Source organism: Neoarius graeffei, chromosome 13 (genome assembly GCF_027579695.1).
Source record: "Neoarius graeffei isolate fNeoGra1 chromosome 13, fNeoGra1.pri, whole genome shotgun sequence".
Taxonomy (NCBI): Eukaryota; Metazoa; Chordata; class Actinopteri; order Siluriformes; family Ariidae; genus Neoarius; species Neoarius graeffei.
The window spans coordinates 74226-205000 of record NC_083581.1 but is presented as its reverse complement, the minus strand read 5'-3'; the positions used below and the strand labels follow the sequence as shown (position 1 = coordinate 205000).

General features: G+C 42.7%; 2 protein-coding genes across 10 annotated transcripts; both read left to right on the top strand.

The window, feature by feature from the left end:
• The first annotated feature begins 13893 nt into the window (after positions 1–13893).
• On the top strand, positions 13894–86465 carry LOC132896316 (histone-lysine N-methyltransferase PRDM7-like). Of its 9 annotated transcripts, none has more exons than XM_060937058.1 (6): positions 13894–14386; positions 14976–15180; positions 15438–15625; positions 56544–56715; positions 71712–71983; positions 86075–86465. In XM_060937058.1, the coding sequence occupies exons 4-6, from the start codon at positions 56556–56558 to the stop codon at positions 86147–86149; spliced, it is 507 nt and encodes a 168-aa protein (XP_060793041.1). In that variant the 5' UTR covers positions 13894–14386; positions 14976–15180; positions 15438–15625; positions 56544–56555; the 3' UTR covers positions 86150–86465. The 9 variants fall into 9 exon arrangements, with proteins under 9 accessions (XP_060793041.1, XP_060793039.1, XP_060793042.1 ...); XM_060937056.1 differs by having other exon boundaries at positions 14958–15180; XM_060937059.1 differs by lacking the exon at positions 14976–15180.
• A 19594-nt stretch (positions 86466–106059) lies between these two features.
• Positions 106060–114363, top strand: LOC132896315 (oocyte zinc finger protein XlCOF6-like). The gene is made up of 3 exons (XM_060937050.1): positions 106060–106153; positions 106328–106506; positions 112437–114363. Exons 1-3 carry the CDS (start codon positions 106098–106100, stop codon positions 114263–114265), a joined length of 2064 nt encoding a protein of 687 aa, XP_060793033.1. The 5' UTR covers positions 106060–106097; the 3' UTR covers positions 114266–114363.
• Positions 114364–130775: the final 16412 nt, after the last annotated feature.

Here is a 130775-nt window from a genome sequence, read left to right as displayed (position 1 = left end):
TTTTTCTTTCCCTCCCCTCCCCCCCCCAAAAAAAAAAATCTGTCCCTCTGAGTTACATGGAGTCAACAGGAAATCTTTTGGTGGAGAGGGTGGAGACCTCGACTGGCTATCGTAGCCTGTAGGGATTCGGCCGTCAGACATTCTGTCGCATGTCCCAGACCTGTTGAAATGTAACTGAATTGTCTTGGCCAGCCCTAAGGGTCCCATCTGCATCTCATCATTGCTGAGGAGTGTGCTCCCATCACCCAATCAAGCATCCAGCCAGAGCAGGTCATGATATTTTTTTAACCATATTAACATGCCATTGTTGTGTGTTATGCCTGATGTCAAGAGACTCATCTCTGCGAGCCTACCACACAGATTTAATACTTGTGTCATTTTTAGGGCATACCTAACAACCTGTGTTTTCTTTCTCTCTCTTTCTCTCCCCCCCTCCATCTGTCCCTCTGAGTTACATGTTGGTCCTGGGATTGAGATGCTGGCCTCTTCTGCCCCTCGGACCTGCTTGATCCATCCTGGTGCCCTGTGTCTGGTCGGAGTTTTATTGCATCGCTCCTGTGGAGGACGGCCCCATGAGGACAGTTGAAAGTCACACCTGGAGGACGCTCTGGACTCTTACAGTAATGCTTTTATGGCTGAGGACTACAGTTGACTTGCTAACTTTAGGACTGCAGTTGTCATGAACAGTTTTGCACTCAAGTTTCCATCAATGAAGAGTTATAACATCAACGAAACTGTCTTCATGTTAAAACTGTTAATGTTATAGTCATGCTGTCTGTTGTTGCCCAAATGAGGATGGGTTCCTTTTTGAGTCTGGTTCCTCTCGAGGTTTCTTCCTCATGTCTTCTGAGGGAGTTTTTCCTTGCCACCATCGCCACAGGCTTGCTCATTGGGGATAGATTAGGGACAAAATTAGCTCATGTTTTAAGTCATTCAAATTCTGTAAAGCTGCTTTGCGACAATGTTTATTGTTAAAAGTGCTATACAAATAAACTTGACTTGACTTGACAATTCAACATGGAAGAAATAAAACATGCTGTTATTGGAAAATAACCAACAGTGACAGAGCATGAGATATTCCCTGATGCAAAGTGGCCACTTTATTAGTTGATCATTACTTTAAGACATGAAGTGTCTTAATTCCAGTTTTTCCTCAGTTGCTAATGTAGCAGGGCCTGGTGCTTGGCAACCACCACCAATGGTTAGACATACCCGAGGTTTTTAACCAAAACCCAGAATATACCCACTTCAAACAGTGTTATGAATCGTCACCCCAATTGAGACCATTCAATCAAATGAAGGAGACAGAGATGCAGGCTTCCTTAAATGCATAGAATTTACTGATTTCACTGTAGTCATTAAGTAAGACAGTGTCTTGGGAGGCGATGGTGCAAAGGACCTCTCACACCCAAAGCAAGAATCATACCACTAGACCAGCAAGCCAAACAATCCACACTAAAGTGTTCATGTGCTGCTGGAATTTCATTATATCCTTCAAAGGTTTGACTTTTTCATGTCGACAGGATCCTGCTCAACGTTTGAGATGGTTGCATGAGATGTGTGAAGGAAAGCAGGTTCATGTTACTTTTGCTTTCTTCAGAAAATGTGTATGACTTTACTGATTTTGCTGTGGTCAACCAGGGCTATAATTAAATTGTTATTGTGAGTGAGACAAATTCCGTAGCAAGGGTTTTGATTCCGAGGATAGTCGGGACAAGCTATCCACTTTCATAATTAGCAAGAAAATCCTTTGTCGACGTTGCCCATATTCATGACTACTGCAACAATAACATTAACTACATTCATTTGGAAATGAGATATTCAAAAACAGGGTTCATGGTGACTGAGTTTTTTATTATTGTTATGATTATTTTAAAAAAAAATTTACTGAGACATGGTCAATTCCCAGGATGAGCCAAAGAATGCAAAATGAATCCAGTATTAAATGGAAAGAACTTGGAATTCTGTTTGTATTTGTAATTTGTGCCCTAGATCCTCCATTGTTCCACTTTTGTATCATTGCTGAAAAGGATTGCTCTTGAAACCTGCATTCCCTGAAAGGAGTCCTCTGTGATTTGAAGTCTAGAATCAGTGTGCTCTTCATTCTCAGCTGGATGCTTGACATCACAAGATGGTGTCGCCCACTTTTCGACTAACTATATCCTGCAGCTTGTGTTTAGTGACATCGAGAGTGTGTTGGTTTACATCACTAAATTTTGTATGCCAAGGCAGGTATACTCAGCCCAAATGTGTGGATTCCCCGAAAACTGAATTTGTGAGAAAAAGATTAGCATTAACATGCTCCCCAAACATAGCTTCCTGTTTGAGATCACAACATGGCATTCGAGTAACCATGATGGGAAGCTTGGTCAAGGAGACTGGTGTCTGAGCAAAAGGGCCCTTGTTTCCAGAAGGATGACATGACAGAAAAGCAGTTATCACACTGAAATTGAGAATCGTATCCCTGGACCGATGTATCTGATTGCATATTGCTCTGTGTTCAATCAACTTTTGTTTTAATTCATTTCCAGTTGCACAACAGCTGGAACATCGATATGACTCTGGGTACCATAGAAAGGACTAAAATAATTTAGAATTCAGTTCAAACCTTACTCCAGCACAATGGACATTTCAGTGTAGTGGTATATGCTCCTGTAAAAATTATTTGTGCTTTTGTCTTCAGAGAGCCAAGTGATGTCTGTGAGCACTGGTGTCATTACAAAGTAGTGCTGACATCGAGAGTTTGTAGGTTCTTATTGTAGAAATTGGTATGCTAATATGTATATACAAGAGGCAGAGTAATCCTGAAATTGCAGATTCTATGAAAAGGGGGATTACTTGAAAATGCCCAAGCAAAACCACCCTCTGTTAGAGAAAATCAAGGGGTCCTCTGGGATTTGAAATTCTTAAAGTGCAAGTCTTATGAAAATGACATTGCCCCTGGAAATTACACCTTATAAAACGAGACATATTAAATAGTTCCATACATCCATTATCTGTAGCCGCTTATCCTATTCTACAGGGTCTCAGGCAAGCTGGAGCCTATCCCAGCTGACTATGGGTGAGAGGCAGGGTACACCCTGGACAAGTCACCAGGTCATCACAGGGCTGACACAGAGACAAACAACCATTCACACTCACAGTCAATTTAGAGCCACCAATTAGCCTAACCTGCATGTCTTTGGACTATGGGGGGAAACCCATGCAGACACAGGGAGAACATGCAAATTCCACACAGAAAAGCCGTCACCAGCCACTGAAACTCGAACCCAGGACCTTCTTGCTGTGAGGCAACAGTGCTAACTACTACACCACCATGCCGCCCCATATTAAATAGTTAACTTTCTAAATTGTATTTTAATACGAGACTGGGAACATGTTCTGTTTAGTCAGTAAGTTTGGCTCTTTGAGTCTGCCATTACATGAATGCATTCCTGGTAAGTTACTGTTAATTTACAGGAAGTGACATCATATTTGAAATGCTTGAAAATTCGCAGCATTTCTGGCTTCGTCTGCTTTGCAAAGTGTAGCACATTTTTAACGATTTTTTTCATTCCATAACAAAACTAAAACCAAAGCATGTCTCCTCAGAGGTGTCTTTTTCAAGGCTGTTCAAGTAAAGTCAATAAAAAAAGCAGAATGTTGATCCATTATAGCCCAAAGTCAGCAGGACTCTTGCAGAATGAATGGGTTTGATTTGTACAGACAAAGAGAGGTAACTTCAAGCCAAAAGGACAGTTTGGTGTCTGTTCCATACATTTTAAAAAAGATAAATTTGTGAGGCAGATTCACACAGAAGCATTTGAGCTTCATCTGCTATGTGGAGCAGTTCCTACCATCTGGAAACAGAAGTCAGAAGCTCCATCCCAAAGAGCTCACCACACAGTAAGGGTCAAACTTGTGTTTAGCCTGTTGCTTGAATTTATGAGTTGTCCTTAGTCTTTTATCCTTTTCACTGATAGCAGTTCTGAAGTTTTATACAAGGCTCAATAATGGTAGGAAATAGATACTTACTTTCCCTTTCAGTGCTGGAGCTGCAGGAGCAGGTGGCGCGGAACTGCCAGGAATTTGTTAGGATTCACCTCCAAAACTAAGTCGCTCATGAAACTACCAAACTTTTCTAGTTCTAACAGAACCAATAAGGGCCATGTAGACCCTTTCTGTTTTGTACTAGAATGTTAAGTCGAGGTGTGTGTGTGGTGGCCAGGGGTCAGTGCACAATTACCGTTATTTATTTTTCCTAAAATCCTGATGCTGTAGTTGAAGGAGAGGGTGGAAAGGCTGTTTCTGTTTGTGCCTGATGCAGTATTTGAAGAAGGAGGAGCTGCTATTTGTACAACAGTAGGCACAGATGCTCCAGCTGTTTTGGCTATAGCACACTCGGATGTGAGAGAATCTCTTTCAGAGCCTATAAACACAGAAAACCCCGATGAGTTAGTTGAGAGAGATAACAGGATGGCGTGTCCATTTATTTGATATTGAAATCATGTTTTAGATGCAATATAACGTCATTCAGAAATACACAGGGAAGTTTATCAGAGTGATAAATTACAAATTATAAATTAATCTTGCAATGGCTTTTTCCTTCACACTAATTACGTGATTACTGTAGGGACTTTACCTTAAAATTTCAAACAGGTTCAATTCACCTTAAAACCTACTCTCTGTAAAGGGACACTGCAAGAAGATCATAGGTTTTGGAATTTTGGAAAACAAATCATGGTTGCAGAGATACAATGATTTGAGTAAAAAAAAATTATGGTTATAGCGCGCTGCCCCCCCTCCCCCCAGCCAAACACACACACCTCTATTTAACATTGTAGTGTAAGAGGTTAAAGAATGACAAATATTTTTGTAACCTTTCATTTTATATTTTGTGGTTATGTGAGTTTTATTTCACCAAAATCTTGTATTCTTCATAGTAGCTTATAGCAGGGCCGGCTCTAGGTCTTTGACTGCCCTAGGCGAGATTGAGTTTTGCCCCCCCCCAAGAAAAAAACCCTCTAATAACATCTAAATAACACTTTAATCTAATCACTCTATTCTATTACTATTAAACAATGTACGGTGCATGGACAATAAACAAGAAGTCATTTTTATCTTTTTCATTATTGTTATTATTATTGTTATCATTATTAACAAAGTGTCACAAAGTAAAATGACCACACAAATTCAATACATATCTCCATATAATGGGCAAAAACTCTTCCGCACCCTGTTCAAAGTGTAGTGCATGGACAATAAACAAGAAATTATTTTTAGTTTCTTTTTTGCGATTAAAAGTTAAGTCATCTCTGAAGAATTAACAAATTAAATGAATAAAAAATTCTACAGTTCTAAATTGTGCAAACTTAAGCATCCTGTTAGGACATCAATGGGCTGTATTTTCAAACAAAAGTGCTATTATGGATACTTTGTTATTGAAGTCTATTGCTGTTTGCATCTAGTTAGCTAGGCAGACATTGATTCAGGCGTCTAAAATATTAATTTGCCACTATAATGGTTGATATGAGAGATTAGATCAGACTTACCTCTATACTTGGCTCTATTTGTTTCTTCCTGTACCCTTCATTTGCGCCCTTGCGCACCCGAGAGTTTGGATTTCTTCATTTAAGCACTTGTAGTCTGGGCTACTTTTTGCAGTGGATAGCCATTCTCATTCCCCGACGAACACCGCTCCCCCCGCCCCCCTTATAACCTATCATTGTGCATTTTTAGTAGGCATAAGGAAATCACCGACCACTACTGCGTAGGCTACACTTGTTTTTCAACCTTTTTGAGCCAGGGCACACTTTTTTCAATGAAAAAATCTCAAGGCACATCACCAATAGAAAATGTTAACTGAAACTAAAACGCTGTTGCCAATATTTACAATATACAGCCATTCTATAATTTTCCACGGTACACTTGGTGATCTCTCACGGCACACTAGTGTTCCGCGGTACTAGAGTTCGGCAGCACAGTGGTTGAAAACACTGTACACCACTGATGCACTTGGTAACATCTCCATTCAATAACTCCATCCCTCCTTTTTGGTGGGGTTTTGGTTGCCCTTGGCGCCCCTGGGCACACTTTGCTCTCTCGGCAATTGCCTAGGTCAGCTGTAGCAATCGCCGGCTATGATTACATGGCCAAAACAGAGAATAGCCGCGGATGCGCACTTGCGCGCCCGAAGACACACTATAGACAGGGCGAACCACTGTTGAGCGCTTATTGTTTCATGATTAACAACCACCACCCCGCTTTTTTTGACAAATCGCACCCTGACTACATGCTTTGCTGTACAATTAAATTAGGCTAAGACATTATAATGCTGACTCGTTTTCAGAATAGTGGAAGTCATAATTTTTCTCCCCCCATTTCTGCGCCCCTGGATGGACTCAGCGCCCTTAGCATTTGCCTATATTGCCTATGCCACGGGCCGGCTCTGGCTTATAGGCATTGGGAGATTTATTTGTTGTGTAACTACGCCCTCTGTTGGATGGTGGCAGCTATAGGCTGCATTTTCGCGTCCCTTTTCTCAGTCTGCATTCTACGAGACAGAGAGAGGTACGTGTCCACAGCAGTGCAATGTAAACTTGAAATATACCTGTTGTAACTTTAGTTTGAGTGCACATGATAACTTGTACATGCATTTCATGATGAGTGCACATAAATTTAGTCATGTTGTGTCGAGAACATTGATGTTTTGAGTGCTTTAGAGATTGTTAACATAGCTAACCTTGTGGTTTGTTTTGCTGTATGCTCGTGCTCGCCATTCTATCTTCGTGTGATATAGCCCAAATGTTTCAGTTGTCCTTTTTCTTATGTTAGGCTGACTCATTCTGTGAAGATAGAAACCGGAATCTTTGTTCTCATGTGAATTTGTACAGGTATGTAGCCTACTCCCAATGCCAGGTTTAAAATGTAATGTGTTCATTGGAATGTTTTCTTGTATGGTTTAATGTTCAATGGCACTGAGCAGCAAGATGTAAAGCATGTGCGTTTTTCATCATGCATGTTACTGTATGTGTTGGCTAGTCAAAGGAAAGTGGTTTACTTCATGTTGCATAATGTTAAATGTAAAAGCTAAAAGCGATTAGTTAATAACAGAAATAACATGCAACATGACACATACAAATACACATGCTACACATGAGCCTAATGTGATGTATTTATTTTCCATGATAATTCTTCTGTATTTTATTTTCTGGTTTTGAGATACTATTAGATAGTACAGAGTCTGCATTCTACGAGACAGAGAGCGGCTGACTCATTCTGTGAAGATAGAAATCGGAATTTTTGTTCTCATGTGAATTTGTACAGATTAAAGTGCCATAAAGAACGTCAGCTTCCTGTCTTCAGTCAGCACCAGAACACAATGCAGGTAGACGGTGAAGTGCAGAGCGCGCCAGCTACACTGGTGCCATGACCTGGATATCTTTGCCAATTAAAGGTGCTGGTGCACTAGGCAAACCTGTACTCTCGTCCGCACGCTTACACACCAATGCACATTCCCCCGCACCGCACATGCCTAGGTTAGGGGATGATTCAGACATTGGGAGCGGTGTTAGTCCATTGTGCCACCCTGTATCCTCATACACTCATGCACACAGATGAGCATTCTCCATGTCAGCCAGTGTCTAGTTCTGATGCGAGTTCCTTAGACCTAGGGAATCTCATTACACAATTAGCATACGAAATAGGAGAGAACATTGCTAGCCAATTAAACAGATATATTGGTAGCGCAGATAGGCAAACCACCCCTACACCTAGCCTGAATTTAGGACATGGACAGTCTGACTTAAACATGACTGGAGTGAAGTTATTTATGAAGACAGATGTCAAAGAGCCACCGTACTTCAGGGGAGATGGAACAGACAAACACAGTGCATGAGTGGGAGGAAATTATGAGCATTTACCTGAATAAGAGGGGTATCCCCCCACAAGAGCATTCCAAGGAGATAATGTCAAGACTAATGGGAAAGGCTAGAGACATTGTTAAAGTTATCCTGTGCAGCATGCCATCACTGCAGCCAGCTGAAAACACCAAGTTCGTCTTTGATATCCTGAAACAACATTTCAGTGAGGTAACCTACTCCTCAATGCCTCTAGCAGATTTCTATAACACTCTTCCTCTGGCTGGAGAAAGTCCCATGGACTATTGGATACGTTTGAATAAGGCTGTGGATGTTGCGGATGAGTGTCTGAGAAGGCGGGGCGAAACATTGAGGACCCCTCTCATGAAGTCACAATGATGCTAGTGAAACACTGTCCTGACCCCGCTCTTGCAAGTGTCCTAAAGTGCAAAACATCAGAGAAGTGGACAGCCAACGGGATTCAGGAACACCTTATCGAACATCAGAGAGAGGTCGGAACAATGTCTCAAGCCAAATCTTACCGGCCAAAGAACATTGGTGCACAGCGATAGAGACAGTCACTGCTAACACCACCAATCTTACCTGCTTCCCAAAGTCAATGGGGCCCTCATCCTCTCCTCAGACTGAGAGCATCTGCATCCAGTCTCTTATTGGTTTGTTGAACCGTGTGCTGGAGCAGCAGGCCCAGACAGCAGCAGTCGCTCCACCCAGCAGGGGGCCAGTAGCCATTGTTCAGAGTAGATGTAGAGTCTGTCAGTCTGCTGAACACTCAACTACTGTGCACTGTAGACAGGCAAATCTCTGCATGGGCTGTTACAAGCCCGGCCACTGGAAGAGGGAATGCCAACAGTGCCGGCCAAGATTTAACACCCATCCTCAACCACAGCCACAGCCAGCCCAAGCATGGCCTGATCAGGAGTGAAGTGGAGCAAGTTTAAACTAGATGGCTCACATATGGAGAGGGGATGTGTGAGCATTAAAGCATCGACCCTTGAAGAAAGTGAAGAATTAAAGATGTATGTCAATGTTTGTAAAGCAATGTCAGATAATTGTACAGTAATTGTTCAGAATATTCACACAGTCAAGACGTTCAGTGAGTTATTTCATGCTCCAGTGACAGTTAATGGCTGCGCTCAGTTACAAGGGCTCCTCAATACAGGGTCAATGGCCTGCACGATAAGTGAAGAGGCAGAGCAGAGATTGCTATCAGATAGCATCCTGACCCAACAGCAGGAACATCCACAGCGCATCATCCTTGTTGGCTGTGGAGGAGTACAGGTGAGCCCTAAGTGCATGTATGACATGTATGATATGCATGTATGATATGGAACTGAGTCTGTATGGGGTGAAGTGCATGGTCCCAGTCCTTGTGGTTGCTGGCCAGAAAGATGACATCATTGTAGGCACCAACATGCTGAAATATGTGTTGCACCAGCTGAAAAATGAGAACAATTACTGGTCACTTATTTCACACAACACACAGGGGTCTTCAGACAGAGAACAATTTTTGGAGATGATGGCAAGCCTCACAAGATGGAGGGGTGAAGATGTACTGGAAAAGGTCGGGACAGTGAAGCTAACCCAGGCAGTGAGTCTCCTCCCCAAACAAGAGTACCTACTGTGGGGTAGACTGCCAAGTAACTTGCCCAAGTCACCTGGGAGCACAGTTATTGTGGAGCCTACCACCTCCAGGTGTGTGCCTCGGGGCATCATGGTGGGGAGAGTGGTCACACCGCTATGGGGAGATGGCTGGACCCCCATGAAAATCACCAACATTTCCGACAAACCACTCACCTTAAGAAAGAACAGCAAGCTGGCGGATATCTCTCCTTGTGTCGCGGCTGAAGACCTCACACTGTTCCAGGGTTCCTCTCAGAGTGACAATGGCTCTGTCAAAGTGACTCATGTGAAGCAGGACAACAACACTGACCTGAAAGACAGGCTGCAGAAGTCTGGTCTTGGAAACGTCAACATAGACCAATGTGAAGCAAGCCCCTCCACCAAGCTCCAACTCCTGACATTGCTTGAGAAGTATCATGATGTTTTCTCAAAGCACAATCTAGACTGTGGAGAAGCCAAGGGATTTGTGCATAGAGTCCGCCTCACTGACGACCATCCATTTCGTCTTCCGTATCGTAGAGTGCCGCCAGCACACTATCAAAGGCTGCGTCAAGTTCTCACCGAGATGGAAGAGCAGGGAATCATATGGAAACCAATGAGTGAATATGCTTCCCCACTTGTGATGGTTTGGAAGAAAAATGGCGATCTTCATATATGCACTGACTTTCGATGGCTGAATGCGAGAACCATCAAGGGTGCTCATCCTTTGCCCCATCAATTGGACTGCTTGGCTGCCCTTGGCGGTAACGCGGTCTTCAGCACCATGGACCTCACATCTGGTTTTTATAACCTGTCCATGCACAAGGAAGACAAGAAATATACTGCCTTCACAACACCGCTAGGCCTGCACGAGTATAACAGAATGTCGCAGGGGCTTTGCAACAGTCCGGCATCCTTCATGAGGATGATGCTGAGTATCTTTGGTGATCGAAAATTTAGCAGTCTCTTGTGCTACTTAGATGACCTCTTGATTTTTGCTCCCAATGAACAGCAGGCCCTCAGCAGGTTGGAAGTTGTTTTCCAGAGGTTGCGGGAGCACAACCTGAAGTTGAGTCCGAAGAAGTGCCATCTGTTAAGGGGGTCCGTGAAGTTCCTCGGACACATTGTTGATGGTGACAATGTTGCAGTTGACCTAGAGAAGGTTGAGGTCATCGCCAACATGTCGAAGAGGGCTTTGATGGAAGATGATGGCTGCACTCTTTCAGTCTGCAGAGTGAAGTCATTCCTGGGAATGGTATTTTATTACCAGCACTTCATACCACATTGCTTCTCCATCGCAAAACCCCTGTTCGCCCTCACAGCTGGCCAGAAACGGAGAGGAAAGGCTGGAAAGTACACTCAGAATCCAGGAGTCTACAGAAAGCTAAAATCTGCAGACTGGACCCCTGACTGTGACTCTGCTTTCACCAGCCTCAAGGAGAAGCTCCTGAACTGTGCGGTCCTCACCCATCCAGACTTCTCTAAGCACCTGGTTCTGTCTGTTGATGCATCTCTCGATGGCCTTGGGGCAGTTCTATCGCAGATACCAGAAGGGGAGACGAAGGCACGCCCGATCGCCTTTGCGAGCAAGACCCTCTCTGGCTCACAAAAGAGGTATCCTGCCCACTGCCTAGAATTCTTGGCGCTCAAATGGAGTGTTTGTGAAAAATTCAGCCACTGGTTGAAGGGCCACACTTTTACAGTGTGGACCAACAATAATCCTTTAACTTATATAATGACAAAGCCAAAACTTGACGCTTCTGAACAACAGTGGGTGGCAAAGCTTTCCCCATACACATTCAGTCTCAAACACATCCCTGGGGTAAAGAACATCGTGGCGGACACCCTCAATAGAGACCCTTTTGCCAAGTCAGTGAGCCACAGGTTGATCAGTGAGCCATATGAAGATCTTTTGGCTGAAGCAGAGGGAACAAAGGAGGAGAAAGTCCAGAATGTCTTCCGTTGCAAGGTCCAGTGTCTCCAGGCAGAAGATGCAGGCTGCCATGCGACCATAGACATCACTCAAGACAGGCTGGCTGGCAATCAAGAACCCTCACATGTGAGGTCTGCCTGTGAAGCTCACATAGAGTGGGGCAGAGATCAGAGCGACGCAGTTTCTCAAGGCTCTTCCCCAGGTGGTGCCCTCAGAACAGGACACACCTCCAGCCCTCTCCATCGGGCGAGCTTAGGTGAAGCCAGGGAATGGATCCAGTTATCAAGGAGGTCCTGCTGCTCATTCAGAGGGGTGAGCCACCAACTAGGCAAGGGAGAAGTAGGTTAGCTCCTATGGCCCAGACACTGTGTAAGCAGTGGCACCACCTAAAAGTCCAGGACAGGGTTCCATATAGGGTATCCAAATACCCATTAAGTGGAGAGAAGAGGTACCAGTTTGTGCTGCCTATTAGCTTGAAGGCCAAGGCTCTCGCTGCTGTGCATGATCTTGCTGGGCATCAAGGGCAAGCTAGAACAACATACCTCGCCTGACAGCGCTGCTTCTGGCCGCAGATGGGAAGAGACATCAAGGAGTATGTGAAGTGCTGCCAATGCTGTATCTTTGCGAAGACCCCTGAACCAGCTGCCCAGGCTCCCCTGGAGAGTATTCGCACTTCGGCACCCATGGAACTGGTGTGTATTGATTTTTGGAGTGCTGAGGACAGTAAACAAAGATCTGTTGATGTGTTGGTCATAACAGACCACTTCACAAAATTGGCTCATGCGTTCCCCTGCGTCAACCAGACTGCAAAGCAAATAGCGAAGAAGTTATGGGATAACGTGTTCTGCATCTATGGTTTTCCAGAGCGAATACATTCCAATCAGGGAGCCAATTTTGAAAGTAAACTCATTGCCGAACTCCTCAGCCTCACAGGGATTACAAAAACACACACAACAGCATACCATCCCATGGGAAATGGGCAAACCGAAAGGTTCAATAGGATGCTTGGCAGTATGTTGCGTGCCCTACCACTAGCAGCCAAACAACACTGGGCCCAACAGATACAGACTTTGACCTTTGCTTATAATGCCACCATTCATGAAATGACTGGATATCCTCCATTCTACTTGATGTACGGGCGAGTCCCCAGACTCCCAGTAGATATGGTCTTCAAACAAGTCCTGAAAGATCCAGTCGTGGTGAATTATAAGACCTATGCAGAGAAGCTGATGGCAAACCTCCATGTGGCTGCCAGCATAGCTCAGCAGCATGCAAGGAAAGGACAGCAACATCAAGCTGTTGGCTACAAGAGAGTCTGTGGAACCCACTTGAATGTTGGCGACTGAGTCTTACTGGCCAATAAAGCAGAGAGAGGGAAGAGGAAGCTAGTGGACAAGTGGGAGCCCACCATGTATACCATCATAGACCGGAAGTCTCAGACTCACATTTACAAAGTTAGGGATGAGAGTGGAAAGACCAAAGTCATCCATCAGAACCTGATGTTGGACGTGAGCTTCTTACCTGTCCCAGAGCAAAGCAGGGAGGAGCTGGATGAAGATGCCTCAGATGTAGATAGTGAGTTCCAGCCTCTGTCTGTTGATGCTTTGAGTGGCCTGGCAGTAGACTCTTCCGAGGACTGTACCTGCTCGTGGTTAAATGTGTCATCTGATGCTGTGTGTGAGTCAATGGGAGAAGCTGATGAGTCCGAGGTGGAGAACGAGACAGCCCACTCTCTCTCCAGAGACTCTGCTCAACTGGCACCCACCAGAACCCAGTCTGACAAGGTCGGAGGCCGAGAGGAAAAGGAAGACTCACCTGTGGAAAACTTACCTGGCTCCAGTGTGTCCCCTGCCTCACACATGACCGACTCTGACTCCCCAACTGATGTTTCTGACTTAGGCGAAACCCCTAATGTCACCTCACCTGTTACTATGACTGATAGTCAGACACCTACACAAGCACAAGGGCCTGAGACACAGGTAGTCAGGACACATACTGGCAGGGTTGCTAAGGCAGTTAATTGCCTGATAGAGAACATGGTGCAGAAACCACTCACCAAGGGTTTTGTGAAGGAGTCAATAGAAGGTCACTGTCTTTACTCACCCTATTTCAGATAGAAGGAAAAAGTAGAGACTTAAGTGCTGTGATATACTTTTCTTTATTACTTTTCTTTATCGCGTGTAGTTTGACTTGAGCAATGAGATGTTCATATGGGAGGGAAAGTGTTCCAAGATTTTTTATGGTGTAAAAGGCATCATATTCACTAGAAGAGGCAGTAGTCTGATCAACTACTGTTTTCTTTCAACTTACTTTGTAAGTAGCTTTATATGCTGTGTATGGGAAAGTCCCCAGAGTTATCTTGGACCAAGTGAACATGAGCCTTGTTTTGTATCTTTTGTTTATTTTTTTTACCCTCTACGCGTTAAAGATTTTGGCGAAATTAAAGATGGGTGAATGTAACAGGTTAAAGAATGACAAATATTTTTGTAACCTTTCATTTTATATTTTGTGATTATTTGAGTTTTATTTCACCAAAATCTTGTATTGTTCATAGTAGCTTATAGGCATTGGGAGATTTATTTGTTGTGTAACTGCGCCCTCTGTTGGATGGTGGCAGCTATAGGCTGCATTTTCATGTCCCTTTTCTCAGTCTGCATTCTACGAGACAGAGAGAGGTACGTGTCCACAGCAGTGCAATGTAAACTTGAAATATACCTGTTGTAACTTTAGTTTGAGTGCACATGATAACTTGTACATGCATTTCACGATGAGTGCACATAAATTTAGTCATGTTGTGTCGAGAACATTGATGTTTTGAGTGCTTTAGAGATTAACATAGCTAACCTCGTGGTTTGTTTTGCTGTATGCTAGCGCTCGCCATTCTATCTTCATGTGATATAGCCCAAATGTTTCAGTTGTCCTTTTTCTTATGTTAGGCTGACTCATTCTGTGAAGATAGAAACCGGAATCTTTGTTCTCATGTGAATTTGTACAGGTACGTAGCCTACTCCCAGTGCCAGGTTTAAAATGTAATGTGTTCATTGGAATGTTTTCTTGTATGGTTTAATGTTCAATGGCACTGAGCAGCAAGATATAAAGCACGTGCATTTTTCATCATGCATGTTACTGTACGGTATGTGTTGGCTAGTCAAAGGAAGGTGGTTTACTTCATGTTGCATAATGTTAAATGTAAAAGCTAAAAGCAATTAGTTAATAACAGAAATAACATGCAACATGACACATACAAATACACATGCTACACATGAGCCTAATGCGAGGTGTAGCCCTGTCTAGATTAAAAACCTATCCAAAAAGATAAATAAGCAATAAATAAGTTCAGATAAATAAGTAATAAATAAGTTCTGTTTATAAGTTAATTTCATTAAAATGCATTTATTTGTGATTGAGAATTACATAAAATCCATGTCAGTTCATATTTCATACAAAAGGTTAAAAATAACTATGGTTGACATTACATGTGAGAATTATATGTTAATAAGCAATGTTGTTTAGTACGGTGTATAGGCATCTGATGTACTCATTTGTATCCTTATTCTACCTGTCAGTTTGCTCGGTTCCCATAGTTATGAAAACCTCTCATCCAATCAAACCGGCTAAGGGGGTGGGACATCTGGGACTTACAGGGAACAACAACAGAGAGAGACGGGACACATGAGTGGGAAAAACACATGCGATGTAACGTGTGCTATCGGGCCGAGTATTGCCTTCATTTCCAGGGTTAAATGCAGAGTTTGCCAGAGGAACAGGGCATACTAAGGTGTACTGAAGGTAAATGTTTATGGAAGTTGGGGTAAATACAGACTGTTTTACTACTGTTTGTGATGATGAGTGCTAAGCGTGATGAGTGTCTAGCTCGTGCTAACATGCTAGTAGTGCTTTTACACACATTGGAATGTAGTAGCCTAATGTTACTCTATGTGTTTAATGTGTGTACTGAGGTATGCTATGTGAACTCGGAAGGAGCTCACAGAATTGCACAGAGACTACGAATGAGTGATTTAGAGCCGTGTGTATATGCTCGCCAGGGAATCCAGACCAGGACACGCATCTTGGACCTTTTTTTGTTTATCCTTGACGGCGAGTGGCAGCTAGTGGCAGTGGGTGTGACCAGTCAGCAGTCCCTGGGTTTTTCTTTCCTCTCTCCCTCCTCATTTATTCACAGCATTCATCCACATTCCTGACAAGCAGCATACAAACTGACTGAGGACCGACTGTGAGTAAAGACAGTTACAAATACACTGGATCGACTCATTGTGTTTTATTTCACTTGTTTAAGTGAAGCGGTCACCCGGTTTAAGACCTCACTGCTCACAAGCAACGATTCAGGCCTGCACCGTTTGTTTTTTTGGGTTGTGTGCACACAAGGGTTTATGTTAAATGTAAAATAATTTGCTTTGTATTTATTACGTTATTCATATAAAAAAGGCAAGTTAAACTTGGAGGAATTTCTGTTTATTCTTAGTAGGATTTTACATTATTTAATTTTAAGTTCTACTAAGTGGAGGCACCCAAATAACTTACCTTATTTCTGAAAAGAAGAAAAAAGAGAGTCTTCTCCTTAGTTACATTTTATTAAGCTTAATACAGCACCACACACCAATAAAATTAAGAACCCAGAGCCTGCCCTAATAGTTAAGGTGATTCCTCAGTTCATAGGGCAGGGGCTACATAAATGGAGGCACCGCTGGGATATTTGTAATTTTTATTTTCCTAGAATTAGATTGCTTTATAAAGTAAATGACAATTTCCCCTGAACTGTTTTAATTAGTAAAGCAATTTTTTTTAAATAGTGCACAGTGCAGTAAACCCAAACAGCTACCAACATGAGTAAATCCGCCCAACTTGAGTTAAGTAACTGGTGCAGAGGGGAGGGAATATCTGTAAAACAAGCCCTCATGTTGTATGGTGTCTCAGAAGATGAGGACATTTCAGTCATAGAGGACGTAATGCAAACTATCAAAATACTGGGCAAAGTCAGAGTGAGAGGAAAAATGTTTGACAGTAAAACCCAAACTGTTACTGTTTTGTGTGAGTGTAGGGAAGAAATAGATCTGTCCAGAGTCCCACCAGAACTAACCTCACCCACAGAAGGTATTAGTTGGACAATAGTGATAGCTCATCCTCAAAAAGACAATACAGACGACTTCTCTGAGAAATTAGCTCAGTTTCTCCAAAATGAGGGAAAAACGATGGAAGACATCCCAACAGTAAACCCCAGTGGAAGTGAATGGACCAGCGATCCTGAATCCATAATTCGTGCGGTTGGTGAAGTATTGAGGCAAAGCCCCAAGTCCAGTGAGAGTAACAACTATCGCCGTCTCAGAACCTTTTCAGGTATCAAATCAAATCAAGTTTATTTGTACAGCGCTTTTAACAATAAACATTGTCACAAAGCAGCTTTACAGAATTTGAACGACTTAAAACATGAGCTAATTTTATCCCTAATCTATCCCCAATGAGCAAGCCTGTGGCGACGGTGGCAAGGAAAAACTCCCTCAGACGACATGAGGAAGAAACCTCGAGAGGAACCAGACTCAAAAGGGAACCCATCCTCATTTGGGCAACAACAGACAGCCTGACTATAATATTAGCAGTTTTAACAGGTATAACCCTCAACTGTTCTCATGGGGCCGTCCTTCACAGGAGTGGGGCGATAAAACTCCGACCAGACACAGGGCACCAGGATGGATCAAGCAGGTCCGAGGGGCAGAAGAGGCTAGCATCTCAATCCCAGGATCAACATGTAACTCAGAGGGACAGATGGGGGGGGGGGGGGGGAGAGAGAGAGAGAGAAAGAAAACACGTTGTTAGGTATGCCCTAAAAATGACAAGTATTAAATCTGTGTGGTAGGCTCGCAGAGACGAGAGTCTTTACATCAGGCATAAAACACAATGGCATGTTAATATGGTAAAAAAAATATCATGACCTGCTCTGGCTGGATGCTTGATTGGGTGATGGGAGCACACTCCTCAGCAATGATGAGATGCAGATGGGACCCTTAGGCCTGGCCAAGACAATTCAGTTACATTTCACCGGGTCTGGGACATGCGACAGAATGTCTGACGGCCGATTCCCTGCAGGCTACGATAGCCAGTCGAGGTCCCCACCGTCTCCACCAAAAGATTTCCTGTTGACTCCATGTAACTCAGAGGGACAGATTTGGGGTGGGGGGGGGAGAGAAAGAAAACACAGGTGGTTAGGTATGCCCAGTGTCACCTGAATAAGTAGGAACAGTATACATATTGCACCGAGTACAAGCAGGGACTCTGGCAACTAACTATGACAGCATAACTAAAAGGAGAGAGCCAGAAGGTAACACAGGCATGAGGGAGCCCCGGGACATAAAGCAGCCAGCCACTGCACCGTCAACAAACTCGAGTGAGCAAGCGAGTGGGGACTGACAGCATCCATACATCCCAGTTTACCAAAACACACTATGTCTGAGGACCCTCCAGATCTACTCCTTTATCTCATAAACACCATTAACAAAAGGCTTGACTAAACAGATATGTTTTCAGCCTAGACTTAAATGCTGAGACTGTGTCTGATTCCCGAACATTACTTGGAAGGCTGTTCCATAACAGTGGGGCTTTGTAAGAAAAGGCTCTGCCCCCTGATGTAGCCTTCACTATACGAGGTACCAGCAGATAGCCTGCACCTTTTGATCTAAGTAGGCGTGGCGGGTCATAGAGGAGCAGAAGTTCACTCAGGTACTGTGGTGCGAGACCATTTAGTGCTTTAAAGGTCAATAGTAGTATTTTATAATCAATACGAAATTTGATTGGGAGCCAATGCAGTGTGGATAAGACAGGCGTGATGTGGTCATATTTTCTAGTTCTAGTAAGGACTCTTGCTGCAGCATTTTGAACTAACTGGAGCTTGTTTATGTACTTATTGGAACATCCAGACAGTAAGGCATTACAATAATCCAACCTGGAGGTAACGAAAGCATGGACTAGTTTTTCTGCATCATGCAATGACATTAAATTTCTTATCTTTGCAATATTTCTGAGATGAAAGAAAGCTATCCGGGTGATGTTATCAATGTGAGTTTCGAATGAAAGACTGGGGTCAATAATCACTCCGAGGTCTTTTACTGCTGCACGTGAAGAAACAGAAAGGCCATCCAGAGTTACTGTGTAATCAGAAAACTTACTTCTAGCTGTATGTGGTCCTAGCACAAGTACTTCCGTCTTGTCAGAGTTAAGCAGAAGGAAATTTATAAGCATCCAGTGTCTAATGTCCTTAACACATTCCTCAATTTTATTAAGCTGGTGTCTCTCATCAGGTTTTGCAGAGACATACAACTGTGTGTCATCAGCATAACAGTGGAAACTAATACAATGTTTACGAATAATATCGCCCAGAGGTAACATATAGTTCCTAACCCTACTCATAATTCCATTCAAAAAGTTAAACTTTCATAGATTATAGATTCAGGGCCCACAATTTAAACGATTTCAAGTATTTATTTGTTTATTTTTACATAATTTGGGCTTCTAGCTCATAAAACCCACGAAAACAGGAATTCAAAAAATTAGAATACTGTGAACAAATCACCATTTACTTCTCAGTTTTTGCAGAAAAAAAGAAAAATTAGGATCACATCAAATCAATCAAAATATGGTACTTTCAAAACGATATGTCAATCTTCAATACTTGGTTGGGAATCCCTTTGCCTTAAATCACTGCGTCGATGCGACGTGGCATTGGGGCAATCAGCCTGTGGCATTGCCTGGGAGTTATGGAAGCCCAGATTTCCTTGATGCTTGCTGTCAGCTCTTCTTTGTTGTTGGGTCTGGTGCCCCTCATTTTCCTCTTGAGAGTACCCCATAGATTCTCAATGGGGTTTAGGTCCGGCGAGTTGGCTGGCCAGTCAAGCACTGTGATGGCATGGACATCAAACCAGGTTTTGGTTCTTCTGGCGGTATGGGCAGGGGCCAGGTCCTGCTGGAAGATGAAATCTGCATCTCCATACAGATCCTCAGCAGAAGGAATCATGAAGTCCTCTAAAGCATTCTGGTAGACTGTTGTGGTGACCTTAGATTTAAGAAAGCAGAGTTTACCAACACCTGCACCGGACATTGCACCTCAAATCATGACTGACTGTGGATATTTCACACTGGACCTCAAGCAGCTTGGGTTCTGTTCCTCACCCGTCTTCTTCCAAATCCTTGGACCTTGATTCCCGAATGAAAGGCACACTTTACTTTCATCAGAAAAGAGGACCTTGGACCACTGGCCAACAGTCCAGTCCTTTTTCTCCTTGGCCCAGTTGAGATGCTTCCTACATTGGCTCAGGTTCAGAAGTGGCTTGACCCGAGGAACCCGACAGTTGTAGCCCATCTCCTGGATGCGTCTGAATGTGGTGTTTTTTGAAGCTGTGACTCCCGCCTCATTCCACTCTTTCTGGATCTCTGCCAGATTCTTGAATCTTCTCTGTTTGATAATCTGCTGAAGCCCACGGTCATCTCTTTTGCTGGTGCATCTTCTCCTGCCACATTTTGCCCTTCCACTAGACTTTCCATTGATATGCTTGGACACAGCAGTCTGTAAACAGCCAGCCTCCTTAGCTATGAACTTTTGTGGCTTACCCATCCTATAAAGGGTATCAATGATGGTCTTCTGGCCAGTTGTCAAGTCTGCAGTCTTCCCCATATTGAACCGAACTGAGACAATTGAACCAAACTGAAGAAATTTAATGACACCTGGGGAAACCTGTGCAGGTGCTTTGAGTTTAGTAGATGATTAGTGTGTGACACTCAGTTTAAAACATTCATGCCCTGCAAAATTTGGGCTGATTTGTTCACAGTATTCTAATTTTTTGAATTCCTGTTTTCGTGGGTTTTATGAGCTGGAAGCCCAAATTATGTAAAAATAAACAAATAAATACTTGAAATCGTTTAAATTGTGGGCCCTGAATCTATAATCTATGAAAGTTTAACTTTTTGAATGGAATTATGGAAATTAAACAACTTTTCCATGATATTCTAATTTTTTGGAAAGGGTCTGTATATATATATATATATATATATATATATATATATATATATATACACACACACACACACACACACATATACACACTATATATATATATGTATGTATATATGTATGTATATATATATATATATATATATATATATATATATATATATATATATATATATATGTGTGTGTGTGTATATGTGTATATATATATATATATATATATATATATATATATATATATATATATATATGTGTATATATACTGGGTGCGATTTGCTGGGGGGGATCATCCCCCCCGCTGGTTTTTATCTCTGCTGAAAAAAAATCCTCGGGGACAACCCTGTCAATAAAACAAACAAACCAAAAAAAAAAAGTTGACATGACAGGCATGTTGTGAGACAGTTTTCTATGGTCTACATTGCACTCACTTTCAAAATGACCCGAAGTGGCAGCTTTGATGTTCACGAACTTCCCCAGCAAATAGATACATTGTAGATAATAACAATATCCACAGTGTGAACGTGGATTTAGCGCCATGAATCACATCCTTACTGATGAGCGCAACAGAATGAATGTATCCACACTGAACAGCCTTCTTTTCCTCGCTGTCAATGGGTCAGACGTGCGTTCCTTCCCTGCTGAGAAATTCGCAGAAATGTGGATTAAAGAAGGGCGAAACGCGGCGGATAGCGCACCGACAGGAAAGCAGAAAAGGCCACATGAACTGCGCCATCAGAGCAAACTGTTCATTTAGTATTCATGTATTTTAGTGATTTTCGAGTCACTGTCCATTTAATCCGGAGGGAGAGAAACATCACAGCAACGCGACAAGCAATGCGAACTTTGTTGTGTGTTAGTGTTCGTGTATTTAGTCAGAGAGATAGGAAGATGAATTTACTATCTCTGGTTTAGTGTTCGTTTTCATTTAGTGTTATTCATTTGATATCATTGGATGTTATTGAGCTGTTAGCCTATTGTTACCTTAATTTTGTGACGTTTCATGATTAAAAAAAAAAAAAAACATCCCCCCTTCTGGTTTTTTGACAAATCGCACCCTGTATATATATATATATATATATATATATATATATATATATATATATATATATACACACACACACACACACAACCTCTTAAAAGCATTATAATGGCATATAAGCAGTCGTATAAATTGTAGTATGTAATTATTTAATGTGGCCAAACACAGTAAGGTGCAGAGTGTGAGTCCAAGTCCAGATCAAGCCTCCAGCAGAGCTTTTACAGCCCTGAGGAAGAAGCTATTTTGGTGTCTTGCTGTTTGTGACTTTATGACCCTAAGCCTTCCATAGGGAAGGGTGTCAAAAAGACATTGTCCGGGGTGAGTACAGTCAGTCCTAATCTTTGTGCCTCTTTTTCTCAGCCTGGCAGAGTAGATCTGTTCCAGGGATTGGAGAGGGGTACCAATGATTTTAGATGCAGTCCTGATGATCCACTGCAGATCTTTCCTCTCCTCTGAGGTGGAGCTGGAGAACCACACTAGGGTATTTAAGTATTATTTAGATATCCAGACTCACACTCCATTTCGGTAGGTGGCGGTAATGCTTCCAAAAGTTGTTTGCCAACCGCCATTAAAAAGGAGGAAGAAGAAGGTTGGGCTAAGTGTCCTCCAGTCCAGCTGGTGGCGGTAACGCGTCCAGTAGCTGCTTCTCCAACCGCCAGGAAATACTGGAGAAGAAAAAAACGCTGCTCGTCAGAGCCGCTTTAGCCCCTCGAGTTATAAAAATAAAAACGCGTTATTGTGTCTGGCTCTGAGGATTTAAAACCCTGAGGTAAGTTAAACTGAAGGTGTGTGGTCGAATCCCAAATATATCTCCACTTTACTGTTTTAGGAACTCCGTTCAGTATGAAATAATGCCGTGTGCACCCTAGATAGTGCACTATTTATCCACTCAGGAGAGAGTTGTAGTTTGGCTAACCTGTTTAGTTGTATATTGAAAGTATTTAAATCTTCACTTCAAGTTTATTTCCATCACGGGTTGTTTTTTTTTTTCTCTTTCTCTAAATTGCGACTTCCTCGCAATTCCAACTTTTTATTTCTCAAAATTTCAACTTGATTTCTCACAGACTTTTTTTTTCCCCCTCTGGGTTTTTATTTATTTTTTTAAATTGTTGTTGTTATTATTATTATTATTATTAAGCTAATCAGGCAGCCTCACCCCCTCTGCAGTGTGTTGAGCAGAAAGCTTTACACACTGAAAATGAAAATGGATGAAATCATAGGGGACTGTTTTAGGCATGGTTTCCCGACCCGGGAGGTCTTGTTGTTGGAAGAATCGTATGGTGTTGAGCTCGAAGCCTCTGATCCCTGGAGAGAGAGAACTGTGTCTAACAATTAGCTCTGGCAGCAATGAAACCTCTTACTTTAACTCAGGGCTAAAGGCCAGGAGCAAGATCAATGTAATTCTATTTTATATTAATCTTTTGTCAAATATCTGTCACGTTTTGCATTTTGTGAATTTTTTTTTTTTTTTTTTTTTTAACCTTGCACAATACCAGAAAAATTCAGTTGAAATCAAGCCATTTGAGGCGAATTGGAAAAACTTGGCATTTGCATTTCCCGGCAAACATTGATTTTCGTGACGTTGCGTGCGGAACGCCTCCCTCTGAATCCTACGTCAGCGCTGTTTTTTTATGAGAAAATGACCTGGTGGTTTTCTGCAAATTTCTTCAATGTTATCATGTAATTATTAAAATGGTTAACAGATGTATCATAGGAGGATGTAGCAACACCAAGCTTGATGGGATTAGTACTCATCGTTTCCCCAAAGCCCAGACAATGAGAGAGAAATGGGAGCGCTTCGTGCGAGGCACCCGGAAAAAGCCGAGGACCAAAGCAGAGCCGAGAAAAAGACCAAGAAAATCGGCAATTCACAAGTCGACTGTTGCCAGGGTAAGAAATAAGAGAGACTATACTCTAAATTAGGTGTTCCCGTGCTTGTGTGGTACACGGATAATGTTATTTATTGACGCACACGAAAGTGCTGGGTGATAATACTTACTTAGATTAGATAGAACTTCATTGATCCCTTTGTGAGGGTTCCCTCGGGGAAATTAAAAAGATACAGTCCACAGCCTGGTAAAAAAGCAGCCAAAGTAGAGTCCAAAGTAGTGTGGTTAAAGTCCCCAGAAATGATGATAAATGCCTGAGGGTGCTGTGTCTGCCGCCTTGCTGTGACAGAGTGAATCCCCTCACATGCTGTGTCTGCCCTCGGAGGGATGAAAACACAGATGGTCATGCTAGCGGCTCCAAGTCCGGGCAACGTAAGACTGTCTTTACGGAGAAATGTCCCGGGTTACACCAGCGGTTGTTCACGTAAATGATGAGTCCCCCACCTTTGCCTTTCCCGCATGCTTTAATGTCTCTGTCGGCTCTCACAGCAGTGAATCCCTGCAGGTCCACGTTAGCATCCAGTACAAGGTGTGTTAGCCATGTCTCTGTAAAAATAAATAAGCTGCTCTCCCGGTAAATCCGCTGGTTGTTCAGTGCGGATAGCTTGTCGACCTTATTCGGCAGGGAGTTCACATTCCCCATGATGATGGAGGGAATGGATGGTTTATAGCGCCACTGGTTGTCCGCTAGCCTTTAGCTTAGCCCCAGCTTTGCAGCCCCTGGGTTTCCTCCTCAGCTCCGCCAGGAGGGGGTGTCGTATCCCGGCTCGTCCCATTGTTTTCAGGGCCAGCAGCTCCTCTATCGAATAAGCGAGAAAACTGGCTCCTGGTTGTGTGTTAAAGTTAAAAATATCCATGGGATATGAAGAAAAACACACTGTCTTTGTAAGAAGAGCAGAAAAGTAAAAACATGGAAAAAGAGGTTTACAGAGCTACTGGAGAGGCAGCCATCTCGCACAGCACCCAAGGTCACATTTTCTTTACATTTTACTTCACATGTATCAAGGGATATACAACGTGTTAGGGCTTGAGATCTTGGGATCTGTCAAACACATTAAATGTACAGTTGTACTCATAAGTTTACATACCCTGGCAGAATTTTTGCTTTCTTGGCCTTTTTTCAGAGAATATGAATGATAACACAAACTTTTTTCCCCACTCATGGTTAGTGGTTGGGTGAAGCCATTTATTGATAAACAACTGTGTTTTCTATTTTTATATCATAATGACGACAAAAAACATCCAAATGACCCTGATCAAAAGTTTACATACCCCAGTTCTTAATACCGTGTATTGCCCCCTCTAACATCAATGACAGCCTGAAGTCTTTTGTGGTCGTTGTGAATGAGGCTCTTTATTTTCTCAGATGGTAAAGCTGCCCATTCTTCTTGGCAAAAAGCCTCCAGTTCCTGTAAATTCCTGGGCTGTCTTGCATGACCTGCGCGTTTGAGATCTCCCCAGAGTGGCTCGATGATATTGAGGTCAGGGGACTGAGATGGACACTCCAGAACCTTCACTTTGTTCTGCTGTAGCCAATGACAGGTCGACTTGGCTTTGTGTTTTGGATCATTGTCATGTTGGAACGTCCAAGTACGTCCCATGCGCAGCTTCCGGGCTGATGAGTGCAAATTTGCCTCCAGTATTTGCTGATAACGTGCTGCATTCATCTTTCCTTCAACTGTGACCAAGTTTCCTGTGCCTTTGTAGCTCACACATCCCCAAAACATCAGCGATCCACCTTCGTGCTTTACAGTAGGAATGGTGTTCCTTTTATCATTGGCCTTGTTGACACCTCTCCAAATGTAACGTTTATGGTTGTGGCCAGAAAGTTCAATTTTGGTCTCATCACTCCAAATTACCTTGTTCCAGAAGTTTTGAGGCTTGTCTCTGTGCTGTTTGGCATAAATTTTTGTTGGTCTACCTGACCATGGTTTGGTTTTAACAGAGCCCCTGATTTTCCATTTGTTAATCACAGTTTGAACACTGCTGACTGGCATTATCAATTCTGTGGATATCTTTTTGTATCCCTTTCCTGTTTTATACAGTTCAACTACCTTTTCCCGTAGATCCGTTGACAATTTTTTGCTTTCCCCATGACTCAGAATCCAGAAACATCAGTGGTTGAATGAAAGATGCAAGGGTCTGTCTGGATCCCAGAAACTCACTCAGCTTTTATGCACACACTGATTACAAGCAAACAGATCACAGGTGAGGATGCTACCTTTAGTAGCCATTCAAACCCATTTGTGTCAACTTCTGTGCATGTTATCAGGCCAAAATCACCAGGGTATGTGAACTTTTGATCAGGGTCATTTGGGTAGTTTCTGTTGTCATTATGATTTAAAAAGAGAAAACACAGTCGTTTGACAATAAATGGTTTCACCCAACCACTAAGCATGAGTGGAAAATGTTTATCATTCATATTCTCTGGAAAATGGTCAAAGAATCATATATTCTGCCAGGGTATGTAAACTTGTGAGCACAACTGTATATCAGGCCTTTACACTAATTTGGGCATATCAAAGGAGCGAAGCGACTGCGTGAACAAGCGTAGTGATAAATACATAAAACAAAAATCTCCTTAGTATGAGTCTCATACAGAACATTGAATATTTGGCACAGCAAGATGATTATATCATATATGGTCACGTGATGTTTTGGTTGGCAAGAGGCTATTTATAAATGGCTGATCGGAGTTATCGGGTCATAAATTATGGTAGTGTTGTGTTATCGGCTGTACATACGGATTTGATAATGATCCCAAGAGCTTTTACCGTATTCCAAAAAAAACCTGAAGCTCGCCGAAAGCTTTGGATCACTAACAAGTGGGAACCTACTGACAATGACCGTGTTTGCTTTCGACACTTTATATCTGGTAAGACACATGACTTATTTTGTTTTGCGGTTTAATATTATGATGCAGGCCTAGAAATTCATATTTTTTTTCACAAGCCAGCTGGACTAGTTACCTTCCAAAGTAACTAGCCAAACAGAAAATCAACTAGCCAAAATTTGTTCATGTATGAATTTTATTCATAACTCATTCACTTATTTTTATTGTGATAACCTTTGACTAATATATATTCATTATTTTGTTTACCTTTTTCATGGGTGTGTTCTACCCTCGGAAAACACGACAGAGTTTCGTAGATGGTAGCTGTCTGGCCAGCCTCGGGGTTTTTTTTTTTTTTTTTTTTTTTTTTAAAGTAAGTTGTCTTCATGCCTTCCTTTGACAGGTACCGGACTATGAAGATGTCGTGTTTCTCCATAGTCCTATCTGTCGACTCGTCAAGGCCAATTCCTATAAAGGGGCTCTTCTGGAGTTCTTTGATGAGACTAGTAACGAGCACTTGCAATGTAAAAATGAATACAAAAATCTTATGGGTTGTATATCTAGTATACTTTTTATAGGATTCTTCTAGTCAGCTGAGTTGTTCATTGTCCACCTATTGTCAAAATAAACCACCTATAAAACCTAAAAAAAACCCAAAACAATAGGTTAGTAATAAATTGGATATCATCAAACTAACCTTATCCAAGGAAGCAAAGTTGAATACCGTCGGGGATTCTTTCGTGCAGTTTCCACCCCTCCTTAGGTTGATGTCCTGCACTCCATGGTTTTGCTGAAATTTTAGGAAGGATGGATATTTCCTGAAAGAAGAAAATGCATTTTCTTCTAAGCAATGAGCATATACCCATACTGAGAGCAGTGGGCAGCGATGCTACAGCACCCAGAGAGCAATTAGGGGTTAGGTGCCTTGCTCAAGATGGGTTGGAAGATGGCACCTGTGTGTTTGGCTGGCCATCTCCCTCTGAGTGTGTTGCTGTTTTTCTCAAGTCTGTTGTTTGTTATACGGAGTGTCTCACCGCTGCAGGTGTATGATCGCCTGACACTTCTTAATATTCATGAGTCTTTGGAAAAACTGTCGATCTGCGGCTCTGATGGACATTCAGAGATGCCTTCACCTTTTCTGGTGTTCATATCTCCACATCTACGGCATCTTTCCTGCTGGCTACCTCGCAGCAGTCGCCACAGAAGACTGGGAAAGCGAGGAGGAGTTCTCATTAAACTTAAATCTTACCTGGCTTCTTCTCGTCATGATCCCCGTCGTTTATTAGCCGGATCCTCCATGGACTACAGGGGCTACGATCTGTGGAGTTCCACGGAGTACAGGTATCTGTGGCTCCAACCGGTTCTCCATGATACCGGGGTGCTGTTCCCATGTTGTCGGCTAGTGCGGACCTGTCAGCGGGGCTGTGTGCTGGGGAATCTTCACTCGCTCACCCGCTCCTCTCACCAGTCTGGCTGTTGCTCAGCTCATACTGCGCTGATTAACACCAGATCTCTCACAAATAAGACATTTATTCTGAATGACTTCTTTACAACACATGATCTGGATTTCCTCTTGGTGACAGAGACCTGGTTGAAACCAGGTGAGAACAGCGCCTTTTCGGAGCTCCTCCCTCCCGGCTGTTCTTTTTTCAGCACCCCGGAAGCTGCTGGTCGTGGCGGCGGTCTGGCTGCTATATTTAAGGAGAGTTTCAGATGCCGAATGTTAACCACTTAAAATTATTCCAGCTTTGAACTGCAGCTGTTTGTGATCGCCCTCGCCTGCCCCGTGCTGTGTGCCACAGTCTATCGTCCTCCCAAATTTAATAAGGACTTTATTCAAGAGTTCTGAGTTTTTGTCTGATTTTATTGTTAAGTTTGATAAACTATTGATTTGTGGAGACTTTAATATTCATGTTTGTTGTGCAGCAAGTCAACTGGCTAATGAGTTTAAAGGCCTTTTGGATTCCTTTGGTCTCACCCAGTCTCTTAATGCACCAACACATGAGCATGGGCGCACTCTCGATCTTATTTCTCACGGGCTTTCAGTTTCCCTCAGAGAAATAGTGGACACTGCCATTTCGTATCACCTCCCCATTGTTTTTGATTTTGCTGCCCCCCCCCCCCCCCCCACCTGCCAATAAGCCTGTTTCCCCAGCTCGTAGATGCCGTATCTTTACTTCGTCGACGGCTGGAGAGTTTGCTGTTGCCTTTAGGGACCCTCAGCTGCATGCTGACAGTGGGTTGGTTCCTTCCCTTTGCCCAGAGAGTCTACTCTCCACTTTCCATTCTACTTGTTCTGCGATTCTGAATTCTGTTGCCCCTTTTCGGCAAAAAAGCATCAAAACCAAGTCAGATCCCTGGTTGAATGACCACACCCGTCTGCTTAGGCAACAATGTAGACAGGCTGAACGGCCGTGGAAAAAGGACAAACTGCATGTATCCCTGGGCTGGTTAAGGGACAGTTTCGCTGCTTACCAGAGATCGCTGAAGGAGGCCAAGTCCAAATATCTGTCTTCCATTATAGCCAATAGCTCATCATCCAAGACTGCCATTTAATACTATTGACTGTTATTAATCCACTCCCCACTGTTCTGTCTGATGCCTTCGCCGCAACCTGTGAAGAGTTTGTTTCTTTACTGACAAAGTGGCATCAGTCAGACAGAATATCGGTAACATTGATGTGTCCCTTGATAACGTGGATGCTCCTCCTACACAGTCTGCTGTTTTTGACTGGTTTGAGACTATTTCTCTGTCGTTTTTCACAAAGGTGGTTAGTGGCATGAAACCCACTAACTGCCCCTTAGATGTCATTCCGGCCAAGTTTTTGAAGGTTTTTAATTCTGTTGGGTCAAGTCTGCTTGTTTTTATAAACACTTGTCTTAATTCAGGGTCTGTCCCAGCTGCCTTCAAACTAGGGATGTTAACCGATGACCATTTGACTGATGGTTGACCGAATCAACGTCAACCGGTTAAATTTTTTTTTTTTGGTTGTCTGTTAAAAAAAAAAAAAAATCAATCGTTTTGAAGCTGCCGATTTTGGAGCGGAGAACCTGGAATTCTGTGTTGTAAATGCTTGGGGCATGCCATGCGGTGTAAGGACGACAGCTGACAAATCAGAAACACCCATTCAGTCATGTTCCGCCCTCCTGCCCCAGTTGAAAACAGCTGCCACTCGGCTAAAGAAAAGTGTAGACACAGGCTTTTTAGCTTACAAATTACTAATTTATTTTTTTTTTAATTATTATTAGAAGGCACATCGAGTTTAGTCCTGCCTTGGCCAGTGCATTCTGAAAGTATGTTTCAGTCTGTAGCCAGCAATGCATGTTATTGCAGATCATATCTCTCCACACAAACTAAAGGTGCAGATGCCGCCTTTTTCACGGCTGAATCGTGCAGATCCGATTTTTTGGGGGGGGCGTTGGAGTGTCTGAATAATTTCATCAGAGTAAACTCTGTATTAAAATGACTAAATAAGCAAATGCCGTTACAGTCCATGAAACATAGGAAGTATGAGAAGAAAACAGTAAATCAGAAAGCTGCGCACATTTGCGCAGCTTCCGTGCAAACGTGCGCAGCTTTCTGCTTCCTATGTTTCATGGACTGTAACGGCATTTTCTTATTTAGTAATTTTAATACAGAATTTACTCTGAAGAAATTATTCAGACACTCCAACGCCCCCCCCCCCCCCCCCCCCAAAAAAAAAATCGGATCTGCACGATTCAGCCGTGAAAAAGGCAGCATCCGCCAAAAGGCACGCCGTTTGCATCCCTGTTTAAACTCGTAGGTTAACCGGCTAATGAGGCTCGGTGGTCGGTCAAGATTTTTTTTTTTTTTTTTTTTCTCGCCATCCCTACTTCAAACATGCTGTAGTTAGGCCCCTCCTTAAAAAAAAAAAAACACATCTTGACCCCTCTGTTCTGTCCAATTTTAGGCCTGTCTCCCATTTGCCTTTTCTTTCTAAGGTCTTAGAAAAAGTTTTTATTCAATTAGTCATTTTTAGAGAGAAATTCTAGTCTGGTTTCAGATCCCGACATAGCACTGAGTCAGCACTGTTAAAGGTGCACAATGATATCACTCTGTCTGTGGATGCCAGGAATCCTGCCATGCTGGTGCTGCTCGACCTCACAGCGGCCTTTGATACAGTTGACCGTGCGGTCCTTGTATCTCGCCTAGAGCAGCATGTCAGCATCCGTGGCACTGCTCTCCAATGGTTTAGGTCATACTTGGCAAATAGGAGCTTCGCTGTGATGATTGGTGACTTCTGTTCTTCATATGCATCCCTCTCTTGTGGGGTGCCACAGGGTTCTATTCTCAGCCCTATTCTGTTTTCATTGTACATGCTACCTCTGGGATCAATTATAAAAAAAAAAACACAATCTGCCTTTTCACTTTTATGCTGATTTGCAGATATATTTGCCCATGAGACCCAATGAAAATACGGTGCTTACTAAGTTACTGGAGGGTCATTCCACGCCAAACGTCCGAATGCTCCCGCTCGACCATCTCAGATTTACCTGAAAAAATTCCACGAGGTTCACACACTTCCCAATAGGAAAAGTCCCAAATTTCAGCTCCCAACTCATTATAGTTTTGTCATAAAAAAATATTTAGGCAGCTAACCCCAGACACGTTTTCAGCAGAGTTTTCTAGGGAGCCACTTTCACATTGCTGTATCTAGAAAACTATTTGAGCTAGGTCTTTCAAATTTTCAAGGGCTAATATCTGGCTAAAGTACTCGTAGTATATGGAGTTTTACACATGTGCTTTCGGTTTATCATAGCGTTCTGGCAGCTTGAATTTGCTCAAAAATTCAACTCTTCAAATCTGGCAGCATATTTGAAGGACTGTTGAAAGTGTAATATTAAAGATAGAGGCTTGATATTGCACATGCACCTTACCACACATGCTGTGTACTTTGTATTCAAAAACTGTCCCTCTGTGAAGCATGGTCTAGAAGATATTAAGGTTTAAAAATTGGAAAAAATAATTTGGTGCCATTTTTGGCATGGTATAGCAAAAAAATGATAGGTCCCACCAACATAAAATTGGCTGTTTTTGAAAGATTAGATGTATGTTTCTAACATATCCAAAAATTGTGATGGTGTTTTGCCTTAATGTTGCAAAATGATTTTTTGAAAATGAGGTGTTTGCATATATACACAGCATTCATGGCCTATGAAGGCACTTCCAGATGCTAAGAACACTCCATGAATTTATTTTGCACAGCTTAAACTTAATAAAATGCTTCATTTGATTCATGGTAAAGTACACTAGAAGGATAGCCTATATGCCATTTTTAGGTATTGCAATATTGGAACTCCGGTGAAAACTGAAACTTGTCACAAACCATTACATATCTGTTGTACCATGATTTAAAAGAAAAAAAAAACTGTATGCATTGGCAACTTAGGGAAAGCTATTGTAAATTATCTGAACTCTTTAATGAATCTTTCAGATGCTTCGATGTCACATTCCTGAATTGTATATAGACGTCCAGTTGTAGTTCTAGGAGCATCTATTTTAGAGATGATGTGTTGCACAGGTACCCAGCACAAATCTTCTCTCATTGGCCAGAAGAAACTTTTTGCTGGGCCATGTGGATGCATAAATTGTATCTGAACATCTTGCTGATCTTCAGATGTCTCTCTGATGCTTCCAACCCACCAGTGATGGTCATAAACACAGGTTATATATTGGCCAGGTGTCATGTCACTGATCTGGAGGCCATGTGAAAACTCTTCTTCAATATGTTCTATCTCATAGTTGACCAAAAATCCAGCAATTCCAGACACTCTGCTGACCTCAATTGTTGTGGCATTGACTGGCTTGAAACAGTGATTATCTCTAGTACCTGGCACCGTGAATGCCTTTGCGAATCTGCTTTCCAGCTTGTCAGCCATGGACTTTACACTTTCTTTGCTTATCCACATAAATTTCACCCCTAGGATGTTTTTTTCCGCCCATTTGAAGAGGTCTTCAGGGGTTAGGATGTGGTTTGTATCAGTGGCCTGCAGACTCGCTCTTGCAGCCTCTCGCTTTACTGTGCCACCTATTCCATCACATGGTGACTTACCGTGTGATGTTCCAAAGAAGTTCCATTTCGCAGAAACACCGAAGTCTGATGAGTGATAAAGCAGATTGATAAAGCTTTTGCGGTTTTTATAATGAGCAGCAGCTCCATCACTGAAATAGTGAATGGTCTTCAAAGTGGGCAGCAACTTCTTCACTTCGGGTACAACACTGCACAGAAAAGTGTACACAGCTTCTGTATCATGCTTAAGACAATCACTCACTGTGCACATACTTGAACATTTAAGCTGGTCATCCTCCGTGTAGTAGATCACAAAAGGATGCAGGGTACACTGAGAGTTATCCCAGGGGTAACCCTGGGCGGCGTCTTGAACAATAAAAGAGTAATTCTCAGCAAAGTCAAGAAGTATGATGCATTCATCTGAGTGCAGTTCTTCCTTCAGTTGGCATAAACGATGACTTTGATGCTTTGCAATAAAGTGATGAACCGACAGTTGGTTTACTTTTTCCATGAGCAAATCCAGGTAGTCTTCTGTTGAGATGGTGTAGTCCAAAAGAGTTGTTCTGTCAGTTGTCACCCACTGCTTGAAGCTAATGTTGTCTACATCATCACTTACTTTGTCATTCAAAAAGTGTTCTAGATTTGTGGATCCTGGGCACTCTTCACACCTGTGTAACATGCATTCCATGTTATGTGTGGAACACACAAGATGGTTCAGGAGATCTGTGTGGGTGATTTTCTCTGCTTGGTTTTCAGTTGGGAAAGCAGAAAGCATTAGCTTCACATTCTGGTGGTACACACAAACACAAACAGAATGTGTCCCTCTAGCACCTACAGTTATGCACTCCTTGGGATGGAGTGAGCAAAATTTGGAGATTCCTATCTTCAGGTCAGGGTTTAGAATAGAAGAATAGAATAGAAAGCCTTTATTGTCATCACACAGAGTATAATGAAATTCAGAGCTGCTCCATAAAGTGCACACACACATAGAATAAAAAGAAAAGGTATATTCAAAATACAAAAACTACTATTGAACTACTAGTTACTATATACAGACACATTTGTATAGGTCCTGCATGGAGAATACACACAAGACAAAGCACAGTAGATAAAACCTTAAGGGCAAGTCAAGTGGCTGATAGTAGCAGCATCCAGTGGTGTGCAACCATGTGTAACAATTACAGTTCAAGTATATTGGCATTGTAATAACAGTATATACATACACACACACATGCATACATACATATATATATATATACACATACATACATACATACATACACACACACACATATATATATATATATATATATATATATATATATATATATATATATATATATATATATATATATATTGATTGCTTGAATAGCTGGAAGGCTTCATTCAGATTCATTACAATTAATCTTTTTTGCTTGTGTACTCTCTTGTCTCCTTCTTTGACACTCTTAAAATCTTTTTTACCAGGCAATGGTCTAGAAATATCATCCTGGTGAAAAAATGCAATAACTTTGTTTACAGTGTCTGTACTCAGTGGTCTTCCTATTGAGGGTGTGATGACAGGCAAAATACCATGTTCTAAGCGCAGATCTCTTGCTCGTCTGACTAGACGCTCACTAACACCAAATTCATCAATGGTCTTTGCAATACTCCAGCTTTGTGGTACCAAAGTTAATAACTTGATCTGCTCCTGCTTTCCAGTCGTGATTGATAACTTTTGCTTCAAAGCTGTGACAAGATAGCCAACATCACTCACATCAGCAGATGATGTGGTCATCATAGGAGCAGCCCATGACGTTGAAGGGACTGCAGCACACCAATGTAGCATTTCCTTCGTCTTGTGGCCAACTTCTTCAACCTTTCTCTTAATGTACGCTTCCTTATCCCTGGGACTGACTCGTGAGATTTTACATGGGGAAAGTCCAATAGCAGTGAAGCACTTATCCAATTGGTCTTTTATGTCTTCCTGTTGTACATAGTCAACATGATCATGATCAACATGCTCTTGCAATGGAACTTTGACTGACACTTTATACATATGCTTCTTGCACTGCATGCATACTTTCATTCCAGCCTTTACAGATGTCTTTCCAATGGCCTCTGCTTGGGACAGAGAGATGATGCGAAGATTTTTTTTTCATAGGTCTTGCATGTAAGCCATATGGGTTGCTGCAGTTTTTTTGTAGAAAAGAGTAACAATCCAGGTTTATTTTCTTATGGTACAAACATATAGTTGCATCAGGTAGTACATCATCCTGCAGACTACACCTGTGCTTCAGGAGCATTTGGTCATCTTTTGACAGAGAAGTGATGGATACCAGTTGTCTTGGTCTGAAACAATAGAAGCATAACATGTCAAAATGATGGTCAATCAGCAAAGTTGCAAGAAAAGTATTAATGTAAAGTAAGTATTAAAGTAGTTAGACTTACACTGCATAACTCTTGGTGTAATCCAACCTGTGGCAGTCTTCAGCACATCCCAACACAGCTCCAATAAAACATGGAGCCAAAGATGCCATCTTGAAAACTGTGAGCCTGCTCATTCTAGTCATTTAAATAGTCAATCTGATTGCAAGTGGCTCGTTCTAAATACAGGTGTGAACATTTACTAGAGTGCCTTGGAATCTGATTGATGTGGGGATGGTATGAGACACTTGCATCCACATTATGTTCTGCAGTGTGCATGCTCAATTTGACACATTTCTGTTTCTATACCTAATGATTACATATAAGTTGACCTTCAAATATAGTTTATCATGAATCAAATGAAGCATTTTATTGAGTTTAAGCTGTATGTAATGAATTTAAGGCGTTCTCTTAGCATCTGGAAGTGCCTTCATAGACCATGAATGCTGTGTATGTGTGCAAACACCTCATTTTCAAAAAATCATTTTGCAACATTAAGGCAAAACACCATCACAATTTTTGGATATGTTAGAAACATATATCTAATCTTTCAAAAACAGCCAATTTTATGTTGGTGGGACCTATCATTTTTTTGCTATACCATGCCAAAAATGGCACCAAATTATTTTTTCCAATTTTTAAACCTTAATATCTTCTAGACTATGCTTCACAGAGGGACAGTTTTTGAATACAAAGTACACAGCATTTGTGGGAAGGTGCATGTGCAATATCAAGCCTCTGTCTTTAACATTATACTTTCAACAGTCCTTCAAATATGCTGCCAGATTTGAAGAGTTGAATTTTTGAGCAAATTCAAGCCGCCAGAACGCTATGATAAACCAAAAGCACGTGTAAAAGTCCATCTACTACAAGTACTTTAACCAGATATTAGCCCTTGAAAATTTGAAAGACCTAGCTCAAATAGTTTTCTAGATACAGCAATGTGAAAGTGGCTCCCTAGAAAACTCTGCTGAAAACGTGTCTGGGGTTAGCTGCCTAAATATTTTTTTATGACAAAACTATAATGAGTTGGGAGCTGAAATTTGGGACTTTTCCTATTGGGAAGTGTGTGAACCTCGTGGAATTTTTTCAGGTAAATCTGAGATGGTCGAGCGGGAGCATTCGGACGTTTGGCGTGGAATGACCCTGGATTGTATTACTGATGTAAAGCAGTGGCTGGCACGGAACTTTTTGCACTTGAACGACAGCAAAACGGAATGTATTTTATTTGGCACGTCACCCATGTCAAATGTTCTTACAACAAACTCTGGTATTCTGGCCCCCTTTTTTAAACCATTTGTACAAAATCTTGGTAACGTTTGACAGTGGGCTTAAATTTGATAAACAGATTAGTTCTGTTAGAACAAGCTTTTTTCAGCTCCGTCTCTTGGCCAAAGTGAAGCCGTTTCTCAGTCGGCAGGATCTCGAGAAGGCAATCCATGCATTCATCGGTTAGAGACCGGACTACTGTAATGCCCCTTATGTTGGCCTCAGCCAGTCTTCAATTTTACGTCTTCAACTTGTACAGAACGCTGCGGCCCGATTTTTAACAAGCACGTCCAGACGTGAACACATTACTCTTGTGCTGTCGTCACTCCACTGGCTTCCAGTCCATTTTAGAATTTATTTTAAACTTCTGTTTGCTTTTAATGCCATCAATGGCCTGGCTTCCTCTTACTTGTCTGAGATCTTAACTATCCGTGATCATGGTAGGGCCCTGCATTCTTCGGGTCAGCTTCTGTTAGAAGTCCCAGGGGTCGAGATATAAACAGTGGGGTGATCGTTCTTTTGCTGTTGCTGCTCCCCAGACTGTGGAATAATCTGCCCCCGACACTCGCACCACTTTTGATCTCGGCCTTTTTAAATCGAAGTTGAAGACCCACTTTTTTTAGATTGGCATTCAATCCTGACTAGGGGAGTCTTGTTTGTGAGGGGTACTTTGTTTTGTCTGTTCTATTTCATGTACTTCTGAAAGGCTTTTAATAACCTGCAGCACTGTGGCACCTTCTGCAGTCAAAACCTGTTTTTATGTACTTTTTTTTTTTTTTAATGTATTGTTTTATACAAAACACTTGTGTTTTATGGCTTTGATGTAGTTTCGTATGGTTTATTTCACACCTCTGTTAGTGCACCATTGTTGGAATATTGGGCCCGCCTCATAAATTGAATTGTAACCTCCAGGTATAGCTGTTTGTGGGCAGTAAAGGACCATGTGGTCCATGTCTTGTGGTGCCTGTTGGCATTTTGGACATGTTGGAGTGTCACGATACCCCCATTGGTAGAGGTTCACAGCGGTTCAACCACTTTTTGATAAAATTCTATTGGATTGGACCCACTCACGTCTTGAGAGGGCCAAAAAGCCTGGGAGTGGGTCTGTTGGGTTTGTAATTATTTCTCCTCCCCGTGGTATGTTCGAATCCCATTCTCTTTTCTAGGATTCATGTTGAAATTTGGATTACTTGTTTTGAAGAATGGTTTTCGTGATTTTAGTCTGTTGGTGTTGGGGGCAGAGTCAAGTACCCTTCTCACTGGGGTAGATTCGTCCAGCAGTTGTATACGCTCATGTTGGTGCTGGGTTGCTTGTTCCCTGCGCGGGTGTGGAGGGGCGATTGATGCCATCACAGGGAGCCAGGCTGTAGGTGTGGCTTTGATGGAACCTGTGATTTATTCTCATGGCTGAGTTCAGCTGTACATCTATTTTGTTGGTATGGGAGCAGCGGTTCCAGACTGGCACACAGTACTCAGCAACACTGTAGCACAGTGCAAGAGCTGAAGTCCGCAAGACAGACTGTGATGCTCCCCAGTTGGTACCAGCTAGTTTTATTATTATTATTGCACATCGCTTTTTGAGTTTCTGTGCCATGGCCTCGCAATGTCTGAATGTTAGCGCTCGATCTAAAGTAACCCCCAGGTATTTTGGGGTTAAGTCTGAAGGCAAAATATTTCCTCCAATGTTATCATGGACTTGCAGTGTCTGATTTGCTGAGTGTTTAAGTGAAATACAGAGCTAACAGTCTTTGTGACCATTCTTTTTCAGGTACCATTTATTAAAGATGTGTAGTGTTTCCACGTCTCTTGTTAGGGTATTTTCTAATATTTCAAATGAACATGCCTGTGTGGCAATAGCTAGGTCATCTGCGTATCCAAATTTTAGGGATTCCGTGGGTGGCATGTCACTTTATATAAATGTTAAGAGTAGGTGCAAGCACTGAACCCTGGGGGACTCTGTTCTGTATTTGTTTGGCTTTGCTCATCTGGTCAGCGATGCATACAAAGTAGCTATGGTTTCCTGTCATTTTGTAAAGCAGCCTCAGTGTGGCTCTATGTTTTACATATGACGACAGCTTAAACATGAGCCCCTCGTGCCACACTGTATCATAGGCGGCTGACAGGTCTACAAAGATGGCACCAATTTTCTGTTTGTTTTCATATCCTGATTCAATGTAGGAGGTGAGAGCTAGAACTTGTTCTACTGTGTCGCGCTGGGTTCTGAAACCTGCTTGTTCTGGTGGAATATGTACATTTAGGACAGGCTGTAGTCTAGCAAGAAGCACTCTTTCGAATAGTTTCAATCTGCAGCACAAGAGGGCAGTAGGCCGGTAGTTACTTGGAATATCAGCCTGTTTTCCTGGCTTTAGGAGGGCTATTATATGGCTTTGATGTAAAGCACTTTGGGTACCTTTCGGTTATTGTAAAGGGCTATATAAATAAAATTTGACTTTAAATAGCAAAATGTATTAAATACCAGTATTCATCTATATTTAAACAAAAAGGAAATAAAGATATGTCATCCTATTTACATGCAAAATAATTGCTTGACATTTTCTCATAAGCAGATTGTGGTTGACAATTAGGAACAAAGACACACTGGAGCAAAAGAACATTCAAAAGGGATCATAATTATATTGAAGAAAACATTATATAAAATTCATTCAGTTTTTTTTTTTTTAAATCAGGCTTGTATTGAATATTCTTAAGATAAAAAGGTTAAAATGAAGGTGGTATCCTGAAAAAAGGGTTTATTAAAAATCATTGACAGTTCAAATACCCATTTGGTATCTCCTCCGTCGCAAGCCAGTATGCAGATTTCAGAACAGTGGTGCAAGATGCTTTCTGATCCTCCTCCACCTGCTTGTTGGACTCAATAATGCTTCCCTGCTATGGCCGCACAGTGGGCTTCTGACACCATGTGTGTCTTAAGAGTCTTGGTGCTATAAAATTTTTAAAATATTTAAGAAAATACAACTTTATTTAGTCATGTAGTAACTGATAAAGCCAGTAAAATTGAGCTCCAGCACTTTTTTATTTTATTTATTTTTTAACAGCTGATTACTTCATATGTAAAGATACTGAAAACAAGGTGCACACATTAATTAAATGAAGTACCTTCATTAAATAATGCCATTTGGCTTGTGCTTGATAATGACAACCTGAAGTTTTTCTTTCCATCAGTCTGCCTTGGTCTCTTGGCAGAACTTTGCTTTTCCAATGGTTTCTTCTATTAAAGCATATATATTTGCTTTGCTATAAAGCAAAGTTGATGGCTTTGCAGAGAGAAATGCATCATTTTGGTGGCCAGAATGGACAAGCGGGTTAAGCGAAAAAGGACACATCTACCCATCTTGAGTCTAAACAAATTCCAATCTTATCTCGGCTCTCCCAGCCAGCACTGCCTTCAAGGCCGTCACTGTAGAAACGCGATTCTCCCCCTGGAGTTCACTGCAGTGAGAGACACGTGTGTGTGTGTGTGTGTGTGTGTGCGCCTTTTTTTTTCTCTATACTTTTCTGTCTGTATTATGAAAGCTAAGTTGAACCGGAGTCAAATTCCTCGTGTGTGTAACATACCTGGTAATAAAGTGATTCTGATATATAAAAACATTTCTTAGTAATGCAGGGTTGGACTTAAAGCAGTCCCCATTGGGAAAATGCTCTACAAAATCATAAAGGACTCCATTTTTGAAAGACCATGGAGTATAGGGACTCAAAAATTTGAACGTCTTAGTCAAACCCTGTACCTACTGCATGGACAAAATCTTGCTGTATTTGAATATTAATCAAAAGCAACACAGAACATCTTTCACAGACAAAATACTCATTGTTAGTTTGAAATTTAGTTAAGTTCCTTTTTGATCAAAGGATTAGTGTTTTTCACAACCCAATATTTCATCTAGATTATAATGTAACAAATATAGGCAGTGTTCTCCACGGGCGCTTTTAAAGTGGCGCACCGCCACATTATAATTCTGGCCCACCACCCTTCCCTTGGCCAAAAAAAAAAAAAAGTAACTTCATCAGTATGCACCAAATAAATCGTAAAGTATTTGTTTTATTATAATTTAACTATTTAACATGCAGAAGACCATTAAATGAATGCTTATGGGGCTACGCGAAGTGGCCACACGATTGCAATAGAAAAACATCTAGCCGGCTGCATACAGATTGTGACACACAGCTCTGCAGATTGAGGTCTATCCCTGCATTACACTACACCGCACCACAGTACACCATAGACCCTTTTCATGTGATGTCACGACAAACGCGGCCACCATTTTGGACATGTACTACCAGTAGTTTACCACAGCCAACATTGAGGAACAGCAGCAAAGAAAGTTTTTACTTTCAGCAAGACTTCCATCATGCCACTATATTGTTATGCACCTGGATGTAGTAACCATCAACAAACAAGGCAAGGTTTATCATTTTATCGGATCCCGACAGAGAAGATGGATAGCGGCCATTAACAGGAAAGATTGGCAGCCCTCGGCATACCAATGCTTGTGTAGTGACCACTTTGTTGGAGGTAAGACGAATAAAATTAGCCAGAAAAGGCATTACATTGCTGTTAACATTCTGTGGCGGCGAGTGTGTAACCAAATAGGTTAAAATAACCCATTGTAACCTCTTTGTTCTTCTGTAGTAGCTATTGTTGACTAGCTAATGTCAACAACATGGTAGCTAGTGTGTTACTGTAGCAATGTTTACGTTCAGTCATTTGGATGACTGTTAAAACCTTTCAGTCTCAAGTTTTTCCTTTACTGTATTTACTAGTTTACTGTAATTATGATCCGGCAGCTATTTACACCGGATCCAGTGTAAATAGCTGCCGGAGCCAACGTCCGAGGTTCCGGAGCGCACTCCGGAACCTCGGACGTTGGCTCCGGCAGCTATTTACCTGTACAGGGCTTAATTTGAGGGGGAGCAAGCCGGAGCGTGCTCCGGAACCTCGAACGTTGGCTCCGGCAGCTATTTGCACTGGATCCGGTGTAAATAGCTGCCAGATCATAATTACAGTAAAATAGTAAATACAGTAAAGGAAAAACTTGAGACTGAAAGGTTTTAAAAGTCATCCAAATGACTGAACGTAAACATTGCTACAGTAACATACTAGCTACTATGTTGTTGACATTAGCTAGTGCTAACAGCTAGCTGCTAGTACACTGCTACAACACAGACACTGACCCTAATAATACAGTTCTTGGTCATTGCCTGCTAACAGCAAATTTATAACGGGCCATGTCTCAACAGACTAAGAAGTTATTTCATTGACATTTAATAACATTTTGTTTATCCTGAGGACCGAAAGTAAATGAAAATGTGAACAAACCTTAGCTGTAATAAGATGGCGACCACCGGCTCCAGGGATGACCCGCTGACGTAGGCATGTTACCCAGCCTGACACAAAATGTTTGTAGGCATCCAAACTCTCATACGCTTTCAGATCAATACCTGTGTATGGCGATGGGTTTTTAATGACATGGGTATACAGATCATGTGGGCTGAAGTCAGGTAAAGACGAGGGCTTCGTGTACTTCCGTACGTCAGTGAACAATCCTGGTGGAAGCAGGTAAACGTCGTTCTCTAAGCCTGCTAACCTCAATTTTTGCAAATACCTCTCCCTCTGCTCGCCCTGTAAATGCCTTACGTCGCTGGATAGTGAAGGTGTTTTCTGCATCTCGCTCCTTTTTCTTTTATGTTTTTCGTTTGTCGCCTTCCTCGCATTCAAACTGATTCGAGCCGGTCCACTACATGTCCAAAATGGCGGTCGCGTTTACGAAGGTCACGTGACTGAAAAGGGTCTATACTGACACATAGTAACGTTGGAAGCTACAAGCTGCAGCTAGCCAGCAGCTAAGTAACTTTGCAGTGCACACGCAGATTGTAGCGTTATTGTGCAACGGTTACGCTTTATCTATAGTCTTTTCTGACCATGCACCGTTAGTGATCATATAACAGCATGCACACAAGTTAAGTTCAGGTCTTTTATTTTACGTATTTGTGATTGTGTAGGCGAGAATTGCATTTTCCTGTTGCTTTACTGTTTGTTCACTGCAGGACTTCCAGGTTCCTGGGTCAAAGGACCCAAACTATGAAGGCCAGGGTGGCTTTGTAGTGCCAGTCTTGGGCATGCACAAGCTGGTGTGCATGGACTGTAGTGGTTTCACCCCATTAACATTATTTATTTTTTTTTTAAAAGCATTTATTGTAACTGGGTATTTTGTTTATGAATTATAGAGATTATTGGCATGCACTTAGACCCGAGATTATGTAAATGTATGGTTTATGCAATGTTGGTAATATAGGGTGTATTCAGACCAGGATAGTTCAATAGTTCACTTGCTTTGGTCCGAACCAAATGTTTTTTTTTTTTTTTTTCCATTTTGGTGTGGTTCGCTTTCACACTGTACATTTTAGTAAGCGGACCAAAATCTGTCAACAAAGCCACGTGCCCTGAGGTCTTTCAGCTATTGGTCAGAGACGACACGCGCATAAAGCGTTAAGTTCAAAAGTAGTCACGGAGGCTTTCCGTGCTGTTATTCTTTTTAATGTCATCAAAGCTATATGTTTTTTCCAGTTTTTACTGTTTTTTCACAATTGTGCGATTACTATGCTGTTGTACAAGTAATTTATCGACGACGACAAAGGGCAAGGCGGCTACGGAGGATAGCGCTGATGAGTGCACATCATGTTGTGACAGTTCTGGCTCTTCACGCAATAGATGAATTTCTTTTTTGCGTCGCTAGTACCGCCACTTTTTGAAAGAATGTCCCTGATTTTAATGTAGGTCTGACGGAGTTTCTTCACTTTTAGCCGACATTGTTCTGGGGAGCGCGTGAACCCCTTCTCCTTCATTTTGTCACTGAATACAGCAAACACGTCGGCATTTTTGTGTGTTCTCTCCAAAAGCTCAGATATGTGGCCATCTGCCCATATATCCACAAGGGTACGCGTTTCTTCCTCGGCCCACGTTTGCCCCCTACTCGTTTTTTGTATTCTGTAGTCTAGCCTACCACTGGTCTGAATGACTGAACGACTGTTGTAAGGTTCCCTTGACAACCGAAACAGTGTTTGCACTTTGCGGTAGAGTGTCAAGACTGTTTCCCATAATGCTTGACAAACGACGGAAGCTCCCGAGGTACAAAAAGGCAAAACTGTCGGATTAGGTCCGGTCTGCTTTCACACCTCCAAAAGATCCGCACCAGGGTTCCTTTGGTCCAGACCGAGTCCGACCTTGCAGCTCGGTCTCGGTCCGCTTGTTTGGTCCGGACCAGAGTTCGGTGGTTTGTATTCAGACCAACCCAAAAAGTCCGGACCAAGGGAAATTTGGTTCGTTTGGTCCGGACCAAACAACGTAGGTGTGAATGCGCCCATAAAGTAACTGGTATCTTCCAGTGGGTGGGGACAGGCCACTATATCTAGCCCTCTGAAGCAGGGCTTTGAACCGGTTCAAGGAACGAAAACGAAAACCGGGAACTTTTTCTATTTCACATGGAACAGAAACGAAACCAGAAACTTTATTATTTTTTATGTTCCGGAACAGAAACGCTTATTTAAAAAATATAGCTGCAAGCAGCAATGTGGGGGCCAAGCAGTATAGGTGCAATGGATTCGTCTTGACCCAAGGATTCCAGAGATTGTTGAATTTTGTTTCTAGCCAAAAAGCATCATGAGATATGAGCCAAAAGACATTTTCCCTAGTTATAGCGCCCCCTAGCGGCCAATTTGTTCCAAATGTTTTTTGGGCCTTTTTGGAGGGGTGTGGCATAATGCTACCAAGTTTCGTTAAGGTACGCCAAAGGCCGGCCGAGATATGACCACACTTCCTGTTTCGCATCAGCGCAGCCAAATTTGATTGGCTGCCATGGCAAAACACTTACGAAATTCAAAACACTGAGCATAACTTTTGTGCGGCTTGGTCCACTTATCCTATGCACCAAGTCTGGGAAAAATTGGTCAAAAATTGAGGGAGGAGAAGCATTTTAATTGATTTTCACAAAATTCAAAATGGTGGGAAAAATATCCTGCGGCAAATGACATCATAGGGTGCGTTGGATTCGGCATGGCCCAAGGATTCCAGTGATACCAAGTTTTTGAAAATCGGACGTACGGTTCAAAAGTTACAAGCAGAAATGTACTTGAAACTTTCACCTGCTGGTGGCGCTAGAGGATTGGGGGTGGGGACCTAAAATTTCTTGAAGGCTATCATGAGACTGTCTAGAATGTGGGTGCAGATCACGTTTTGGGAAAATCCGACTAAATTTGCAGAAGGAGAAGCATTTTATTGATTTTCACAAAATCCAAAATGGCGGAGATTCTGTTCTGGTGTACATGACGTCATAGGGTGCGTTGGAATCCTCTTGGCCCAAGGATTCTAGGGATACCAAGTTTTTGACAATCGGGCGTACGGTTCAAAAGTTACAAGCAGAAATGTACCTCAAATTTTGACCTGTTGGTGGCGCTAGAGGGTTTGAGCTGGGCATCTGGATTTTTTTTGTGGCAAGTCCTAGGATAAACTAGAATGTGTGTGAAAAATTTGAAAACATTCCTATGAAGGCTGCCGAGATATGAGCTCACTTCCTGTTTGGCGTCTTTGCAGGCACGTTTTATTGGGTGCTACGGCCAAATAGTTTTAAATTTCAAAACACTGAGCATAACTTTTGTGCGGCTTCGTCCAATGATGCCAGGTACCAAGTCTGGGAAAAATTGATCAAAAATTGAGGGAGGAGTAGCAATTTAAGTGATTTTAACAAAATTCAAAATGGCGGAAAATCTACCAGGTGGAATATGACGAGATAGGGCGATTTGGATTCGATTTGACCGAAGGACTCCAGAGATACTAAGATTTTGACGATCGGACGTACGGTTCAAAAGTAACAAGCAGAAATGTACTTCCAAATTTGATCTGTTGGTGGCACTAGAGAGTTTGAGGTGGCGAGTTGAAATTTGCTGACGAACCTGGAGGCAGCCTAGAATCAGTGTGCCAAATTTCACAACCTCTCGTCAGACGGTTCTATGGGTTGCCTTAGAAATTCATTGATTTTAACATAATTCAAAACGGCGGAAAATCCGCAAGGCAGAATATGACGTCATAGGATCCGATGGATTCGGCTTCACCCAAGGATTCCAGAGATACTGGAATTTTGTTTCTACCCAAAAGGTATCATGAGATATGAGCCAAAAGTCAATTTTCCTAGTTATAGTGCCCCCAGCGGCCAATTTGTTCCAATTGTTTTGTGGGCCTTTTTGGAGGGGTGTGGCATCATGCCACCAAGTTTCGTTAAGGTAAGCCAAAGGGCGGCCGAGATATGAGCACACTTCCTGTTTTGCGTCTGCGCAGCCAAATTTGATTGGCTGCCACGGCCAAACGCTTAAGAAATTAAAAACACTGAGCATAACTTTTGTGCGGCTTGGTCCAATTATGCTACCTCCCAAGTCTTGGAAAAATTGGTCAAAAACTGAGGGAGGAGAAACATTTTAATTGATTTTCACAAAATTCTAAATGGCGGGAAAACTATATGGGCGGAAAATGACGGGGTGCGTTGGATTCGTCTTGGCCCAAGGATTACAGGGATACCAAGTTTTTGAAAATCGGACCAACGGTTCAAAAGTTACAAGCAGAAATGTACCTGCAACTTTGACCTGTTGGTGGCGCTAGAGGTTTTAAAGGAGAGGCCTGAAATTTGCTGAGAGTAATGGTGTGCAAAATTTCACAACTTTTTACCAGACGGTTCTATGGGCTGCCATAGATTTGCAGAGGCGGAAGAACGTTTAATAATAATAATAATAATAAGAAACAGTAGAAACACTGGGTGCCTTCGCAGCTTCGCTGCTTGGCCCCCAATAATGGTAACCGGTTAATACCGGTTTTTATTTCATTCCTCAAAGTTTCCGTAGCCTACAAATAAGTCATTCTTCTCTTGCGCAAGTTTCTATGACCCGCTGGGGTTCACTTCCTGTGTGAAGTTCGCTGACTGAATGGAGAGAGCGGGAGGGTGGACTACTATCACGTCTCCACATCTTAAATAAGAGGTAAATATGGCAGTCTGTCGTTATTCAAAAACATCAATTTCAAACACGATATCCAGGCTTTCGTCTAAACGGGGGAACAGGGGCGCTGCGCCCTCTTACTCTCGGCGTGCGCCCCCTTACCGACTCCGTGAAAACATCCCAGCAACACTACGTGACAATGTGTCTGATCATCAAATACGTTATAATTGCTCCAAAAATATTCCAATCATAGTAGATACACCGCCAGACGGTGCAAAAACAATCCGAATTGGCGTTTTCCAGACTGAGGCGCCATGTTTACTTGTCGCGGCTGCTCTCGCGAGATTTGACATGGGTTCCATACAAGGTCAGCTGACTTGTAGAGCGAGATTTCTCGAGACTGAACGACCTTTCACCCACCGGCGCGGGAGCTTTTGACAGAAGTAGTTCGCGAGTTGTTTTTGTTGACACTTGGGCATTTAAAGATGTCATCCCACGGCATGAAACGGAAGAAAGCCAAAGACTGTCCGGGGCAGAAAAAGATTACTACTTCTTTCTTTTTCAATGTTGACAGACAATTTGTTACAATTCTCAGATAGCCTCAGAATGTCCCATTGGAGCATTTTTCAAAGGCTTTGCACGGCGGGGGGGGACAACCGGCTCCCTCGCCATGGTGAGCGCCCTCATACTAAATTTTTCTAGAAAAAAACCTGATATCAATATATTTGTCCACGTTAATGAGAGGCTCACGAACATTAAATGACGTTAACCTCTGTTAGCCTATCAATGCATAGGGCCTGACTAGCCTTTGGTAACACACTAAACAAATTATCTTTCATTTTTGGCACTTTTTCTGTTTGTGTAGATGGGAAGACATACTGAGAATCCAAATCGCCAACATTTGAAATAATTGTTTTGAATTATTTCTTGTCTTATTTAATGAAGGTTGTAATAGAATTAGCCTACATTTGGCTTAAGCTGGATGAGACAGAGACATAATTTTATAGCCATTTGTTAAACAGCTGACAGGGAACGTAATTAACTGTTCCGGGAACGAAATTTTTTTTTTTTGTTCTAACCGGTTCGGGAACATCTGTTTAATGGTGGAACCCAAAACCGGAAACGTTAAAATTCCGTTTCTGTTTGGAACGAACCAATAGGAAAAAAAATTCTGGTTCAAAGCCCTGCTCTGAAGGGAGGTGGATTAGTTGGGTCATGGTGCTGTCTGTTATGTAGTAGTCATGTAATGTGCATGTAATCAGGTGGTGCAAACATAGTGCAGTACAGTATTCTGTTTTGTAGACAAAGTCTTTTTTGTTGTTGCAATAATTGCTTGAACTTTTTATTTTATTAATTTAATTTATTGTGTTAAATTTCTGCTGCTACTTTGGGAAACCAGACCCAATAAAACACCTTGTATTAAAAGTTCTATCTTTGGCCGTTGTCCATCAGATGATATGTACAGTAAGAATGTGTTAATTTTTTATAAAATGATTTTAACAATGATTTAGCAATTCCTATCCATTATTGGCCAGTTTCACTGTCAAAAAAGCTAAAAGTCCGTCAGCTTCAAGGGGGGCTTTGCCCCCCCCCCCCAGCCCCCAAACCCCTGCCACCACCTTTTATTTTTGAAAAGTGGAGAACCCTGATAGATGTCACAAAAACACACACATTTTGCAGTACATAGGTACTTAGTGGTCACGTAAAAAAAAAAGCCACTAAAGATTTAGACTAACCCGTTGTTGGGTCCAAGTTTGGTTTGGGGTGGAATCTTTTTCTACGGAATCCTTCTTGTTGTTATGATGAGGGTGGTGGTTGTTGAGCTCTATTTCTGCGCATTCATCATCCAAAGTGAGATCTGGCCATTATTAAAAAATGTTCTGTTTCAGGTCCAGCGGCCGGGTGAGTGCCGTTTGTGCGGTTGAAGTTTTTTTTTTTTTTTTTTTTTTACGCCGGTTTTTTTACTTTTTTTTCGGGTTCGTAAATCTAAAATCGAACTTGACATTTACGCATTCCCTGGGCTTTCCACGAAGGCTCATACTAGCCAGCCATGACAAATAATTAGCCAGCCGGGGGGAGTAAACACAAAACTAGAGCCGCCAATCCCCATGTGTGAAATGGTGAGAGTGCTGCAGGGTGCGTATCGCAGGCTATGAGGCTCCGATGCTCTGAGCCTGTGTGTGTGAGAGAGAGAGCAGCCCCGCCCCTCTCTGTTCCCTGAGTGGAGCTCGTCGCCTTGGTAACGGTGCTCAGGTGCAGGGAAGAGACACAATGACGAGCAAAGAGCGCTTTTTCTCAGAGTTCCCTCTCCTCGAACAACGCTGATTTACACAGAAACAAAAGAAGCTATTCACAAAATTCTTGCACATTGAGCGCTACAAGGCTCCCATGAACACATTGATGTAATTTTTTTTGTCCCTAGTGTAAAAAATGAGGACAATAGAGCGAGTTAAAAACAAGTGACATTTCTGATTTTGCAGTCACAGCGCTCCCACGTTTATAATGGGAATCTATGGGGCCGAGTGGCTGTCCTCTCCTTACTTTCAGGCTTCTCATTCAAAAACTGTAAATCCTATCGCTCAGGTAGATACATTTGTGTGAATCAAGACAAGTGTGACTACTACTTTTGAGAAAATTGTGTGTAGAGTGAAATTTGTGGCTGAAAACACAGTTTAAACACAGTTTTTTAGCTTTGCGACAATGTTTATTGTTAAAAGCGCTATACAAATAAACTTGATTTGATTTAAATGAGAAAGTTTGAGCTATTTTTTCAAGCTTTCTACACTCTAACTTAACGAGCTCCACTGAAGTGTAACGCAATAGACACCCATTATAAAGTCTGAATTTCTCCAGAATTAATCATGGTGTTTGATCTGTGACTGATCGAAAAGTATAGAACCTAGCAAAAAAGTTGAATGCCAGATCCACACAGGAGAAGTTTGTCTCCATTTTAAAGTTTGAATCATGTCTCTAGGTGAAAGCATGCCAGAGCAGCGGATGTTTGAAAAACATTGAAAATGTGCGATTTTTTTCAATTAATTCCATAGAAAATGAATGGGAAATTGTGTGGTGTTTTTTTTTTTTTTTTTTCGCGACTGTCGCAAAAAAAAATCGGAGAATGCTGAACAAAGTAATAGCATAGCGAGTCCGATCGAGCCGCACGTTTTTATGTATTGTTTGTGTGCGATGTACGGTTATTGGGTTATTCGAAATCGAAATTTGTACGGAAGATGAAAAACGGAAGAACAAGAGTTTGCTGTGCTTTGCTCCCTATATGGGAGTCAATAGTTTGCAATGCATAGCACTGCATCACTAATAATAAACTCCTGTGCATGCAGTTCCCAGGATTAAATGTATTTTCCACAGACCATTTATTTATTCACTTTACTCAAATACAAAGTAAAATGGCAGTAAATCATCTTTCTTTTCTTGTGTATTGCATCATGAGGCGTTCCTAGCTTGTAAATCTCTTCTTTTCGGTGCATGACACATTCACGCAACTGAGCATGCTGTGAATTAACAATGACAACGGTCTGCAGTGGGGCTACACAATTACACACTCAGCGAACATTTCTCCATTTGTGTATGAAAATACACTCCTCCGACTCAGTTTGGTTTCATTTACAACCCACAGTGTCTTTTGATGCCACCACGTAATTGAACGAGAGAAGACTGGTTTACCGGAGACAAAATAAGCGTTATCTCTGCTTCTGTTCCCTCCGATGTCGCCTCCGACAGCCCCGACACACTACTGCCTCCGCCGAGTGCGCGCGTGCACACACCGCATGTCGGGGCTGCGGATGAGTTACTCTCCCTTGATCAACGAAGTCGGCGGGGAATTTGTGGTTATTATCGGTACAAACAGCGCGAATCACAACTTAAATGAGTGCGGTTCAGTTTGACATTGTCAGTCCGTTAGATAAACAATTTTATTAAAATCGAAAATTAATATTTAGAGCCTGTGGGCTACAAAAATAAGTCATTAAAGTAGCTGTCTGGACTTAATTGTGTAGTCGGCTGTATGGCCGGCAGCCGGTGCTTGTGGAAAGCCCTGTCGAATCAGCTCTGCGCATGAGCCATGCGGCACAAAAATGGCAGCCACCATGAAGGAAGGAGATCCGGAGTTTTCAAACATTTGCGTAAGTGTGAAATCGCAAAATAGTATTCTAGCGAACAACAAAATAGTAAAGATTCAGAAAAACAAATCATTCAGTGATCATTTTAATAGTGTAATTTCATCCAAACTAGGCCTAACGGTCGATTTAGAACTACAAAAAGTCCGTGTGTTGGACATTTTAAGTACCTTTTGTAAAAGTTTTGCAAATGTTGCAGTCAGCATTTAAAATGCTAACTTAGTTTTTGTACAAGTTTCAGTTGATTAAACTGTCATTTTATTAAATGTCTGCTTTTGTAATAAAGTACTGAAAGAAAAAGCAAACACAGCATTGCGATTTCTTATCCATCCATTTAAAAAAAAAAAATTCCCTCCCTACTGTTTTTGCTCACCTGGTGGACAGGAAACGGATTTTTTTTTTTTTTTAAGGATGGCCTCTGATAGCAGTGGCGGCTGGTAGTCTTTCAAACGGGGGAGGCTGGTCAGTTACGATATTTCCAGATTTTAAAAGAAAAAACACATCAATTTTGCCCATACTCTTGCCTCTGATCTGGCTGATTGTTGGCAGGGTCACAAACTGTGAAATAACAGGTTCTTTTGGCCCATTAGCCTACTGTCCAATATACATGATGGTGGTGTTGGGGGGGGGGGGTATATTTTAATATTTTATATTTTAAAATTGTGGCATGTTGTTTAAAAATTGACCTCGGCTGTGTTTTTGTTTAAAAATGTTTTCCAAATTGTAGCTGTTTAATTCATATCCAGAAAAACATATATTCCAATATAATATACTCAGCATAAACATTTTAAATAGATTCTATATTTTTGGTCCATCCATGACGTATTACTAAAGTAGCCTATTTACTGTTGTTGATGTGGGTCACTTGCTGTTAGCCAATTCACTTTCTCGTACCAGGAGAGCTGAAAGGAACCAGTATTATTCCCTACCTTTTTCACCAAGTCAGTTTGAGGCGTTGCTCTTTAATTTTTTTCCTCAAAAGGAAGACTGGCAAATGGCTTCGCCAAAATTAAATCAGCAATGCTTGGCATCCGTGCGCAGCTTTCTTGCTAGCTGACTAGCCCCCTCAAGTTCAGTCACTCAAACGATATTTCTGGAACTAAGATAGCAAACTTGACAACACTATATTTACACTTTATTTACAATGAAAATATATACAAACTAAAAAAGCTGGTAGAAACCGTATGTAATGAATGAAATCGAAATGTAAGCCGATCTCTTACAATACACCACAGCACTTGCGAATCCGCATGGGACTGAACTGATGTTGCCAGATACTGCTGACATTATCCAGCCCAAAATATGTTCAAAACCCGCCAAAATGCACTGAAAACCGCCCAATCTGGCAACACTGTCCGCTGCCTATCTATAGTTGAAACGAGCTGTCAATCAAAGAAAATATCTGGCTGCTTTCACCAGTCTCCTTGTGGAAACTGCCATGTCCCTCCCACTGTGAGGCTCTGAGTCCGTGGGCGGGCATTTTCGCAGTATTTGTCCAATAATCGTCTTGCATTTTGAGATTGACAAGCACATAGCTCTCAATCCACTGAGGCTGGGCTGCATCGCGCTGTCACGAGGGGGAAAAACTCACACACACATTAGGCGAACTGGGGAAAGTTATAACGGAATGATTTCGCACTGTAGTTGGGTTGAGCACACATATTTCTATGATTCTGGATCTGAAATAGCAATGTTATAAGGTCGGCTATAACGTAAGCCTAGCGCAATTCATCCTACACGATGTTCGGCATATTTAGAGGAGGCTGAGCCTCCCTCGTTGTCTTAGAGCAATCGCCCGTGGTTGATGGCGTAGGTCACGTTAACCGACAATTGTCCATCATTGACGGATTTTTTTTTAGCTATGACGGAAAAATCTGAAGGCCGTCGGTCATTTTGACGGATGTTTACCGTTACCATTACCAATAACAATAATAGCCTAATAATAACAATAATAAAACATAATGAAACACACAATTGAAATGATTGGCAAGTTGTGGCAGAGTTTTGTTACATACGGTATACGTAGTCTTCACTGCCGTCACTTTCAATCTGAGCCGACGTTGCGGCAGTCTTGATGTTCAGTGCGTAGGCTGCTCATGTACGGTATACATTGTAGCCACTGCGCAAGGCTGTTCCCCCCTATCGCGCTCCTGATCGCGCTCTGACTTTTCTAACCACTAGCACAGTGAGATGTATTAATGTTTCCCTTCTCTGCAGAAGACGCGTCATTTTTGCTATTAAAGAGATGCATTGGGTTGTTTGTGTCGTTTCCCTGCCTGTACGTCTTAATGCAATAGCGCTCATTTAGGCTAGTTGTTTTCTTGTTTTTAAAATGAAACAAATGTCGATTTATTGTATTCTTCCCCAGCAAGCTTAAGAACATCACTGCTTGAATATCTGCTAAACTATCATTTTAATGAGAGCACGGGTAGACAAACTAACATTTAAACATAACTTCATTTTATTTAAGACCTTCCGTGTCAGGTTCCAGGCTCCGCCGAGCCGACCCCCACTATGACAAATTTAAGTAGCCTACGGAAGAATCTGAAGGCCGTACGTGATTTTGACAGATGATCAATTTAAGTAGCCGGTGGTTCACGCGCCTAACCTGTTGGTGGCGAGCGCGTGCATATCGATTAGCTCTTGATTAGCTATTGATTAGCTGTCATCTCTTTCACCTCACGTGCATTCGTTGTCTATCTGGTTCGAGCGTTACGATAAGTGGTGTATACATTCGATGTAGCAAGATGTCACGGCAGCTTGGTGTGAAAGGATTTTTTAAAAAACCCAACTGTGATGGCCTTCAGAGAAGAGAGGGAATGATGCGCTGGAGGAGGATGAAGATGGGCAGGCATTAACGGCTGTTCAGCCAGCGGCACCGGCAGCTACGGGGAAAGCAGCAACAAGTGGCAAGGTGGTCAGGTGGGAATACAGGGTTCAGTGGGAGCGGGAGTTTACTTGGCTGCGGGCGGAAGGGGGCAAAATGTTTTGTGACATCTGTAGGAGAGCAAAAGTCGCCAATGGATTTGTCAGAGGCTGCACGACTATGCAGAAATCGGCCATCAATGACCACAAAAATAGCCAAAGCCACATGGAAGCCTGCACGGTACTCAGAGTGGGCAGATGGAGAAGCACGTCGAGAAATCACAGGCTGCCTGTAACGAGGCACTAAAAACACACACCGAGCCATCAATATCCCAAACTGATACACCTCTGCCAGGTGTCCAAACCTGAACAGTGCATGCGCGCGCGCACGCACACACACACACACACACACACACACACACCATGACAATCAGTCAGATGGAGGAAGTGATTGCAGTGACCGTAACCAACGCCATCGATGACCGCATCGCAAACAGTAGATATGTCGGGGTGATAGTAGATGAAACAACTAATATCACAGTTGAGAAAATGCTGATCACATATCTAACACTTCAGCAGAAAGGAGAGCCTGAAACAGTGTTCATTGGCAATTATGCAATACTCTCTGGCACTGCCAAATGCATCACAGCAAAAATAAAAGATGTGCTATCGGGCCGTGGTGTAGCGATGTCTCGGGTCGTTGGGTTGGGAAGTGATGGAGCGAATGTGATGGTGGGTCGAAAGACCGGAGTCGCACAACAGTTGCGCCAGAATGACTGTCCCTACCTCATAAACATTCACTGTGGTGCGCACAGAACGGCACTGGCAGCCCGAGATGCATCAAAGGCTGTGCGTGAAATAGATGCTCGTCACCACCATTAATAACATCTACACATACTACAAGAATTCCCCCATTCAAACACACAGACTAAATGAACTGCAAAATGAAATGGATGAACACGACCTGCTGAGTCTCAAACAACCATCCGCTACACGCTGGCTGTCCCTGGAGAGGGCAGTTAAGGGCATACGTGCCAACTGGGTTGCTCTGGTGTTGGAGCTGGAGGAGGAGGAAGCCGCGAGAGACTGTCCGGTAGCTAAGGGTCTAAGAAAGCAGCTCCAGAAGTACACGTTCCCTGCCCTGACTCACCTCCTGACTGACGCCTTAGCTGTGGTGAACCGCATGAACTTCACTTTCCAAAAAGAGGACGTGAACATCTCCATCCAGCCAGTTGTGAACATGACCCTCGCTAGCCTAGATGACTTGATGAATGAGCCAGGTGAGGCAGAGAAGAAATTCAAAGAGGCTTTACAAGACCACAGATTCTGTGGAATGACACTCGCGCAGCCAGGCCCGCAGGCCTTTTCCAACTTGCGCACGGAGTACCTCGCGGAGATCACAAAATCAGTCAAAAAAAAAGATTCCCGGCAGAGCATCTGGGAATCATCGCTGATCTTGACACTGTACTTCTCGCTATCGGGGTGCTGACAGCGCGTTGAAGAGGCATGGACTGGATGCGTTGGAACGCGTCTGTGACCACTACGGGTCACCGCGGGGTGCAGCTGCACCACTGGTGCAGAAAGACCGCATGCTGCAGGATTTCCTCCCTATGAAGAGAGTACTAGCAGCAGGGTCAGGAAATCCAACTTTCAGAGGCTCTTGCCGGCTTCTGATCACTTCCCTGGGAGAAATGTTTCCCGACTTCAGAACTTTGGCTGAAGTGGCACGGGTTATTCCAGTCTCCAGTGTCGCAGCAGAGCGCGGGTTCAGCCTTCAGAATAAAATTAAAACGTCAATGGGAAGTCGTCTGTCCGAGGCAAAGACGCAAAATTTAATGACCATTGCCTCGGCAGCAGTCTCCATTGACGACTTTGATTATGCACAAGCGAGCTCCCAATTTAAATCCATGCGGGCCAGAAGGAAGGTTTAAGCTCACGCAAACAGGTCAAATTAGATTGCCACTTAAATCGTTGTAGTAGACTGTTCATATTTTAACTGCAATTGTCTTGCTACGTTGTAAAATAACATTGTTCATATGCCCGTTAAGGCACAACAGCCGCAATGTTTTTAGCGGAGGGAAAATGGGTTCACAAGTGACCGAACGTCAGAATCTCTGTTCATCTTTTTGCATCATAAATACATAAGTGATTAAATAATACAAGCTAGTTCTGTGAATTAATTTTTAAATGAAAATGAGTCCATGAAAACACAAGTTATTAAATATATAGCATTTATAGCCTATATACATTGTCATTTAAAATAAAATGACAGATAATAATGGTCAATGACGGAATTTTTATGACCCTGTCTGTCAAAATGACGGACAATGAAAGTCTAACGCAACCACTGGTTGATGGTGAACTACTAGAAGTTTCTGTAACTGGAAGATTCTTGTTAGGCAGGTTGTCTTTCTTCTTGAAGAAAGATGATATGCTTCTTTGTGCCATCATGAGAAGAAGAAATCATGCAGTGTGAATTCTTGCATCATAGTGAAATTGGTGTGTGGGACAGTGTGGCTAAAATATTTGGGGCATGTGGTTGGGACCCGTCTGGATAGATTGGAGACCATTTTTGAATCATAAAACAGTCCATAAATGCCTACATTTTATATATAAATGTTTCTCATTTATATTTTAGATCACTACAGATTAGCATTTTTATCACAACAAGAATTTTCCATGGTCTGTTAACTCTGGAAAAATTTTTCCTGTGTATGCACTACAGTGCGCACACCAACCGATCTGCTCATCAGAAACAGAAGAAATATTTATACTTTGATCTTTGGCTGGATCGAGTTGAAGTTTAAAAATAAAAAAGGCACTGTTCATCAGGGTCACAGTTCTCAAAATTGAATTGAATCACTGTCTTGAATTATCCGACGCGCATAAAATCTGCGTGTCCTCTTGCAACAAGTTTTACCTCCAAACAGCCTGAAGTATGTCTGACAGCATGACAGGCGAGAGATGACGTTCTTGCACACCTTTTATTTATTTATTTATTTATTTATTTATTTATTTTTGCTTTTCAGCTTTAATGTCCGTTTAGGTACCCAGACATGTGCATACACAGTTGTGTTTTGGTCTGGGGAAATCTCTTCTCTCTGTTCTCCACAGTCACTGCAACAAACACACACAACATTTAATTGACAACAGGTGCATTGACTTTGCCACTTACCTTCCCTGGCCCCGCCCTACATTCACAAACTGACACTAAGCCACGCCCCCACTGCCACAAATGCATTTGAAGTTCTTCATACTAACTGTCCAGGTTTTTGTGTCATGCCGAGATAATCATTATAAAGAATCGCGACGCCTCCTCTGCCAGTTAGACGAGACTGGTGTATATAACTGCAACCAGGAGGACTAGTTCCATTTAATGCTACAGACTCATTTGGTTTAATCCATGTTTCTGTTTAAACACAGTACATTAAACTGCTGATCAGTAAGAAGTTCATTAACAGTTCATGCTTCAATGTAATGAAACCTGTGTGATGACTCTGTTCAGGTAGCAGACAGTTAGTTTAGCCTGTCCGTCTGCTCCCTGGCCTTGGCTCTGGATTGTCACAGATCAACTAGGCCTGTTCTGAAACTGAGCTATGCTGCGAGAAATGAGAGCAGCATCTTCCGGAGTGGGATGGATACCGTCCCGCCCTAACAGATTTGTTGTTTGATCTTTAGCTGTGTGAAGACATGAAAACAGAGACATCCATGGATGGAGAGACCTCAGAAGCCTGTGTGAAGAAAGAGGAGACGCTGGAGCTGAACATCTACAACTATGGAGACGGTCTCGACAACCCACCTGAAGGTGTCTCCGTTAAAGTGGAAGATCCTGACGATAAAGACTATCTCTGTAAGACATTAGGCCACTCTGGTGCTCAGTAACACTCACTGTTTATTCTACCCTGCAAACTATCTGGTGCACTAAAAGTGCAATACAGTACATTTGGGATGTAGCCTCAGTCTCTTATTTTAATCAATAAATTGTGACATTGAAATTTAGATTTTTTTTTTTATTGATTAAAGTATGAACTTTGTTTATAGAGCGTGTAACATGGTAGCGAGGAGTGAGAGAAACTTATTTATTTATTTAAAATACTTTTAGTCGTTATAAACTGATGTTAACCTGAACAAAACAAGCATGGAATATCAAACGATGGGTGTGTAAAAATCTATGCCGCGTGATTTTTTTCATATAACAGCATGGCCCAAAGTGTATGATTCCCCTCAAACCATAGTGATTTGCTTGCTACTGCAAATTTTACTTTATTAATGAATGACTCATTCACTGTTTAATTTGTTTGTTTACATTTAATGTTGCAGAATGTCTGTAATTCCCTCCATTCACTCCTGTGTTTTTATTCTGAGACAAAAAAAAAAAAAACGTGGGATGTCGTGTGACTGAGAAACCAGAAAGCACAAAGTCATCTGTCCTGAAGACTCTTCCATCTTGGGGAAACTTACTGACTGATACCTGGGTCTCCTTCCATAAATGTTAAATGTGTTCTAACGTCTTCACCACATTGTTTGTTTGTTTTTTTGTTTTTCCTCTTTCTTCCACCTGGGTTTTTTTTTTTTTTTGTCCAGTGTGGTCACCTGCTAGTATCCACCCACTAGCCAGGTCTTTCTAACCATGTGAGTGACGGCTAACGTACTTCCTCCAAGACATGTAAAGCCATCAAACTCCTCTTTTTCAACTGAAGCTCATGCTGTGTGTAAATGACTCTTATTGACGGTATATAAGCAAGTTAACTACTTCCTGTAAGTTTTTTTTTTTTGTTAGTGCCTTTTACGTTTTCGGTTCTTTTATTTTGAAGCCCTTCTGGCGTACTCTCATCTGAGAGTCAGCAACTTGCCCATAGGTGTTCACACGTGAACGGCAGCTAATTGAAGAGTGTACGGAAGGAAAAGGTCTTTTGAAGACGTTGCCTTGCAATGTAAAGTTTCATTATGGATAATTAAGCGCCTAGCTGGAAATGGGAACAAGGTATTGTGTGTTTCAACTTGTTTTATGACTGTTTGCTGTGACGTGTTTATCCTAATTAACTGCTGAAAGGGTGTTTACGTATATCGTTGTTGTATTAGCCATGCTAAGGTTAGCTTATGCAAAAGGGTGCTATATGGATAAGCTGTAATGTCATGTTAATGCTGGTTTTCTAGCTTTTCATGTGCTTTGACCGATTTGTGTGAGTGAATATTTGATAAATGTCCGCATGTGTGGTTAACTGGCATTATGGAAATGTTTATGCTTGTGAGAGCTAATTTTATTTTATTTATCCATCTGCAGCTCTTACGGTGTTTGTGAAGGAAAGGAAGTATATTTGTGTGCAAATTAAGGATGACGGCTGAACATAATAAATGCTTCTTGAAACATCAGTAAGCTTCATCATTGTCTGTCTGGGGTTCGCTATAGTAAGAGCTTGCCCTCATCGATCTGACGACTTGCTGCCATTATGACGGGCCATGATGGAGGGTCTTCATGGCGTGCCTGCTGCTGCTGCTACTACTTCGCCATGTGCTGTCTACATGGATTCATCATGAACATGTCCCGACGTGTCAGCACATGATCCACTTCGGTAATCCAGGCAGCGGTTTCATGGATTCGACGCAATGGTCAAGTACGGTCACTTTCACTGACATTGAAGCAGAACTGTGAGTACACACCTATATTACACAGTCTACAGACTGCAACAAGGTGAGCTCCACATGAACAGCCCTTTTAGACTGAACCAGTGAACTTTTCATACTCATCTTCTCATCTACAGCAAAGGAGAGAAACTGTTGCTTACACACTCACATGAACACGTTCACATAGACTCTTTATTAAAGACATTTCATATTTTTTGCATACCAAGTACTTTGAGAAGTGTGTTCATTACAGTACTTACCTGGACACTTCCAGTTGTTTGAGTGTCTGCACGTTAATGCAGCTCTGCTAGTTGTTCATGCTCATATTCTGATTTTTGCATTTCAAGTACTTTAAGGTTTGCCTTTATTGTAATACTTACCTGGATATCTACAGCAACTTTCTGTTTATTGCAAAGGTTCGATCATACTTAAGAGGTTTCTTCTGACTTAATTTCAAATTGAGTTGATAATGTCAGTCAGGTAGCTTCAAGGAGACAGAGGAGCAGATGCCTGGTTCCCAGCACAAAGTTCAGGACTTCCAGAGTGAGCTCCACTCAGTGGCAGTTGTATCTGAGACACCTGGCCTGAAGGAACCTGAAGGGCCTAGACGCTCTGAACATGCACGGAACCCGACAGAGAAAATGCGCGCACTACAAGATGAAGAGGCCAAGAAAAAGGAGCAACGGCTGCTCTCCATGTACAAAAAATGGAAGCTTGACATATGCAAAGCAAGAGATCAGCTGAAGATGTGCATGTCAGAGAGTGAGCTCTGGCCTTTCATTGAAGAGCTTAAGAAAGTGAAGGAAGACGTAATGAACCTGTATTTTGGAATTCGAGATCTTGGCACACCTTCCACCGGCATGAGAAGAAGAGTTGACACTTGCGAATCAGTTACCACAGAAATAATCACCATTGCCTACGGCAGAGCAATAGATGAAGGTGAGTTTAACGAGAACATGGAAAGATGCCGCCTTCATGAACTGCTCCACCGTGACTATGCAAAGTCTGTCTATGGATCTGCTGCTTCCTTGACAAGTCACAGCAAGTCTGACCAACACCAACACTCCCCAGCTTTGTCCATGGCAGCCAAGCGTGCAGATGCAGCTGCAGAGCTAGCAGTGAAGGAAGCAAATTATGAAATGATGGAGGCAGAAGAAAGACAAAGAGAAGTCATCCGAGAGTTAGAGGAACAACAACAGAAGGCTCTGGAGGCACAAAGGCATGAGTTGGAGTGATTGCAGGCAGTGAAGGAAGTGCAGGCAGCTCAAGCTAAGCTAAAGGTATACGATAAAGAGTCGGAACACGAAGCTGCTGACTGCATTAATGATGAAAGGAACAAGGAAACAGTGTGTGCCTGTAACTGCAGTCCCTCTATCTCATGTTGCAACACCCCCTCACACAGATGATTTTTTTTTTTTTTTCCCCCTCTTGTTCGGGTCTTTCAAGACAGCATAGCCTTAAATAGGCTCCCTGTTCCAGAGCCATTTGTCTTCAATGGTGATGCAATACGGTTCATTGAATGGAAAGCAGCGTTTACCTCACTCATTGACCAAAGAGCAATCACACCAGTTGAAAAAAACTATCTGAAGAAACACGTTGGTGGTCCAGCATGCCAGGTGCTAGAAGGCACTTTCTTCCGGAATGATGATAGCCTATCAGGAGGCCTGGAACAAGCTGAATCGTCGCTTTGGCCAGCCATTCACCATTCAGCGAGCATTCAGAGAGAAGCTCACCAATTGGCCAAGGATTCAACTTAGGGATGTTCAAGGACTCATAAACTTCTCAGATTTTCTGAATGCCTGTCAAGATGCCATGCCTCACGTCAAGGGTCTTGACATACTAAATGACTATGAGGAGAACCAGAAGCTTGCCCACAAACTACCAGACTGGGCAGCTTCACACTGGAACCGACAAGTCACCCAATGCCTGAACGAGAAGCAAGAATTTCCAAGTTTCAAGGACTTTGCAACATTTGTGTCAACTGAAGCTGAGATTGCCTGCAATCCAATTACATCGCTTCATGTTCTTCATTCATCAGACTTGAACACTGAGAAGAGAAATCTCAGAGACACAGAGAAACAAGGCCAGTGTTCTCACCACTCACACAGCTACAGACAACACAAATCAAAGGTCAGACCAGAAAAGGGCTAAAGCTCCATGCATCCTTTGTCAAGATAACAGACACCAACTTCATGCATGTCCCAAGTTCACAGGGATGTTGTTGGCAGAACGACAGAACTACGTAAAGGAGAAGAAACTGTTACGGATGCTTAAAATCTGGACACGGTGCAAAAGACTGTCGTCATAGTCACTGCTGCGACAACTGCAAAGGAAGGCATTCTACAGTCCTCCATGATTACAACTATGGAAAGGAAAGGTGTTCATCTGAAACAGGGATGAATCCAAGTGCTGCTGCTGCAACATCACTCAGTGTAACAGGCGAAGGCTCATCCTACACATCGATGGTAATACCAGTGTGGGTGTCAACTAAAAACAATTCAACAGCTGAGAAGCTTGTCTATGCTCTACTCGACACTCAAAGTGATACAACATTCGTCGACCAAGAAGTGAGCGACAGTCTAATTGCTGACAAGTATCCAGTGAAGTTGACCACCATGAGTGGGGGAAAAAACAGTTCTCCCAAGTGAGAGTGGCTCCGGCCTTCGTGTAAGGGGATGCAGTTCTGCTATTCAGGTTGCTCTTCCAGTTGCCTACACAAGATTGCATACCCATTAACCATGCTTACATTCCCACTTGTGAGACGGCTAAACAATGGAGTCATCTCGGAGAACTAGCAGACGAAATCCAACCACTAAAGGACTGTGAAGTAGGACTTCTTATAGGCTACAACTGCTCCAGAGCCATGGCACCAAGGCATGCCATCCTAGGAGATGAGGAACCCTGTGCAATACAGACAGACTTAGGATGAACTATTGTGGGGCGCTCATCCCAAGGCCATGATCCGTTGAGCACAAGTCGCCTGTGTCACAAAATCATGGTTAAAGAGCTGCCTCTGGTAACTTCTGCCAATGCTATTCGCATTCTAGAATCTGACTTCAAGGATGGCAGTGAAGACAGCAAAGCAGTGTCACAAGACATCGCTTTCCTCCATAAGCTAGATGAGGGTATACGGAAAAACACGCATGGCCACTATGAAATGCTCCTGCCCTTCAAAAACAGACCTAGCTTGCCTGATAACAAAGACTCAGCCATGATATGCCTCAACCACCTGAAAAGGAAACTGCAACGGGACGAAAGGTATAAGGAGCGGTATGTCAAGTTCATGGAGGAGGTAATCGAGAAGGAAGATGCAGAGCAGGTTGAAGATGGTGGGAGTGAAGGTGAGAGATGGTAGAGTCCTCATCACGGTGTTCGTCATGCAAAGAAGCCGGAAAAGCTTCGCATAGTGTTCGATTGCACCGCTAGATGCAAGGGAACCAGCCTAAATGACCACCTCCTCTCTGATCCTGACATGCTGAACAAGTTGAGTGGTGTTCTCATTTGCTTTCGACAACACCCTGTTGCTCTGATGTGCGACATTGGGGGGAAAAAATGTTCCATCAATTTCATGTGTACGAGGCTGATCGCAACTACCTGCGCTTTCTCTGTCGGAAGCAAGGAGACTTGAACTCGCCACCCAGCGAGTTCCGGATGAAGGTGCATCTGTTCGGTGCTGCTTCTTCTCCTGGACGTGCAAACTACGGGCTGAAGCATCTAGCTAAAGAGAATAGCAACCTCTCCAGGTTCATCATGAGGGATTTTTATGTAGACGATGGGCTTGCCAGTGTTGAAAGCACTGAAGATGCTATTCAGCTTGCCAGAGAAGCTCGCAAACTGTGCACCACGGGTGGTCTGCGACTACACAAGTTTGTGTCGAATGACAGAGACGTTCTAGAGAGTATACCACCCTCAGAACGAGCAACTAATGTGAAAAATATGGACCTCACCTTTGACAACCTGCCACTTGAGAGTCCTAGGGATTCAATGGGATGTGGAATCCGACCACTTCCGGCTTAACGTCAGCCTAAAGGATCAGCCTGCAACACGCCGTGGCATCCTGTCTGTAGTGGCTTCCTTGTATGACCCTCTCGGGTTTGTGGCGCCTGTTCTGCTCAAAGCGAAGATCATTCTTCAGGAGATGTATAGGCAAGGCACAGGCTGGGACGATCCTCTCCCAGACGAACTTCGCCCAGAATGGGAACAGTGGAGAAGTGATCTAGCCCAATTAGATAATGTTACCATATCCTGTACCTACTCACCTGCTGGATTTGGAAAGGTCACAAAGACAGAGCTGCATCATTTCTCGGATGCTAGCCTTAAGGGTTATGGCCAGTGAGACTTCAAAATGAAGAGGGAGATGTTCACTGTGCCTTAGTTGTAGGAAAGGCACGCATCTTGCCATCCAAGGTCACAACTGTTCCGAGATTGGAACTAACAGCTGCAGTTGTTTCTGTGAAGATGAGCAACATGCTCAAGGACGAATTTGCATCTACTGGGACTGCGGAGTTCTTCTGGACTGATTATAAGGTGATCTTAGGATATATCAACGATGAAGCATGACGATTCCACACCTTTTGTGGCTAATTGTATTCAGAAGATTCATCTCAGCTCGCCCCCTCAGCAATGGAGATGCGTCCCAACCAATGAGAATCCTGCTGACCATGCTTCTAGGGGCTTGACTCCCAGCGAGCTTCGTTCATCCACCTGGCTCACTGGACCCAAGTTCTTATGGAACAAGGAAATGAAGCTGCCTGTTGCTGAGATTCCAGAGTTAATGATTGGAGATCCAGAGGTCAGAAGTGCTGTCATGCTTAGCACAAGAACCACAGAACGAGTAAGCCTTGTTGATTTGCTTGTCTAAGCTCTCATCTTGGTCACTGGCTACTCAAGCTGTTGCACGTATACGAAGGTGCATCAGCAAGAACAGATCAGTCTCACCACTGTAACAGAACGAGAACATGCAGAACATTGCATAATCATAGACCTGCAGAAAAATGTGTATCAAGAGGAGTTGAAACTGCTGAGCAAAGGGATCCCCCTACCATCTCAAAATCCATTATACTCACTTGATGCCTTCCTTGACAAAGATGGCATCCTCAGGGGTGGGAGGTAGGCTGTGCAGCTCTTCTCTTCCCGACTCCATCAAGCACCCTGCAGTCGTCCCCAAGGATCATCACATTACAAAGATGATCATTGCTCATCACCATGAAAGGATGAAACATCAAGGCAAAGGTCTTACCATTAATGACATCAGGTCCCATGGATTCCTGGCATCAATCGGGCAGTAGCATCCTACATTTGCAAATGCGCTACCTGTAGACTGCTTTGGAAACCAACGGAAGAGCAAAGGATGGCTGATCTACCCCCTGAACGTGTGGAACCATCACCCCCCCCCCCTTTACCTTTTGTGGAATGGACTACTTTGGTCCATTTTTTTTACAAAGCAGGGTAGAAAGGAGAACAAGAGGTGTATGGTCTTTTCTTCACTTGCCTTAGCTCCCGTGCCATCCATATTGAGATGCTTGATATGTCCACCGACACCCTCATAAATGACCTACGATGCTTTATTGCCATACGTGGCACTGTTTGTCAAATCAAGTCTGATCAAGGAAGCAACTTTGTTGGAGCCAAAAATGAACTCAAAGAAGCTCTAAAAGAAGTCAGTGCAGACTGGCTGGCTGCATTTCTTGCTGAGAAACAATGCGAGTTCAGCATGAATGCACCCTATGTGAGGCATGTCGGAGGGGAGTGGGAGAGACAGATTAGAACAGTGAAAGGCATCCTAAGGCCACGCTTGCTCTTTCTTCTGGTAGGCTAAATGATGCTTCGCTACGAGCTTTCCTCTATGAAGCTATGGCAATCGTCAACAGCCATCCACTGACTGTTAACAACCTCAGTGATACCCCACCCCACACACACACACACACACACACACACACACACACACACACACACACACAGCCTCGAGCCACTCACCCCTAATCATCTCTTAACTATGAAATCTGTCAAGGCCTTGCCTCTTCCAGGTGAGTTAATCAGAGAAGACATGTATAGCAAGAAAAGGTGGCGACATGTTCAATACCTGGCAGAACAGTTTTGGAGTCGATGGCGAAAGGAATACCTGGCCAACATTGCCCTCAGACAGCGCTGGCATACTCCCAGGAGAAATCTGCAAGTTGGAGATATCGTAATGATGAAAGGAGAGGATGTGCACAGGAACGAGTGGAGGTTGGGCAGAGTTTCAGAAACCACTACTGACAAAGACGGACTAGTAAGGAGAGTTAAGGTCTGCCTCGGTGACAGGAAGCTTGACAAGAAAGTGGAGCGTCTCCACAAGATGTCTGAAGTGGAGCACCCAGTCCAGAAGCTAGTCTTGCTGCTGGAGACTGATCAAGCCTGTTCACCCTATAGTTAATACCTTCTAGCTATAGCTTGTAAGCTTATAGTTCATGGTTTAAAAGGGTTTTCCACCTTCTAAACAAGTTATTTGTATAGGGAAGGTCATTTTCAGTTTGAAATCATTTGTGTCTAATGTAAACCGTATACTGTTCCATTATTTACTCATGATTGGTGGGAGTGTAAATGACTCTTATTGATGGTATATAAGCAAGTTAACTACTTCCTGTAAGTTTTATTTTTGTTAGTGCCTTTTACGTTTTCGGTTCTTTTATTTTGAAGCCCTTCTGGCGTACTCTCATCTGAGAGTCAGCAACTTGCCCATAGGTGTTCACACGTGAACGGCAGCTAATTGAAGAGTGTACGGAAGGAAAAGGTGTTTTGAAGACGTTGCCTTGCAATGTAAAGTTTCATTATGGATAATTAAGCGCCTAGCTGGAAATGGGAACAAGGTATTGTGTGTTTCAACTTGTCACAGCAAACAGTCATAAAACGTGTTATCCTAATTAACTGCCGAAAGGGTGTTTACATACCATAAAATACCAAATAATAGCCCGGGCGATTGTCTCAATCACGTAAGAGACCCGGCGCGTATTAGAGACTAGGCGGCTATTTGGAACAGGCGATTAATTCCTTCTTCACAAACACCTTCCCCAAAATCTACCTCAAAACGGGGAAAAAAATCATTCTCAGATAGGCCTACTTTTAACCAGTATAACTTAGTTTGTTTAGAGTTAGATTACAGATAGCACGGTGCCGACTTCGGGGAATTTTGAAGACGCAGAATGCATCTTCGCATGGCACAGTCGGGGTGGATAAAGGATAAATCACACACCTTTTCCTGTTAATGACTAGTTAAGCGCATGCTTTACAAAATAATCAAGAAACCACACCATTGTCTGTGCGCAGCACTGTGATTTAATTACTCTGCAAAGTTATGGTCACTTGCTATCACCCTCACCCATGCAGCCTCCACCCTTTGCGCTTCGCGATGTCTGTCAATCTGAAATTGCATGGAGGGCGCGACGTTGAAGCAACATAATTAGGGTGCGAAGTGTCAAACCAAAGGGTTTTTTCTTATGCTGAAAAATAAGTGACCTGCAGTGGCTACATACTGTCATCTTGCATTCTCACGTTTCTCTCCAAGACGTTTCCCTATTTGGCCGATATGAGCCTATTCCCCGAGTGAGTTGGTACGGTGGCTCGACCCCGTAGAAAACTTAAAGTTCGGATGAAAGTTAGTTGAATAGGTTACTGACTTGTAGGCCTACATGTTGCCTGCCTGACGCGTGCTTCTGCCCAACTTGCACGACAGATTACTTGTTGAAAAGGCCCCTTGGATTAGATTGGCCGCGAGCAGACTGAAATGCATGTTAGAACGCTCTCACTTTTTTGTAAAGCGTCTTCCAGATCCGAATGGGTAAGGGCAAGTGAAATGGTATAAGGTCTTTAATAAAACTCAGTGTGTGCTTTGACGCATGCATTCGGCAATTTAGGTCGTTTAACAGAAGCAGCAGTCCAACCTTGGAAACCCGCAGTCCTCAATGTCACCACACACGCTGGCTTTCGTTGGGTATACCCAAAGGGGTGGCTAAGACATCTGTCAAAAGTTACCGAGTTGCATTCCTCAAGAAATATTACGGTAGACCAAGATTATAACATTGAAATGGCATGTTTATTATCACGTAACAAAATGTTGTAAACAGTATTATAGAAATAATTTCATTCATTCATTCATATTGTTTCGGTAGAAAACTATGCAATGCAAAATCGTTTAAACACCAGAAAACCAGAAAAGTGCTGGGCCTCAAGATTCTAGATAGAACGCTCGGACGCTTTTTTTTTTTTTTTTTTTAAGACCCCGGCGAGTATTCGGAACCGGCCTTTATTTGTCACAACACACGCGTACACCCGGCCGTTAAAGGGAACTCGGCGGTTAATTGGAACTCGGCTATTATTTGGTATTTTACGGTATATCGTTGTTGTATTAGCCATGCTAAGGTTAGTTTATGCGAAAGGGTGCTACATGGATAAGCTGTAACGTCATGTTAATGCTGGTTTTCTAGCTTTTCATGTGCTTTGACCGATTTATATGTGAGTGAATATTTGATAAATGTCCACATGTGTGGTTAACTGGCATTATGGAAATGTTTATGCTTGGGAGAGCTAATTTTATTTATCCATCTGCAGCTCTTATGGTGTTTGTGAAAGGTTGTGAAGGAAAGGAAGTATATTTGTGTTCAAATTAAGGACGGTTGAACATAAATGCTTCTTGAAACATCAGTAAGCTTCATCATTGTCTGTCTGGGGTTCGCTATACTGTGTCATATGATAGCAAAACACACCTGGAGGACAGTGCTATGTGCTCTGTTCCCCACATACAGAAGCTCGCAGAAGATCCCAACCAGCTGTGATTTAATAGGGGACAGAGAGTATGCCCCTCATTATGCCCCTGGAATGGGATGTTCAATAAGAGACAGTGGGTGTGAGAGACAGGAGTCAAAATATACGGATTTCGGGGCATTACAGTGGCGCAGCTCCAGGGTCCTGGATTCGATTCTAAGCTTGGGTTGCTGTCTGTGTGAAGTTTTGCGAGTTCTCCCCCGTCAGTGTAGGTTTCCTCTGGGTCCAATGGTTTCTTCTTCAGCAAATTAGTTATGCTTAAATTGCCATTCGCTGTGTGTGTGTGTGTGTGTGTGTGTGTGGGGGGGGGGGGGTTGTTGTGGGTTTTTTTTAATTAAATATTGTAGGTATCATGCTGCCATTCTGTGTCTAAGAACTACAACGCCCAGTCCTCTTCCGTGTGACCGGGATCATCTACGTCAGTCCGCCATGCGCGCATAAGTCCAGGCGGAAGCTCTGCTCTTGGTCTCTTGTGTCCGGTTTCCGAGGAGTCTAGACGCATAAAGAGATGCTCTCAAACCCGAAAACACTTCTTTCTTGCAAGATTCACCATCCAGCGCGTTCTGTGCCTAACCACTGGCCAAGGTAAAAGTCCAGAATAGCGCAATCTTTAAACTCAACCTGAGTTACAACCGGTTTATTCGTATTAGAAGTGACATCATGACTGCAGCCCAGGCAGTTAAGAAGCGACTGAATCCTTTTTAACTCAAAAGCGCTGTGCATCTTATTCTGATCAGAGACTTTTCCTCACGAACGCTGAAGTTCGGAACAAGAATCCTCCGCTTTCCACGGGAACCACCCAAGTGCTCCGCTGGACCAGAAAGTTCTCTACGCCTCCATCACGAGCGGCTCACGTGCTTCAACGGCGAGGCCCGAAACTACAACGGCGAATATTTCTTCATATCTTGCTAAAGGCAGGATTAAGTAAGATTTTGGCATTTGGGTATAAGTCTTAGGAATTTGCTTTTATTGAAATGGTGTGAATTTAAACCCAGGTTTATTGTTACACTGTTAAAACACGCAGCGTGTTGATTTATTTTGTTAATCTCTCAATTGTTTTTAATAGATAGGCTGTGCATGCTTTTCTTTAAAATATTTAGTTGTCTTATTATACCTCTTGACCGCATTAAGATTTCAGGGGATTCAGTACTGTTATAAGCTAGTGAAATTGGCCTATGGTTGATTTCTTTTAGCACACGTTAGCTACGGCTAATTCCTTTGTCTTTAGCAACACATGCTCAGTAGGCCTCACCAGGCCTAACAAACACGCTTTAGCTAGGCCATAGGGCCTTTCACAAACACACTAGCAACACAAGGCTAATCTAGGCCTCCACCACGTGTAGTTAGCTACACGAGGCTAAACACATGGTCAAGTCCTTCACACACACACACAAGCACACATTAGCAACAGAGCTAATCCTTTGTTCTATTTAGATAACATTCCTTTGTTTAGCTAGCACAAGCTAGGCCACACACACACACACACACACACACAATATCATATTTGTCTCATCTCATTATCTCTAGCAGCTTTATCCTTCTACAGGGTCGCAGGCAAGCTGGATCCTATCCCAGCTGACTACGGGCGAAAGGCGGGGTACACCCTGGACAAGTCGCCAGGTCATCACAGGGCTGACACATAGACAAAGACAACCATTCACATTCACACCTACAGTCAATTTAGAGTCACCAGTTAACCTAACCTGCATGTCTTTGGACTGTGGGGAAAACCGGAGCACCCGGAGGAAACCCACGCGGACACGGGGAGAACATGCAAACTCCGCACAGAAAGGCCCTCGCCGGCCACGGGGCTCGAACCCAGACCTTCTTGCTGTGAGGCGACAGCGCTAACCACTACACCACCGTGCCACCCTATCATATTTGTATATATTGATTATCCATTTTTATCTTTGTTATAATAAATCCATTTATTATCAAAGCTGTGTGTATTCATCTTGTTGGTGTGAACAATATTTCTGAAGTCCCCAATCTCTCAAAGAATTCAAAAAGGTGCATACAAGTTGTAATATAGTAAGTGATCAATAATTTATCCAGGATTAATGGTATGATTCATTGAACGATTCACTGAATGATTCACTTCAAATGAGACTGATTCTATGGTATGATTCAATTCAAAGGAGTCAAAGTAAACGATTCAATGGGATTGATTCATTTTAATTATTAACCTTCAAATTTAATGAGACTGATTTAATGAGACTGATCACTTAATTTCAATAATTAACTGATTGCACCCACAATATGAATCCTATATGTATGGCATTGGGGGGGGAATGTCTAGATTTAGAAATGCCATAATTGTCAGCAAGCTCAAATAGAGATGTGTGTTGGACTATTTTTATTTACTTGCTTTCTTTCTTACTGTGTGGACAGTTAATTTTGTTTGTACCTGCATGTGATTTCATAACAAATTTGGGAAATTCTGTTCCCCAGAAGATAAGCAAACAAGTAGCTGAATTTAAAACAACCCTGACCAGGCAAGTCCGAAGAGAATACTGTAAATACATCATTCAGTGCCACAGTCATGTTAATGAACATTCGTTTTATTTTGCCTTGCAAGCTTCGTATCTGACCATTTTGTTTACTCCCACAAGGAATTTAAAAAAAAAAAAAAAAACCTCATACTCGTATCCAGTACTGGCACAAAATATGGAAATGCCTAGGATAAGATCGATTTTGCATACTTAATCCGTGCAAATGACATCAGAATCTGCACTGAAGGCAACTGAAATACATTATGAAGATACAGAGACACCTTTTAACCACAATTTTATACTTTAACCATGAAAACACTAGCAGTTTTGGCCATTGTTGTGTGATAAACATCATAAAAATATTGGAAATAGTATCTTTTTGTTTAGTTTAGCCCCAAAGCCAACCTTAATCGCTCCTTGTTGGGCAATCCTACCCTGATATGCTATTTATTCCACAGGTGAAAACCATTAACTAAATCATGTGGTCTCTACAAAGAATTCATTAGAAAAAGTATTTATCCTCTGACTACAGCCAGGCAACAGGCAGAAATGGCATCAGAGAGAGAAACTACAGAAGAGCAGCATATTCGGATGAAAGTTTTGTGGGAGGAGGGCCATTCATAATGAGCCGTAGCAAAGAAACTGCATGTGACCCACAGTGCTGTCTGGAAATGCCTCAAGCATCACCAGAAGACTGGGAACATCAACAACATTTCAGGCAGAGGAAGGAAGAAAAAGTTGACTAAAGCTGATGTCCAGTACCTCAAGACTACATCCCTACGAGAGAGGAAGAAATCCAGCAAGGAACTGGCACAGGACCTCCAAGATGCTACAGGCAAGGATGTCTCCCCACACCTGGTTAGGAAGACGCTCTCAGCAGAAGGCCTCAAAGGTCATGTGTCAGCATGCAAAACTTTTGTTGAGAGGTGGAAATAAGCAGAAGAGACTTAACTGGGCAAAAATTCACAGGAGTTGGACTTCTGAGCAGTGGAAAAGGGTCATGTTCTCAGATGAGAAGAAATTTGAATTATTCGGCAACGCTATGCAACAGTAAGTCAGGTGCAGAAAGGGAGAAAGATACAAGGCAAACTGTATTTCTCCCACAGTAAAACATGGTGGAGGGGTCCTGCAATTTATGGGGAGCCATCACCTACAATGGAGTTGTCATCTCTACAAAATAGATGGGACCCTCACTGCTGACAAATACAGACAAATCCTTATCCATCATGCTGTGCCTTCTGGAAGAGCTCTCGTTGGCAACAACTTTATCTTCCAGCAAGATAATGCCCCCAAACACACAGCCGGGATGGTTAAACAGTATTTGCAAAACAAAGAACAAGATGTCAGCTTGACAATTCTTGATTGGCCAGCCCAAAGTCCTGACATGAATATAATTGAGCGAGTCTGGAACTACATGGAGCGAGAGAAGGTGAAAAGGGCTCCTTCAAACCTGCCACAGCTCTGCGAAGTGTTGCAAGACATATGGAGATCAATTCCACTTGATTTTATTCATAAACTTTATGATGGCATGCCTGATCATGTCAGTGCACTTCAGTGTCAAGGGGTTCCATACCAAATATTGATATTTTAGAATGATTTACTCTGGTTACTTGTAACATTTTGTTTGTTATGATGAAAATGTTTAGTTTATTAAGAGAACTTGAGAACAAAAGGTCAAATTGTGTTTTGTCATTTTGGTAGGTGTTTCCATATTTTTTGCCAATACTGGTAACTTGTTGTGTCCTGTTTGATCCCAGTCCTGATGGGCACCTCTAGTCTCAACCAGATGCTCAGTGAACCTTACTGGCAAGCTTTCTTAGGATAATTTTTATACAGTACTAATGTACTGTATATGGTCTTGGATAGACACACACAGATTGCACACACATTTGGGCCTCATTTCTTCCTGTTGTGTTTTCTCTACTCTCAGACTGTGAAGTTTGCAAATCCTTCTTCCTCAACAAATGCGAGGTTCATGGGCCACCCCTCTTCATCCCCGATACTCCTGTTCCCATGGGAGTCCCTGACCGAGCCAGACAAACACTTCCTCCTGGGCTAGAAATCCAGAAGTCCAGTATTCCTGATGCAGGCCTGGGAGTGTTTAATAAGGGGGAGACTGTTCCAGTAGGTGCACACTTCGGCCCCTGCCAGGGAGAGCTGGTGAACCGAGAGGAAGCCAAGAACAGTGGAGACTCCTTGGTTGTGAGTTTGTCATAAATTTTATAATAAAGATTGTATATTTTTATGTAACAAAATATGATGACTAGATGAAGGTAGCTCCAATTAATATCAATTTCTTCTTGCAGATGGTATGTGGAGTAGTGGTGTAAATCGCAAGTTTGAGCACAATGCGGTCCGACATCGGTTCTTTTAGCCAGTGTGGTGGAACTTGCCTGTTAATAAAAATACTAGTAACACCTCAGTGCTCAAGTTGTCGGTGTCTATGCATCAGCCCTGTGATGACCTGGCGACTTGTCCAGGGTGTACCCTGCCTTTCGCCCGTAGTCAGCTGGGATAGGTTCCAGCTTGCCTGCGACCCTGTAGAACAGGATAAAGCGGCTAGAGATGATGAGATGAGACAGTATATACCCGGTGTGCTGTGAGACAAAGTGAAGTGTGCTGTGGAATTTTGAGCAACTCCATGCATTTTCATGCAGGCTCATGAAATATATATTTTTTTTAAATACAACAATGACTGTACTTTTTTTCATTAAAAATGTTTGTAGGTAGTCACTTTTTTTTTTTTTTTTTTTTTTAATCTAAATGGCCTTTAATTCCATTTTGAAAATAAATTTGGCTCCAGGGAGGAGGATTATTATTGTAGCGACCAGAAAAGGCAGTTGCTTTAGTTGTTGCCAGTTCCACAGAGCCTTGCCAGAGTGCAAAGGCTCATGGGGCTGTTAATGTTAAAGCTTGGAGAACATTAGGGGCTAAATAGCAATGAGCCACCTTGACCAAGACTCCTGCAGTAATTGACCACCTCTGTCCAGTATTTCTGTTAGGCATGTATCTTGTAGTAAAATAAAACATCTAGAACCATGTTATGTACAGAGCATAGGATGTCACATAAGTCAATCAGTCCCTATCCCAGTCCACCATCCCACCTTGCCTGAAGTCCTCTACCATCTTCCATTGCCAAAAAAAAGACCATTAGCAGCCTGAATTTTATTTATTTTATTTAGCCTTTTATTTAACCAGGAAAAAAAATGGTCCCACTGAGTTACAGTAACTCTTCCACCGGGGAGTCCTGGCCAAGACGGACGGCAAAATAGTTACACATACACAAAAGACAGGACAAACCACAACTACACTACAGATAACCTACTACACTCACTACATAACATGCTACACACACTTCATAACATATTACACACACCAGCTCAGTAGTAATGACAGACTATAATTAAACAAAGTAACACAGACAGCTAAAAGCAAACAAGAATCCATAGGTTTAAAAACAGTTGCATAGCTCAGTTAAAGCTAATTTCAACTGGTTTTTAAAAATGTTAATGGAGGGAAGAGTTTCAAGATTTAGGATGGCCTGAGATTCATTCCAGACATTTGGTGCAAATGATGAAAAAGCTGTTTTACCCAGTTCTGTTCTTGTAAAAGGTGTAGTAATATTTTTTCTGATGACCTAGTCCTGTAAGCACTATTTTGATAAAGTAAACTGGAAATATAATGGGGTAGTTTAGCCATAAGTGCTTTTGCAATAAAAATCAAAGCATGGACTTTTCGCCGGAGGGAAAGAGATGACCATTGCACTGTTTCATACAGAGTACAGTGGTGAGTCCTAGCCGATGCACCTGTGATAAAACGCAAAGCTGAGTGGTACAATACATCTAACTTTTTTTAGTAAACAAACTGGAATGCATATAGCTTGTCACCATAATCCAGCACTGATAAGAATGTACTCTGTACCAACCTTCTCCTTGCAGTGTAAGGAAAACACTTTTTCATTCTAAAGAAAAAGCCTAGCTTTGGTCTCAGTTTTTTACAGAGACTCTCAATATGGACACCAAAAGACATCCTATCATCCAACCAAATGCCCAGGTACTTGTAAGAAGATACTCTTGTCAATTATTGTGCCATCTTGTATTGACACAGCGAAGTCAACTGGAGAGCGTGAGTTTGTAAAAAGCATTTTTTTTTTTTTTTGGCATTCAATACCAGCTTCAACCCTATAACAAATGACTGGACTTGATTAAAAGCAGTCTGAAGTTGTGTAATTGCTTCCCTTACTGTTGAGGCTGAGGCATACAAAATGGTATCATCTGCATAGAGATGAACCTTTGTCTGCTCTAGCTCCCTGCCCAGATTATTTATATAAATGGAAAATAAAATGGGGCCCAAAACTGAACCTTGCGGGACCCCCATTGTTACTTCCTGTAAGGAGGATATAAAATTATCAGTGGCAACACATTGGGTTCTGCCACTCAGGTAGTTTGAGAACCATCTTAGCACAGAGCAACTGAAGCCAATACTTTCCAATCTTCGCAGAAGATAATGGTCCACAGTGTCAAAAGCTTTGGATAAATCAATAAATATTGCAGCACACGACTTCTTGCTATCCAACGCATTTACAACGTCATTTGTTACTGAGGTTACAGCTGTAACTGTACTGTGACCTTGCCGGAACCCAGACTGCATAGGATTTAAGATGGTTGTCAGTTAAAAAAGCTTTAAGCTGTTCATTTATAAGGGACTCAAACAGTTTAGCCAGGACAGAAAGTCTGGAGATTGGGCGATAGTTGTCCAATACAGATGGGTCTCCACTTTTTAGAAGAGGGAGGACAAAGGCAGATTTCCATGACTTTGGTATAGAACCACTTTGGAGGCTAAGATTGAAGATGGAGGAGATAGGGCCAGATATCAAATTAGCAGCCGTTTTGAGAAAGGCTCAATCTGGTCTGGGCCAGCAGACTTCCTACAGTCCAAACCTAAAAGAGCCTTTTGAACTTCGAAGGCAGATATAGGTATAAAATTAAAACTATTTAGACTTGTGTTGATACAGTCTGAGATAGGGGTTACACTATTTATGGTGTTTGCTGGAAAAGTTAACTGAGTGGCTATTCCAGCATTAATAAAGTGCATATTGAAAGTATCTACCATACTTTGCTTGTCCCTAATTACACCCTGCCTAGATGTTAGAAATTCAGGGATAGTGGGGGGTGGCACATCTCCTGAGGAGGATTTAATTACTTTCCAGAATTTTTTTAGGGTCACTGAGGTTTTCATTTATGAGATTAATATAATACTCACTTTTTGCGCTTTTTATTAATCTTGTACATTTGTTTCTTAAAACCCTATAATTTAACCAATATACATCAGTGTTGTATCTTTTTGCCTTGACCCATGCTTCATTTCGCTCCCTAATAGCAGTTGCAACTGAGTCAGTAAACCAGGGATTGTCCCTGCCCCTCACTCTATACCTTCTAAACGGAGCATGTTTACCAATTATGGCGATAAAAGACTCCTTAAAATAATCCCAAGCCATTTCAACATCATCCATAAAACTAACTCTGTCCAAGTCACTGTGGTAGATGTCATGAAGAAATGCCTGCTCATTAAAACGTTTAAGATTTCGTTTAAAAATAAATCGCGGCTTGGTTTTAACCATTTTTGCAATCTCTAACACATGCTGTCATACAATGATCACTAACATCATTGCAGAAAACACCAGCAGCAGAAAATTTGTATGGAGCATTAGTCAAAATCACATCAATGAGGGTAAATTTGTCCATGCGTTTTGGATTGAGACGTGTAGGTGACTTTATTAGTTGTGTCAGCTGTAACGCATCACACATGTCCCTTAACGCTGATGAAGATGATAGCCAGTCCAAATTCAGGTCCCCGATAACTATATACTCATTGGACAGCTTACTCAAAAAGTCAGACAGCAGGGTAGTTGCTTCAGCTACAGCCGAAGGTGGGCGATAGCATCCAACCACAGACAAGGAAGCGCAATTGGGGAGATTTACCCTGATGGCGCACAGTTCGAAAAACTTTGGCTTTGTAATTGCTTCAACGAAACAACAGTCCAGCGACACCTTTGCGTATATCATTACTCCCCCTCCTTTATTGACACGGTCTGTTCTAAAAATATTATACCCTTCGATGTAAATCATATTGTTCGTGATTGAAGATTTGAGCCAAGTCTCTGTTAGTACGAATATGTCACATTCAGTCATTTTAGCCCACAGACGAATAGTGTCGATCTTATTTATCAGACTGCGAACATTGACGTGGATAAAACGCAAGCCACCGCTATTTTTCAAAACGTCGGGGCTCGAAAGCTCAGTTAGTTCTGGACCTGGGTTGGGATGTATGTTACCTGATAAAACCAGGAGAAGGATAATCCAAATACCTGCTGATCTTGCTGTGCGAGTGATTCCTCGGTCTTGCCTGTCACAGATGGACTGAAACTGGCTCAGTTCTGCCCAGCTGAGAAGTTCACATTCACGCAGGGGTTCAGTAACAGAGCCAGGACGGAATGGTGTAAATCCGTATGCATCAGAGAGCAGCAAGGTTCCAGAATTTGGGAGGACAATCCAAAAGGATGATGCAAATAATCCATCACCAAAACCAGATCCCAGGGCGCTCATAGACGGTGCGTTAAGCACAAACGCAAGCAACAGGTAAACCGGCAGTTTCAAGTTATTGATGCAGCCAGACCTACGTGACTGCGTAGGCCTAGACTTGTGTTGCTGTTTATGGCTTTCCATTTCCACAGTTATCAAAATTTTGTTACCGGAGTGAAGAAATATTCATGATAAAGCAATATTCCAACAATTAGTGTGATCCAGCCAATGTGTAAAGAGCACAAACACAGGTAGACAGGAGGACGCAGACACAGACAAACGTGGAAACGCCTATGCCGTCATCTGAATGACCACTGACCAGTGGCACTTACTCCCGTCATCATGAAGCGCTTTGAGCAACTGGTTCAGACTTGAATCATCTCAAGTCCCCCACCCATGTTAGACACCAGTATACTTGTAGAGCTAATGGGTCTACAGAGGACGCCATAGCAACAACTCTCCACACTGCCCTCACTCACCTTGAGCAGCAGGAGAGCTATGCTAGGCTGTTCTTTGTGGACTTTAGCTCAGCATTCAACACCATTCTCCCTCACAGACTGGTGTCCAGCCTGACAGACCTGAGACTGTCTTAATCCATCTGCCTCTGGATAAAGGACTTCCTGTCTGATTGCCTCAGCAATGGCTCCCCACTCTTCACCCTCTAGTCAAGTCAAGTTTATTTGTATAGCGCTTTTTAACAATAGACATTGTCGCAAAGCAGCTTTACAGAATTTGAACGACTTAAAACATGAGCTAATTTTATCCCTGGAACCAGACTCAAAAGGGAATCCTCATTTGGGTGATAAGAGACAACGTGATTTCTAACATTTTTAACATGAAATCAGTTTTGTTGATGTTCTAATTCTTCATTGATGGAAACTTGAGTGCAAACTGTTCATGACAACTGCAGTCCTAAAGTTAGCAAGTCAGCTGTAGTCCTCAGCCATAAAAGCATTACTGTAAGAGTCCAGAGCATCGTCCAAGTGTGACTTTCAACTGTCCATATGGGGCCATCCTCCACAGGAGCGACATGATGAGACTCCAACCAGATGTAGGGCATCAGAATGGATCAGGCAGGTCTGAGGAGCAGAAGAGGTCAGGATTGCCATGTAACTCAGAGGGACAGATGGGGAGAGAAAGAGAGAAAATACAGGTTGTTGGGTATGCCCAATGTCACCTGATGAGTAGGAACCGTATACATATTGCACTGAGCACAAGCAGGGACTCCGGCAACTGACTGACAGCATAACTAAAAGGGGAGAGCCAGAAGGTAACACAGGCATGAGGGGCCCCGGGACATAAAACAGCAGCCACTACAGAATCAACAAACTCGAGCGAGCAAGTGAGTGGGGAACTGACAGCATCCATACATCCCAGTTTACCAAAACACTGTCTGAGGACCCTCCAGATCTTCTCCTTTCCCTCATAAACATTCTTAACAAAAGGCTTAGCTAAACAGATATGCGTTCAGCCTTGACTTCAACATGGACTGTTTCTGATTCCTGAACACTACTTGGAAGGCTGTTCCATAACTGTGGAGTTTTGTAAGAAAAGGCTCCGCCCCCTGATGTAGCCTTCACTATACAAGGTACCAGCAGATAGCCTGCACCTTTTGATCTAAGTAGGCGTGGTGGGTCATAGAGGAGCAGAAGTTCACTCAGGTACTGTGGTGCGAGACCATTCAGTGCTTTCAAGGTCAAGAATAGTATTTTACAATCAATGTGAAATTTGATTGGGAGCCAATGCAGTGTGGATAAGACAGGGGTGATGGGGTCACATTTTCTAGCTCTAGTAAGGACTCTTGCTGCTGCATTTTGAACTAACTGGAGCTTGTTTATGCACTTATTGGAACATCCAGACAGTAAGGCATTACAATAATCCAACCTGGAGGGAACGAAAGCATGAACTAGTTTTTCTGTGTTGTGTAGTGACATTGAATTTCTTCTCTTTTGAATTTCTTCTCTTAGAAATATTTCTGAGATGAAAGAAAGCTAACCGGGTAATGTTATTGATGTGAGTTTCGAATGAAAGTCCGGGGTCAATAATCACTCCGAGGTCTTTTACTGCTGCACGTGAAGAAACAGAAAGGCCATCCAGAGTTACTGTGGAATCAGAAAACTTACTTCTAGCTGCATGTGGTCTGAGTACAAGTACTTCAGTCTTGTCAGAGTTAAGCAGAAGGAAGTTAATAAGCATCCAGTGTCTAATGTCCTTCACACATTCCTCAATTCTGTTAAGCTGGTGTCTCTCATCTGGTTTTGCAGAAACATACAACTATGTGATAACAGTGGAAACTATCATGTTTATGAATAATATCACCCAGAGGTTTTATATATATATATATATATATATATATATATATATATATATATATCAGGGCTTTACATTAACTTTTTTGCTCACCAGCCACTGTGGCTAGTGGTTTTCCTGAGTCGCTAGCCATTCAGCCTTTTCACTAGCCACAATTTTGTTGCCAGGAAATCGCAGTTTTTTCTTCACCATGATGCGTTAAAGTTTGGAAGATCTAGATTTAATCATGAATGGCAGCATATAATGTATCTGTACAGTAGCACTCAAGTATTCAGTGCTGTTAAGGTCGCTCCCTCTATGAAAACATGGAACCAATTCAGACAAAAATATAAACAGAGTATTCTGTTTATTGAACTCAAATTCAAGCCCCTTACAATATGAAATATCGTATATGAAAAATAACATTCAGTACAATTGAACTGATTCTAATATTAAAAGTCCAATTCAAAACATTTATCATTGAAAAACATTTGATGTTTTGATATGCAAGTACTGTGTATTATGTATATTATGTATTATCTATTGTGTGTGTGTGTGTGTGTGAGAACATGTGTAGAGAGAGACATTAAATGTCCTCATTACATTCATCGTCAGATGAGTCTGAATGGTCCATGAAAAATGGTCTTCATGACCTGAGGCTTCCAGCAGGTCATAAGTTGATAGCTGGGGCGGGATCAACTTCTTTACAATCACGTGAACGTTTCTAAACGGCAGCTCCATCCTCTCCAGCTCAGCTGACTTCATGACAGCCAGGGACTGAAAGCAATGCTGTCCTGTAGTGAACCAGCCGTCTTCGCCGGTTTTGATGTTATAGTACCGATGTGTGCATTTGACTTTTCATGGTCGTTTATAGTTTTGAGTTTAACATTACTGGTGCCTGTCTTTGCCAGACTTTCTACAGTCTTCGCAGTACATGGTATTTTCGGTTTTGCTATGAACGAGCCAATCTGGGCAGCACGGTGGTGTAGTGGTTAGCGCTGTTGCCTCACAGCAAGAAGGTCCAGGTTCGAGCCCCGTGGCCGGCGAGGGCCTTTCTGTGCGGAGTTTGCATGTTCTCCCCGTGTCCGTGTGGGTTTCCTCCGGGTGCTCCGGTTTCCCCCACAGTCCAAAGACATGCAGGTTAGGTTAAAAAAAAAAAAACCAAAAAATGAGCATACATTTAAGGAAATCTTAAAACACATTACACGGATTGATAAACTGATTGACTCTAAATTGACCGTAGGTGTGAATGAGAGTGTGAATGGTTGTCTGTCTATATGCGTTAGCCCTGTGATGACCTGGCGACTTGTCCAGGGTGAACCCCGCCTTTCGCCCGTAGTCAGCTGGGATAGGCTCCAGCTTGCCTGCGACCCTGTAGAACAGGATAAAGCGACTAGAGATAATGAGATGAGATGAGATCTCTTGTGTGATGTGTAATTCACCCCTCTCATTTAAATATGGCGAACATTTTTCGGCGCGCGCTTGGCGCATCACAGACCTCAGTGATTTTAAAATGCTGCTCCGGCCCTGCTCACTTCTGCCCCTTTTTTCCTGAGCAGCAGGGTTTGAAACTCCAGCTATATGCTGCCACACAGTGCGCTTGTCAGTCGTCAGCAACTTTATTGCTTTGTTCATTAACCGCAGGTTACCGTATCATTTGATTTTATCTGAGATGTTAACGAACGTTCTAAACAATTCTAACATGTTGTCAGAATGTTTACGCAGGTGCTCATGGGAGTTGTAGGCGTGTAATATTACATTGCAATGTGTTTATTATATCAGATGCCCTCAGAGAAAACTACAATTAAAACATATTGTCATACCACAGAATAAACCACCCGCCAAAGGGGCTAGTGAGACTAGTCATTACCCGCCAAAGCCGAAATTTACCCACATTTGGCGGATGCTAATGTAAAGCCCTGAGATATAAACAGGGATGAGACTTTTCCGCTGATCGGCGGATTTCTGACTTTTTCAGACCAAAATGATCGTTTTTGAGATCGATGTAAATCCGTTGAGAAATTTTCGGGGGGGGTATGATTAACGATCTGTGGTCACCTTATAACGCAGACATCCCAAGTCTCCCGGAACTTCCGGGAGTCTCCTGCATATTGATAGAAGCGAGCAAGAGCGTGCGCGCGCGCGCAACATTTAAGGTCTGCATCATGCATCTTAGAATGTGCGCGTGCGAGGGAGACTGTGTGCAGTGTTGCCAGATATTGCTGACGTTTTCCATCCCAAAATATGTTCAAAACCCGCCAAAATGCACTTAAAACCACCCAATGTGGCAACACTGCCTGTGTGCCTGTTCATGTAGCGCATGCCAGACAAAGAGCATCCTGATTGGGTTACTTAGCAAAATAAGCCAATCAGCTTTCAGTGTGGGCGGGCTTTTATCCCTTTTCTCGAGGACCGAAGTTTTTAGTTGAGTCAGTGCAGCCGACAGGACCGGCGTAGCAGAGAGAGAGCGCGCCCCAAAAAACCAAAGTACAAACCCCACTTCACCTCAGATTACACAAAAGAATCTCCCTGTCTAATAAGGGTAGAAAATAATGACAGTTTCGCGCGATGTACTGTTTGCAGCAGTGATTTCAGCATTGCCCATGGTGGCTTAAATGATTGTAAAGGACATGTTGAGGTGAGGAGTATCATTTCATGTGCGTTATATTTAGGTCAACAGGCTGTCATGAAAAGACCAAACTTATTGAAGATTTCCGTAAAGTAACAATGTATGAATATACATCATATATATCAAATACACGTCATATATGTGTGTATCTTTTTATAAATGAGGTTAGCTTGTCTAATGTAGCATGTTGGGGAGAATCATAGTATCATATCTATATTTCTGATAAAATTTTAGGTATGATACCGTGTATAACTTTCCTACTTATTGCTCATTTCATGGGGGGGAATTGCTGGTGTGTGCCGCGCGGGAGCGTCTGTCCACATTTTTTTAGGCCGAGATGAATTTATAGTTTTTGATTTAAAAAATTTTTTCCAATTTGTAATGCCCATTGTACATGCCTGTTCTTTAACTCAAAATCACCATCTCGATCTTCAAATTGACCGTATGGTATATGCATTACATTACACAACATCCTGTCCAGATAAAACCTAGTTAGTACACACAGCAGTTGAAAGGGAAGTGATAAGTGATGTTGAATGTTGCCTGCTTAATATGCAAGACCTCCTGCTACCATGATAACATCAGAAGAAAGCTTAAGAGAATTATATGACAGAACTTTTTTCTGGTTTGCACTTCATTTTAAAGGATTAGAGTATTCAAAGACATGAATAGCAAAAATGCAGAAATATAATACTGTAGAGCTCGTTTATATTAAAAGGTGCATTGATTTTTTTGAAATCATCAAATGTGAATTGATTAAAAACAAGTCTCTTGTACCATATTAATCATTTTCACCTGGTAGTCCACCAAGAAGGGGAATTTATTTCCAAATACATTGCAACTTTTTGCTGATAAAATTGATGGTTTTGGGGTAAAAAAAAAAAAAAAGCCAAAAATCATTAGCGCCTGGAACCCCTGGGCCATGGGCCCCGCCCTGGTTTTTTCAGACTTTTTAAATATTTTCCATTCTCATCTCTGTATAAAAAATGCAGTATGTCTAGAAAAATCACCATTTACATCAGCATACTGATAGCGATCAGTTAAATAAGAGCTGAGCCAGGAGAGGGCCGTTCCCTTAACTCCCACAACATTTTCTAGCCTATCCAGAAGAATGGAATGATCAATGGTATCAAATGCTGCACTAAGGTCAAGCAACACAAGCAGCAAGACACAGCCCTGATCAGACACCAACAGTAGGTCGTTTACTACTTTAACCAGAACTGTCTCTGTGCTATGATGAGGTCTAAATCCTGACTGATACATTTCATGGATGTTATTCCTATGTAAATATGAGCATAACTGCTGTGCCACGGCTTTATCCTAGGATTAAACAAGTTGTTGTTCTACACTTACGACTGCACCCTGCTCGCTCCTGTAATGACGACATATTTGCGGATGATACTACCATAGTGGGGCTCATCTCTGGGGGGAAGGAGTCTGCTTTATCAGCACAAGGTTGAGCAGCTGTCTGGGTGGTGCTGAGTCAACAAACCTGGTCCTCAACCACTAAAACCAAGGAGCTGATCATAGACTTCAGGAAAAAGAAAACGGACTTTCAGCCTATTCTCATCAGTGCACAATATGTGGAGAGGATCCTGGACTTCTGGTTCCTTGGGGTGCACATAGAGGAGGAGCTGACCTGGAGCTCTAATGCCACACAGTGATGATGAACGCATAGCAAAGACTTTACTTCCTGATGATCCTCAGGATGAACGACCTCCCTCAAAAACTGCTTGTGTCCTATTGTTGCTCCATAGAGAACATACTTACATACATACTGCATCAGTGTGTGGTTTGTCAACTGCACAGGAGCAGAGAGAAAAGTTCTCCAGAGGGTTGTCACCACCACCCAGATGATCATCGGATGCCCTCTTCCCTGCCTGGAAGAGCTTTACAGTTCCTGCTGCCTCAAAAGAACCCTCAGTATATTAAAAGATCCGTCCCACCCCAGAAATTCTCTGTTTGAACTGCTGCCCTTGGGCATGCAATTCAGGTCAATTAAGAAATGGACAAATAGACCCCTTGCACATGACGTTACGCATCATGTGATTGTAGGTAACACAGTCCCTTTAAGGACTACAACTCCCATCACCAGCTTCCGCGTTGACCTACGTCACATCCTCCATGAAAGCATAAGAAACCCGGAGACTCCTAGCTCCTCCTCTTTTGGTGCCGTGATTTCAACACGGACACAAGGAGGACTTCTCTCTCTCCCGCCTGGATCCCAAGCCATCTAGACACAGAGATACCCTGCACCAGAAAACCAGATAAAGATGTCTTTTTCTTTCTTGCAAGAATCACAGTTTCGCGCTTTTCTTTGTTTACCTTTGGCCACGGTAGACTCTAAGATCACGTGATTTTTAAACTCCGCTTGAGTTACAAACGGTTTTATTCATTATCAGTACGTACAACTGCAGCCCTAGCAGTTAATTTAAAATTGGAAGCGACCGGATCCTTCTGATTTTTAATTCTCTGTGCACATTGTTTGATCAGAGACTTTCTTTCGTCACGAGCGACCACGCGTCGGACCCAGAAACACTCTGCGCTTCACGGAGCGACTCGCGTGCTTCACAATGGTGAAACTCCAAACGTCTCGGAACATCTCTTCATAATTTTGCGTAGAGGCAAAATACTGAGTAAGACTGGCAATTTTGGGCAAAAACCTAGTCTTAGGAATTAGCTTTTATGAAGTGTGAATTTAAACTCAGGAATGGTTTAAATGTGCACACTGTAAACACGCAGCGTGTTGAATTGATTGTTCCATTTTGTTTTAATCTCTCAATTGTTTGATAGGCTTTGCATGCTTTCTCTCTCTTCCTGTCTAACACTTTAATTTCATTATTACACGTATCTTGACTGCATCAAGATTTCAGTGAATTTGGTAATGTTATAAAGCTAGTGGATTAGCTGCTACGGCTAATTCTTCTATCTTATTAGCATCCAGAGATAACCGTATTGTCTCCAAAGGACTTTTAGGCCTTACCACATGGTCAAACACACCTCAGTTAGCATCCCACGCTAGCCTTTCTTTTGCTAGGCCATAGGCCTCATCACGTGGTCAAAAACACCTTAGCTAGCATTCCTTTATCTTAGCTAGCAACACAACGCTAGTCTTTGCCTAGGCCCCAAGGCCTCCACCACGTGGACTCACACTCACTCACTCAAACACACCCTAGCTAGCATTCCTTTGTCTTAGCTCTCTTGTTTTACTTAGAAACATGTGGTCACGCAGGCCTCACAAACATCTTAGTTAGCTACCAAAGCTAACTCTTTTGTTCTACTTACGTGGACACATACACACACAACACACACACTGTATATAGATTCCAACTGATATTATCCATTTTTATCTTTGTTATAATAAATTAATTTATTATTGAAACTGTGTTTGTGTTTCAATATTTCTGAAGTCAACCAATCTCCAAGAATTCAAAGGTGCATATAGGTTTTGTAATATGGTAAGTGATCATAATAATTTGGAATATACCATAATTTAGCTGTAAATTAATGGTATTTAATTAATGAGACTGATCCAATGAGACTGATTCCATGAGTGATTTAATGATATGAGGCTGATTCAATGAAACGATTCAATGAGACTGATTCAATGGTATGATTCAAATGAGACTGATTCAATTTTAATTATTAACCTTCAGATTTAATGAGATCACTCAATTAAACTAAATGCACCTACATGATAATTGACCCCCAGATGAAGAGACACCAGTTTTCGTGTAAGCAAGGCTTAACCAGTCTTAAATATGGTTCATTTTTGCGCTGTTTTTGGTTGTTCCAATCATTTAAATCGAGGAATAGATAAAAGATATTACCATTTCCCTGCTATGAAGAAAAATGTTAACAAAGCCCATGTTTACATTCGACCGTATCAGCGGATCATCAGATTAACGTTTTTAAAACGATTAGTGTGCACACAGCAACACCAATACACGATTTGCGTGCACACAGCAATACCAATACACGGATACGCTCGGCTCCGCAGGCATCCTGCGCTCCAAATCACTCTGCCCTGAACAGCGAGTGCCCTCTGGAGGGTGCGCACTCCGGCCTTGCGCAGCTCACAGAGCACGCGAGTGAAGTGAACAAGCTGTGTTTTCGGGACTGAGCCGCTGTGTGTGTGATCCCAGCGCACATCACTTACCACTTGCAAGTGGAAGGATGGCAAGCCTAAAGACTACACAACTACACAATGGCCAGTATTTGCATCAGTGTTTGCAGTATTTTCATACTTTTATATTCTTTAATGAAAGGTGATACAAGGCGGAAGTCCGCGCCGTTTTTCAGCAGTCGCGTCACATGACCAACGCCAGCAAATCAGGAAGGTGGATGTCACAGTCACGTTGTCCAATGAGACGCTAGCTAGAGCTCAGCACAGCGTATCCGCGTATTCTGAATGTTTACACAGCACCGGAGCTGACACGATCTGGATTGAATACGTGGACGCTGGCGGATTCCCGTTTCCAGGCGGTTTAATGTAAACGGACAGTGCATCCGCGAAGAAAACGAGACAGATACGGTCTAATGTAAACGTAGCCAAAGAGAAGCAAATGCTTCAAGAACAATGAAGAAATGAGTGGTTAAAGAGAATACAGAGAGAGGAGCTAACCCTGAAAATTGCAGAGAAATTTGCGACTATTTAAAATGTATTTTTTTAAAAATAGACAGGCGCAACAGAGTATGGAAGAGTTTGTTTAAGAATCTCCTTTTATTTCTGCTCACATTTGAATTAGTTTCTTCATGAAGGTGTTCAGACAAAATCAAATGATTTTCTTCCAGATGAACCAACTTCCTCATTCGACATGGAAAACCCAGATTGGACACCAAACAAACAACCCTGACATAATTCGTTAAAAAACCCAACAAGGAGCGACATGCTCCTGATGCATCCTGAAAGAACAGAAAAGATTAAGAGCAAAAAGCGCTGAAGCTTTGCTTCTGTTATCAGAGGAACTCAGTCCTGTGCAAAATGTCAACCTGGAGCCAGAGTGTAGTAATGAACCTACAGTTTGAGAGAGTTCTACACAAATGCACTGAACTTTACAACAGCTGCAGGCATGTGAAATGGAAATAAATTGACTAAGGCAGGAAAAACTATTTTGGATAAAATTGTTACTGTCTGTTGCACACTTATCAACCTGTGTGACTCAGTTGTGCCTTTTGAATAGAGAATAAATAAAGAGGGAACTGAACATGAACAGTTTATTGAAATTATTATTACAAGGGTGATTTATAGTTAACTATATGATTATAGTTAGCTACAGTGGTGCTTGAAAGTTTGTGAACCCTTTAGAATTTTCTATATTTCTGCATAAATATGACCTAAAACATCAGATTTTCACACAAGTCCTAAAAGTAGATAAAGAGAACCCAGTTAAACAAATGAGACAAAAATATTCTACTTGGCCATTTATTTATTGAGGAAAATGATCCAATATTACATATGTGAGTGGCAAAAGTATGTGAACCTCTAGGATTAGCAGTAAATTTAAAGGTGAAATTAGAGTCAGGTGTTTTCAATCAATGGGATGACAATCAGGTGTGAGTGGGCACCCTGTTTTATTTAAAGAACGGCTCTATCAAAGTCTGATCTTCACAACACGTTTGTGGAAGTGTATCATGGCACGAACAAAGGAGATTTCTGAGGACCTCAGAAAAAGCGTTGTTGATGCTCATCAGGCTGGAAAAGGTTACAAAACCATCTCTAAAGAGTTTGGACTCCACCAATCTACAGTCAGACAGATTGTGTACAAATGGAGGAAATACAAGACCATTGTTACCCTCCCCAGGAGTGGTCGACCAGCAAAGATCACTCCAAGAGCAAGGCGTGTAATAGTTGGTGAGGTCACAAAAGGCCCCAGGGTAACTTCTAAGCAACTGAAGGCCTCTCTCACATTGGCTAATGTTAAGGTTCATGAGTCCACCATCAGGAGAACACTGAACAACAATGGTGCGCATGGCAGGGTTGCAAGGGGAAAGCCACTGCTCTCCAAAAAGAACATTGCTGCTTGTCTGCAGTTTGCAAAAGATCATGTGGACAAGCCAGAAGGTTATTGGAAAAATGTTTTGTGGACGGATGAAACCGAAATAGAACTTTTTGGTTTAAATGAGAAGCGTTATGTTTGGAGAAAGGAAAGCACTGCATTCCAGCATCAGAACCTTATCCCATCTGTGAAACATGGTGGTGGTAGTATCATGGTTTGGGCCTGTTTTACTGCATCTGGGCCAGGACGGCTTGCCATCATTAATGGAACAATGAATTCTGAATTATGCCAGCGAATTCTAAAGGAAAATGTCATGACATCTGTCCATGAAGTGAATCTAAAGAGAAGGTGGATCATGCAGCAAGACAACAACCCTAAGCACACAAGTCGTTCTACCAAAGAATGGTTAAAGAAGAATAAAGTTAATGTTTTGGAATGGCCAAGTCAAAGTCCTGACCTTAATCCAATGGAAATGTTGTGGGAGGACCTGAAGCGAGCAGTTCATGTGAGGAAACCCACCAACATCCCAGAGTTGAAGCTGTTCTGTACAGAGGAATGGGCTAAAATTCCTCCAAGCCGGTGTGCAGGAATGATCAACAGTTACCGCAAACGTTTAGTTGCAGTTATTGCTGCACAAGGGGGTCACACCAGATACTGAAAGCAAAGGTTCACATACTTTTGCCACTCACAGATATGTAATATTGGATCATTTTCCTCAATAAATAAATGACCAAGTAGAATATTTTTGTCTAATTTGTTTAACTGGGTTCTCTTTATCTACTTTTAGGACTTGTGTGAAAATCTGATGATGTTTTAGGTCATATTTATGCAGAAATATAGAAAATTCTAAAGGGTTCACAAACTTTCAAGCACCACTGTATATGACTACAGCTACAACTGGAATGTGCTGATTCTGTTTGCATTTGTAATTATTGTACCATCCACTCATATCATCTCTAGCCGCTTTATCCTTCTACAGGGTCGCAGGCAAGCTGGAGCCTATCCCAGCTGACTACAGGCGAAAGGCGGGGTACACCCTGGACAAGTCGCCAGGTCATCACAGGGCTGACACATGGACACAGACAACCATTCACACTCACATTCACACCTACGGTCAATTTAGAGTCACCAGTTAACCTAACCTGCATGTCTTTGGACTGTGGGGGAAACCGGAGCACCTGGAGGAAACCCATGCGGACACGGGGAGAACATGCGAACTCCACACAGAAAGGCCCTTGCCGGCCCCGGGGCTCAAACCCAGGACTTTCTTGCTGTGAGGCGACAGCGCTAACCACTACACCACTGTGCCGCCCCTGTACCATCCACTATTAGATAAAATTAAAATAAAATCTTACGACATTGAAAGTCTAGAGCAAGATAACATTATTTTACAAATAATAATACTTCAGAGATTTGTTTCTTTTTTAACAAATCATAAATATCAATGTATAAATGAGTACAAATAGCTCTGTAACTTGATGTCCTTGAGGTTGTTGAGACATGGCGGGCCGGGAATACTATCTAGCCCACAGTTCAAGTACTAGTCCTTTGAGAGTAAATGCTCAGGCTTTTGCAGCATTCTGTTCCCTAAAGCTGATGTTGGTAAAAATTCTTTACACAAAGGTTTTCTTGTTTTTGTAGTGGGGTGTGCAGTTTTTTTTTTTTTTTTTTGAACTGTTCTTCCATGTCCGGATTCTTCCGGAAAAGGAAAGTACATTCCAACATGTAGCTAACACTAGGCCACAAATCTGCACCGCCACTCCATTTGGTTTTGAGGAATTTTGTACAGATCATAGCCACTAATAAACTCTAATTTCCATGTATCCTTCACTTCTTTACAACCCCGATTCCAAAAAAGTTGGGACAAAGTCTCATCTCATTATCTCTAGCCGCTTTATCCTTCTACAGGGTCGCAGGCAAGCTGGAGCCTATCCCAGCTGACTACAGGCGAAAGGCGGGGTACACCCTGGACAAGTCGCCAGGTCATCACAGGGCTGACACATAGACACAGACAACCATTCACACTCACATTCACACCTATGGTCAATTTAGAGTCACCAGTTAACCTAACCTGCATGTCTTTGGACTGTGGGGGAAACCGGAGCACCCGGAGGAAACCCACGCGGACACGGGGAGAACATGCAAACTCCACACAGAAAGGCCCTCGCCGGCCCCGGGGCTTGAACCCAGGACCTTCTTGCTGTGAGGCGACAGCGCTAACCACTACACCACCGTGCCGCCGGGACAAAGTACAAATTGTAAATAAAAATGGAATGCAATGATGTGGAAGTTTCAAAATTCCATATTTTATTCAGAATAGAACATGGATGACATACCAAATGTTTAAACTGGGAAAATGTATCATTTAAAGAGAAAAATTAGGTGATTTTAAATTTCATGACAACGCATCTCAGAAAAGTTGGGACAAGGCCATGTTTACCACTGTGAGACATCCCCTTTTCTCTTTACAACAGTCTGTAAACGTCTGGGGACTGAGGAGACAAGTTGCTCCAGTATAGGGATAGGAATGTGAACCCATTCTTGTCTAATGTAGGATTCTAGTTGCTCAACTGTCTTAGGTCTTTTTTCTCGTATCTTCCGTTTTATGATGCGCCAAATGTTTTCTATGGGTGAAAGATCTGGACTGCAGGCTGGCCAGTTCAGTACCCAGACCCTTCTTCTATGCAGCCATGATGCTGTAATTGGTGCAGTATGTGGTTTGGCATTGTCATGTTGGAAAATGCAAGGTCTTCCCTGAAAGAGACGTCGTCTGGATGGGAGCATATGTTGCTCTAGAACCTGGATATACCTTTCAGCATTGATGGTGTCTTTCCAGATGTGTAAGCTGCCCATGCCACACGCACTAATGAAACCCCATACCATCAGAGATTCAGGCTTCTGAACTGAGCGCTGATAACTTGGGTCGTCCTTCTCCTCTTTAGTCCGAATGACACGGCATCCCTGATTTCCATAAAGAACTTCAAATTTTGATTCATCTGACCACAGAACAGTTTTCCACTTTGCCACAGTCCATTTTAAATGAGCCTTGGCCCAGAGAAGACGTCTGCGCTTCTGGATCATGTTTAGATACGGCTTCTTCTTTGAACTATAAAGTTTTAGCTGGCAACGGCGGATGGCACGGTGAATTGTGTTCACAGATAATGTTCTCTGGAAATATTCCTGAGCCCATTTTGTGATTTCCAATACAGAAGCATGCCTGTATGTGATGCAGTGCCGTCTAAGGGCCCGAAGATCACGGGCACCCAGTATGGTTTTCCGGGCTTGACCCTTACGCACAGAGATTCTTCCAGATTCTCTGAATCTTTTGATGATATGCACTGTAGATGATGATATGTTCAAACTCTTTGCAATTTTACACTGTCGAACTCCTTTCTGATATTGCTCCACTATTTGTCGGCGCAGAATTGGGGGATTGGTGATCCTCTTCCCATCTTTACTTCTGAGAGCCACTGCCACTCCATGATGCTCTTTTTATACCCAGTCATGTTAATGACCTATTGCCAATTGACCTAATGAGTTGCAATCTGGTCCTCCAGCTGTTCCTTTTTTGTACCTTTAACTTTTCCAGCCTTGTATTGCCCCTGTCCCAACTTTTTTGAGATGTGTTGCTGTCATGAAATTTCAAATGAGCCAATATTTTGCATGAAATTTCAAAATGTCTCACTTTCGACATTTGATATGTTGTCTGTGTTCTATTGTGAATACAATATCAGTTTTTGAGACTTGTAAATTATTGCATTCCATTTTTATTTACAATTTGTACTTTGTCCCAACTTTTTTGGAATCGGGGTTGTATAACTAAGATTATCCAAGTAATCCGTTAGTAGAGCTTTTTTAGCTGTAGTTTTCTTCAGACAACAGCAACAGATGTCTGACATCTTTGCTTGGCTTCAGTATGTGAACAGTTGTGGGTGCAATCAGTTAATTATTGAAATTAAGTGATCAATCTCATTAAATCAGTCTCATTAAATTTGAAGTTTAATAATTAAAATGAATCAATCCCATTGAATCGTTTTACTTTGACTCATTTGAATTGAATCATACCATAGAATCAGTCTCATTTGAAGTGAATCATTTAGTGACTCGTTCAATGAATCATTTAGTGAATCATACCATTAATCCTGGATAAATTACCAAACAGCTAGATTATGGTATATTTCCAAATTATTACAATCACTTACCATATTACTTAACTTTTTATATGCACCCTTTTGAATTCTTTGAGAGATTGGGGACTTCAGATATTGTTCACACAAATAAACACAGTTTGTTTAATAAATGAATGTATTTATACAAAGATAAAAATAATAAATCAATATATACAAGCAGTGAGGTGTATGGCCTAGCTTGTTGCTAGCTAAAACAAAGGAATGTTATCTAAATAGAACAAAGGATTAGCTCTGTTGCTAATGTGTGCTTGTGTGTGTGTGGGAAGGACTTGACCATGTGTTTAGCCTCGTGTAGCTAACTACACGTGGTGGAGGCCTAGATTAGCCTTGTGTTGCTAGTGTGTTTGTGAAAGGCCCTATGGCCTAGCTAAAGTGTGTTTGTTAGGCCTGGTGAGGCCTACTGAGCACGTGTTGCTAAAGACAAGGGTGTGTTTGTGAGTGGCCACGTGGCCTGAACAAAAAGCTAGCTTGTGGATTTCTAGCTGAGGTGTGGTTTATCAGGCCTGATGGCCTGCTGAGCACATGGTAGGCCTTGATTAGCTTTGTGTTGCTAAGCAGACAAAGGGAAGGTGTAGCTAACCCACTAGCTCATAACCATACTGAATCCACTGAAATCTTGATGAGATCAAGATGTATAATGAAATTAAAATGTTAGTAAGAATAATAAGAGAAAGAGAAGCATGCACAGCCTGTCTATTAAAACAATTGAGATTAAAACCAAAATAAATCAACACGCTGCGTGTTTAACAGTGTAACAGATAAACTTGGGTTTAAATTCACACTATTTCAATAAAGCTAAATTCCTAAGACTATCTTAATTATGCCCAAATGCCAAAATCTTACTTAATCCTGCCTTTAGCAAGATATGAAGATGTTCGCCGTTGCAGAGCTTCGCTGTTCATGAAGCACGTGAGACGCCCGTGTAGAAAGTGCAGAGTCTTCTTGAGTCCGGCGGAGCACTTGGGTGGTTCCCGTGGAAAGCAGAGGACTCTTGGTCCGAACTTCAGCGTTCGTGAGGAAAAGTCTCTGATCAGAATAAGATGCACAGCACTTTTGAGTTAAAAAGGATTCAATCGCTTCTTAACTTTTAACTGCCTGGGCTGCAGTCGTGACGTCACTTCTAATGCGAATAAACCGGTTGTAACTCAGGTTGAGTTTAAAGATCGCGCTATTCTGGACTTTTACCTTGGCCAGTGGTTAGGCACAGAATGCGCTGGATGGTGAATCTTGCAAGAAAGAAGTGTTTTCAGGTTTGAGAGCATCTCTTTATGCGTCTAGACTCCTCGGAAACCGGACGCGAGAGACAAAGGGCTGAGGAATTCCAGGCGGTTTATGCCTTCCTGGAGGATGACGTAGATGATCCCGCCCCGGCGTGACGTAGGTCACGCGGCAGAGGACTGGGAATTGTAGTTCTTGGAGACAAAATGGCGGCATGATACCTACAACAGTATGTAAACAAAGTTTGCTTGTCCCCCAGGTATAGGGTAGGGTAGTGACCGTTGCTAACGTAAATGTGATGTCAGTGTTTCGTTGTACGATATGCAATGACATGTTTTTATATTCAAAAGTGGAGCTCTCCGTCTCATGATTTCTCCTTCCACACACACTTGCCACATTAGTTCACTACCTGTCAAGTCAAGTTAAACATGTAAAAACAAAAATGTCCAAGTCTATTGCAATACTTCATAAAACTAAACACATTCTAAGCCAAAAATCATTGCACGCACTTTATAATTCTCTGCTTGTTCCATACATAACTTATTGTGTGGAGGTCTGGGGAAATGCATGTAAAACAATCACAAACCCGATCTTCATATTGCAGAAAAGAGCTATTGGGATCATGCACAACGTATGTTATAGTGAACCAACCAATCAGTTGTTTATAAACTTGAATGGCCTTAAATTTCGTGATTTTGTGGATTACAAAATTGCTCAATTTGTTTAAAATCAAAAACAAAACTATCTCTGACTGTATTCAGAGATTCTTTCAAATCAGAGAGAGTCATTATGAATTGAGAGGAACTCGTATATGTTTGTTAAAACAAAGTTCAGAACAAATGTGAAACAGAGGTGTATATCTATAACAGGAGTTAATTTATGGAATGGTCTTGAAAATGAAAAACTGTGTAGCATGCTTAAAGGCCTTAAAAGAGCATACAAACAGAAGATTATCAATAAGTACAAAACTGATGTGAAATATGTTTGGAAAAAAATGGTTTGATTTAAATTTGATCCAGCTACTTGATATGTACCAGACACCCTGCCAAACTCCATCAACTCGCTACACGACTTCGTCGTCTAGCCAGGGTGGAGCCGTACTGTGCTCATCCTGAGCCCAGGACCATAGCACACCCAGGTCAGTGTGCTACAGTATCCCTGATCAATCTTCGGATGAATCAGGCTATGAATCTAGTGCGAAACGGGAGCAACACCAGAGTAGCTTAGCTAGTGAGTGCTCAGAAAAGCCAAGAAGGTCGCACAAGGACGTGCACCAAACCCTTCACTTACGGCAAATTGACCTACTTGCCAAAGATGTCGAACAATTCGATCCCGACAATAAAAGAACAAATGTAAATGATTATTTACGAGAAATTGACCAATGCCTGATGGACCTGCCAAACGCCACAACGCGAGAAAAACTCAAACTAATCTGGAAAACCTCCAGTAGCAGCGTTCGCACCTTTTTAGAGACTCTACCCCCAAACATTCACGATAGTTACTCGAAACTTCGCAATTACATGAGGGAAGAATATGCACCATACACGGATGAAACCTCCGCAACATTGTGTGCTATACAAATCAAACAAAAACGGTCTGAGGCGCCTCGTGAATATTATAGATGGCTACGTACTGCCTTTTTCCAGGGTAGTAGCGCACCAGGCTTGGAAGAAGATAGAGGTTTCAAATCTCTCTTTTTACATAACCTCCACCCAAGCGTGCAGACTCAAGTCACACTGACGTGTCGACGAGGTCGCTATTCGATGAGGGAAATTAGGCGACTAGCCCAAATGACCTGGGAGACCATTGTCAAAACCGCAAACGGAAACAATGATGAACCCAGAGTCCTTAAGCTCCAGGATGCAAACGGGCCCCCGCTAGCCTTAGAAGGAGGCGAAGCTCCAAAAGGGGGACCCCCCTGGAGAAATCCCGGTCCAAACCGCCCCTTGCCGAGCCATCACAAGGGTGAGCGGAGAAATCGGCAAGGTAAGGCCAGGAGGGACCGAAGGCAAGTCCACAGTAACTGTGGCAACCGCCCATCACATGAAAAGGGTCGTAGGGAACAAGGCGGTTGGCAGCAAGACCGTCATCCCCGCTCTGGCCAGAAACGGCAGGAGCGTTCCGACCGTAGCTCTAAACATAAGGGTAGAGACGACCGACACAGTGACTCAGACCAACCTGGTAAGATCCGCTCAGAGCTGGACTCTTTGAAAGCCCAGTTGGCTGAGATTGAAGAACTGTTACAAAAAAGGTCAGACCCCTCAACAGATAAGATAAAAGAGCCCAAGAAAAATGACAAGCTATTCGCTGGCATGACTAGGCCAGGAACCATGGGTATATCTCGTAAAAGGGAAAAGAAGATCCCTCTGAAACAGCAGGCGAGGGTCAGGATGTAGGGCCCCCCCTGGTGGTGAAGGCAAACCCACAAACGCGCCTCTCGTGCGCTAAAGTCTTCACCACCATCTCTCAGACACGGCTCTCACAAGGCGACCCAATCCCAACCAAGCCCTGCAACATAAACTTAGTCAGCTTCACACAAAATAAAACCCCACCGTCGTTGGATCCCACAAAACATGCACAAACCCGTTGCGACGAGATTAGTGTGAACACCGATCAACCAAGCGTCACGCGAGATCAAATTTCCGATGAACTTCAGTTCATGTCTTTGAACACCGAGTCCGGTGTCGAAACACCTGACATCGCGACTCCCCCTGGTGGCCACAATTCTTTGAAAAACCTCTCTCTATCCATCGACTCAGACACAGGCACCCATTTCACCGCTGGTGTAATGGCTGCGCTGTGGAACATGTTAGGCGTCGAGGCGAAATTCCATATCGCGTACCACCCTCAATTCTCTGGTCAGGCTGAACGAGCCATTCAAACCATTGTGAGCATGCTGCGAAAGTATGTCACAAACCATGGTAAAAATTGGGATGTGAAACTTCCCTTGGTGCTAAGGACCATTCGGTCCACCCCTCATTGCGCCACTGAAGTCACACCCTTTGGGATGATGACTGGGTGAGAGACGGTTCTTCCCCCGCATCTCCTATACAAACCAGAGGCCATGAGCGTCGCAATTGCATACACCACACATCAACATGTCGCCGACCTACGACGCCACCTACAGTCAACCTTTACAGGTGCCCAAAATAATCTCGATTCGAGCGTAGAAGGACACAAGGCCTACCACGCCCTAATCTCAAAGAAGTTCCTACCACCCTGGTCGAGACCTTTCGATCGTGGGAAAACCGTTCCCTGTCGCGTACCGCATTAGGACATCCAGACCTAATCCGATGCTCTCATATCGATGGGTCCATAATAATCGAATCAAACCTTTTGAACAGTCCTCACTCCAAAAGGGGGTGGATGATAGCTAGGCCCATCCTGTCCACCTAGCTTGTACGCATCACTCACCCATAAGCGTACACTAACATTCCCAGTCAGACTTACCAACCCAATGAAGTAATAACCCTTCGGTATAACATGGTAGATAAAATACTAAAATCCGCTATTATTACTAGTGTGTATTCATCGCAAATACACCTGGCATATAGTCTTGGCAGTGCCATCCTCATGTTTGTGAATCCACAAAACTTAGAGATGTGCACCTCCACTAAAGACATCCACTGGGTCTGCCCAGGCAACCCATACATAACAGTACATGCCAAGCTGGATAGATGGTCTGCGTCCCTGACAGCTTTAGCCGCAGTAGCGCAAGCTTTCTGGCCAGACCACCCACTGCTATTACACCATTCTAGAAGATTAGGTTTGCCAACCCAAACACTAATACTTCTTTCCTTCCTTCATTTCTTCTATTTTCTTGTTTTTTTTATGCATAAGAAATTAAACACTACATGTTTCATGTTTAATGTTTTTAAATTTTTTTTGATGCGATTTTGATCTAGTTAGCTAGAGTGATTATATGCCCAAATGCCTCTGCCTCCAACTGTCTTACTGGAACTCATGAATTTACACAGTTTTCGCAGGACACCATGGACTGTGCAGAGCAAGGCTACCTCAAGGACTAAGGACACGTGGACTGTACGGTACTGTGCTCTCAGTGCTACGACTCCGTCATACCCCTGAGACCAAAAGGGGGACTGTAGGTACATTCCACTAAGAAACTACATTTCCCATCAGCCCACTTCCGCGTTGACCTGCGTCACGCCGGGCCGGGATCATCTACGTCATCCTCCAGGAAGGCATAAACCACCTGGAATTCCTCAGCCCTTTGTCCCTGGTGTCTGGTTTTCAAGGAATCTAGACGCACAGAAGGGATGCTCTTCACCAAAAAGACGTCTTTTTCCTCTCTTTCTTGCAAGATCCATCATTCAGCGCGATTTCTGTCTTACCCTTGGCCAAGGTAAAAATCTAAGATCGCGCGATTTTTAAACTCAGTGAGTTACAACCGGTTTATTTGTATTAGAAGTGACGTCACGACTGCAGCCCAGGCAGTTAAAAGTTAAGAAGCGATTGAATCCTTTTTAACTCAAAAGCGCTGTGCATCTTATTCTGATCAGAGACTTTTCCTCACGAACGCTGAAGTTCGGATCAAGAATCCTCTGCCTTCACGGAAACAACCCAAGTGATCCGCTGGACCAGAAAGCTCTCCGCGCTTTCTACACGAGCGGCTCACGTGCTTCATGAACAGCGAAGCTCTGCAATGGCGAACATCATCTCAGAACTTTGCTAGAGGCAAGATATTGAGTAAAATATATTTGGGCATAAATTAAGAGTCTTAGGAATTTGCTTTTATTGAAATAGTGTGAATTTAAACCTAGGTTTATTGTTACACTGTTAAAACACGCAGTGAATTGATCTGTTTTGTTTTAATATCTCAATTAGATAGCCTGTGCATGTCTGTCTCTCTCTCTCTCTCTCTCTCTCTCTCTCTCTCATTCCTTACTAATATCCTCAATTTCATTCTTATTGTACATTTTGACCTTATTAAGACTTCAGGGGGTTTGATAATGTTATGAGTGTGGAATTCTTTTGTTACTTAGAAAACACGTGCCCAGCAGGCCTGACCAGGCCTGATACACACAAACCCACGTTAGCTACAGCTTCCCTTTGTTTGCTTAGCAACACAAAGCTAATCTGGGCCTACCTCGTGCTCAAACACTTTGGTTAGCTATACAGACATAGCAGTCCTTCCCCCACACTCACACATACCAACACATCAGATAACAACATTCCAAACTTTACAGCCCCTCACACACACACACCTTTGCTCAGGCCTAGAGGCCTACACTATGTGCTCACATACACAAGCACATGTTAGCTAAACACGTGCTAATCCTTTTGTTCTACTTAGGTAAAATTCCTTTGTTTTAGCTAGCAACACACACACACACACACACACATACACATATATATATATATATCCCGGTCGGGGCAAAACATCATCCAGTAAGGGTCCTTAGGCAAGACCCCTCATGATATCAGCCTACCTCAGGAATGAGTGAAGACATAACTGATAGTCATACCGGCTCAGACGTCGCCCGGGTCAACAAGGTCTGCATCAGTTGCTAGGGAACCAGGGCAAACTGATGAGAAATGGGCTACTGGAACAAGACATCGATGGACGAGGACAGAAAATACGGATTTGCTGGAATGCTACTATACAAGCAATCCCAGAGAGAGGGGATACATGCAGCGAATGTGGGACCATTGGATACTTCGAAACCCACAGTCAAGGCGAACAAATAAACAGCTATTAGCCCAGTGTTCCAACATCCGTAATCGAAATCTACTATCACAACTAGAGATTAATGAAATACAACAACGATGCTACGGCAAGGGGGAGCCAGGAAGACAGGTCAGCGGGGAGATGTCGTCATCATCATCCCCACAACCAGAGATTGGGTACCAAGCCCCAACAGCTAACAGCCTCAACACAAGAGCTGCTGACCTGAGAAGGAAGATCGTGACCGAACTGGAAACCTGGAGCCCCCGACGAATACCGAAGCTGAGTTGCCAAGTACCTTCAGAAGATCTACTAGTAGATGTGAATGCTGCTCTGAAGGCAATCTCCACAAGAACCATCACTGAGACCAACAAGCTGATACACAGTACAGCAACAGTAATCATGGAGATGCTTGGACACAAGGTGGGCTCGGGACATAACAAACAGTATCCACCATGGAAGAGACGATTAGAGGCCAAGATAAAGGCAGCAAAGAGAGAAGTTAGCCAGCTAGCTGAATTACAGAAAGGGAACATGGTGAATAAAGGGGCACCCAGGAAGTACAACTCACTCTCCATACCAGAGGCACTCGAAACTGCCAAACAGCGACTAACAGCTCTGGCCACCCGGTTGAAGAGATACACCAAGGAGGGAGAGGCCAGGAGAATAAACAAGCTGTTCTCCACTGAACCAGCCAAGGTGTGTACTCAGTGGCAGGGGAACAACAACCGGTCAGACCCACCAAGAGCTGAGGTGGAAAAATACTGGAAAGACATATGGGAAAGAAAGGCATCACACAACACTGATGCCCAATGGTTAGTGGACCTAAGAGCTGACCACAGCAACCTACCAGAACAAGAACCAGTAACCATCTCAATGGCAGACGTCCAAGAAAGAGTGTCAAAGATGAAGAGCTGGACAGCACCAGGCCCCGATATGATCCATACGTACTGGCTGAAGAAGCTAACTGCACTCCATGAACGCCTAGCAGCACAGATGAACCAGCTGCTGAGGGATGGGACCCACCCAGAATGGCTAACCCAAGGCAGGACAGTCCTAATCATGAAGGACCCCCAGAAGGGACCCATCCCATCCAACTACCGGCCAATTACCTGTCTCTGCACAACATGGAAGGCCCTGTCAGGCATCATTGCAGCAAAAATGAGTAAGCATGTGGCTCAATACATGAGCGAGGCACAGAAAGGAATTGGCAGTAACACCAGAGGAGCCAAGCACCAGCTACTGGTCGATAGAACAGTCGCCCGAGACTGTAAGAAGAGACAGACCAACCTGTGCACTGCCTGGATTGACTACAAGAAAGCCTACGACTCAATGCCACACACACAGATACTGGAATGTCTGGAACTGTATAAGATCAACAGGAACCTAAGGACCTTCATCCAGAACTCAATGGAAATGTGGAAGACAACCCTAGAGGCCAACTCAAAACCCATTGCCCAAGTCAACATCAAGTGCGGCATATACCAAGGAGATGCGCTATCACCACTGCTGTTCTGCATAGGCCTGAACCCCCTCAGTCAGATCATCACGAAGAGTGGCTACGGGTACCGATTCCGTAGTGGGGCAACAATCAGCCACCTGCTCTACATGGATGACATCAAGCTGTATGCCAGGAACGAGCGAGAAATAGACTCGCTGATCCACACCACCCGGATCTACAGCGATGACATAGGGATGTCATTCGGATTGGACAAGTGTGGCCGGATGGTCTCAGAGAGGCAAGATGGTCCGGACTGAGGGGATTGACCTACCAGAGGGCAACATGGGTGATATCCAAGACAGCTACAAGTACCTTGGCATCCCACAGGCTAATGGAAACCATGAAGAGGCCACAAGGAAGTCAACCACAACCAAATACCTCCAGAGAGTAAGGCAGGTCCTGAAAAGTCAGCTGAATGGTAAGAACAAGGTCCGAGCCATCAACATGTATGCACTACCAGTCATCAGATACCCCGCTGGTATCATAAACTGGCCAAAGGAGGAGATAGAAGCCACAGATATCAAGACTAGAAAGCTCCTCACCATGCATGGAGGATTCCACCCCAAGTCCAGCACCCTGAGACTATACACTAAGTGGAAAGAGGGAGGCCAAGGGCTAGTGAGCATCAAGACCATGGTCCAGGATGAAACATCGAAAATCCGAGAATACATCAGAAAGATGGCCCCAAAGGATGAACTGCTAAGTGAATGTCTCAGGCAGCAGAACCCTGATGAGAGTGCAGAGGAGGAGGAGGAACAGACAACCTGGAGGGACAAACCCCTACATGGCATGTACCACCGTCAGATAGAGGAAGTGGCTGATATCAAGAAATCCTACCAGTGGCTGGATAATGCAGGACTGACAGACAGCACAGAGGCACTAATCATGGCAGCACAAGAACAGGCCATAAGCACAAGAGCCATAGAGGCCAGGATCTACCAGAGTAGATCAGACCCAAGATGCAGACTGTGCAAAGAAGCCCCTGAAACAGTCCAGCACATAGTAGCAGGGTGTAAGATGCTAGCTGGATCAGCGTACATGGAGAGGCACAACCAAGTGGCTGGGATAGTATACAGGAACATCTGCAACCAGTATGGAATAGAAGTACCCAAGTCCCAATGGGCCATACCACAGAAGGTGGCTGAGAACAACAGGGCCAAGGTTCTGTGGGACTTCAGCTTCCAGACTGACAAACAGATCCTGGCTAACCAACCAGACATAGTGGTGGTGGACGAAGAGCAGAAGAGGGTGGTGGTGATAGATGTGGCGATCCCAGCTGACGCCAACATCAGGAAGAAGGAACATGAGAAACTTGAGAAGTATCAAGGGTTGAAAGAGCAGCTGGAACGGATGTGGAAGGTCAAGGGCTGCGTGGTCCCCATGGTAGTGGGGGCACTTGGGGCAGTAACCCCCAAACTGGGAGAGTGGCTCCAGCAAATCCCAGGAACAACATCTGAAGCCTCAGTCCAGAAGAGCGCAGTCCTAGGAACATCGAAGATACTGTGCAGAACCCTCAAACTCCCAGGCCTCTGGTAGAGGACCCGAGCTTGAGGATGACATGGATACCACCCCCCCCGCCGGGGGTGAGGAGGAGATTATATATATATATATATATATATATATATATATATATATATATATATATATATATAATATATATACCTCACTGCTTGTATATATTGATTATTCATTTTTATCTTTGTTATAATAAATTCAATTATTATTAAAACTGTGTGTTCAATTGTTGGTGTTCCAATATCTGTGAAGTCACCCAATCTCGCAAAGAATTCAAAAAGGTGCAGATGATTTATGTAATATGGTAAGTGATCAATAATAATTTGGAATATACCATAATTTAGCTGTTTGGTAATTTGTTATTAAGCACTAGAATTAATGGTATGATTCACTGATTCACTCTGAATGGTTCACTGATTCGATTCATTTGAATGATTCAGTTCAAACGATTCAATGAGTGATTCTATGGTATGATTCAATTCAAATGAGTCAAATTAAATGATTCAATGGGATTGATTCAATATAATTATTAACCTTCAAATTTAATGAGACTGATTTGATTTAATGAGATTGATCACTTAATATTAATAGTAATTGTGATTGTACCTACACATGGCTTTCATAATGCTCCTGGATTCTAATGGGTATATGAGTCAGGGCACACACACGGCATTGGTCTGAACAAAGTAACGTCTTCATATGAAAATAGCGCTCATCACCATTACAGTTGTGGCTAACTCCACATACAGTGCTCAGCGTAAATGAGTACACCCCCTTTTGAAAAGTAACATTTTAAACAATATCTCAATGAACACAATTTCCAAATTGTTGACAAGACAAAGTTTAAAATAACATCTGTAATTTATAACGTGAAAGTAAAGTTAATAATATAACTTTAGATTACACATTTTTCAGTTTTACTCAAATTAGGGTGGTGCAAAAATGAGTACACCCCACAACAAAAACTACTACATCTAGTACTTTGTATGGCCTCCATGATTTTTAATGATGGCACCAAGTCTTCTAGGCATGGAATGAACAAGTTGGCGACATTTTGCAACATCAATCTTTTTTCCATTCTTCAACAATGACCTCTTTTAGTGGCTGAATGGAGAGTGATGCTCAACTTGTCTCTTCAGAAGTCCCCATAGGTGTTCGATTGGGTTCAGATCAGGAGACATACTTGGCCACTTAATCACTTTCACCCTGTTCTCCTTCAGAAATTCAACAGTGGCCTTAGATGTGTGTTTAGGATCATTGTCATGTTGGAAAAGTGCACGACGACCAAGGGCACGGCGTGATGGTAGCATCTTCTCTTTCAGTATAGAGCAATACATCTGTGAATTCATGATGCCATCAATGAAATGCAGCTCCCCGACACCAGCATCACTCATGCAGCCCCACATAAGGACACTGCCACCACCATGTTTCACTGTAGGCACCATGCATTTTTCTTTGTATTCCTCATCTTTGCGATGCCATACAGTTTTGAAGCCATCAGTTCCAAAAACATTTATCTTGTTCTCATCACTCCAGAGTACAGAGTCCCAGTAGTCTTCATCTTTGTCAGCATGGGCCCTGGCAAACTCGAGGCGGGCTTTTTTGTGCCTGGGCTTTAGAAGAGGCTTCTTTCGTGGACGGCATCCATGCGTGCCATTCCTCTGCAGTGTACACCGTATTGTGTCACCGGAAATAGTCACCCCAGTTTGGCTTTCTACTTCTTTAAGTAACTGCAGTGAACTTGTATGCCAATTTTCTTCAACCCTTCTCATCAGAAGACACTCCTGTCGAGGTGTTAACTTCCGTGGATGACCTGGACGTCTCTGTGAGATGGTTGCAGTTCCATCTTTCTTAAATTTTTGTACCACTTTTGCTACAGTATTCTGACTGATAAGTAAAGCTTTGCTGAGCTTCTTGTAGCCTTCACCTTTGTGGTGTAAAGAAATTATTTTCTTTGGGGAATTCTGAAGAGACAAGTTGAGCGTCACTCTCCATCCAGCATCCAGTCACTAAAAGAGGTCATTGTTGAAGAATGGAAAAAGATTGATGTTGCAAAATGTCACCAACTTGTTCATTCCATACCTAGAAGACTTAATGTCATTAAAAATCATGGAGGCCATACAAAGTACTAGATGTAGTAGTTTTTGTTGTGGGGTGTACTCATTTTTGCACCACCCTAATTTGAGTAAAACTGAAAAAAACGTGTAATCTAAGTTGTATTATTAACCTTACTTTCACATTATAAGTTAAACAGATGTTATATTAAACTTTGTCTTGTCAACATTTTGGAAATTGTGTTAATTGAGATTTGTTTAAAATGTTACTTTTCAAAGGGGGTGTACTCGTTTATGCTGAGTACTGTAACTTCTGCATAGTGACAAAACCAACCATATGCTGGGGGGGAATCCGGCTAAACCCCTGCTGCAATAGGCCCTCTTAAAACTGCAGGGCATATTTTACAAGTACCATGCAACTATCTCTGAGGAAATTATGATTAAAACATTAATAGACTAAAATTAAAATTGAATTCCATTGATGAAATATTGACCAAAAAAAACCTAAAATGTAACGACTATTTTCAGGACTAAAAGTAAATTTAAAATCATTTAAATTAAAGATGAACACTGCTACACTGAACTAAAACAACATTGGCACCCAAATAAATATTACTTGTACAGATCAAAATATTTTTATATAAAACCCATTTAGAGGCAGAACTGACTTTTAAAGTTGTGTATTTTTGTAGCTGTCTGTTTAGAGACCAAAACACAAGGGACAGATAGATATTTATCAGAGAGGTCTGATTCACAGCACAGCTTTGCCATGTCAGAAGTAAAGCCTTTTATGAGAAACCTTTCCTTTGCCTAAATTCTGATAAAGCCTTGCCTGCATTTTCCTATAGTTACTAAATTCATCTTGGAGCTTGTCAGCTGTTTTGTGAATCTTATGATACAGTCAAAAACCTTTAATTCAGCCTTCATGAGGCTTAATAATATTGGCATGAGCCATTGTTCTTGTTTCTGTAAACCTCATTTAAAGCCATATACAGTGGGGTAAAAAAGTATTTAGTCAGTCACCAATTGTGCAAGTTCTCCCACTTAAAAAGATGAGAGGCCTGTAATTTTCATCATAGGTATACCTCAACTATGAGAGACAAAATGAGAAAAAAAATCCAGAAAATCACATTGTCTGATGTTTAAAGAATTTATTTGCAAATTATGGTGGAAAATAAGTATTTGGTCAATAACAAAAGTTCATCTCAATACTTTGCTATATACCCTTTGTTGGCAATGACAGAGGTCAAACGTTTTCTGCAAGTCTTCACAGGGTTTTCGCACGTTGTTGCTGGTATTTTGGCCCATTCCTCCATGCAGATCTCCTCTAGAGCAGTGATGTTTGGGGGCTGTCGCTGGGCAACATGGACTTTCAACTCCCTCCAAAGATTTTCTATGGGGTTGAGATCTGGAGACTGGCTAGGCCACTCCAGGACCTTGAAATGCTTCTTACGAAGCCACTCCTTCGTTGCCCGGGCGGTGTGTTTGGGATCATTGTCATGCTGAAAGACCCAGCCACGTTTCGTCTTCAATGCCCTTGCTGATGGAAGGAGGTTTTCACTCAAAATCTCACGATGCATGGCCCCATTCATTCTTTCCTTTACACGGATCAGTCGTCCTGGTCCCTTTGCAGAAAAACAGCCCCAAAGCATGATGTTTCCACCCCCATGCTTCATAGTAGGTATGGTGTTCTTTGGATGCAACTCAGCATTCTTTCTCCTCCAAACACGACAAGTTGAGTTTTTACCAAAAAGTTCTATTTTGGTTTCATCTGACCATATGACATTCTCCCAATCCTCTTCTGGATCATCCAAATGCTCTCTAGCAAACTTCAGATGGGCCTGGACATGTACTGGCTTAAGCAGGGGGACACGTCTGGCACTGCAGGATTTGAGTCCCTGGGGGTGTAGTGTGTTACTGATGGTAGCCTTTGTTACTTTGGTCCCAGCTCTCTGCAGGTCATTCACTAGGTCCCCCCGTGTGGTTCTGGGATTTTTGATCACCGTTCTTGTGATCATTTTGACCCCACGGGGTGAGATCTTGCATGGAGCCCCAGATCGAGGGAGATTATCAGTGGTCTTGTATGTCTTCCATTTTCTAATAATTGCTCCCACAGTTGATTTCTTCACACCAAGCTGCTTACCTATTGCAGATTCAGGCTTCCCAGCCTGGTGCAGGTCTACAATTTTGTTTCTGGTGTCCTTTGACAGCTCTTTGGTCTTGGCCATAGTGGAGTTTGGAGTGTGACTGTTTGAGGTTGTGGACAGGTGTCTTTTATACTGATAACGAGTTCAAACAGGTGCCATTAATACAGGTAATGAATGGAGGACAGAGGAGCTTCTTAAAGAAGTTACAGGTCTGTGAGAGCCAGAAATCTTGCTTGTTTGTAGGTGACCAAATACTTATTTTACCGAGGAATTTACCAATTAATTCATTAAAAATCCTACAACGTGATTTCCTGGATTCTTTCCCCCCATTCTGTCTCTCATAGTTGAAGTGTACCTATGATGAAAATTACAGGCCTCTCTCATCTTTTTAAGTGGGAGAACTTGCACAATTGGTGGCTGACTAAATACTTTTTTGCCCCACTGTATTGATTGTGTTTAAAAAAAAAAAAAAGTAAATGTGGTATTTTTCTACAGGTATACAGGAGCATGCAGTGTGAAGAATACATCGATGCCAAAAGAGAGACGCATGTGAATTGGATGAGGTGAGCAGTACACTAGCTGTTGGGTCGTTTTAGTGATTTGATTTTACAGCTCCTCATTTGTTGGAAGAACTTTATCTTCATGTCATTGATATCTCCACCATGCTTTCTCAAAGTCTGTAACTCCTGATCTGATTTTTTTTTACCTTTTTCTGAAACGTTGCCTCACTCTTTTAGGTATGTGAATTGTGCCCGTAATGAAGAAGAACAGAATCTTGTGGCATTTGAATATCAAGGGGGAATTCTGTATCGTTGCTGTCGATCCATTAACCCAGGACAGGAGCTCTTGGTGTGGTATGAAGAGGAGTACACCAAAGAACTCAGTCCTGCACCTACAGGAACAACCAGACAGCAAGGTGTTACTTTTGTCTAAGAGGTTATAGAGGTTATTTTCTGCATCATTTCGTGACATTTCTGAGCCTACCAGTGTTTCTGGGATGAAAGCTGTTGTACAATGCAGTCTGCAATAACTAGAGCATTCCCCAGAGAACTCATTTTGGCCTGTTCCACCAACCAGGTAGGTCTTCTTGATCATATGACCGTGACCAACCAGAGAGGGTGAAGTCTATCAGCTTCCTTTGAGACACGTGAAGTCCGCCCACTGCATATCTTGCTATTGCAAAACTGACTATAGTGGTGCTTGAAAGTTTGTGAACCCTTTAGAATTTTCTATATTTCTGCATAAATATGACCTAAAGCATCATCAGATTTTCACCCAAGTCCTAAAAGTAGATAAAGAGAACCCAGTTAAACAAATGAGACAAAAATATTATACTTGGTCATTTATTTATTGAGGAAAATGATCCAATATTACATATGTGAGTGGCAAAAATATGTGAACCTTTGCTTTCAGTATCTGGTGTGACCCCCTTGTGCAGCAATAACTGCAACTAAACATTTCCGGTAACTGTTGATCAGTCCTGCACACTGGCTTGGAGGAATTTTAGCCCATTCGTCCATACAGAACAGCTTCAACTCTGGGATGTTGGTGGGTTTCCTCATATGAACTGCTCGCTTCAGGTCCTTCCACAACATTTTGATTGGATTAAGGTCAGGACTTTGACTTGGCCATTCCAAAACATTAACTTTATTCTTCTTTAACCATTCTTTGGTAGAACGACTTGTGTGCTTAGGGTCGTTCTCTTGCTGCATGATCCACCTTCTCTTGAGATTCAGTTCATGGACAGATGTTCTGATATTTTCCTTTAGAATTCACTGGTATAATTCAGAATTCATTGTTCCATCAATGATGGCAAGCTGTCCTGGCCCAGATGCATCAAAACAGGCCCAAACCATGGTAGTACCACCACCATGTTTCACAGATGGGATAAGGTTCTTATGCTGGAATGCAATGTTTTCCTTTCTCTAACGCTTCTCATTTAAACCAAAAAGTTCCATTTTGGTCTCATCCATCCACAAAACATTTTTCCAATAGCTTTCTGGCTTGTCCACATGATCTTTAGCAAACTGCAGACAAGCAGCAATGTTCTTTTTGGAGAGCAGTGGCTTTCCCCTTGCAGCCCTATCATGCACACCATTGTTGTTCAGTGTTCTCCTGATGGTGGACTCATGAACAGTAACATTAGCCAATGTGAGAGAGGCCTTCAATTGCTTAGAAGTTACTCTGGGGTCCTTTGTGACTTCGCCGACTATTACACGCCTTGCTCTTGGAGTGATCTCTGTTGGTTGACCACTCCTGGGGAGGGTAACAACGGTCTTGAATTTCCTCTACTTGTACACAATCTGTCTGACTGTGGATTGGTGGAGTCCAAACTCTTTAGAGATGGTTTTGTAACCTTTTCCAGCCTAATGAGCATCAACAATGCTTTTTCTGAGGTCCTCAGAAATCTCCTTTGTTCATGCCATGATACACTTCCACAAACATGTGTTGTGAAGGTCAGACTTTAATATATCCCTGTTTTTTAAATAAAATGGTGCCCACTCACACCTGATTGTCATCCCATTGATTGAAAACACCTGACTCTAATTTCACCTTCAAATTAACTGCTAATCCTAGAGGTTCACATACTTTTGCCACTCACAGATATGTAATATTGGATCACTTTCCTCAATAAATAAATGACCAAGTATAATATTTTTGTCTCATTTGTTTAACTGGGTTCTCTTTATCTACTTTTAGGGCTTGTGTGAAAATCTGATGATGTTTTAGGTCATATTTATGCAGAAATATAGAAAATTCTAAAAGGTTCACAAACTTTCAAGCACCACTGTATATACAACCCCAATTCCAAAAAAGTTGGGACAAAGTACAAATTGTAAATAAAAACGGAATGCAATAATTTACAAATCTCAAAAACTGACATTGCGTTCACAATAGAACATAGACAACATATCAAATGTCGAAAGTGAGACATTTTGAAATTTCATGCCAAATATTGGCTCACTTGAAATTTCATGACAGCAACAGATCTCAAAAAAGTTGGGACAGGGGCAATAAGAGGCTGGAAAAGTTAAAGGTACAAAAAAGGAACAGCTGGAGGACCAAATTGCAACTCATTAGGTCAATTGGCAATAGGTCATTAACATGACTGGGTATAAAAAGAGCATCTTGGAGTGGCAGCGGCTCTCAGAAGTAAAGATGGGAAGAGGATCACCAATCCCCCTAATTCTGTGCCCACAAATAGTGGAGCAATATCAGAAAGGAGTTCGACAGTGTAAAATTGCAAAGAGTTTGAACATATCATCTACAGTGCATAATATCATCAAAAGATTCAGAGAATCTGGAAGAATCTCTGTGCGTAAGGGTCAAGGCCGGAAAACCATACTGGGTGCCCGTGATCTTCGGGCCCTTAGACGGCACTGCATCACATACAGGCATGCTTCTGTATTGGAAATCACAAAAATGGGCTCAGGAATATTTCCAGAGAACATTATCTGTGAACACAATTCACTGTGCCATCCGCCGTTGCCAGCTAAAAAACTATAGTTCAAAGAAGAAGCCGTATCTAAACATGATCCAGAAGCGCAGACGTCTTCTCTGGGCCAAGGCTCATTTAAAATGGACTGTGGCAAAGTGGAAAACTGTTCTGTGGTCAGACGAATCAAAATGTGAAGTTCTTTATGGAAATCAGGGACGCCGTGTCATTCGGACTAAAGAGGAGAAGGACGACCCAAGTTGTTATCAGCGCTCAGTTCAGAAGCCTGCATCTCTGATGGTATGGGGTTGCATTAGTGCGTGTGGCATGGGCAGCTTACACATCTGGAAAGACACCATCAATGCTGAAAGGTATATCCAGGTTCTAGAGCAACATATGCTCCCATCCAGACGACGTCTCTTTCAGGGAAGACCTTGCATTTTCCAACATGACAATGCCAAACCACATACTGCATCAATTACAGCATCATGGCTGCGTAGAAGAAGGGTCCGGGTACTGAACTGGCCAGCCTGCAGTCCAGATCTTTCACCCATAGAAAACATTTGGCGCATCATAAAACGGAAGATACGAGAAAAAAGACCTAAGACAGTTGAGCAACTAGAATCCTACATTAGACAAGAATGGATTAACATTCCTATCCCTAAACTTGAGCAACTTGTCTCCTCAGTCCCCAGATGTTTACAGACTGTTGTAAAGAGAAAAGGGGATGTCTCAGTGGTAAACATGGCCTTGTCCCAACTTTTTTGAGATGTGGTGTTGTCATGAAATTTCAAATCACCTAATTTTTCTCTTTAAATGATGCATTTTCTTAGTTTAAACATTTGGTATGTCATCCATGTTCTATTCTGAATAAAATATTGAATTTTGATATTTCCACATCATTGCATTCTGTTTTTATTTACAATTTGTACTTTGTCCCAACTTTTTTGGAATCGGGGTTGTAGTAAACCACAAGATATTGTTTTATTCATCATGCCCAGTTTAACCAGAAGTAGCGTAAAATGCATGCCCTGTGGATCCCGAGTGGCACAGCAGAAAAGTGTTGTCCCCGTCATCCTCCCCATCATCCAGATATTGCCACTTTCAAATCCTGATGACGCCACAATCATCTGTGGTTGGGAGCTCAAGAGAGCAAGAGTCTGGGCTCTCTGGGGGGGGGGAGAGATGGCATGCTGTCTCTTCTCTGCCCTGTCAGTTACACTGGCCAGTCATGGGTGTGTGAGAGCACATTTAATAGGAAGTAAGTGGATTGGGCTTTCGTCCGAGTGTGCTTTGCAGCCCCCTGACATTGTAGGAGTAAAACGTGGTCAACTGGTGTTTCCTGTCTTGGAGGAAGCACGATAGCCCTCCCTGGTTGGCAGCTGTTGTGTGATACTGGAGAGGAGTCTGATGGGTGGGAATTGGTCATGGCTAAATTAGGAAGAAAATTGGGGAGAAATCGGGGGGGAATGCCCTGTCACAGCAAACACATAATATACGGTAGGATAATGTCAGACCTCCCCATATTACAGAAACACTGGGGGCGGGGGTGTCATTATAATACCTTCAGTGCAATATAACCAGCTGGCTGGAAAGAAGTTAGTTGAAAACACACATGCAGTGTGTCTGAACCAAGCGAAGTTGTTAATTGGATAATGCAGATGTCAGTCAAACCCATCAACCATTATAAAAATCAATTGCAACACATTTGCTTTATTTCAGGAGCATGTGATGGTTATATTATCAAGCAATTTAACAAGTAATAACAATTTTAGTATTTTTATGGAATTCAATAATTCCACAAGAGTCATACCATGGAGAACTTATCTTTTTAATCATGTTAAATTTTAGCTCCTTAAAGTGCATATCACGGGTAAATTCAGGAGCAAGATCAATGTAATTCTCCTATTTTATATTAAACTTTGGTCAAATATCTATAACATTCTGCATTCTCTGAAATTTTTTTTACCTTGTGCAATACCAGAAAAATTCAGTTGAAATCAAGCCATTTGAGGCGAATTGGTCCGCCTCTGGAAAAACTTGGCATTTGAATTTCCCGGCAAACACTGATTTTCATGATGTCGCGTGCGGAACGCCTCCCTCTGAATCCTACGTCAGCGCTGGTTTGTTTATGAGAAAATGACCTGGTGGTTTTCTGCAAATTTCAACGTTATCACGTAATTATTAAAATGGTTAACAGATGTATCGTAGGAGGGTGTAGCAACACCAATCATGATGGGATTAGTACTCATCGTTTCCCAAAAGGCTGGACAAGGAGAGAAATGGGAGCGCTTGGTCTACACAGGCTGTGCACTGAAACCGTGCAAGCTCTCGCAGCCTGCTGACACTTCCGCAGGTGACGTCACGAATCTGGCTCCAGACTCCCTTGGGATTTTTCCAGACGCATTTTATTTTATTTTTTTCTGCTGTTGACAGATGGTCTTGTGCAAAATTACCCTTCTGGATGAGTGTGTAAAGGGACATACTTTTCATATATAAATAAATAAATAAATAAATTGGTCCAGGATATGCACTTTAAACTCTTGCAGCTGAAGAACTTCAACATGTTAAGGAACAAATAGTGTCTGATGAATTAACGAACAATTAAACACATGGAGGTTTGGTTGCTTTATTACTACAAATCACACCGTGGCATTCTTCAAATACTGCAGTAAGGAAATTCCTACTGCTGCAGACCTACTTGAATGCCATCTGAACCGATGCAGTGTGTCCCCCCTTTTTTTTTTATACGCCTACATTTAAATTAAATGACTATTGTTATCTGTCTTAATTTATGGATGTTGGCTTGCTTTCATCAATTACATTAATATGAATCAACTGGGCTTCACAAAATCCCACAAAACTTAATTTCATGAAATTAGTGTGTAATTGAAATTAAGTGTTTTAAACTTGACAACCTAATCCATATAAAAAATCCAGATAGAAAATACATATTTGCTTGTGTAAATGCTACTAGAAACTATTTGCAAATAAATGTATCCATATCCAGTTTGATAAATAAGGCCCATTTTTGGATCTTTTAGAACCTTGAATGTGAGGGCTGAGTTTCTTTCTCAATCCTGGATGAGATGTAAATAAGGCTAGGCTTGCCATTACCTAGACTTGACATGATGTCCAACAGGAACCAACAGCTCCCCTTTGGTCTCTCAGACCCATGGCCAATGCTGTGCATAGCTGCTGTTCCAGGACCTTATTGAATCTCCCAGTATTCCAAGCTAGAGGCTGCTATATCTTAGTCCGCAACCTTTTGTTTTTGTCTCAGTCTTAATTCATGTAGAATCTTGATTAAGTTTCAGTAAAAGCACTCCTTACATTGGGCTAGTGTTGTTATATTTTATAATCTTGTTGCATTTCATGTTCAATTTATTTTTGTCCTTTCATTTCTCCAGAAGTAAAGAATGCTCTGCTGCAAGTCTTTTCCTGCTCCACATGCCCTCGTTCCAATGCATCTCCAGTTTACCTCGACAAGCATATCCAGAGATGCCACTATGAGGAGTACGTGAGACTGCGAGAATCAGGAGAGATTAAATATAAGCTTCAGATCCCCTCCAAATGCTCCAGTCGTCAACCAACATCAGCTGATATTATCCATTCTGATACTTTCCATAATGATATACAGAAGGAAATTCACCAATGCTCAGATTGTGGAAAGAGTTTTAGTTATCAGAATGCACTCAAGACACACCAGTGCATTCACACAGGGGAAAAGCCGTATCACTGCTCACAGTGTGGGAAGAGTTTTACTGAACGGAGTCATCTCCAACAACACCAGCGCATTCACACAGGAGAGAAGCCGTTTCACTGCTCACAGTGTGGGAAGAGTTTTACTCAGCAGAGTGCTCTCCGACGACACCAGCGCATTCACACAGGAGAGAAGCCGCATCACTGCTCACAGTGTGGGAAGAGTTTTACTAGTCAGAGTCATCTCCGACTACACCAGCGCATTCACACAGGAGAGAAGCCGTATTGCTGCTCACAGTGTGGGAAGAATTTTACTCAGCAGAGTGCTCTTCAACTACACCAGCGCATTCACACAGGAGAGAAGCCGTATCTCTGCTCACAGTGCGGGAAGAGTTTTACTCAGCAGAGTGCTCTCCGACGACACCAGCGCATTCACACAGGAGAGAAGCCGTTTCTCTGCTCACAGTGTGGGAAGAGTTTTACTAGTCAGAGTCATCTCCAACGACACCAGCGCATTCACACAGGAGAGAAGCCGCATCACTGCTCACAGTGTGGGAAGAGTTTTACTAGTCAGAGTCATCTCCGACTACACCAGCGCATTCACACAGGAGAGAAGCCATATCACTGCTCACAGTGTGGGAAGAGTTTTACTCAGCAGAGTGCTCTCCGACGACACCAGCGCATTCACACAGGAGAGAAGCCGTTTCACTGCTCACAGTGTGGGAAGAGTTTTACTCATCAGAGTGCTCTCCGACGACACCAGCGCATTCACACAGGAGAGAAGCCGCATCACTGCTCACAGTGTGGGAAGAGTTTTACTAGTCAGAGTCATCTCCGACTACACCAGCGCATTCACACAGGAGAGAAGCCGTATCACTGCTCACAGTGTGGGAAGAATTTTACTCAGCAGAGTGCTCTCCGACTACACCAGCGCATTCACACAGGAGAGAAGCCGTTTCACTGCTCACAGTGTGGGAAGAGTTTTACTCAGCAGAGTGATCTCCGACTACACCAGCGCATTCACACAGGAGAGAAGCCGTTTCACTGCTCACAGTGTGGGAAGAGTTTTACTCAGCAGAGTGATCTCCGACTACACCAGCGCATTCACACAGGAGAGAAGCCGTATCACTGCTCACAGTGTGGGAAGAGTTTTACTAGTCAGAGTCATCTCCGACTACACCAGCGCATTCACACAGGAGAGAAGCCGTATCACTGCTCACAGTGTGGGAAGAGTTTTACTCAGCAGAGTGCTCTCCAACGACACCAGCGCATTCACACAGGAGAGAAGCCGTTTCACTGCTCACAGTGTGGGAAGAGTTTTACTCAGCAGAGTGCTCTCCACCGACACCAGCGCATTCACACAGGAGAGAAGCCGTATCACTGCTCACAGTGTGGGAAGAGTTTTACTCATCAGAGTGCTCTCCGACTACACCAGCGCATTCACACAGGAGAGAAGCCGTATCACTGCTCACAGTGTGGGAAGAGTTTTACTCAGCAGAGTGCTCTCCACCGACACCAGCGCATTCACACAGGATAGAAGCCGTATCACTGCTCACAGTGTGGGAAGAGTTTTACTCAGCAGAGTGCTCTCCACCGACACCAGCGCATTCACACAGGGGAGAAGCCGTTTCACTGCTCACAGTGTGGGAAGAGTTTTACTCAGCAGAGTGCTCTCCACCGACACCAGCGCATTCACACAGGAGAGAAGCCGTTTCACTGCTCACAGTGTGGGAAGAGTTTTACTCAGCAGAGTGCTCTCCACCGACACCAGCGCATTCACACAGGAGAGAAGCCGTATCACTGCTCACAGTGTGGGAAGAGTTTTACTCATCAGAGTGCTCTCCGACTACACCAGCGCATTCACACAGGAGAGAAGCCGTTTCACTGCTCACAGTGTGGGAAGAGTTTTACTCAGCAGAGTGCTCTCCACCGACACCAGCGCATTCACACAGGATAGAAGCCGTATCACTGCTCACAGTGTGGGAAGAGTTTTACTCAGCAGAGTGCTCTCCACCGACACCAGCGCATTCACACAGGGGAGAAGCCGTTTCACTGCTCACAGTGTGGAAAGATGTTTGCTTGTTTAGTTACATTTAAGACCTTCAAGTGCACTAACTCGGAGACACTGCATGATTTAAAGTTGTCAAATTAAATATGGTCGTTACAGTTTTGACTGAAAATGACCTGTACTTTGAACTTTATTGTTCATGTTACACTGGTCAACAATTTTTCAGAAGTTGTCTGCTTCAGAGATGAAGTTGGCTATTATGAAATTTGGTGTGTTGAATTAGAAGTGACAGTTAATCAGCTGATTAGCTATGGCTTCTAAGATATTTAAGATTTTAAATTTTATACTTATGTACATTGTATATATCGTAATGTTTTAAATATAAATTGTAAAACTAGGTCTCATGTGTTTATGGTTGGTTTACATGATATTTCACCTGTTCTCTTTATGTAAGACTAGAAAATCAGCCAAAAGTTTATATAAATAAAATGTATTATGAACCAAATTGCAAAAACCAATTATGTACAAGTACTGAATAGGTTTAGTCTTTATTCTGTGTGTATGGAGTGGGTTTCTATTTATTTATTGGCAGCTTGTCTCTTGTATTCATGAAACGGAGCATCTCTTGTCAAGCAAAGACTTGATCTCGAGTGCATAGCACTGTATGAATTTTTTTTTTTTTTGAGCTGATATAAGACCAGTTTGTTCAGCAGAGTGATGTCAGTTGACTTATGAATGCATCATCAGTGACTTCTAGGAATAACCTAATGTCATGTATGATGCAATACCGGCTTCAGATTGCATCATTCATTGTTTTGCCAAAAAACTAAGTACTATCCAAACCCACTCGTAGATTTATTCATAGAGCCAATCTTGAAAACGAGCCAATGAACAATTTTAAGTTTCATTTTCGTTCTCAGCGATCCAGAATTAGTAAAGTTTGACTATATTTATGTCAGAAGCATTTTGGCTGTAGACCAGTGTTCTATGACTGTTTTAAAATCTGTAACCTTGGTGATGTTTAAAATGAGACTGTTGATGTTTTCTTTTGCTCTTAAGTAGTCATTAATTACCACCATACAAATAATGATTTAACTGTAACACTTATCAGTGTAGTACTGCAGCATGAGACTAATTGTTCATGGAATTATTACTGATCAGGATTTTAATGTTTAATGGAAATGTCGATCAAACCAAATGAGTACGGAGCACTTAAATGAAGCTCGTCCAACTATATGCATCCACCTCGTCTCACTGGTTGAGGAGAAGGCATCAAAGTTGTTTATAATAATCTAGGAATTGTACAAAAACCTGAACAAAAATTCAGTATGCTTGAAATTCTTCATCCTAATGTATGTAGCTAAAAAAAACAAAAATCTACGCAGTTGATTCAACTAATTATTTACAGACCCGTGGTTTAAATTCTGAAGTTGTTTCTGAATTTGCAGAATTTCTCAAACCTGGTTGTATCTTTAGACAACAAATTAATTGTTAGAGACATTGTTTTGATCACCTGGAAGACTCTGAGAACAGCATCCGTGTCCATTCTAGATTCAGTAGGGGTGAATCAGAATGTCATAGGACCTAACCCTATTTTTGTTCAGGTTTTTGTATGATTCCTAGTGGTCACACTCTCGATCTAGCACTTGCATTTGTATTAAATATAGAAAATATAGTCATACTTCCACAATCTGATGCTCCCTCAGACCATTACCTCATCTTTTTTGAAATGTCTTAACAATAATGTATGCACCCTGCACACCATCACATCAAAAGTACATTCACAGCAACTACTGCATAAAGTTTTATCAGTAGTTTCCCAGAGTTATCGACTATGATTGGATCCCCATTAGACCTCACAGAACTTGATCAGACAACTGAATGCTTCGAGTCAACATTCTGCTTTACTTTAGATAATGTAGCTCCACTTAAAAGAAAATAATTCAGGAGAAAAAAAACATAGCACCTTGGTATAACAATCACCCATGCACCTTAAAACATACAAAATACATGTAAAATTAGAAAATGGTGTCAAACAAAATTGATAGTATTCTAATTAGCATGGAATGAGAGCCACTGGAACTCCAGAGACAAGCTTCTAATGCTGCTTGTTCAATGTTTCTCTCCACCATAATAGAAGATAACAAAAATAATCTTAAATTTTTATGGAATACTTTTGCAAAATTAACTAGGAATAAGACCACCACAGAAACATGCAGACCTTCAATATGTAGTAGCGATGGCTTAATGAAGTTTTTTTTTTTCAATGGCAAAATTGAAAATATCAGGCAAAAATATCAAACTATTAATTTGAAACTAGACAATTTGATAACCCCTCCTAGAACTGCCACCTTATTGTGGTGGAGGGGTTTGTGTGCTTGAATGATCCTAGGAGCTATGTTGTCGGGGGCATTATGCCCCTGTCACGGTTTCCCAAGGCAGACAGGTCCTAGGTGACAGGCCAGACCAAGAGCAGTTCACCAAAACCCTTATGGAGAAACCATCAAGGACCATGACGTCGCCCGGTATGGCGCAGCCGGGGCCCCACCCTGGAGCCAGGCCTGGGGTTGGGGCTCGTATGCAAGCGCTTGGTGGCCGGGCCTTTGCCCATGGGGCCTGGCCGGGCTCAGCCCAAAGAGGTGACGTGGGCCCGACCTCCTGTGGGTTCACCACCCACAGAGGTAGCAGTAGGGGACTGATGCAGTGTGGATTGGGTGGCAGTCGAAGGCAGGGGCCTCGACGACCTGATCCCCAGACACAGCAGCTAGCTGTTGGGACATGGAATGTCACTTCGCTGGGGGGTAAAGAGCCTGAGCTTGTGCGGGAGGTTGAGAGGTACCGGCTAGAGATAGTTGGGCTCACCTCCACGCACAGCTTGGGCTCTGGAACCCAGCTCCTCGAGAGGGGCTGGACTCTCCACTTCTCTGGAGTTGCCCATGGTGAGCGGCGGCGGGCTGGTGTGGGCTTGCTTATAGCTCCCCAGTTCAGCCACCATGTGTTGGAGTTTACCCCAGTGAATGAGAGGGTCGCCTCTCTGCGCCTTCGGATTGGGGAGTGGGCTCTTGCTGTTGTTTGTGTCTACAGGCCGAATAGCAGTATAGAGTATCTGGCCTTCTTGGAGTCCCTGGGAGAGGTACTGAGGGGGGTGCTCAGACTGGGGACTCCATTGTGTTACTGGGGGACTTCAATGCTCACGTGGGCGATGACAGTGACACCTGGAGGGGCGTGGTTGGGAGGAACGGCCTCCCCGATCTGAACCCGAGTGGTGTTTTGTTATTGGACTTCTGTGCTAGTCACAGTTTGTCCATAACAAACACCATGTTTGAGCATAGGGGTGTCCATAAGTGCATGTGGCACCAGGACACCTTAGGTCAGAGGTCGATGATAGACTTTGTTGTCATTTCATCTGATCTCCGGCCCTATGTCTTGGACACTCGGGTGAAGAGAGGGGCTGACCTGTCAACTGATCACCATCTAGTGGTGAGTTGGATCCGCTGGAGGAGGAAGCTGGACAGACCTGGCAGGCCCAAACGTATGGTGAGGGTCTGCTGGGAACGTCTGGCCGAGCATTCTGTTGGGGAGGTCTTTAACTCCCACCTCCGGGAGAGCTTTTCCCAGCTTCCGAGGGAGGCGGGGGACATTGAGTCTGAGTGGACCATGTTCTCTACCTCCATTGTGGACGCAGCTGTTTGGAGCTGTGGCCTCAAGGTCTCCGGTGCCTGTCATGGCGGCAATCCCCGAACCCGGTGGTGGACACCAGAAGTAAGGGATGCCGTCAAGCTGAAGAAGGAGTCCTATCGGGCCATGTTGACCTCCGGGACCCCTGAGGCAGCTGACTGGTATCGGCAGGCCAGGCGTGCTGCAGCTTGGGCAGTTACGGAGGCAAAAACTTGGAACTGGGAGGAGTTCGGGGAGGCCATGGAGAAGGACTATCGGTCGGCCTCGAAGAAATTCTGGCAAACTGTCCGGTGCCTCAGGAGGGGGAAGCAGTACTCTGCCAACACTGTTTACAATGCGGGTGGGGAGCTGTTGACCTCGACTGGGGACATTGTCGGGCGGTGGAAGGAATACTTTGAGGATCTCCTCAATCCCACCGTCATGTCTTCCATTAAGGAGACTGAGGCTGATGACTCAGAGGTGGACTCGTCCATTACCCAAGCCGAAGTCACTGAGGTGGTTTGCAAGCTCCTCGGTGGCAAGGCACCGGGGGTGGATGAGATCCGCCCCGAGTATCTCAAGTCTCTGGATGTTGTGGGGCTGTCTTGGTTGACACGCCTCTGCAACATTGTGTGGCGGTCAGGGACAGTGCCTCTGGAGTGGCAGACTGGGGTGGTGGTCCCTCTTTTTAAGAAGGGGGACCAGAGAGTGTGCTCCAATTATAGGGGAATCACACTTCTCAGCCTCCCAGGGAAAGTTTACTCTAGGGTACTGGGGAGGAGAATTTGACCAATAGTCGAACCTTGGATCCAGGAGGAACAATGCGGTTTTCGTCCTGGTCGCAGAACACTGGACCAGCTCTATACCCTTCATAGGGTGCTCGAGGGTTCATGGGAGTTTGCCCAACCAGTCCACATGTGCTTTGTGGATCTGGAGAAGGCATTCGACCGTGTCCCCCGTGGTATTCTGTGGGGGGTGCTTCGGGAGTATGGGGTTTGGGGCTCTTTGCTCAGGGCTGTCCGGTCCCTGTACAAACGGAGCAGGAGTCTGGTTCGCATTGCCGGCAGTAAGTCAGACCTGTTCCCAGTGCATGTTGGACTCCGGCAGGGCTGCCCTTTGTCACCGGTTCTATTCATAATTTTTATGGACAGAATTTCTAGGCGCAGCCAGGGGCCGGAAGAAATCCTGTTTGGGAACCACAGGATTTCATCTCTGCTTTTTGCGGATGATGTTGTCCTGTTGGCTTCTTCAAACCAGGACCTGCAGCATGCACTGGGGCGGTTTGCAGTTGAGTGTGAAGCGGCTGGGATGAGAATCAGCACCTCCAAGTCCGAGGCCATGGTTCTCGACCGGAAAAGGGTGGCTTGCCCTCTCCAGGTTGGTGGAGAAGTCCTGCCTCAAGTGGAAGAGTTTAAGTATCTCGGGATCTTGTTCACAAGTGAGGGAAGGATGGCGCGTGAGATCGACAGGTGGATCGGTGCAGCCTCCGCAGTGATGCGGTCGCTTTACCGGTCCATCGTGGTGAAGAAGGAGCTGAGCCAAAAGGCGAAGCTCTCAATTTACCGGTCGATCTATGTTCTGACTCTCACCTATGGTCATGAGCTTTGGGTAATGACCGAAAGAACAAGATCGCGGATACAAGCAGCCGAAATGAGTTTCCTTCGCAGGGTGGCTGGGCGCTCCCTTAGAGAGAGGGTGAGAAGCACAGTCACTCGGGAGGAGCTCGGAGTAGAGCAGCTGCTCCTTCACATCAAGAGGAACCAGCTGAGGTGGCTCGGGCATCTTTTTCGGATGCCTCCTGGACGCCTTCCTGGGGAGGTGTTCCAGGCATGTCCCCCCGGGAGGAGGCCCCGGGGAAGACCCAGGACATGCTGGAGGGACTATGTCTCTCGGTTGGCCTGGGAATGCCTTGGTGTTCTTCCCGAGGAGCTGACCGAGGTGTCTGAGGAGAGGGAAGTTTGGGCTTCCATGCTTAGACTGCTGCCTCCGCGACCCGGTCCCAGATAAAGCGGAAGAAGACAAGACGAGACAATTTGATAAGTATCCAACACCATGACTATGAGCAATGATTTGTGTTTTACACTCCTTAAAGTGACCGAACTAATTTCACTTATTCAATCAAAATCTTCAACTTGTGTACTTGTGGGGATTTTTTTTCACCCCTTACCTATGTGATTCTTTAAACAAATAACACCAGAAGCAACCCAAACCTCTTTGAAAAACAATCAGTTATTCTTTTAGCAATGGCTATGTACCTAAATCCTTTTACCTAGCAGTTGTCAGACTCTTGATTAAAGAACCTACCTCAACCCTTGTCAGCTGTCCCATTATAGGCCAATATCAAACCTCCCTTTTATCTCCAAAATCCTAGAAAAAAACTGGCATAACAGTTATGCTCATATCTACATGGGAATAACATCCATAAAAGGTATCAATCAGGATTTAAATCTCATCATAGCAGAGCCACAGCACTGCTTAAAGTAGTAAATGACCAACTAATGGCTCCTGATCAGGGGTGTGTCTCCTTGCTTGTGCTGCTTAACCTTAGTGCAGCTTTTGACACCACTGATCATTCCATTCTGCTGGATAGACAAGAAAATGTCAATGGTCCTCTGCTGGCTCAGGTCTTATTTAACTGATCATTGTCAGTTTGTATACGTAAATGGTGACTTTCGTATGCATGCTAAAGTAAAGTTTGGTGTTCCAGAAGGTGCTATCTTTAGCCCACTCCCCAAAATAGGCTACCTCTGGTTAGGGTAGGGTGAGGGTGAAAGTTTTCCATTGCCCCAGCAAAAGCTGTGGCCTGCGTTCTGCATGGGCCTGTCCAAAGTCCATCTACTCTCTCACCCCCCACAGCCCAGACACCACACTCCCGAGCAAACAATCTTTCTGTACCTTAATCTGGATGTTGGTCGAAGGGGTTGGTGATCAGTCTGATGGTCCTCAACCAGGGTTTGGGAACAGGATGAGGGGAAGGTCTAGATCCAAGATTTGATTTTAGTGGTTGAGATTAGGTTTAAGGGTTGAGAGGTTAGGGGTTGGGGTTAGGGTTAGGTACTGGGATCACGGTTAAGTTTAGGTGTAGAGGTTGTGGTTAGGTTCGGAGGTTGTGGGGAATAGCCCTTAAAACAAGTCTGATTGACTGGATACCCCCACTAGGCTTAATTGTCTGCTTACACTCTGAGCCTTCTAATTCTGTATACAATACCTTGACCCCTTTACTAGCAATGATTGCTGTTTTAACCTCAAAACCTTCTAATTCTTGACCCATGACCTTAACCACTTAACTAGCTATAATTGCATTCTTAAACTCTAAATGTTCTGCTTCTTAACCCAAAACCTTCACCACTGATCAGCAATGATTGCGATTTTTGACCTCAAAATTCTCTGTTTCCCAAGCCAACCCCTTGACCAATGACAGATTAGATAGATAGATAGATAGATAGATAGATAGATAGATAGATAGATAGATGGATGGATGGATGGATGGATGGATGGATGCCCGCCCGCCCGCCCCTCTCTCTCCCTCTCTCTGGTGGGTCCAGAGTTGGAATTTGTACTCACTGAATTTTCCCGATTCAGGGATTATTCTTTTGTCAAAAAATTATGCTCTATAGCAATTTAGTTTCTTGTGACGTTCTTGGGGATTTATACGCCATCCCCTATGTTGTGCATTGACCATTTCTAAGACGAACCAAGCCTTCTGTTGCAACATGGGTTCCAGCTTGGCTGCGACCCTGTAGAACAGGATAAAGCGGCTAGAGATATGAGATGTTGGCCTTAAGTGGAGCCCGGTACATGAAAGGGTTAATTGGTTCACCTGCGCTAATTAGCGGAGCGCGCGTAAGTGCTCAAGGGTGTATGGAAAGTTTAGAAGCTTGGAGACACCAGCAGGCACACAGTTTTGGAAGATTGGAAGCTGCATTGTCGCAAGCTTGTGGATTACTTGTCGGGAGTTTGTGGATGTGGATTTACGTGCTTGTAGGATTGACTGACTTTTCTGGTTGGTGAGAATAAGGCTGAACTGCTGAACGGGCCGCCGCACGCACTTTACAAACTGAACTGGCCTGTGCGCGCGCTGCCTTTCGCCTTTCCTACTGCGCTGTGTTCAACCTTTTTAAGTTAATGAACTTTTGTGTTTAAAGCTTTTGAGTTAAGTTTCAATATGACTGAGGAAGAGACTGAAGACCAGGATTTCTCAAATGAACGAGAACTGTAAGTTAATTGCAACACGCAGAGGGAAGCTTGGTGTTCTAACACACAAACGTAACGAAATCAACAGCCTTATTGAATCCGGCCAAGATAAAGAAATTGTTGAGAAACAAATTAAGTTATTTGAGGGATTTTTCGTTGAGTTTAATAACTTGCAAGCATCAGTACAGAGATTGATAAAAGAGGACTATGAAAGAGAGGCCAATCATACAGCCTGGTATGAACCAAAATTTCAGTTTTACAAAGACTTCTGGGATGGCGTTATAAAATGGGTTCAGTGCAAACAAAGTGATGAAAAGGAGGAAGCGGGTGACAAGGAAGAAGAGGGACAGCGTGACCGTGCCTTCAATATTAAACCCCAGGATAGCGCATCTCAAACAGCTGCCAGTGTTCTGCAGAGCTATAAAGTGACACGCGTTCTCATGGTGCGTTTACACGTAGCCGGATATCTATGAAGACGCATGTTTATTTATGCGGTTGCACCTCTCATTTACACATAAACGGAGGTTTCAGTCACTGAAAACGGATATCTTTGAAAACTCCGGGCAAAGTGGAGATTTCTGAAAACTCCGTTTTCATGCCTGCGTGTAAATAGTGGAAAACGGAGTTTTAGGTTTTCCCGACATCACGATATGCGTCACAGAACAATATTTGCGTCAGGCGCTCAATATTTTGGTTTGATGGTCTCATGCATGCAACACAGGTGGTCGTCCTTTTTACATATTTGCAAACACTTTGTTTGTTTGCATTTGCAAATAGGACTGCTTTATGAGGAGTGGAGGAGAAGAACTGCGAAGAGGGTCGCAGTTTTTCAGGCACTTTTCCTCCCAACAAGACAAAGGCTTGCTGCTTACCAACGTCACCGCCGCTTTTGGATCCGACCCGGGCGAACTGCTGCCTGGTGGCTAAACTTCACAAAGTTGTTCTCCCGGAGGAATGGCACGAGAACTTCCGAATGTCGCAGTCATCGCTGCTCTCGCTTGCGGAGTTACTGCATCTCTACATTGAAGGCCAGACGACTGTCACACGGAGCCCAGTCAGTGTATTGACAAAAGTAGCCTTCACCCTATATTATTTAGCTGATGAGGGTAGAATACGGAAAATGGCAAATACATTCGGGCTCTCTAGGTCGATGGTTTCCATAATAATCAGACAAGTGTGTAAAGCGATTACTGTGCATCTTGGTCCTAAGTACATACGACTGCCGACAATAGAAACTGCTGTCCAACAGCTTGTGCACAGATTTCAGCAAGCGCATGGCCTCCCCCAGTGTCTAGGTGCTGTAGATGGTGCACACACACACAGAGATAAAACAACCTTCAGCCAATTCGACAGATTACATTAACAGGAAAGGCAGGTATACTTTAAATATTCAAGCTACCTGTGACTACAAATATCCATTCATGGACGTGGTGGTGAAAGGTTCAAGGTATTTTTAATGTCCCCTGAGGGCAATTAACTTTGCAGCCAGCAGAAAAAACATGCACCAACAATAAATACAGTCACAATTGAGACATAAACCAACCATAAATAATTAGAGCAATAAAAACATTCATCAAGAAGTGTTTTAAAAGGACGGTTACAGCAGGTAAAAATGAGTTTTTGAATCTGTTGGTTCTACAACCTTTTAAAACAAATATGCATCTGGATGGTAAAAGGGAGAACTCTGAGAACAGGGGGTGACTGGGGTCAGCTAAAATTGCCTGTGCTTTTTCGAGTGACCTGATTTTATGGAGAGTGGAGATATTGTTCAGGGGAGTATTGGCAATTTTGCTACAGAAACTGATAATGTTAAAAATACGGTTCTTGTTTGTCTGTGTTAGCAACCCAAACCAGCAGATAAAAAGTAAGAACAGATTCAATAAAACAACTGTAAAACATTCTCACAAAACTGCCGTCCATGTTAAAATTCCTCAGTTTATGATAAAAATGCATACTTTGGTGAGCTTTCTTGCATACAGTGTCCACGTTTGTCAAAAGTAAATCTGTAGTCGATTATGGTACCCAAGTATTTATACTCCTCCACAACTTCAACTACCTGATCACTAATATATACAGGGGAGATGACATCTTTGTTTTTTTTTCTAAAATCAATGATCATTTCTTTAGTTTTGCTGACATTTATGTCTAAAAAGGATGACTTACACCAGTTAATAAAATCAGACACCACTGAGCCATAATCAGGATCGTCTGACTTTAAAAGAGACACAATAACAGAGTTGTCAGCAAACTTTAAAATATGCCGTCCTGTGTGCTGGCTTTGACACAAATTTGTGTATGAAACAAATAAAAAGGGGGAGAGAACACAACCCTGCGGTGAACCAGTGGAGGAGAGCAGAGCATCAGATAAAACATCGTTGACCCTGACACGTTGGGATCTGGCGGTTTAAAAATCCATCAACCAAGAAATAAGACCAGGGTCAATGTTATGTGTGTTATTTAACCTATTAGCTAAAATATGTGGCTGGATACAGTTAAAAGCAGAGGAAAAAGTCAATAAAAACAAGACATACAAAGGTATTAGTTGCCTCAAGGTGTGAGAGCACAAAGTTCAGTAAAGTGCATATGGCATCGTCCACCCCTCTACCTGGCCTATAGATAGTTTTCACTGACGTCACGGCATTCCTGGGAACGTCCCCCAGCCGCCATCTTGGGGGGCAAACAAAACGGACCATCGCCACTACCGGCTATGTTATCTCAGACGAATTTATGAAGTTATATAGTTTTCTAAAATAAAGATCAATGTCAGCAAAATCAAGCAAACAGAAGTATATAGATACGTTAGATGCACGGGCGATTGCTCTAAGACAACGAGGGAGGCTCAGCCTCCTCTAAAAATGACAAACATCGTGTAGGATGAATTGCGCTAGCCTTATGTTATAGCTGACCTTATAACATTGCTATTTCAGATCCAGAATCATAGAAATATATGTGCTCAACCCAACTACAGTGCGAAATCATTCCGTTATAACTTTCCCCAGTTCGCCTAATGTGTGCGTGAGTTTTTCCCCCTCGTGACAGCGCGATGCAGCCCAGCCTCAGTGCACTTCAACGGCATTTGGGAGCTATGTGCTTGTCAATCTCAAAATGCAAGACGGTTATTGGACAAATACTGCGAAAACGCCCGCCCACGGAGTCTCATGGACTCCCAGCCTCAATGGACTTCAATGGCATTTGGGAGCTATGCGCTTTTCAATCTCAAAATGCAAGACAGTTATTGGACAAATACTGCGAAAATGCCCGCCCATGGACTCCGAGCCTCACAGTGGGAGGGACATGGCAGTTTCCGCGAGGAGACTGGTGATTGGTGAAAGCGGCCAGATATTTTTTTGATTGACAGCTCGTTTCAACTATAGACAGGCAGCGGTGAATTTCAGTTCAGTCCCATGCGGATTCGCAAGTGCTGTGGTGTATTGTAAGAGATCAGCTTACATTTCGATTTCATTCATTACATACGGTTTCTACCAGCTTTTTTAGTTTGTATATATTTTCATTGTAAATAAAGTGCAAATATAGTGTTGTCAAGTTTGCTATATAGTTCCAGAAATTTCGTTTGAGTGACTGAACTTGAACTTGAGGGGGCTAGTCAGCTAGCAAGAAAGCTGCGCACGGATGCCAAGCATTGCTGATTTAATTTTGGTGAAGCCATTTGCCAGTCTTCCTTTCGAGGAAAAAATTAAAATTAAAGAGCAGGGTAGACCAACGCCTCAAACTGACTTGGTGAAAAAGGTAGGGAATAATGCTTTTTCCTTTCAGCTCTCCTGGTATGAGAAAGTGAATTGGCTAACAGTAAGTGACCCACATCAACAACAGTAAATAGGTTACTTTAGTAATATGTCATGGATGGACCAAAAATATAGAATCTATTTAAAATGTTTATGCTGAGTATATTATATTAGAATATATATTTCTCTGGATATGAATTAAACACAGCTACAATTTGGAAAACATTTTTAAACAAAAACACAGCCGAGAACATTTCACACTACAGACCTGGATTAAAAGTGAAGGGTTATCAAAATTGTCAATAAAATATTTCTCAGTCAAAATAAGTAAAATATAGGGAAAGTGTCATTGAATGAAATGTGTGGCACCCAGCTCTATGTTTGGCTCCCCAAGGTCAGTGCTTGTGCCTATTCCAGAACACTCTGCTGTTACTGCTGAGGTTCCTGACAAAGAGCTGCTTTCAATAATGATCAATTTTTAAACAACATGCCACAATTTTAAAATATAAAATGTTAAAATATACCCCCCCAACACCACCATCATGTATATTGGACAGTAGGCTAATGGGCCAAAGAACCTGTTATTTCACAGTTTGTGACCCTGCCAACAATCAGCCAGATCAGAGGCAAGAGTATGGGCAAAATTGATGTGTTTTTTCTTTTTTCTTTTAAAATCTGGAAATATCGTAACCGACCAGCCTCCCCGTTTGAAAGACTACCAGCCGCCACTGGTTAGACGACATCTCACAACAACGGTATGCAGCCAAACTGGCCTTGATTGGGGGAATTGACCCCTACGAAGTGGACAAAGATGCATTTTCAAGTGACTATGCAGAGCTGCCAAAGCCTGAAACTGCCAAAGCCTGCTCCAAAGCCTGAAACTGACTTCATCAAACTTTAAAGGCTGTCTGATATATACAACTTTATATATTCACAGCGCGCCTTTTGGTGGATGCCGCCTGAATCACGCAGATCCGATTTTTTTTTTTTAGGGGGGGCGTTGGAGTGTCTGATTATAATTTCAAAGTAAATTCTGTATTTAAAATTACTAAATAAGCAAATCCGTTACAGTCCATGAAACAGGAAGTATAAGGATGAGAAAAAAACAGTTTAAATCAGAAAGCTGTGCACATTTGCGCAGTCCTGCACACCGCTCGGGCTGTGCAAATGTGCGCAGCTTTCCGATTTAAACTGTTTTTTCTCATCCTTATACTTCCTGTTTCATGGACTGTAACGGATTTGCTTATTTAGTAATTTTAAATACAGAATTTACTTTGAAATTATAATCAGACACTCCAACGCCCCCCCTAAAAAAAAAAAAATCGGATCTGCGTGATTCAGGCGGCATCCGCCAAAAGGCGCACTGTTTGCATCCCAAACACAAATCAAATCATACAGAATAGACCTAAAATGTTTTTCAAAAATGACCCTTGCATGAGTGAAGTGACAAGTTTCAAATAGAAACGTGACAAACGAGCGATATTAAGTGTACATTACAATGTAAATGTACACTCAGCGGTTCCAGTTAGGCATTCTCCAGAGACTGTTCACATGATGTTTTGGTTTCCAAAAACAAACTTAAACACAATGGATTGTTTATTTAAACAACTTACCACTTATAAAATGATCGGAGCAGACTTTGTGTTTGGAAGGCTGATAATCCTTGCGGTTGATTCTCGCAAGCCATAGATTTCTCCTTTGTATGCCAAGTTTCTTTGTTTGCTCGCCTTTGTGCTCCCATACAGTGGGAATTCCATAAAAGCTCCACTTCATCATCTGACCTATTACGACAGCCGTGAATACAACAGGTGTGCACCATTGCTAGCTTTAAATAGCCTAGCCTGCTTGGGTTCTTTTGAAGACTTTGTACTTGCGCGTTACAATGTGTGCTCAGTCACCCGTACGGTAAGATGGACCCTCAAGATGGCCGCCACTAGGGAATCCCCGACTCTGTGACATCATGTGAAAACTATCTATAGGCGAATTGCAATGGGTCCAAGCTGGTTTTCACAGTGGATAATAGTGCATTCTTAACTATCTTCTCAAATGACTTCATAGCAAGGGATGTAAGGGCAACGGGCCTGTAGTCATTCAGCTGTTTTGGTGCTCTGTTTTTAGGGACGGGGACAATAATGGAATCTTTCCATGAGCAAGGGACCTTATTGAGATGGAGGGAGCATCTAAAAATATAGCAAAAAATATCAAACAACTGATCTGCACAATTCTTGAGTAAGCGGCCACTGATACCATCAGGGCCTGGACTTTTCCTCTCCTTCACACCCTGGAAAAGTCTCCGGACCATACCCTCCTCAATGTGGACAGGATTTTGGTCCGCTGTCACAGCCTTAAAATGGGATTGTTCCACTGCAAAGTTGTGTGTATTAAAACGGTTATAAAAAACATTCAGTTAATTTGAAAGTTCATGGTCAGACATGTTACCATGGGAAATAGGGCATTTTTTGGTTTTCATACCCATCATGGATTTCACCTCTTCCCATGCAGGGCGGGGGCGACTGGCACAAAGCAGGTTCTCCACTCTATCTTTATAACTACACTTGGCAAGCTTAAGTTCTTTCTTGTTTTTGTAGCTCTCTATACCTAGTAGTGTCCCCCTGATAAAAACAAATGTTATGCTGATTTATTAAGTTTTTAACTGATTTTGAAATCCATGGTTTGTTGTTCGGAAAGAAAGAAACCTGTTTGAGTGGAATAACCAAGTCCTCACAGATTACTACATATCCTGACACAGTCTCTGTGAGATCATCTAAATCAGTACAGACCTCCTTAAACAAGGCCCAGTCTGTACAGCTGTAGCAGTCCTGTAGACTTTGGATTGATTCCTCCGACCAAACCGGAACCAAACGTTTCACTGGCTTGTGTTCCTTCAGGACTGGTTTATAGGACGGAAGTAAATACATGGCGCTGTGATCCGACAAACCAAGCGGGGCTCTGCACAAGGACTTGTAAGCACCCTTCACAGAACCATAACAGAGGTCCAGACATTTTCCATGACAAGTTGGACAAGTCACATACTGGTAAAAATTACACAGGGACTTTCCTGGTTTACAATGGTTAAAATCGTCCATGACAAGGACCGGTGCATCTGGGGAAATCCCTTGTAATCTCTACAGGACCTCTGAATCCCACAGAAGTTTTTCCCAAGCTCCTGTGAACTCCAAGCTCTGAGGAAACTCTGCTTTCTACCAAAAAGGTGAGATTTTGAAGTAACACTGTCATTTGGGCAAAAAGGCTAGTTTTTAGGAATTAGTTTATTTACTTAGTGTGAATTTACACTCAGGGGTTGTTTAAGTGTGCACACTGATTTTGGTTTTCTATCATTTGTTATTGTTGATTTCAATTGTTTAATCAATAGGTTTTTGCATGTTCTCTCTCTCTCTTTCTTAACATTTTTAATTTCATTACTTACCCATATTCTGACATCATTAAGATTTCAGTAAATTGAATAATACTATAGAAATAGTGGGTTAACCGTCTAGAGAAGCTTTTGTCTCCAAGGGCTAGGCTTGAACATGTGGCTAGGCCCCAGAAGCACATGGTAGCTAGCCTTCCTTTGTTTAGCTAGCCAGCTAGAGCTAATTCTCTCTGTTCTCCAAGGAGGCTGTGGCAAACCCCTCCTCCTCTCCTTTGTCCTCCATCATGAGGTCTGTATTTCAACTTTAGATAATATTCTAAGTCCTGATTTAATTCAACCTTTATAGCACACTCTCCTGTGCCCACATTTAAATCCACACACATATATATAAAATCACGGATGACCGTTTGAATGTATTTTAATTGTTAACTTTAATTTTATCACACACCCACTAGGCCTCAAACACATGGCCATCCACTAGGCCTGAAAAGCACATGTTAGCTAGCATTCCTTTGTCTAGTTAGCACCCAAAGCTAATCACTTGGCTACACACACATGCTAGCTAGCTTTCCTTTGTCTAGTTAGCCTACAAAGCTAATCCTTTGCTTACACACACACACACTGTTTATAGAAGATTTCATTCTGCTGCTGTTCAATTTTCCTTTTTTAATTTTTTTCATCTTTGTTATAATAAACTCCATTATTATTGAAATTGTATTGTTTGTCTGCTGTTCCGATACTTTTGAAGTCACCCACATTGCAAAAGAACTATTAAGGTGTATATGAATATTAGCTGTAGCTTGGTAAGTGATCAAAATTCTGAGTTATATCAAATACTAAATGATTCACTAAATGATTCACTAGAGGATTCACTGAATGATTCATTTGAATGATTCACTTCAAACGATTCAATGAGACTGATTCCATGCTATGATTCAATTCAAATGAGTCAAATTAAACGATTCAATGGGATTGAATCAATTTAATTATTAAAGATTGATCACTTAACCCCAATCTACATACACATAAGCATAATTACACCTACACGCGTTATCTCCCGAGTTGGAATCCC

Bases quoted from the DNA above. Each gene is read 5' to 3' on its own strand.
- LOC132896316 (XM_060937051.1), top strand. From the start codon at position 23,220: ATGAGAGAGAAATGGGAGCGCTTCGTGCGAGGCACCCGGAAAAAGCCG. The intron at 23,334-56,543 runs GTAAGAAATAAG...TTTGATCTTTAG, and splicing joins ACAAGTCGACTGTTGCCAGG to CTGTGTGAAGACATGAAAAC. The intron at 71,984-86,074 runs GTGAGTTTGTCA...ATTTTCTTCCAG, and splicing joins ACAGTGGAGACTCCTTGGTT to ATGAACCAACTTCCTCATTC.
- LOC132896315 (XM_060937050.1), top strand. From the start codon at position 106,098: ATGCAGTGTGAAGAATACATCGATGCCAAAAGAGAGACGCATGTGAAT. The intron at 106,154-106,327 runs GTGAGCAGTACA...TCACTCTTTTAG, and splicing joins ACGCATGTGAATTGGATGAG to GTATGTGAATTGTGCCCGTA. The intron at 106,507-112,436 runs GTGTTACTTTTG...TCATTTCTCCAG, and splicing joins AGGAACAACCAGACAGCAAG to AAGTAAAGAATGCTCTGCTG.